This window comes from Parasteatoda tepidariorum, chromosome 2 (assembly GCF_982258835.1).
Source record: "Parasteatoda tepidariorum strain Cologne lab strain chromosome 2, Ptep-v5.0, whole genome shotgun sequence".
Taxonomy (NCBI): domain Eukaryota; kingdom Metazoa; phylum Arthropoda; class Arachnida; order Araneae; family Theridiidae; genus Parasteatoda; species Parasteatoda tepidariorum.
In genome coordinates, this window is record NC_141756.1 from 61714466 (window position 1) to 61852676 (window position 138211).

General features: G+C 28.5%; 1 protein-coding gene across 2 annotated transcripts; it reads right to left on the reverse strand.

Moving 5' to 3' along the window:
- Nucleotides 1-40442: 40442 nt before the first annotated feature.
- Nucleotides 40443-109921, reverse strand: LOC107441428 (ras association domain-containing protein 10). Of its 2 annotated transcripts, XR_015431396.1 has the most exons (4): nucleotides 108932-109921; nucleotides 62407-62457; nucleotides 42203-43771; nucleotides 40443-41392 (listed from the first exon to the last, which is right to left on the reverse strand). XR_015431396.1 is itself a non-coding variant. In XM_016054684.4 (3 exons), the coding sequence occupies exon 3, from the start codon at nucleotides 43741-43743 to the stop codon at nucleotides 42499-42501; it is 1245 nt and encodes a 414-aa protein (XP_015910170.1). In that variant the 5' UTR covers nucleotides 43744-43771; nucleotides 62407-62457; nucleotides 108932-109921; the 3' UTR covers nucleotides 40443-42498. The 2 variants fall into 2 exon arrangements, 1 of the variants encoding a protein (XP_015910170.1); XM_016054684.4 differs by having other exon boundaries at nucleotides 40443-43771.
- Between the last annotated feature and the right edge of the window lie 28290 nt (nucleotides 109922-138211).

Here is a 138211-nt window from a genome sequence, read left to right on the forward strand (position 1 = left end):
TGCGAAAGTAGTCAGATATTAAGGAACAATTTTATGCTAAAATATTATTTCTATTGACACAATTACTAATACATTATAAAATCAATGTTACATTAATTCTAGATGGCAATATTTTCTTGATTCGTGGGAAATCTTATTGTTATGATTTTTTTTTTATTTAGGCTTCAACTGTTCCCTCATTGGGAGGTGAAGACTTTTAAGTGAGCTTTAGGGACTTTAGGTTGTTAGGGATTGCTAGAAGGTCGAACAAACTATAGATGGAATTAGTTTTGACTACACATCAAAATTCCCAAATTGTTTGGTATTACGTACCTATTTACACAATATAATTCAGTATATAATATTTGCTATTAAAGCAGTAATTTGTCGTATTATTTGTTGTTAAAATTCTTTGTCTGAAATACATAGGCAATTTTATAATAACAAAAAAATACTATAACACACTCTTAAATGATTTTAACATGGATCGGTGATTTTCGTATGAATAGGAAAATTTTACCTTGCAATTTATCTAATTTTCGCCTAAAACGATAAATTCTTTATGAGGTAAAGAACCTCTGGTGAGGTTATGAACCTCTAAAATCTTAAAATAGAATTTAAAAAATAACCTTGTTTACTTTTAATGTTTTATCAAATTTTTAATTCTAGAAAATTAATTACAGGCTGGCTACTAATTACTGCGACACTTAAAAAAGTAGGAAATTATTTTAATCACTGAGTAAAACAATTTGTTTCTCACTATTCCTGTGAGTGGCTCTTTCTATAAAGGTAGATGATTTTTGCTTAAAGCGAAACATTTAGAATAAATTCAAGGATGAAATTGAAAAGTCTGATGGTTAAACAGCTTTTCGATCACCTATTTAACCCCGTAGAATCTTTAAACAATTAAAATCTCTTGGGTTTAATCGAACATTTATATATAGAACTATAAATCGATTATTGGATACTAACAAGTATAAAAATTGACCCAGATCTGTTCGTCTACGCTCAATTCGTACAAAAGAGATCTTTAAAAGAATTAGTGAAAAGATTCACAACACTCTGTTAATAAAATGGCTGCTAAAGAGAACGTGAGATGAAGAACTATGCAAATTATATTAAATGAAGACCTGGGTTTTGCCCTCATTGCTAAAGAAAAGTTTTAGGTTTGACAACTGCACAAAAATTAAAAAGATACAAAAATATAAGAAATTGCTAAGCGGACGCAGCGCCAAAAGTGTTGACAGAATATGATGTTTCTGATGGGAAAATATTTTGCACAGAGTTCTAATGCTAAGTTCTAAGTTCTGCTAAGTTCTAAGTTTGCTAAGTTCTAATGCTAAAAATAATGCTGTATATGCAGCAGCTTTTGATGATGTGCCTGAAAGTGTACGAACAGCGCAATGTTTTTAGAACATGTATTCTGTAATGGTCCTCGAAATTCATCGATAAAGGGGTAAAAATCTGTGCTGAATATTATTAAAAAGGAAGTATTGACTGCACTTTTATTGTCACATTCTGACAGATGGTATCCCAAAATCGATTGGATATTTTAGCAAGATTCTGCACCGTAAAACCGGGTCAAAACAAAACAAGCTTGGTTGCATGTCAATTGATCGAAATTTATTAAGCCAGAAGAGTGGCTCCCTGCTTCACCAGATTTGAATCCTTTAGACTATTGTGATTGGGGTATTCTAGAATCTATAAATAATGCTAAGCAGAACAGAAGTTTGGACACTCTCAGAGCTTCTTGATTGCGTGAATTCGATGGTGGTCAATTCGAATAAAGCAATTTTAAGGTAAACTTCCATACATAGTGTTAATCATAGTTTTATATTTATTATTTTCTACCAAATATCTCTACAATAAACTGATTCAATATTTGTAACATTATTTTGTAGCCACCCTTTAAATATGTGTAAACCAAATAATTTTAAGGTACTTTATATGCGAAGTTTCGTTAAAAATGTATTGAAAAAAGCTGTTAATTAATTCAATTGCTTAATTAAAAGTCATTAAAAATGCGTTTTCCGCAACAATTTGTTTTTCAAAATCAATTTGTTATTATATTTTTGTTACAAATAAGGTTTACAAGGAATTTCATTTGAAACGAATACATCAGTTAAAATTTCATAAAATCAGTTAATACATTTTTGATGCTATTTCAAGTAACATTTGTTGTAAACCTTATTTGTAACCAAAGTCTTTAAAAAATGCTACATAATTTTTAAAGATTTGTAATGCAAGGAACTTGTTTTTAATAGGATGTAAAAGTACTATATGTTAATTAACATCTGCAGCATTCTTTTTAATATTTTCATTTGAAACTTGATACATGGGTTATGCTGTATTTGCAGAGCAAACGCCTACAAGTAGGTTTCTATCATCAAAAATAATAAAAATCATTTTAGAAGTTCACGAATCCTTTTCTTTTACCTTGCATTTTATTTTAGAAAGTTTTAATTCGAAAACTTTAACTCACGAATGCCAACTGCTCCGCTTTCTGCAAAAGTTTTAATAAATTGGCAGCGAATTAAGTTTTTTAAGTTTCAAGAATTTTTAAAGAGTCACTTCGAGAGGACAGCAAAATGTTGCCTTTCATAAGGTGCTTTGAATTTTTGAAATGTAGTGGTGGAAAAATTACTTAAAACGAAAAGTAACTTAAATTTCACTACCACTAGAAAATATTTTTTAATAAGGCAGAGCAAGTTGGTATCTGTGTTAAGTATGTACTTTTTTTTTCATTTTCCATAACCACTACCCTCTTTTTAAAAATAAATCTTGAATATGTCTTTAAGTAAATTTGTTTGTTTAATTTATCTGTCTCCTCCTTTGTTTAATAATTCAAATGAATATTACAAAATACAATTTACTCAGGATTTCTTATTGTTTACTTATTAGTTATATTCTCTGATTTGATTTTGAAATATATCTGTCTTAATAATAGTTGTAATTAAAAACTCTGGTGATAGATATTGCAAATCAACCTAATGGCATTCACGAAAGATATCACTTGTTTCTCATTTCTTTTATAATATATAAAAATATATAATACTAAATTATATATTTAATTTAAACTGAAAAGTAATATATTGAACTGATTGTTATGTAAACACGTTGAACCACATGCGAGTATTTTCATCAAAATTAGAATATAAAATTTTTCCAAAATAAATATATTTTCATTATTTTGAAGGACTGGTTATAGAAGACTATCATAATATAAAAGAACTAGTATATAAAACTTTTCCAGTATTATATTGGTCATTAGATATGTTTTCATAACCTTAAGGGAATGATTACAGAAGTGTATTATAACAAAAAAGAATTAGAATATAAAAGGTTTCCAAAATAAATACATGATAATTAAGTATATTTTCATTACATTAAAGGCATTGTCATAGTGTATAATAACAAACAAATTTAGAGTCTTAAAATGGGACGAAAAATGCTGTGAATTATTTATAACTATTTTTCGAGAGGGAACGTTGAAATTTTTTAACTTTCAAAATGGGTGGTATTCCAAAAGTGGTTGGGATCCTATGATTTAAATCTTAATCCAAGTTTTGGTTATCATCTTTGGCTATCAAAAACTGTTAAATCATTTAGTGAGGCTATAATACTTGTACTCATAAATTATTATTTTTTCAACTAGATTAATATTGTTTTATGACGTGCATGTATAATAGTGTACAATGAATATATTTTCTTTGCTTGAATATATTTAATATTTTTTAAATATGTTATGTAATATAAAAACTATTTAATTTCATAATTCACTGGGATATCAGAAACTATTAAGTCATTTAGTAAGGCTATAATACTTGTTCTCATAAATTATTATTTTTAAACTAGATTAATATTGTTTTATGATGTGCATGTATAATAGTATACAATGAATGTATTTTCTTTGCTTGAATATATTTAATATTTTTTAAATATGTTATGTAATATAAAAACTATTTAATTTCATAATTCACTGGGATATCAGAAACTATTAAGTCATTTAGTAAGGCTATACTACTTGTTCTCATAAATTATTATTTTTAAACTAGATTAATATTGTTTTATGACGTGCATGTATAATATTGTACAATGAATGTATTTTCTTTGCTTGAATATATTTAATATTTTTTAAATATGTCATGTAATATAAAAACTATTTAATTTCATAATTCACCTCTTTGAAAGAAAGCAATTTTATTTCTGTACATTAAAATAGCTAGATAATACTTTCAATGACATCGTACTAGCATTATGTCTTTATTTCCTGTAACAAATAAAAAAAGAACTGAAATTTAAACAAAAATTAAAAAAAAAATTTTCTTCTCAACAATGAATTTATACGGACATTGTTTGTTTCACTTTTTTCAGTAAAGGGGTGCTGTTGCTTTCGGAAATACTCTCTAGAAACATAGAAAAAACTCAGACATTTTTAGTATTTTTTTCGATATTAAATAACAAAAAAGATGTTCCGCTTTTAGGGATGTTTTTCTTAATGATCTTTGTTCAAGTTTGAAACATCCTTAGATAGATATTTTTATCAAGCTTTATAAGAGACGATAATTTTTATTTATTGTTGCAATGTTTTAATTCAGAATCCATTTAATTTTTCTGTTAGTTAGACAAATATCCTTTTGTGTTATTCAATTACGCTACCAATTTTATTCTACATGCTATTCATTAATTGAAAGAGAGACTTTCTCATACAATTCGATATTAAGTTTCTTTTTGTTAGACTCACATATGAATGATCTGTTTTAATTTTTTTTATGTAATTTGAGAATTGCCTCAGGAGTTTGTATTTGTAAACATGACTTAAAATTAGTTTTAAAAAAAGATACCGAACATGTTTTAAGGAATAGGAAAAAATACAAAGAACTCAGTACTTTTTTTTAAAAGGGGGGAGAGGGCAATATTCATTGTGATTTATTTTGCATACAAAAAAAATGTGTAAATACAATAAAACATTGTAAAGTGGGGTATTAGTGTTTCGTTTTTTAAGAAAGAAATTATAATAATACCATAAGGAAGAAAATTAAAATGGCATAATAAATCAAATTTAACAGCCAGTATATAATAATTTCAGTTTTTAATAAGTTCTGGTAATGTGTTTTCATTCAAATCGAGTGATTCGAAAGAAAGTGAGTCACTAAATAGGAATTATATCGAATCAGGAAAAATTTATGCCGAAGAATAAAATGTAAACTTTAAGCTACACATAAATAAAGATAAATACGTGTAAAAGGAAAAATACTACTACTTAAACAGACATGAATTAATTAAAAATCTTTAATTAGTGTCCAAAACTTAACGGAAGAATGCAGAAGAAAATCTCTAAAACAAGTTACAACAAGGAAAAAGAGGTTGGAGAATAGAAGAATAGAAACAAGCATGAACAATGTAATTTATAAAAAGGGGACAGAAAAAAGTTGTAGTGATAGATTGAGATAGGTAGATGCATAAATTAAAAGTACAAACTGTTTCTAAACATTAGGAAAAAAGTGGTAACAAAAAAGTACTTTAACAAATAAATTGTAAAGAATTATTCATTTACATTTTTAGAAATTTTCTAAATATAAAATGACTCTTAGGAACGTAGGTTCTAGTGGCTGAGGAATAGTGTTGAAAGATTTTAGAAAAAGGAAACTCAAATCTTTGATAAGAAGTCCAATTATGCAGGGAAATGGGTAAACGTTTATTATTCAAATTTCACGAAAACCTTTCGTGGTCCCTTATAGTCATGTTTTTTATAAGTAGTACCTGTAAACAACATGAAATACAAATATTATGAGAAAAAGGAACATTAGGAATGTTATCAACAATGATTTCCAGAAGTCTAGAGAATCAATTGATATTATGATTTTAAAGATGTAATTTTTTTCCTTCATTTAATTGAAATAATTGAGGACCTTATCCCCTACTCCGTCACACCTGTTTCTTTTGTCCCCTTTTTAGTTAGATTACCTTGTTTTAGTTTGTTTTAATTCCTCTATTAGTCGAACCTCTTTTCGTGACTTAACTTGTTTTTTGCAGTTTTCCTTTGGATCTTAGTGTTTCTATTTTTTATTTTATATTTCATTGAAAATATATTACCTTTATGACATAACCAAAACTGTGTTTGTTTATGTGGAGTTATCTGTTCTTTTTATGTTTCCTAGCTTTATTAATTGCAGGATACATTACAACATAAGCAACGCATACAAATATTGAATGTTTATTTACTCATTCATAATAATTTTCAAAAATTCTGTTTTTAGAAACACTTAATATTGTCTTTTCATCAAACTTATTTACATTTATTTATTTATTTATTTATGAAAAAAAATATAAACAAGTTAAAGATAAATCAAATTTACTTATGATCTAAAAATTGTTGAAATTTACCCCAATGTTACAATTGAGCTAAATAGAATTATATTATTTTACTGCAATCTTAATATTGTTCTATATAGAATCATATTTTACTTCAATCATAATTTACTTACTTCAATTTCAATATTGTGTTAATTATATTATATTTATTTACTACTAATATTGCGCAAAACAGAATAATTTTATCTCACTTTTTAAACTTATTTACGTTAAATGAAAGTTCAACTTTAACGAAGGCATCATTCAATTTAATATCTTATTAAGGTTACAGCAAGTTTGCATCAGACAATGGTTCTGACCAACTTTTCTAATAAAGTAGGGTACCAAGAATTAATTTGAGATAGATTTAATGAAGGCTGGATTTCCTTTAGTTTTCGTGTTAACACCCGAAAGACGGATGGAGTCCAATTGACCTCCCTTGTATTTTTCTGCTCTGTAGTTAAAAGAAAAATATCTTACTTGCGTTGAGTATTTCTGATTTTTTTATGAGTTTACCCAATTTTAGTGCTCATTTGATTATTCATGTGTTAGCATCATAGTAACGCATAAATAGAACCTTATGCCTAGAATTACGGGAAGGGCAAGAGTGGCATCTTCGTTATTTTGGTAGGTATCCCATACCCCCAGGCAGGTTTAGGTGTAAGGTACCCTTTGGTAAGTATAAGTTGACCAAATTTGATTAAAAAACAGGGATCTTTTAACATGTCTATAATTATTATTTATAATGAAAATGAGACTCATTTATATAAGAAATTAATGCATAAGTTTATTTGTAGGAGTCTTTCAGCATGTCTGTAATTATTATTTATAGAGAAAAGGAGATTTATTTACATAAAAACTAATGCATAAGTTTATTTGAAGGAATCTTTCAACATGTCCATAATTGTTTATTGAGAAAAGGAGATTCATTCATATAAGAAACTAATGAATCAGTTTATTTGAAGAAATCTTTCAGCTTGTCCATAATTATTATTTATAGAGAAAAGGAGACTCATTTATATAAGAAACTAATGCATAAGTTTATTTGAAGGAATCTTTCAACATGTCCATAATTATTATTTATAGAGAAAAAGAGACTCATTTATATTAAAAAACTAATGCATAAGTTTAATTAAAAAATCAGTGATCCATTTTATCAATCATTTTTGTTCCGTTTTATTTAATTAATTGTGACGATAATTATTAAATTAATTAGGACGATATCTTAATATTTTGAATGTCTAATTAATTTCCACACAAATAATCTAGGAAAGGCAGTACTGATTCCTTCAATTTTTTTAAGTAAGCAAGAAATGTTTACTCTGCCTAGTGTTTATAAATTACACTTATAAATTTATTAACAGAAATACTGAAAAAATTAAAGATAAATTATTCATTTTACGAAAACAAATGCCTTTTGTCAGTAGAAACTTCATCTTAAAGTAAGTAACATAAATATTTCCATAATGGAATTGCATTAGTGTTTTAGTTTTAGTTGGCAAAAAATACCTCTTAAGCTTTTATGCTTCCATTAAATATCTATTTTATTTATTTATCTATTAATTACACTACTCCCTATAGAATCAATAAAACTAATCAACACTTTTTGATCAGTAAAATGTATCGTAATGAAATTTACTATAAGAGTGCAAATAATTATATGATGTCAAAAGTGAAGTTAAAGTTTTGACTTCAGTTGAAGCACTCAAAACATTAGGTATTTAGCAAGAAAAAAACTCTATACTCCTAAAATAGCTCGAAAACGGTGCAACAGCGAGATTTATTTGAATGGTATTAAGATGTAATAAATTAATCATGTTAAATCAGGTGTAACACATAAGAGTGTTTTTTTTTTTCCTTAGCTTAATTTGGAATAAAGATTATATTTTAGGGATGTTTGGACCAATTTAGTAACAGGTTTATTTTTACAGTAATTCCAAAACTTTACTTCAGAATTATAAGTAAATTATATTGCACCACGTAAAATAGTAGTATTTATTTATTTGCTCAATCTAAAAGGAAAAACAAATTCCAAAAAATTCATAGGAATATGCACTGCAAAAACTTCAGAATCAAATTATGGTATAAAAATGCATCAGCGGTAAAATCCTTTTTACCGTGAAATTCATTTTTACAGTAAAATGCTATACCGTAATTTTCACAGTAATATTTATTTAAATAGTTATTCATTGATTTTGTTGTAATTATTGAAGTAAAGGTTATGGTATATCAGATATTTTGTTCCGTAACATGTCCCGGTAAAAAAGGATTTTATGGAAAAAAGTAACTGTATCTTGAACGCCATTAACTTTTTACAGTAATTTGATCCAGAATTTATACAGTGTACTTTGAAACAACTCTACAATACTCGAAACAATGCTACAAAATTAAAAAGGATGTAACAATGCTATAAAACAAGAAATAAACAAATGCTACCTCATTTTATATGTCTCAAATGTATATTTATCATGATAATTGTCATATTTAGCTGTTAAGACTTTACAATTTAAATATTTCTTGTATTCGTGCACATATAAACCTAAATTTTAATTATAAAACAAATGAAGGATATGTACTTTTTATCGTATAATAATCTAGAAATTTTTATCGTGTGCGATTATTCCCCGTTATTATTAGAATTAGAATAATTATTATTAGAATAATTTCCCCGAGACGAGATAAATAAATGAAATAAAATAAATAAGTAACTAAAAATAAGTAAATGAATAAATAAATAAAAATAAATAAATAAATAAATAAAAATAAACAAGCACTTTTTTATAAGTTTTATGTTCGTTTCCTAAAATTACTATTGCTATTTTTGTGTTTTAAATACTTTTAATCATTTATTTTGTATCTTTGTTTAAACAGACTTAACGCATAGAATAAACTCAACCTTGCTTTATTTAAAAATGTCATATGGTTTGTCTGCAGCTCTTGAAATTAAAAGTAACTTTAAACTACTTCGAGAAAACTACTGTCACGTTACATGTTGATAATTCTCAAAGAAAATTATGTCTTCGTATTTTGCATTTTTAACATTAATGAAGAATAAAATTAATCTGTCAGAAGAGATGAGATCTGCAGTAGTATTTCTTTTCTGGAACTTTCATCATCTTAGAAAGAAAATTCTTTTGAAAAAAAGGTAGTTGATAATTCTAGTTTAAAGTTTATGTTCTATAGTTTGTTCTCGTTTTTTAATGGAAAAATTTAAATTATTTTTTAATAGAATCATTATTAAAAATGTTTTCATAGAAGCCATTTCAATATAGGTTCTTTGAATTCCTTTCAGACACATGAAATCTTTAAGAGATATGAATCTAAAAATTAAATGATACTAAATAGCTAAAAAAAATTTATTACCACTAATCGCATGACAATAATCCAATAATTTGTGAGTAAATAAACAAAGCTACATAATGCTGCAAAAATGTGCCATAAACAAGAACAAATTAATTTTGTTGATGCAGATTTTCGAACTTTTCTTCCATGCTTCATCCAAAAATATGAAGACTGATTGTGAAAATTAAAATATTATGATCATTAAAATAGGACACTTATTCTGAGAAATAGCTAACGTCCAGTGTCCCATAACAATTGTTTTATATTATTTCTTCATTATCAAATAATTTTTCACCACAAGGAACAATCAACAACATTTAGGGGATCTGTAATTAATGAATAAACATATACTCTCATAAGAAAGAAGTAAAAAAAGTCACGTTAATATATACATATATTAACGTAACTAACTCATTCTTTTTTTTACTTTTTTCTTAGAGTATATATTCATTCATTAATTTCAGTTTATTTTCTTGTTAAGAGTAAATGTTTTTGCAATCTAGAACGAAATTTCTTCTTTGGTTTTGTGATGGAGGAAATGGATTAGATATAAACCCTGATTATGGAAGATTCAACAGATCTATCTGCAAGATCATTTACAAAAAGATCATTATTTGAATTAGCAGAATTTCTTTAATAAATTTAACGAATATTTTCTAAACCTGAAAAAATTAATGACGATTTTGATATAATTAAGTTTTTAATTTTCTAAAATGACTTGAAGAAATATCACCTAAAAATATGCAAGAAATTAACCTTTATAATAAGACTCATATACAAATTTGAAATTATATATTGACTAATAACTCTACATTATTGAGCTGTTGAAAATCACCACTAATTCTTCTAAGATTATTAGAAATTCATGAATTTCAGCAATAATTTCATCCTAATAAAGTTTCTAAACACCTCTGATGCATATGGAATTACTAATTACTGAAATAGCTTCACATAAGATCACTTAAAAATGAACAAGTAATTCACCTTTATGAGATTTATTTGTTGAAGTTTAAAAGTATTTTCTAGCAATGTTGTATTAGTGAGCTGTTAAATATTCAACGTAACAAAAACATTTCATGAGTTTATACGACAATCTTTTAAAGGTAATAAAAAATTTTGTTACTCATGATATAAAAAATAAAATAAAATATGGCTTAGCTTACAAGTTTCAGAAAATTAAATAGTAAAGAAAAATGTTTATAGATTAAATGAATCGTAATTCCAAATTGAAGAAAATGCTTATACGAAATAAAAGTCATTTTTGCAGTTTCAAAGTTTACATTACTTCAGATGATTTTTTTTTTCTGTTTTTGCTTTTTTTACGAAATACCATTTTTAAAGTCGCATCTTTAGAAAGTAAAGATAGTGCATTAAAAGATCGCACAATTAAACTTAATTCACCGTAAAAAGCAATTTCTGAAATCAAACTTAATGTTTTTTTTAGGATGCAACTGAAATAACGTTAGTTTTTTGTTTCAAGCCAACACCAATTATTTCATTTTTAAATTAGAAAAATTAAAGCAATCCTTTTGAATGAGTATTATATTCTTTTGATAGAAGAAGTAGTCTTTAATTTTAAACTAATTTCAAAACTCAAAGATTTTTTTAAATAAATGCTTAAATATTTCTTTTTTATGGTTACAAGTACTGGAATATGGAAAAAATTATCGTGATCCTCACTCTAAAATTTTTACAGAAGAGATTTGGTGGTGATTTTGATAAAATTAGCAATATTGTTTTAGAATGTATGTTAAAATTTAGTAAGTAAGGTAAAATTCAGTAATTTTATCATGATACCTCAGAAACTATTTATACGCTTGAATTTAATTTTCAGTTTTGTACTTTTTACCAAATGTGCGGTAATAAGAACATCAATTTTGAAAACCAGAATTTCCGGTGAAACGTTACCATATGAATGGAAAAATTGCCAAATAAATAGTTCAAATACCGTATACATTAACTGTATTGCTAGAAGTATGGTTTTTTTTTCAACCATAAATTTCTTTAGCATACAGTACTGAATTTTAAACAGTGTGAAAAACTAGAATGTAAACTGTTTTTAAACTTCATGACTTTGAAAGTTAAAATCTTAAATGTATGTTTTACTCTCATATTATTTACTATCATATAGTCAAAATTTTGTTTAACATCCTCTGTTATTTTATTTTGTGATAATTATACTAGACATTGCCGTAATTTGAAGAGAAATTTAATGATAATCATCACCCATCCTCTTATTGATTTCAAAGTTGACTGTTTTTTCATTATTATTTCAGTATCCCTATAAACGCATTCCTAATTCCGAAATCTCGGAGACGATGCTACGAGTCCCAAAATACTTTTTCTCCCAACGAAAAAGATCCTCGTGGTAATTTATTTTTTTCGTACCACGGTTGAAGCCATAAATCGTTCAAAATGAAACTTTTAAATTTATAGCGACCCAGAAATCTCCCAAATCAACCGTCTACTGCTATGATAGTGTGTTTGATTTTCCTACTTTTATGACCCGAGATTTTGATAATGTGGGGACTATATTTACATGGATTTGTAGACGCTCGTATTTCGGGATAAACCAACCGGAACTGCGATGTTTTCTCTAATAAATTGGTTGCACAATGTAAACAGATGAAACCAAATACTTTCACACTTTTATATTTGGATAAATAAATTTTGAAATGTGCCTTTTTTAAAGTATTTCCTTAATGCATTTGCAATTTTTTTTAGTTTCAGAAATTTAATTATAATTTAGAAATTTTTAAACGGAAATATTTTAACATACTTAATACAATTCGCTTTGTACTAAAGTAAATTAAGAGCAAAAAAAAAAAAAAAATAAGTAACTAATTATTATTTTAATTTTACTCGTTTATTATTACCAGAAACGCTTGGAAAACTTTTGGTAAAATTGCTGTACTCTATGGTAGTAATTTTTCTGGCAGTAAACAAGAAACCAACAAACATAATTTTGGTTAATAAAGCTGAAATATAAGCTATTTAAACCATTAATTTGGTAATTTTTTATTCCTATGGTAACGATTTACAGGAAATTCTTCTTTTTAAAATTATAGTTCTCTTTACCCAACGTTTAGTAAAAAATATACAAAACTTAAAAATACATTTAACCGAATAAGTAGATTTCATGTTTTTGTCTATGGTATCATGATTATAAATATACGTATATTTCTTATGTTATAGTTAGTTTTATCAAAATTTCATAAGAAATGAGCTCCGATAAAAATAACCGAGCTCTTTAGTGTTCCCATAGAGGTAGATTTGGCAACGTGGTAAATTTTACCATATTCTGGTTGTTTTGACTCTACTTTTTTCTAAGTGAAGAAAATATATAAAGTCGATTTAATGCTTAGAAAACATTTTTTTAAATAATTATTTTCTGAATAGCACTTTAAATTTCAGTTTCTTAGAGTAAACGAACAAATTCATTTACTTTTTAAATTTTATAAATAGATAGTAGATTTAATGCATGCGACTTTGTTGAAGCTTGGTTTCGTTTAATAACAAGAAAAATATATATTATATTTCGTAATTGCCAGAATCTAAAAATTCGAATAATGATTTTTTTTATATCTAAAAATTCTTCTTTTTTAATCTAAAATGGTACATTATTTTTCAAAATAAAACTTTAAAAAAGTAATTCCAGAGTATTTTTTGCATTATTTTGAAAGTAAATATACCTTTAATCAAATTTAAAGGAATTATAAGGTTCGCTTTTTAACTTCGAAAATAATATTCCTTTTGAATGCCTGGATAATTTTATAACTATAATTTTATAACTCTCAACTTTGCCCCTTAAAATTTAGCAAATAAAATCAAAACATATTTTTGCAATTTAAAAAATCGCGTCATTAATTAATGACACCAAAATCAAATGTTTTACACAAGAAAAATATAAGTTATGCAAAGTTGCAGTCTGCATAAGCATTTTGCATAAAGTTCTGAGAAGCGATCTCATACTATAAGTTGATTAATTTTTTAAATTGAAAAAAAAATAATTTTGTAAATATCATATTTTTAAAGCTACCTTTTTTTAATAAATATTACCAAGAGGTTTTTTTTAAATATTTTCACTCAGTAATTTATTAACGTAAAATCCCTTTAATTTTAAAATTGAATTTCAATTGATACAAAATTTATCTTTTATTAAACATATTTTTTTAATATAAATTATATAATGAATTTATCTAAATTCTATAATGTATTTATCTAAATTATTCAATTTATGTTTTAACTCCAAACATAATCTTCCTCTAATAGTGCAAAAATTTGTTTAGTAATTATCTCAAAATTCTTTTACAGTTTGCTCTAAAAATCAGAACTTAAATTTGTTATTTAATAAGTCCTGTGTGTTCTAATTAGTGGCAACAAGATAAAAAGGATTACTTAAAAAATACGCATTCCCTAAATCTACAGCATAAAAAAACGATTGTTTTACTTTTGCATAAAGCTCTGAGATGTGACCTCATAATACCCAAAGCGAAATGCGGTTAAACACCTTTGCTAATGAAATTTTCTTTCCTTGAATTTCTTAATATGTGGTAATTTTGTACTGAACGCGATTAAAAGTATTGTTAGGGTGAAAGCGCTTGATATAGAAAGATTTTCAAGATAAAAAATATTTATACAGTATTATTTTAAAAAAAGACAGGGTACACAATACTTAAGGAATAATGTGATTTTTGTTTTATTTGAAAATTAAGACAATGAATAATCCTACGAATAGTAAAAAAAATCATCTTTTCACCTTAATTATGATACGAGATGAGATTTGGTTTCTTTATCCCTTGTATTGAATTTAAAGAGAAGCTAAGACATTGAAAGTTCTTTTCGTATGATAATTTGTTCTGCATTTTCCCCAAAATTTATCGACATATACCTCGAAACCTATTAAAAATTATTATGATTAAAATATATTTAAAAAATATTTTGAACAATAGCATAAAAATAAAACATGAACATTTAGTGTTAAATATTTTTTTTAAAAGCAATACATTAATTTTAAAGATTTCGTCTCCTGCAATATTAAGAAGCATAAATGTTACTTCGCCATTTGCAAATTCAAGGCTTTAAAGTTTTTACGAAAGTTTCCTTTTTCTTGTATTCGTTCTTATCAAGCATATCTTATTTCATGAATAACTATGGAGTAGTTGTTTGAAAAACATTCGAATTGCACCATACCATAGTAAAAAAAATAGCCCCAGAAACATTGGTAGCACAATACTATTAAATAAAGGATTTCAGGAGGAGCATTTGACTGAGAAGTATAATTTAATGTCCCGCCATTGAGTACTTTGTCTGGAAGAAGTAAGAAGGAATTTTTTTATGTCAACGTCTGAGCATTTAGTATATGCTAATTTTGAATCTGTATTTTTAGAAGGAACTCAAACCACCCGAATAGAAGAGCAATTAGAAAATATGTCATGGATGTAGAATCAACATCAGTAATAACACTGTCATTGGTAGACATGTTGATTCATCTTCCATTGCAAATTAATCAGGTCATCGTTTAAAATTGCAAAATACATTATGCTTCAAGGCGCTAAGTAAAGCCATAAAGCATTCATCACAATTTTAAAGAAATACTATCGTTGTTCTTTTTTGCATAAAAAACGATGCTTTTGTTATAAATATAGAACATTAGTTTGCCAGAGCATGGCTCTTTGGTTAGCAGTTTTCCGTTCTTTGCTAGCTCCATTTTTTTACTAATTCATGTTTAGTCAGGGTCGTGAAAGTGAAAAGGGTACAAAGTGTCAAAGGAAAAAAGAAAGAAAAAAATACAGTTTTGTGAAATGAAAGAGCTGAAAAAGTGATCATGATCGTATTTTCGAATATTTTAAAATAAGTTATTCGAGGCTATTAAAATAAGTTATTCGAAAATAAGTTATTAAATGTTTTGAACGGTGGACATAAAATGAGAAATAGGCATAAAAAGAGAAATTTTCAGTGATTTTAAAATTTTTAATTTAATTTCGCCAGATTGCCAATTTTCTACAAAGGGTGAATTTTGTTTATAATATTTAAGTTAATTGTCAGTGTTTAAGTCATTATAATTTTTTTACAGCAAGATAATACGTAGATTAAAATTAAAGCTTAGAGATTCAGGCCTCATGCTGCAGCTTTTTCACGATCAGTACCAAAGAAGTAGCAAAAAATATCCTTAAAACATAACATTTATATAGTAACCTTAGCAATAAATTTATCTCTATTTATTCCATCATAAAAGAAGAAAAAGTTGAGCATATAAGACATAGACACATGTTTTACCATCACTATGGAAGTAAATTAAAGAAAAATTAAAATAATGAAAAATTAATCAAATCATTATTTTAATTAATAAGGGTCTTATGAACTTGAAACAAAACAAATAACTAAACTACTAAACTCAGTGGCGCAACAGCCCATGGAGGGCCAAGGCCTACTGTGCCCATCTCAGTTTTCTTGACCTTGGGCTCTGAGGGGCAGGAGCAGATGTTCCGGTCAGGTGGTCAGCCGAACGCAGAACCCCCCAGTGTTTAGTTCCCAAGCATTTATCGACCCACTGAAGGGATGAAAGACTGAGTCAACCTTGCCCGGCCCAAGGATCGAACCCAGGACCTGTGGCATGGGAGCGCGAAGCGCTACCACTCAGCCACTGGGCGTCAATCATATAACTAAACCTCTAACAAAAATTCTCCAATTAAAAAAGACAACTAAAAGTAATAAAAAAATCATGAAATCATTATCTGAACTAATGATTTAGAAAGTTTATGGTTTTAATTAAATGTTACAAAGTTGATTAAATGCACTTCAAAAATTAGAATACTAAAATCTATTGAATACTTATTCAATCAAATACACAAAACTCACAAAATAATTTTGGTTTTTTTCTTTTACTGAATAGTTTCCACTGAATAGCTGAGAACGAATTTTCGTCAAATTGAAAAAAATCACTAACCTCACTTGTTTGAGAAATCGAATTTGGTTAAAAATATCACGCTTGTCTCACATATTGATTACAATAATTAATAAAAAAATACAACATAGAGAATAAAAGAAATTTGAGTGAATGCTTACTCAATCATTGCTAAGTACTGAAAGTGGAAAACCTGTTTGCCAACCAACCACACTTAATCCTGTACCATTTTGTTTTACGATGCAAGTAATTTCGGTTCATATAAGCATGAGGAATATTTAACAGGCTGCATTGAGATGATACTCGGGTGAAAAAATGTTCAATTAATATGAAAAAATTTCAATTAATATGATGAAGTATGAAAAAATTTGGTAATTATTTCATATTTCATCAAAAAATTGCTTGATTTCCTGACTAAATGATTTTAAAAAAATAGAGAAAACACAGCTCAATGATTGCTGAACTGTCAAAATTTTTTGTTTCTTTGAGTTTTTAGTAATAACTTAGAAACTTCATTTTTTTTCTTTAAACTCATTAAAAACAAAGCAAACTATTTTCTTAAATTCTCCTTATTTCTCTCAGTTTAGTTTGAAACATAACATTAAAAAGATACATAATTAAAAACTATGTTTTCAAGACAATTCTTTCTAAGTATTTTACGTAGGCGAACGGATATGATGCAGAATTTTTAAAAATTCATTAATCTTACAGTTTGATTATGAATCAAAAAAGTTTAATTTGAAATGGCATTCCGAAACCTTTAGCTCAATTCGTATGTGTCACACTGGTGAAAAAATTCTAAAACTCGTAATTTTAAAGTTTTCGTGTTTCTGAAGACAAACCAATTACGGAAAAATCATCGTAATTATGTTCCTTTCATCCGTTGTTTAAAATAAATGATGTTATAATCTTTTCGATTCAACATTTCTAAGAAATTTTTAAATTTTATTTTCTTAAAACATATTTAATGAGATTTTGTAGTTCACACGCGAATAAATATGAGGTACGCTATTTGATTTAAAGTTTTTTAGAAGTGGTAATAAAAATGAATAGAAAATCAATTAAATTTCTTAAACTAATTATCTTTGTTTCGCTTTTTTATAACAATGAAACAGATGAAATACATTAATTTTATAACAAGTTAATATACATGTAACTTCTTGATTAATAACTATTGACATTTTGACAAATTTATAACGTTGCATTTACAATTTCTATTAACTTTCTAAAGAACTGTAAACTATTAAATTATAACAGCTTGAAAAGAACTTTATTTTTTAAAGAAATTCTTACTCTTAGTTTTTATCGTATTAAAATATTCCGATTGGTAGTTCATTCAACAAATAACAGATTTAATAAAGAGTATTACAGTTTATTTTACAGAGTTAGTGGCTATCGCTGAAATATCAGACTGTTAAAACCAGTTCAATTTTCGCAGTTTTCTTTTTAGTTATTATTTAAACTTCTGCAACTAAAAAAACTCGTTAAATTTTTTCTACGAAATGAGCCTACTGAATCATATCAATGCATACAAGTTTTTTTTTAAAATTCTTCTTTAACTTTCTGTTAAGATTTTCTGTAAATAGAATGTTTTAATTTTTTAAAAAAAATTCTGATTCTTGATGTTCATTGCATTAAAATATTCATACTGGTAATTCAATCAACAAATAACAGATGTAATAAAGAGTACCACAATTCATTTTAATCAGTTATTGGCTATCGCTAAAATATGCGACTGTTAGAATGGGTTCCATGAAAGCATTTTATTTTTAAATTCTAATTTAAACTTCTGTAACTAAAAAAACTCCTTAAATACTTTCTGCGGTGTGTGCCTGCCAGAACCCATGTGTACATGTTCTTATAATTCTTCTATAACCCTTTGTTACTATAAAAGCTTTTTCAATGTTTCTTAAAATATGTATTTGTCAAAATCAGTTCGATATATACTAGTTTTATTTAAATTTTATTTAACCTTATGCTACTATAGAATTCGCAATTTTTTTTTACGTATATGTCTGCCAAAATCAGTTTAATACACTCTAAAACAAAAAAAATCGACACACCAGGAAGCAATCATCCGATTGCTTTGAAATTTCGTATGCATGAATGTTTTGACTCGATCAGGCTGGGATGATGCCGACTGGGGACGTATAGTCTTTAGCGTGTTTGGAGACGCACAGGACAGAGGGGGGATCCTGCCTTCACTATTGCACGCCACACCGGCCCTCAACTAGGCATTATGGTCTGGGGTGCCATTTCCTTTACAGCTGGACCCCTTTGGTCGTCATTAGAGGTACATTTACTGCACAGCGGTACGTCGACGACATCGTAATACCCGTTTTGCTACCGTTGCTTTTGCAGCGCCCTGGGCTGGTTTTTCAGCAGGACAATGCCAGACCACATACGGCACGTGTTGCTATGAACTGTCTACAAGCTTGTCAAACTCTTCCTTGGCCTACCAGATCACCAGATCTCTCTCCCATCGAGCATGTCTGGGATATGATGGGAAGGCGATTGCATCTGGCACGGAATGTTGATGACCTCGTTCGACAATTTGATCGAATTTGGCAGGAAATACCGCAAGAGACCATCCGGGAGCTTTATTGGTCTATGCCACGCCGTGTGGCAGCTTGTATCCAGGCTTGAGGCGGGTCAACACCTTATTGGACTTGTTACTGTAACTCTGCAATAAATTATTTAATTGTTCTGAAATTTTAATAATTTACTTTTCTGTACATTGTCCTCCTATCCACCAATTTTTGTTTTAATCGGACAACTCCTTCTTGGTGCGTCGATTTTTCTGTTATAGAGTGCATATAGAATTTTTTTTCAATTTTTTTTTTTTTTTTTATTTTACCTTGTTTTACTATTAAAAATCATGAAATGTTTTTTTAAAGTATGTGCCTGTCAAAATCAGTTCCATATATACAGTTTTTTTTAAAATTCTTATTTTTCCCATTATAAACCAAGCAACCTACTATACGAAAAAACTGCACAAAACTACCTGCTGTTTACTATACCAAATGCCTACTATGCCTACTATTTCTTTTCAATTTTAAAGAAAATAGTTTATTCTTGGGAGTCCTTCTTTTAGTTGGTGATTTGAAAATATGCAATTATAATTATATATGAAAATAAGCAAAGAACCAGTCACAAAAAAGCAAATAAAACTTGCGGTAACCTGAAAGTGACGTCATTAAATAAAAAAAGGCATAGAATATCTTGGTGGACAGAAACGGGGTTTAAACAAAACTGAACGAAAATTATTGACAAACCAAGGATTCCCTCCGATTCTTAACATGGTTTATCGAAGATTTTTCACCAAGAAAAATAAAAAGGCTGCAGTTCAAGTGCCTTACACTTGGATCTAAGCGATTACATAATAATAAATTCAATATGCCATCTTGTCGTTAAGAATTATCTGGGCAAATAACTTAAATTTTTTAAGAGTTATTAAACTTTTTTTTTAAAAAATCCCCAATTTGATGAAATTTTTTCACTTAGAATAAAATTATCAAAATAAAAGATTTTTTTTACATTTTTTGCAAATTTTTGTGAGCTTAGATAATATCCCATTCGCTTTTCATTTTCCCAAAATAGTATCTTTTCTTCATATTGACGATTTGCGCCATTTTCAGAATAAGCATAGAGAGTGTGGCGAAGTATAGATTTAACTTGACCTAACATCTATAAGTTACTTTTGTATACTCACAGAAGTATAAAAATAGCGTATTATTCGCCATTTAACTTAAAACCTTTAATTTTGAATAAGATTTCAACTCGAAATAAGATTGTTGAAGAATATTATTTTACATTTTAATAAAATATGACAAGAATAGCACAACTATAAAAGTAAGTTAAAAAAAATAGTAGAATAGCTAAAAATACTTGGTAATAACTTCGACAAATATATATGAAATATTTCTGCATTCAAGACAGAACCGAATAAATAGAACAGAATTTATTTCATACGGAACAAATCGTTAATTTACTGTTAAGTACCATAATTACTTTATTTATTTTAGGGCGATGACAACTAAAAATTTCCAGTCCTTCTTTGTTAATTAAATATCTCATTATATCATTTTTCTATCCAGAAGCATTGCACCGATAACTATGTGAACGGTTTACTACAACTATATTTGTAGATTTGTAGATATGGCATATCATAAGTGCAGAAGATGCAGGGTTCAATGCATTTTTGACTCAAACTTTTAAAGATATTAATAGTAATGCATAATTATTCTTTTTTATTATTTTAATTTTCTTTTTGTTCTCAGCATAAATTTTTATAAAAAAGTTTTCTAATATTACATTAAAAATAAAAAAATTCAAATTTATTGATTGTTTTACCTTAACTTTTTATGTACTAAACTTTCTTTCGAAATTGATATCTGAAACATAGAGTGTTCGCTTCAGTTTTAATATTGAAAGGTTATTTAATGCCTTCTTATCTTTTCACGCTTGCAATGCCTTTAAATGTTTAATGGCGCATTGATAAACGCGTCACCTTAAAGTGCCTGTGATATGACTTTTTTTTTAACGTGATCCCTAATATCAAGTTTATTTTATCCAAATTAATATATATTTTTTAAATTTCGATTTTGTTCTTATTTTTTATTTATTTATTTTTATTTATAATTTTTTTTTACTCTTGAAAGTCTTAGCAGCTGTTATGCTTGTAATTGTTGTCTTAAAACATTTGTATTTTAAACTTTCGTATATTTCAATGCATTAATAAAATAAAAATAGTGTTTTGTATCCCATGTTCTAAAGATTTTATCAATTTCATTCTTTCTTTTTCTCAAGATTTTTTGATCTTTTTCTCACTAGCAAGATTTTCAATAAAATTTTGATCTTTTTCAGACTAGCAAGATTTTCAATAAAATTTTGATCTTTTTCAGACTAGCAAAATTTTCCGTAAAATTTTGATCTTCTTCAGACTAGCAAGATTTTCAATAAAATTTCGATCTTTTTCAGACTAGCAAGATTTTTAATAAAATTTTGATCTTTTTCAGACTAGCAAAATTTTCAATAAAATTTTGATCTTTTTCAGACTAGCAAGATTTTCAAAAAAATTTTGTACCACATTTAGGATCTACCCATGAAAGATTATAAAAAAAGATTTATTAAGCATTAAATTAAATAAATCTAATATTTAGTTTTAATAATAAGAAAATCATAAAAATAATTGGCTTTGTTGATTTTAATTATCTTACTGTTTACATCCTTTTACTTAAATTATTTTAAGAACAAAACTTCAAAAGTTAAATTTAACTACACTTCCAAAATAAATGTTCACATAAAATTTTTCTATAATGAAAGTTTTGCTAAATGAAAATTTTTCTATAATATTTAGTTTTAATAATAAGAAAATCATAAAAATAATTGGCTTTGTTGATTTTAATTATCTTACTGTTTACATCCATTTACTTAAATTATTTTAAGAACAAAACTTCAAAAGTTAAATTTAACTACACTTCCAAAATAAATGTTCACAAAAAATTTTTCTATAATGAAAGTTAACGCTGCGAAAACTTTTAAAAAATTAAAGTAAACGTATTTTAACAATAAATGCATGGCATAGAGTCCTCTATTATATTAATCAAGAAGTAGAAATATACTGGTACAATATCTATTTCCAATAATGATATAAGTTCAATTTCCAATGATTTTGTAGACTTGACTCCTTAATAGCAAAGTGACATTTTTTTTCTTTTTCTCTGAAAAAAAAATATGATATAATTATCATATCAACGACACTTTTCCTATAGAATATGAATAATAAAATATTTGATAAATTAAATAAAAAAGTATATAATTTTAATAGTATGCAATCATTTTCTAGACTTTAGTCTCCACTCATAAAATAAAATTTTCATTCCTTTTCTTTCGAAAATGTGATATCATAGATCAATATCAACGATGTCGTTGATAATGATATAATTGATATTGATATAATTGATATTGATAACAATATTGAAGTTGATCTATTTATTAATATCAATATCGTTGATATGAATATGATATATATATATCATATCAATGATACTCTTCCCAACAAAATATGACTAATAAAAATCTTTGATAACTCAAACAAGCCCAAATATATAATTTTAATATCGATAGGGGAGAGGGGGGTCAATTGTAACAGGGTACGATTGTAACGGAGCAAAATTTTCGAGTGTCGGGTTCTAGATTTGGTTCCTAGGTGGCGCATAAGGTGCATTTAATAAATCTACTTGTACACCCCTGCTGGCAACCATTTTTATGTACTTTTGAAAGAGTTACATCACAAAAGATATTTTCACGCTACGCAAGTCCTTTTTCGGTATTAGAATATTATATTGTAACAAAGTAATTTTGCTTAAACAAATAAAAATTATTAACCGAATATGTAAGTGGACACCTAAATTAACATTTAAAAAAATATTAGTTTTGTTAATTAACTAGCATTGTTTTTAACAAATGAAGCTGAAATGGCGTCTTGGGGACAATTGTAACAATAAGTAAAGGGACGATTGTAACAGCTGAAAATAAAATTCATAATTTCAATTGCAATTGTTTAACCCCTTAGGTCCCATTTCTTATGTTTACAAACCATTACTTAACTCTTTAAGAAACACCAATAGTTTCCTATATCATTTATATTATGTTGCATGTGCATTATTTTATTTGTCACCTTTCACAGCATAAATTAAAATTTTTAAACCCTTAAAGTTAAAAGTTTAACCCTTTAGGTCTCTGCTCATTATTATTTTTACTCCTAAAATATCACTACCATTTTGATCAACAAGAAAATATATCACAACTATGATAATATGTACAATTAACTATGTTTTAGCTGAATTTATGAACTGTTACAATTGACCCCGTAAGTGGGGACAATCGTAACAAGTGCACGACTGTTAAAAATTGTTAATAACTAATAAAATAACATTTGAAATAAGGTATTTATTTTTTTTCTAGTAGAAGATAGTTTACTTTACTCGTCTGTCAATTAATACTAATAATATATTGGATTTTTTGTTAGCTAAAAATAGTTAAGTAGAATATGTTACAATTGACACAACTCTCCCCTATACTTTTGGGTTTTTCTTTCTTTTTTGCATTTGCATTTGCTCGATTAATCCTATTATTTTGTTCACATTCAAATTGTATATTATTTGAAAAAATCAACATCAAAATCTCTTTGAGACTATAACTCTGCATCAAGATTTTAAAACGTCCTTAAAAATTCATAAGATTTGCCTTTTCAAAATAAACACTAAAAAATTGTTTGATTATTTTGGATTTCGCAACAAACAGGCCATAGCAATAGAGTTATTCAATAGATTATTCTTTAAAAATTAAAAATAACGCATAATCCATTTTAATAAAGTTTTATTTTTAAAATTTAATTCGCAATGATATTGTCGGATTTAATCTTCAACCCTATTTATAAACTTAAATATTAATTTTAAATAGATAAGATTTGAAATCAAAAGTCACTAATAAAACAATCGGCAACTTAAATGCCCTCTAGCGAATTATTCTTTTTTTTTCTTCTATTAAAGATTGAAAATGTCAAGTTTAGCTTAAGATCTCTTATTTGTTTTTGCTAATTCGAAGGTATGGCTAGAAAACAAATCGCCTGTGCAAGAAGCATTTCTGATATATTTCAGCATTGCGAACGATTTTCTTAAATGCATATACTATGTCAGATTCCTCGATCGTGGATTTTAAGAAATAATCCTGTTATTGTGTTTTCTCAATAACTTTTTCTAAACTAAGAAATTTCTCTATTTGACGTAGAACTTTAAAGGGATTAAACGTCAGTAGCGAAACTGTAAGCGAGGGCGAATACTAGAGAAGACGACGAGAAATACAAAAATAAGTGTATGATTCAATTTTTGAATTTCTTGATAAATATTTTGAGTGTTTTCAACTTTTATTTTACAGCCTTTCTTATTTTTAGAAGTAGATGATAATTCAATAAGTTTTTTTTTGTATTTTATTTTTGTTTTTCTTCTGAAATTTGGAGAAAGTAACTGAAAATTCTGAGTTTCAAATGTATTTGAACACGAAAATATTAGTTTGCTTACTTGTTTTGTTTATTTGTTTTTCATATTACATGGTTAAAATTAACAATAAAGGCAAAAGTGTACACAGAATATTCTCTCTTTCTAAAGAAAAATAACCGAAAAGGCAAAAGAATAGAAATTCAAACCTTAAATATAGAGAAAGTTCAATGTTCTCAGAAATAAAGCACTCGTGTTAACAATCGACAAATCTTTCATCTGCGTTAAAATATTTTGGGCAATCAGTTCATAGCTTAATCATTTGATTTTTAACGACATTCGAACTCTCAAATAATTTACAAAACTGTGTTCTTTTCACTCGTGTGCCACCGCTATGCATTCTGGGAATTGATGTTGTTTGGAGTCTGTCTCGTACCACCTATAATGTAAGTTCTGCTAAATGTAGTATCTACTGTTTGACGATTACAATTCCGACCTCGATAAAAGTAACTTGACTAAGAGTCATCTTGCAACTGCCAAAGAGTCATCTTGTAACTACCAAAGAGTCATCTCGTAATAGCCAAACAGTCATCTCGTGATTGCCAAACAGTCATCTCGTGATAGCCAAACAGTCATATCGTTATCGCTTAACAGTCATCTCGCGATTGTCAGACTATACAGTAACTTTTAACTTCAGTGAAGCATGAAGGAACAAGTTTATATTAAAGTGAATAGAAAGTCATGGTAGATTTATTTACATCTACTGTTACGCCACAATCGGTACTCCATTTTTATTTATCTAATTTTATTTTTATTTTCAGACGGATTAGTGAGCACCACTCACCTATCAAAAAGGCATCCGGGCTTTATTCCTGATGGTGGCGGTGGAGCACTCATACACTCATACTGCTTTTGCTTTTATTTGTAATGAAAATTCCTAATCAACAGTGATATATATATATATATATATATATATATATATATATATATATATATATATATATATATATATATATATATATATATATATATATATATATATATATATATATATATATATATATATATATATATATATATATATATATATATATATATATAACTCTAGCACAGCTTAAAATTAAAATAAGTTCACTCAGGCTATTGAAAATATTTAAAATAGGAAATAATATATAACATAGGAAATAATATAGTCATTTCTGTAACATTTAACATAACAAAGCGCAGTAAAATACAGAGTTATACAGAAAATGTTTAATATAGGAAATTAAACTCCATTCGTCATTTCTATAACATTTAGCATAACAAAGGGCAATAAAATACAGAGTTATACAGAAAATGTTTAATATAGGAAATAATATATAGTAACTCTATTCGTCATTTCTACAACATTTAACATAACAAAGTGCAGTAAAATACAGAGTTATACAAATGCAATGATGCAGTGCCTAATTTCTAATGCTGATAAATTTTAAATTTTCAATAAAAAAAACTTTTAAAACTGAAATATAAATCAAATTATAAATATTTAGCTGGCATGAAATCAATTTTACAAAGATATTTGGAATATTACCTGGCTTGAATTATAAACATATTTATCTATAACACAATGAGAGAAGCCTTAGAAGCTTACATCTTAGAAGATATTGAAATTATTCATGTTTGCAATATCACCTAATTTGATTGGAAGGGATTATTCCCTATGAGTATTGCCTTGCAGAACAGGACCTACTTTAACCGTACGTAATTATCACACATATATACCAAGTGGAGCTAGTTTAAATTACTTATTAAATATATTACTCTGATCAAAATGGCATCGACGCATGTTGTAAGTTTTAATCGATTCATATACCGATATATTTAATTGTATTGAATTTTAGATTATTCTAAATGAGATTATCTTAATTTTTATGGAAAAAATTATCATAACTATAACAATTATCAAAATAGTCTTAAGAAAATATTTTAAGTTATGATGGATTTATGTGCTACTACATATTATTGCATTTCTCGCGAAATGAATATAAGTTATTAAGTCTGAAAAAGTATTTTATTAATAGGCAGATTTCACAAATTTATGTTAGATTCCGTGCTCTTCTGTACTTAAGCTTTGAAGCATTTACGTGTGCTTGCATTTTTTAGATCCTACGTATCTTTACGTTTTGTTGGCTTTGGTTTTACAAAGCTACAAGCACGCTGTTAATTGCTGTTAAATGCTGTTTTCTATTTAAGCGTACCTTCGCTGGGAACATGGAAGTGTTACAGATAAATCAAAGAGAACGTAAACACAAAATGAACAAGAAGGATTCGTTTTTGCAAAATGTTAAAATGAATTAATACAATTGTTTGATTTAATAAAAATATAATTTTATACATTTTAGCTTAAAATTATAGTTGTCTAATGGTAACAACCCCATACGAAACTAAACATTTCTTTTATTTAAAATTATAGAATATATTTATATTTTAATTATAGAATTCTGTTGGAAGAAGTTTAACTTCCATAATACCTCCGTACGTTGTAAATGTTTGTTTTGATTTTGTGATCGAAGTTAAGATGATATTCCTCTACGTTAGCGGTTTTAACTTAAGCGTTTTTTAAAGTCTCTTATTTTCGTTCACGTAAGCTTCATACTTTTTTTACAAGCGCATACGAATTTTACTGGACTTGATGCATGTGCACTCCGAGTGAAGCGATTGTGCCCTATCATGTGATTAAAATTAAATTTAAATACCAGTAAGCGACGTCACGCGTGTGTGTCGAACCTGATTGGCTTCTCAAACGACAAATGCCACAATTTACCTACGATGAAGTCACTTCCAGGTATCCAATCATCAAAATGCCTCAAGCAGATATTATATAATGTTTACTCGGCTAATACGCTATTATGTTTAAGGTTTTTCTCTCCAGGTCATTATATGATGCAAAAACTGTGAAACTATTAAAAATATTCTGTTATTTATTAATTTATTTATTTTATGAAAAATCGATCCTACTACTATGCTATGAATATAAGTTATAATCAATTTATATTTCAATTTTATATTCAAGATCATTCTAAGTTACAAAGATTGTCTTTGTTTTAAAAAATGTCTGCGTTTTCTGAAAAATGTTTTATATGAGTGTGATAATAGTCATAGAAGAATAAATTGCAGCTAAAGTATTTTCAAGCTAATGAAGCTTTACAAGGATTGCTATGATTTAATCGATGTTTTAACTTCTTACAATCATTTCTAATCTGAAATGATTACAAGAAAATATGACATTAGGTTATAGAAATTATAACAAAGAAATTATAACAAACGAGACATGGACAATGCCTGAGTTGGTATCCCTTGTTGGTATCACCAAATTCATCACTTCAACCAACGAGAAGATTTCAAGTCACAACATATTTAACGTGTATAATTCTGCGCGTACGCGCCAATTGTGTAGTTTGCTACCAACATCAGACGAAAAAGAATAAACAAAAAAAGCAAATGCTTGAATTGTTTCTGTTTCTTCGTTTATATTAAATTCCTTTAACCCAATAATGGCCATGCACCTCTCCCCATTTTTTTTTAAAGTTTTTATATTTTAACGGTAAGGGACAGAATGCAAAGTAGTTTTAACTCGGGTCAAATGACGTCGACAACACTTCAGCTGGTATCCCTTTTTCCAAACTTCTTCACTACAACCAACCGGAAGATTTTTAGTAACGACAGATTTTAGGTGTATCTTCCTACATGCTGGTTGTTTAGTCTTCTAACAGTATCAAACTCCAAAAAATTAAGAATTAACAAAAAAAGTGCTAGAATTGTTTCCAGTTCATTGATTTATTGATTCAATTGAAAATTTTAGTTCATATTTATCATTTTTCATAAGTAAATAAGTATTATATAATTTTTTGATATAATTATCAGACCAGGCATTTAACAATACGCTATGGAGAATTTATTCCTATGCTTTATTCCTATTTTTTGCAAATTTTCAAAAGCCCATATAATCCCACATTGGAGTAAGTTTTTAAATATTAAAAATTCAGACAAAAAACACCGTTCATTTTTTTAAAACTGTGGCTTTTCTCCATAGCGACGTTTTGTGACATTTTCGGAATTAGGATAGGGCAGCTTCAGATAGACTGAACTTGACCTAACAGTCAATAGTAACTCTTGAAAACTGACAGCAGTTCCAAAAACAGCATATTAATCGCAAAAGGTATCTTTCATGCGGCAACAAAACCTTCAAAAAAACATACCTCTTTTGATTCTAGTAATGCAAACCTCCCCCATAGTGTCTCTAATCATAGTTAAGGTTTGATAAGGTAGTTTATAATAAAAATAAGGAAATTATGTAGCAAACCGACGATATATACATTCATAATAATCTCAACATTAAAAATTTGTTACGCTAAAAGAGAAATAAGAATAATATTTTATGAACAGTGTTTTCTGTCAAAAACCCCATGTTTCCCCTATGTATACTGTCACATGCTGTACAAAACTATCATAAAGATAAGCTGATCCATTTCTTAAGGAGTTTGAACAGAAAACAGATGAACAGAACTTTGTTTTATACATGCTCGAGTCAAACTAGTGCAATCGATAAACTAAAGTAAATCGTCGGCTAAAGATTAAAAATATATATTTTTAAAAGTCACAGTCGTTCACGCCTTTTGTCTGTTTTGCGCTTAATAAATTTCTATTTTAAATGAGAATCAGTTAGTTCCTTTTGGAATACCTAAGCTGCTCAACAGGCGGAAACGAGCGCGGTTTAGTGATTTTATTTCCCTAACTCATTTAGTAAGAATCAACAAGAACTGATTTATTGAATATATAGTTCTATAGTTAGTTCTGGGTAAATTTATTTGCAAACTTGTAAGAATAGTCCAGTCGGTTAAATAGTTTTCGGTTCGCATTTTTCAACTACAGCTATTGTAACCTGCTAGCCATTAATCAAATTTTTTTTTGTACAATTATTTCAAAGATTTGTTTGGAAATCATAATAAACCGGAATGTGTATTAACAATTTCCTTTGCTAAAAATATCATTATGTGTTTTACCTTGTAATTAAGCTATTATGAAAATTAAGAAAATTAATTTAGTGGTAACTTAAAAAATATTACTAGCCTATAAACATTTTCATTTGTCCGATTATTGGTCTCCTTTAGATTTGAAATAAAAGTTAATAAAGTGAATTTAATTCAAAAAAGTGCAATACACAGTATGCGTAATGCTACAATTCTGATGAAATATGCTATTTTATGATTAAAACCCTGACTTAAACATGAAGCCCTCCGAAAAAAAAGAAAAGCAAAATACAGGTCGATTGCAGGTGCGGAGAACTAACTGTTAATTATTTATGGTGGTCTGAGAGAAATAACTGTCAACTATTTATGGTAGTCCGAGAGAAATAACTGTCAATTATTTATGGTAGTCCGAGAGAAATAGCTGTCAATTATTTATGGTAGTCCGAGAGAAATTTTAGTGGTCTCGTACTAACAGACCATCGTTAATGTCGAGCCCTGCAAGACGGTGTTATAAATTGAGATGCTTTAAAGTGAAAAAGTTGTTTAAGAGAAATACATCATTTTCAATTCTGTCTTTATAGTACCTAATCATTTCTATTTGAAATGTAATTTATATCTATGTTAGGGTGAAACAAAATTTTGCAACTTTAATCTGAAAAATTAAAATTGCAGTTGTTGTTGGATTGAAAACCTTATAGAAAGAATTCTTCAAGTGCAAATAATGAAGCAAAGAAAACGATACAAAATCTTGTATACGTAACATTATTGCAATGGAAGATTCATTTATCAAAATTTGTATACAGAACGCAAAATAAAAATGTCAACACCCGGATAAACTTTTTTTAACAATCAATTTTCATGTATTATGACTAAATCTTAATCGTTCGAAGATCTTACGTTATGTATGCTAGTCAATTAGTACAGGCGATATTTTAATTAACAAAATCCGATACAAAAACGAACTTTCTCCGAAAAAACATACCTTTTTTTTAACGAATTTGGATTCCTGGGCCACAAATTATGGGGAGACTGGGAGTTGCCACAATACGCAAAATACTCTACGCTTAGGTAGGAAAGAAAATTTAAGCCCATCTTAACGAAGAGGTGTATTCAAAACTTGATTGCGTATGGACTATACTATTAATTTCGTTCAATTTTTGTATTTTGTCATTAAAAGCACAAAATTTAAAATTATTACAATACAAAACTTTTTAATCACAATTACATTACAATTTTCGATTATTATTAAGTAAAAAATAATAAGTAATTAGGAAAAAAAATTTTTTTACATGAAATATTCTTTGGATAAATGAGTTTTAAAATTGTGGGCAAAAATATTTTGATTCACTTGAAAAAAGTTCGAAATAAACAAAAAGTGACATTTACATTAAGGGGTCTAAACTTCCAATCGCTTTCCAGCTTTTATTATGGGAACCATATCTTGCTGATTCCTGCTAACTTTGATTCCCTTTACTTTAAGGGATAAAAATTCGCCCATTGTTGCATTCTGAAATGGACTTATATTTTGGGATTTTTGATACCTGAAAAAGAAAACAAAATCTTCATGCAAACAGGAGTTTTACTTTCATTATTAATTAATTTTTAGTTTAGGCTGCAATAATTTCTAAACAATTTTCTCGAACAACAAACCGAGTTAAATAAAAACTTTACCCTTTGCCGTGCAGAAATATTTTAACCGAAATTTTAATGTGGAGGGACCACAAGAATATTGCCCATCGTGCGAAAAGGAAAATAAAACATGGTGTATCTTTATATATTTTAAATTGTAAAGTAATTGTTTATAAACATCGTAGTTTAGAAGATAAAAACTATTATAGTTTCATTGTTTTATGTCAGTGTTTTCCAAAGTGTGGTACGCGTACCCCCAAGGGGTACTGGAACAATTTAGTGGGGGTACGCGTTCTTATGCGAAATATTTTGCAACAAACGAAAATTTCAAAAAATTTTATTTAAAAACAAAGCTAGCCATGAAAATTTACAGTTACGTATTTTTCTATTGGCTATTTTTTGCAGAGTTAATAGTTAATAATTAGTCAACAGCCTGTTGTGAGTTTTAACTTTTGTGCAATTTTTTATAGTAAAAAATACATTCATTTTTTTTATTAGTGGCGCACAGCATTACGAAAAATTTAGAAAGGGTACACAAAAGTCATAAGTTTGGGAAACACTGTTTTATGTGATAAGTGGGTCAATTTTTTATCCTATCACCCCTAAAATTAATAAAGATAATATTTAAACTTGCATTTGTAATATTTACTTTTGTCAAATAATTTTGTTTAATTTCACAACATATTTTATTAGCAACGTTTATTTTTTGTTCAATAGAAAAGAGGCGCGAGTTAGAAAAAATTTTATTTATTAATATTTTTTTTAGCGTAAAACATATCTAAATCTTCTAAGCTTTTAGGTTTTAAAAATTTCACGAATTAACGATCACATATTTTTATCAAGGGCTATTTACAGTATATTAATATTAATAAAAATAATAATAAAATAGAAATAAGTAACTAAATAAAAAAAAGGAAATTATAAAAAAATAATAACGGTGACACGGTATATAAATTCATGCTTCCATTAAATTAAAGAATTACAATAATAATTAAATTAAAGAGCAATAATATTCATGATACACAAAAAAATTACATGAAAATTTTCTGAGCAGATGATGAAAGGTTATTTTCTCTATCAATGATAATGATGCTATACTACCAAGTGTACAAATTTTTATCCTTATTGATAGTATCGCCATCTTTCGAGTTTTATTAAAAATATACTTCAAGCAGTATAAGCAAATTATTTTAATCAAATTTTCTGTTACAGAATAAATATTTCACAAATTTTCTTTAAATAAATAATTTAAAAAAAAATTATTGAAACTTTCTATAAAAATATATATTATAATTTCATCTTTTTATCTATAGTTTTTTACCATAGCAAAATTATTTTATAAAATATTAAACCACAATTCGAAGCTCAAAATAAATAAATAATTAAGCAAATAAATTAAAAAAATTCTGCCTAATCTGTACTAGATATTCCATCAGATATAATGATTAATACCCCTTAAATATAGTGCAAGTTTTATTATAATATGCAAAAATCTTTTTAGAAACCGCATTGACTTTTTTTTTTTCATTAACTTTTTTCAGGAATTTAATAACTTAAATTAAGCGGATATTTCCTTTTTTTTTTAACATCTGAAGATAATAAATAACAAGAAATTTTTTTTGTCTTCTCATGAAGATTTACAAAACTCAAAATGTGCTAGATAGTGAGATAGAACTGTATAAATTCTGGTATTTTTATAATTTTTCAATATAGTCGAAATAGGAATTTTTATATATCCTTCGAATAAATTATTCAACCTATTTAAAAGAAGTTCAATTTGTTTGCAAGATGAAGTTTTAACGTATCAACTGGAAATCATCTAGAGCATTTTTGTAACTGCGAAAACAAAATCTAATTTTCCATTTTAAGTATTTTTAAACTAGTACCTTAATAAAACAATCAGTTTTAAAATATTTATTAGACACTAGATGGCAGCAGAAGACTTAAAAATTTATGTAGTTAGTAGCTTGGCCACCAGAATTAAAGTGTATATTATTGTTTGCCAAGGTTAGTAGTCTAGTTTTTAAAATTGCTTTCCTGATGCAAGCAAATAAAAGTGTATCAAGAAAAGTAGTTTTTATGTATTTGTAATATTTATATAAAAAAAAAGAATATATATTTATAATTTCTTTTTCTTTTTAAATTTATCAAAATTTATTTAAAAAAGCAATTAATAATTTTTAAATGTTGTGATGGAAGCAAGAGTTATTATGTTCATCAAAATTAAACTTTACATTTGAGCGTATATAAATAATGCATTTTGGTAAATGCTACTGACATTAACTACAATTGTCCGTTCAATTGTGTTTTACTTCTTATTATTACCTCTGTAATCATTTATAAACAACAAAAGTATTTTACAAATTTTGAAATAGTTTTTGTTTTTCAAAAACGTTTTTTTAAAATTTGATGTTAATAAAATATTTTTTGTATACGTGTTGTACTCCTGAGGAGAATTTTTTTTTTAAATTTGTCTTTTTGAAATATTTTCGTAACTCATTCAAGCAATTTTAATTAGTTTTAACATGAGGCATACATAGTTATAAGACTTAAAACCAGAATCGTTTTATTCGTTTTAATTATTTGTCTCTTGTAAAGGATACATACGAAAAAAATGCAACAGATCATCTAATTGTTTATGATAAATCTAATTATTATAAACCTAATATTGCGTATTTCTGTTAATCAAAAATCTATTAATATTTTTTTTTTATTTTTTTATTTAATATACTATGATTTAATATATTTTAATATTCTTAATTTAATTTTATGTAATTAATTAATTATTTTTATTTCATTTAATTTAATATTAATATTATTCAGCTAATATAAATGATAAATATAAATTTTATTCACCTGTCGTTGTAACAACAATGCATTAAAATATTGCTAATTGCAATGCATTTTCCTTTTTTCGTTTTCTTTTAAGAAGAAAAGAGAAACTGCATAAAGAATAAAAAAATAAAATATATTAAACTTAAAAATTAAAATTTCTTGAAGGGAAATTTAAACAGAAAAACATCACAATTTCAAAATTAATAATAATTTGCCACGTCACTCCATACAGTTAAATTTGTATAACTCTTTCTCTTTCTTTCGTTCAAAATTCATATGAACATTTCTGAGTGTCTGACTTTTTAAAATTCAATTTATCATTAACTTTTCAACAGATTTCCCTCAAACTTCGTATTTTGCCATGTAACATTGCATTCTTTAAAATGATCCAAAAAAAATTTTTTAGACCATTTTTAAATAAAATAATAACAAATAATAAATATTTGCAAAAAGTTCTTTTTTGCATGGAATTATCTTTGGTTAAAAATTTTTTATTATTGCATGTATAAATTTTTTAATTCGAATAAAAATTTAAGATATAGCGAAACACGCAAAAAGTAAAATTAACTTTGGAGCTCTCTCTTGAACTAACTATTGAGACCATATTTCCCAGATTGCGGCCACCCCCTATTTATTGGGAGTTAGAGGCCGGGAGAGCCTGATTGGTAGGGCACTGGGCCCATGTCCAGGAGTTCGTGGGCTCGATCCCTGTCAGCCGAAGACTCCCCGTTTAGTAAATGGTGACTGATGCACTTTAAATCTGTCGAATCGCAAAGTTTCCATGTCCCTACAACAAATCAATACCTCTGGAGGTACTGATACAGGAGTTCTCTTGTCTTCTGGATTGGTTCAAAATTACAAGGCTACGGAGTTGAACATCTGCAGTCATAAACCAAAAAATTGGGTCGGCTGTTTAACGACGGATATAATATATATATAGGGGGTCAAAAGTCCGAATCTATGGAAAAAAGATAGGTTTATTCAGAGAAGGTATATTTTTGTGTCTGATTTTGTTTCTTAAAATATCGTCTGCACTTTATTTGAGATCCCCCCCCCTCAAGCGATTAAAATTGAGTCCTAGAAAGTGAAAATCCGAGCATTAAATTAAAAGTTATTCAGGGTGGTCAATTTTTTTTCTCGCGAACTCTGAAAGCCAAATGATGAGATAAAACTTGATGACTTAGTTAGTATCAGGTTGTTTGTATTTTTTAGAGATTTAATTTAAAAATACAAACCTTTGGATGCGACTTTCTCGTATAAATCATGTTAAAGTGAGCAACAATCCTAATATTATTACCAGTAAATTGCGGACGTGATATTAAAGGATGTGCAAGACATGCTCGTGGAGCTTTGTTGGTTCCGTTAGCTCAGAGGTCGCCAAAGTGGTCTATATAGACCCCCAGGGGTCTATTTAAAAAAAGCGGGGGTCGAATGGGGGTCGATCCGAATTGGAAGGGTCGAAGAAAAAACAGTTCTTAATATGCAAATCACACATACCTGATTGAGTATGAAAAATTTGCGAATTTTTTTATAATTGACTTAATATCAGTTTCTTCATAAAACATAAATTAATAAACTTATTCGGGTGAAACAAGTATTTACATACCAGCGTGCAATGGCACGAACTAAGCACAGTTTATAAGTCAAACGCATATGTGCGCTTGTCCAAATGTCACGTGTGACGAGCATTGACGTTACAGACGCAAATATCATACTCAGGTTCAGCTATCTTTGCAAATTGTGAACAGCGTTGAATATTTGCAGTGTCATTATTAAAACTTTCATAGTTTTGGATAATCAGTTATTGTTTTGATAAAACCATTCGTTTAGTATAGATATCAATTTTAATTATCAATGCATGCAAAAAAATGAAGGTAAGCATTAATAATATGGATTAGTACAGCCCGCAGCAAAACTATAACACACTTTGTATTTTTTTTACAAAATTGACCTATTTTGACGAAAATTAAAATTGACCAATTTTGAACCCAATATAGCGAACCTTGCAAAAAAACACCAGGCACACCCATCTCATTGATTAAGAAGCAAGAAATCTGTAGTTACTTTACTTATTATTTCTACTTATTCATAATTGCATATTATTTAATAAATATTAAGGTATTTAAATTTGAACATTAATATATTTTTCATAAAACTATTGTTACACAATGTACTATTACTTTAATAAATGGTTAAAATCGCAAAATAAATGTGCAAACACGGTATCTAATAGAGTTTTATTTTAATTAACAGAAAATTACTTTTATGGGGGTCGATGAAGATTTCGAAAAATTATATAGGGGCCGATGATCAAAAAAGTTTGGCGACCCCTGCGTTAGCATATGCAGTTCTGCTTTGCAAGTTTGCAAATAAAAAAAATATTTAAAAAAGTATTTTACTTAAGTTAATATAAGTACATCAAATAAAAGTTATACTAATTTTGGAACTTTTATTTCCTTTTATATCTAAAAATTTCTCAGATCAAAATATTGGTGAAGCCACTAGCAAGTAGCCACTAACAATATTTTTGTTGCATTTATAGAAACACTTGGTTTTGCCTAATTCAGGGAGTGGAGGGGGGGAACTAAAACCTGACATTACTTTTTCTCCTAAAGCTACAGATTTTTTTAAAATGACATTTTTAGTCCATTTTTTGTCAAAATGTACAAGTTTGAAAACATTATATATAGCAGGTCGTTGCGTAAATGTTGACTCCAGTTTGACATATTTCTAGGGCTTGTCAGGGCACATAATCTGGATTAATAATGCAAAGGAACTTCATGTCTTGAAGAGCCATCGTACATGGCTAAGAGAGCTTCTTTGTTATCAACTGTTGAGAAAAGCATGAAGAAACAGCTCATAATGAGAAAGCGTCTCTAGCGGCGTATGATGACATTTCCGGATTTAGTTTCCTACGCAGTTTTAATTCAGATGATACGCTCTAACTTCCCTAGAAATCTGTCGTCAAGAAATTTAACGTTTCTAAATTTGTACATTTCGTCAAAAAATTCATTTTAAGAACAATCAGTAGCTTGGAGAGGTGAATCGATTGCAGATTTGAAATCAATGATTTGAAAGTATCCGAGATTTGTTAAAAAAATCTCATGCTACAGAGAAAAAAAATTGCTCCCCTGTGTAATTAAAACTAAAAACTTAGTGGTAGTGATACGTAAAAAACACACTATAACTATTTCGAATTATTAAAGCATGTGAAGCTTAGTGGTATTAATATTCTAGGTAACTCATCGTAGATTCCATTTTTTTAGATGCAAACATAGATTACTTTAAGAAAAAAATCATTTATAGACACAGGAATGATGCTATTTCTAAAAAATATATTTGCAAATTTTAATATGATAAGGACGGAGACGACTATAAACATTTTTTAAGAATTTCCCCCCCCCCCCCAAAAAAAAAATCAATGATTAATTTAAAAATATCTTGTATTTTTTTTAGCCCTTTGTCAGTCGGTGTCGCATCTCATAGAAAAATATCATCTTTGAAATTGAATTCGTCCCAACTACATGTCTCTTGAAATCCCATGATCACTTTTGTATTTCTGAATATTGCTAAGAGATGGCGTAACAAGTCCCACTTTCTTCACTATTTTTGCAGTGAGATTTTCCTCCTCACATTGAAATCAAAATCATTTTTTATTTTCTGTAATTTCGCTTTCATTAGTGTTACCGTTTGCATGTCGAAATAGTTATGATGCATTCAGAGAGTGAGTCCGAGGACAGTGAATTTATTATCCCTCAGTCGGAAGCCGTGGTTTATCAAGTGAAAATTATTTTTAAAAATATTTTTCTACCTAATTTTAATAATTACTATATGCAGAGATTAGCCTTAAACACCTTAAAGCAATAGAGCTAGTAAGTATGTTATCACAGTGTATTTGCTTGAGATAAAACTTGGGTGCATAGCAGAGAAAACTTGAGATCAGTGGACTGGATATCACATATTTCACTCCCAATAGGTCAAGCAAAAAACTGCCTAAGGACAAAAATATTTTGAATTTTCGAATTTAGGATAGAACTTATTAGTTTTTGGCATTAATTTTTTTGGGTGGGGATCAAAAATTTGAAAAATCTAAGGACATGTAAATATTAATTATATTTAAAAATTAGACAACCAACAGATTTGATTCCAGCAGATTTGATTTGACTAGATTGAGACTTACTGCTAAACAAGTCATATTAACGATGAGAAGTAACCGTAATTTAGGAAGGACACATATTTTAATTGGTAATGAAAAACAATAAAATTTTAAGGGGTACGAATTTATTGAATTATAAAACGTTAGTAATGTGATAATTTCCACTATTTTTTAACAGTAAATCTAATTTAATTAAAATGAGTTTGAAGTATCCAAAAAGCTAATAAAAAATTAATTAATTAACAAAGTCGGCCAAATTTTATAAATAAATAGCACAATAATTAGTCTGAAATAATCTCACAATATCACAAAGAGCTTAATGTGGATATGTCCACAGTAACAAGAACCATTTGTTCATCCTAGCCTTATGGAGCCATCATTGGTCAACTTAAAAGAATGTTATTCGAAAGTAACTATTGAAAAGTGAGTTTAAGAATATTCAAGAGTTTATTTTTATCTCTAGAAGTATTTCTATTATGTGCCACCATAAACTCGTTATATTTCTCAATATATTGGCAAAACTACAGTTATATTATTTATTTTGTTAGAATATATTAAGTAATAATAATTAAATCCGTTCTAAAATGGCTACAGATATTTTAAACATAAGCGATGCTATGGTGCTGCATATTGTCTTACCAATTATTGGCAAACGAAGCTTGCCTTTCCTGAACAATAGATGCTATGGTACTGCATATTGTCATACCGATTATAGGCAAACGAAGCTTGCCTTTCCTGAACAATAGAAGCTATGTTGCTGCATATTGTCATACCAATTATTGGCAAAGGAAGCTAGTCTTTCTTGAACAATAGCTTGTGTATATTATTATTACGATACTCAAGTTATATGGCTCCAGATGTGAGGAAGTAGTACAACACGTAGTGGAGCTTTGGGATGAGTTGTCTATCTTATCTCACGACAGAGATAGAAATAATTTCAATACTTCTGCTGCCAAAACTATACTGAAATGTCCTGAACTCATGCTTACGGTGGTTTCTGTGATTTAATGCCTGTCAGGGACAGCGTAACTGGGTGCATTAAACCCCTCACATTTTCTAAACGAAACCCAGTCCCTTTTAAGATTACAATTCATAATTGTGTCATTAAATTCACAATTTTAAAAAAATAGATAATTTTTTTTGTGTCCGAATTCAAAAAAAAAAAATTGTCTCTATTTCAAGCGAGCTTTAACATTTTCCTGTTGGAAACAACTACCAAATAATCCCTTACTCATTTCTCCGCAGAGGAAATATAACAAATTTACTATATCACTGTCGGACAAATTTTGAATTATCACTGAAATTCAACACATAAAGTACATTGACAATAAATACAACGGACATCTCTTGGAAAACAGGTAAAATTGAAATTAAAGAAATTCTGGGAGGACAAAGTGATACGATGAAAAGAGTATTGGTTAATATATTGTTTAAACTAATTAAGTTCTTGCAAGAGGAGAAGGGGGTGAATAATATTTAAATACAGAGCAGTGGTTGCTCAGAGAATAGAGCTTTTGCCCCCAATGATAAGGTGAACTTTGAGCCCATTGAGGTGAACAGGGTTCGAAACCCAGCCATGGCTGATTGATACGAATTCCGCACTCGGTTCGCACTGTCCACATTGCTGATGTCAGTGGTAGACGGATCATGGTTCAGAGTCTCTTTGCTGTAGGCTAACCATGGGAGATTTTCCACTCCATGTAATGCAAATGCGGGTTAGTTCTATCAAAAAGTCCTCCACGAAGACCAATTTCTCCCAATACTTGATCCAGGAAATCTCTGGATTGGGTTTAAAATTAGAAGGCTACGGAGTTGAACATTAGTGGTCATAATCCCGAAATTGGGTCTGCTGTTCAACGAAGCTTATAAAATAAAATAATTAGATACAGTTGTGATGTGCATTCGGCTTGTATGCCATTAAAGTTTATACTTTGTACAAGATAATTTTGAAAGTTGAACAAGCTGGTTGACAAAGGCGGTTAAATATTGAATATGATTTAAAAAGCAAATAAAGAACTAAGATTTCAGCATGAATACTATTTATAAATTCATACATCTAAAAGTGTAAAATAGTTATTCGAATCTATAAAATTAACAAATGAAATTTTGACTGGTTTTTCTGCTTTTTCGACGTCAGCTCCATGACCACACGTAATTCTTTTCTATGAAACAATGTATGTCTATAAAACAGTTTTTCATGTATATTAGTTGTAACAAAAGTCAACCACTAAGAAAGACATAAAGTTTATTTATAAACTGACATTGATTTATACAATAGTGTGAAGTATACAATTTTACTGAGACAATCGAACATACATGCTTGTATTTTTACCTGGAGACATAGGAAATAAATCTAAGTCATAGAGTCATGTCTGAATAAAGTATTTTGTGACTTAAAGTAGTATATATAGAACAAGGATAAGAATTATTATCTATTGGTTATAATATATGAAAATATAGACTAGACTGAGAAACACAAACGATACATGAAAATTCAAACTAGGTGAGATAAAGATTCAATATTTATTTTGTCTATTATATACTTATATGATTACTTTTAATTATAATGTATCAGAATATATCAGTTGAATATTTTAGTATAATCAATTTAAATAAAGTAATATTCAAAATTGCACCTTCTACAGTTGTTTTATATATGAAATTCAGGTTTAAATGTGTATGAGAGCTAAAAGTATTTTAATTGTTAAGTTCTAGCAGTTAAATAAGAAAATTATTACTATGAACATACATTAGGTATTTTTAGAATGCGGAAATATTTGTTAATTGTTTTGTGTTTGTAGCACTTTTTAAAACGTATTTACGTTGTTTTTTACTTTGAAGCATTGCTTTGAGCTTACTACCGTTGTTTCAAAGTTACACTGTAAACAATTCCGGTACAAACTATGGTAGAAAATACCGGCATTCTGGGCGCCGGTACTTTTTACCGGAGAACACACGTTTACCGGAACATGTTACGAAACAACAATATGATATACCGTAATTTTTACAGTAATATCACAACATTTATAGTAATTATCGCAAAGTTACTGAATCACTAATTAAATAAATATTACTGTATAAATTACGGTATAATATTTTAAGATAAAAATGAATTTCCCGTATGATGCCAGTACTTTATACTGTAATTTAAGCCGGAATTTTTTTCAGTGCAGTTGAGCTTGTCCAACATTTCAAACTGTACATTTTTGAAGATAATTTGTATTCGTGACGAATAAAATTGGAAAAGTCATTATCACCATTTAATTAAATATGGATACAAAAAAAGATTTAGAAATGATCGAATATATTTTTAAATTCTGTAATAATTTACAGGCTAGATAAATTTAAACAAGTTAGAAAATTATAAGAAAGTACTATTAAAAGGAGAACGCTTTACATTAGAACACCAATTAATCATATTATTTGGAATCATACAAAATTCGAAAAATCAAATGAGTGAAATAAATAGTTTTAACCGTAGGGAATGAAATCGACTTAACTTATTGTGTCAACTTAATGGATAAAAATAAAATTTGTTTTAGGTCTGCTGAAGGCGCATCAAAACCTAAACTTCAACTGACTGATGCCCATACTATGCTGGAAACCGTAGTATTGTTTGTCAATATAAAGAACTCCCTTAGCCATTCACCTGGAGTGGTAGTTGTGATGGTTACGATATTTAACTATTTCAAGTAGGGTCATTATTTAAGACAGGTTTTGACTCTGGTTGGCGAGATAAAGGGAATCAGGGAAGAAAGAAGCTCCCCTTTTTAAAATGAGATATTTCTTGTTTCCATAGCAGCAGACGGCCTTAGACTGCATGGTAAAGGGAGTTATTTCTATAGACAAACTACAACTATAGCTACTTAAAATGATTCAGATAGTTGGTGATTCTTATAACTGGAAGTCATTTAATTTAAACTCCACAGTAAATGTTGAAAAAGTTAATGCTAAAATATTTAAATTTTTTGAGTTTAATATATTCGACATTTTTTTAGAGAAACTGATTTTTATGGCTAGCACCAAAAACATGTTTGCAATGTAAAAATATTTTGTGACCCATAAGTCGATCTTACATAACTATTTTGCTTTTTGCATTTTATATTGAATTCTTAAATTAACGTTGTATATTTTAGTATTACATTAAACACAGAAATTAAATTAAATTAGGCAAAGTGTAAACGAAAGAGATACATATGTTTGACAACAGTATTCATTCAAATTTTATATGATAACTTTGAAAAAAAAACGACACAAAGAATGATTGCATATAAACAATGAGTGTTATACTAATGTATCTAAAATATTTCCTCCGTCGTCACTGCTGCTATGCATAGAGCTCAAACCTGTATCTGAATTGCTATCACCATTTTCTGGTGCTTCACAGGAAGCAGTTCGATCCATTGATATCACTTGTATAGCAGAAAACTCTTCTTGCAGTCGTGCATTCTCTTGGTCTAATCTATCAAGATCAGATTTTAAATGTTGCAAGTAGTAATGCTTATCTTGTATTATCTTTGTACAATCTAACAAGGTTTTTTCATTTTGTTGGATTGTTAATTGTTGTGTTTGGTTTATCCTCAACAACCTCTCTATATCGTTTTTAGTTCGGTGTAAGATCTCCTCTAACCTTTCCGGACCAGCAAACGCTAGTTCAGGGTCCTCATCAAGAAGTTTGCAATTCGTATCACTGTCTTTTTTTTCAAGACTCTGCTGAATTTTCAGAGTTAGATCTTTAATGGTCAGTTCCTCTTGATGCACCCTGTCCCATATTAGAAGAACCTTTTGGTAAAGTTCGATGCAATCATCTAAAGTATCACAGACATCAGTGGTAGATTGTTTTTTAGAATCACTAGGAGTTTCGTTGCTAGTGGCAGTGTTAACATTAGCCGCCTCACCTTCACTGGAGTCAGCTAAGTACGTATCGAGGACGTAATTGGCGCCAATTTGGCGCATCCGCTGCGTATGGATTCCGTTCTCAATGACTTCAATCTCCTCATCTTTGTCTCGCAATTTCCTAACTTGAGATGAAATAGCATCACTTTGGGAAGCAATGAGATTTCTGAGTTGGTCTTCCGTTGCTGGAAAGTGTTCATCGTTGTCCAGACAACAAGCGACACTTCCGTCATCCTCAGATTCTGATCGAAGTTTACGAGGATGCCAAGTTTTTGTAGATTTGGAATTAACCTTCCGCCGGTGCGATTTAACGTCACGTGGGGTGGAACCCGAAGTTTGAGCGTGGTGCGCTCTCTTCAGGAGGAATCGAACGTTGCATTGCTCCAGACCCCAAGTGTTCCACACTTTAAGGAGCCGGGAGCGCGGATCCAGAGGTTTTTCCACTTTGTGCCAACGTTCCACTATGACGTAATGTTTGTAATCACGATGTGATTTGCTACCGCTTTTGTGATGGTGGAAACTTTCGTTCGCTAATAAAACAGCTTTGATAATGTCTTCACAAGTCGTTTGTTTAGAGACTCCTGTCACCCACTTTTGAAGTCCACCTATCCAGAGTGGAATATCTGTGCCCATTCCTTTCTTTCAACATCCAGTATGAAACCTACAATAACAGAAAAAAAAACAATGTTATTTGTATGAAGAAATACAAAAATGTTATTTTATTTTTTAATTTTTATTTTTTATTATTTTTATTTTTTAACACTATAATTTTTTGGACAATACCACTCAACTGATTTAACGTTATTTAAAAATAAAGGGAAATTTCATAATTAACATCGAATAGTTGAATGATTGCTTTCATTACTTTTCGAATCTCAATAAATCATAAATCATATCTCAATAAATCATAAACATGAATATTATTATTTCAGACATAACAGCGTATTTAATTAATTTAATTTTTTACAATTCCATTTACATAGTTACCTGTAGTTATTTTCAACATACATATTAGTAATGTTAAATAATGAAGCAAAAACACGAGACAGTCCGTTTTGAAGAATCGTTAGGAATTAAACACATTTCAACATTTGCAGATGTACGCAAAATTCCCTCATGGACAAAAAAATTAGCTCACCAAGAAGGAGTCGTCAAAATGAAACGAAATTTTACATACGCAATGACTACTTTGATATAAATAAATGGTTTAGAAAATCAAAGAAAAACGATAACCTTTGATTTTCTAATCATTTACTTATATCAAAGTAGTCATTACGTATGTAAAATTTCGTTTCATTTTGACGACTCCTTCTTGGTTCTCTAATTTTTTTGCCCATGAGTGTATTTAACATTAATCACTTTATAATCCTGAAATGATATGCTGCACAGTCTTATGCATAAGAGAGTTTCATTTTATTGCAATACGTTTTATGCAAATATTTAATGAATTTGGACTTATTTCAACGAACAATGCCTCATTTATCACAGATAAATTTTATCTAATAATAAAAATTGTGTAACATAATTTATTTAACAATATAAAGCACTTTGCATTTAGGACGTTTCTAATTTTATATTAAAAAGAAGAAAATGAGTATAGTTTAAAAACAAGTAGACCCTAAAGGAAAGGAAAATAACGTACCAATTTATACACATGTTAATTTTCACATTACTTTTAAATTGAAACTTAAGATAAAAATTATCCTATTAATCAAAATCATATAAGATGAAAAATAATTAATAGGATAACTCTTCTTAAAACTCCATATTTTGAGAGCTGCTACAATCTCTTATTGTTCTAGAAGGCAGAACATATTTAAATACTTGTAGGAGGTGCACGCAATACACATTTCTGATCAAACCGTTACAATTAACCTTCCAGAAAGATATGTGTAAGATATACTGATATGAATTTAGTTTTGTATTTTTAACTCTGAAAGCTAGTCTTTGGTTATTCCTTTGCCTCACAAAGTCAATATTGTTTGATGTTGCTCAAACTTACACAAATTTGCTTTAAACGCTACTCTGCAACGAAAATTTAATTTAATAAGAGATAAAATTTCTCCTTGTTTTCTTTTCTTTTAAGGTTTAAAAAAACTCTTTAAAATAATTTTTATTATTAATCTTAGGCTAATTTTTAGATTATTTTTAAAATTTATACTCTTTAAAAAATTTTTGACAACAGCATATTAAATAAAAATGTTGGTATGATATGCATGGCAGTTGGCAGGTAAGGTAAATTAATAAATTGTTTATACTTTTTTAGCAATAAGGTTAATGTATGGAAATAAAAATAGGATAATACCGCAGTAAAAACATTCATTCTGTTTACATATTCATAAATAAGAACTAAATATACACGGAGAAAGAATTTTTGTTAAAATTACCGTGCTGTAGGGTAAGGACATTTCAGGTAAAAAAGATTTCGTTCATTAAGTCTGGTTAATGAAATCAAAATATACGGTATTTAAACCATTCATTTGTTCATTTGGTAAATTTTCAGTTCATATGGTAACTGTTTATCGGAAGTGCTGGATTTTAAAATTATAGTTATTACCACACATTTATTAAAAAATACAAAATAGAAAGGTAAATTTAACCGAATAAATGGGTTTTACGCCAAGATCTAAGGAATTATACAAAAATTACCGAATTTCACCACATTTACCAAATTTTATCACATACAGGGTGCGTAGCCAAATTATTCAATAAAAAATAAGCACCTTTTAAGCTCTTTTCAAGCACTCAAAAAATATTTTTAAGCAATTTAAAAAAATATAATTAAGCAGAGTTGGAAAGTTTTTGACAATTGGCGGTTTTATCTTGTTTTAACCGTCATGTCAAACAAAAAAACTGTTGGCATTGTTTTTGACAATTGTCAAAAACCATAAAATTTTGAATCATGTAAAACGAATGGCGTTTTCAATCGCTACGAATGCCGAAATAGATTGTGATTGAAGTAACTGTGAAAATGTTGAATCGAACAATGTGAAATGGGTCTTATTCCATAATTCGAAGCTAAAATCAACATAGTAAAGGAAAAATCTCATTCTGAAAAAGGGAAAATTAAGCATTTTTTAAAAATACCCATTGAAAAAAAGCACATTTGAGGAATTTTAAAAATGAAAATCGAAAATAAGCACCTTTTAAAAAATGAAAATCGAAAATAAGCACCTTTTAAAAATGAAAATCGAAAATAAGCACCTTTAAGCACTTTTTAAAAATGCACCCTTTACATATTATAGTACCATATTTTATTGTTAACTTTACCAAAAGCCATTACCAAAACGCTTCGTAAAAATTACCGAGATTTTTGGTGTTCCTTTAAAGCCAAAAATACTTTCGGTAAATTTTACTTTATTCTGGTAGCTTTGGTCCTGCTTTTTTTCTCAGTACACAGATACTATTTGGATTTGTTTTTTTAATTCCTAATAGCCAGTTATTAGCAAGAAAAGAAGGAAAGAAGGGGAAAAAAATAAAGTAAATAACAAATGAAAAACCCTGGCTTTAAAATTCCGCAAGGAGAAAGAATTCCAGTAGTCAATCGTTGTTCACCAAACAATTCATCTTGATCACTGATAAGTTCGTTGCCCTCGATCACACCCGTGAAAACAATAGTTTAAAGCTCAAATATGATGTATTTGGAAACAATAGCATGATCAAGAACTGTTCGTGAAGCATTTTCTCCCCTGATATTCTTTTATGGTGGTCAAAAAGATTAATTACTCACTCAATATAAAGGCAGTTGATTTATGGATTTTGGCAATATATTTGAAATGAAAGAGAAAAATAAAATTCTGAAAGACACGGAATAAAGATCTTTCGAAAATAAACTCTATCATTATTTTTTAATAATCACGACGATTTGTGAAATTTGTTGCAATTGTGATTATTTTCATTATTTTTTCATAACCTCGTCGATTTGTGAACTTATGGGGAATACATTTTTTGTAATTGTGACTATTTTCATTATTTTTTAATAATCTTATCGATTTGTGAACTTATGGAGAATAAATTTGTTGTAATTGTGATTATTTTCCTTATTTTTTAAAAATCGCGTCGATTTGTGAACTTATTGGGAATAAATTTGTTGTAATTGTGATTATTTTCATTATTTTTTCATAATCTCGTCGATTTGCAAACTTATGCGGAATAAATTTGTTGTAATTGTTATTATTTTCATTATTTTTTAATAATCTCGTCGATTTGCGAACTTATGGGGAACAAATTTGTTGCAATTGTGATTATTTTCATTATTTTTTTAATAATCTCGTCGATTTGTGAACCTATGGGGAATTAATTTGTTATAATTGTGATTATTTGTTTAACTGAAGGAATTTTTTTTAATAAAGTTGAATGCGTGTAAATAAATTGAATACTTTAAACATAATGTATAATTATTTGTTTCCCTTTGTATAAATAATTTGCAATTATTATTATTTAAAAATTTTAACCATTAAAATTTGCTGTTTAAAGTTAATACTTTGCATATAGTAAAACTTATATGCGTTAGTAATTAAAATAACTAATTTTTAAAGTTCATACTTTGCGTATAAGATGAGTAAGAAATTATTTTATTCACAATGCAAGGTTTTTCAATATTACATGACTAAAATGAAATTGTAAAGCAGGCATACAAAAAGAATTTGAAATCCATCTCGAACATAATGTCTCAGACATTTTCAGGAGCAGCTACACTGTAAAAGTTTCGGGATTACAGTAAAAAGTACTAGCACTGAAGGAGCCTGTACTTTTTACAAAATCTATTTTTACAGGAACATGTTACAAAACCAAAAAAAAAAAAAATTATATAGAGTAATTTTTACGGTAATAATTACCGAGAAATTAATGAATCACTTCAAGTACAAAAATTACGGTATATTATTATACGGTAAGAGAGGATTTTACGATGAAAGGGATTTTACGGGTGATGCACACAATGTGCTGGTACTTTTACCGTGATTTGATCCGGAATTGTTTTCAGTATAAAGTGCTGTAAACTATACGTAAAATATTATGATTCCGAACAAAAAGAATTCTACACCGTTTTATTTATACTGCTTTTGAACACTTATTACACATTTACGTTTAATACTACTTGCAACTTTACATACATTTTTACCAGACATCTAAGACGCATTGTGTCTCACCTTCTCTAACACATGAACGTACTATTTGCAACCTTTAGTTATTCTGGATTGTGTTTTTATCTCCAAGAGCATTTGTCCTAAGTGGAGATAATGTTTGAGTTTGAACTTTTTACAGAACATATTTCTGCAGTTTTAAAAAATAACGCATTGTGAAAAAAACTATGTGTTTGCAATGTTTCAATATGATAAATAACAAGATATAGTTAGACATTTATAAAATTATACTTAATTGTAGTAAAACAAAAGAAACATGAATGCAAGAGAATACTCTGTATGGAACACTTCTTCAGGAAACACTATGTATGCATTAATGAGTAAGCTTTTCTGTGAATTTTCTGAATTGTGCGCGAAATTGTGAATTCTGTGACTGTGAGTGAGTGAACTGAGAGTGAAATTGTGAATTCTGTGAATTTTTAACTTTTCTGTTTAACAAAACAAAACCTTTATCTGCGTCTTGAAGACTTATTTTTAAAAAAATACGATAAAATATAGAAGGGATAGGTTCATGATTAATACGTGAAAATCAAAACCATTTATAAAGTTAAAAATTCAAAATTTCTGAAAGGAATCACAACAAAAATTCTGTGTTGTAATGGTGACCTTCATATCCGTTTTTGAACTTGAAATTTCTGCTATCTGAAAGTGAAATTATTCCGAATGGTTAACTCAAAACTCATTCAATCGAATCGTACTATCAAATCAAAAAAAAAGGTTGATATGTTCCATAATTACCATTTCAAATAAAACAATACTCACGTGCAGCCAATCATGATATTTTGGCGATTTCAGTATTCTGTGTAAATCCATTGACAATGACTTTGGAAAACTTAAACGATGCCGAAGATAGGAATTTTAAAATCAGATCGATATTTTTGCGACTCAGAAAGTGATTTGTCTGCAACTTATGAGGCATATGGTTTGATCATCCGATCACTATCTAAAGCAGTTTTGTGGGCAGAATGTAAAATATCGTTATAATGTTTTTATCTACGATGTTTTGAAGAAAATAACTTTGGGCATCCAATATGATTTCGATACGGTTGGTTTCCTGCATGGACACTTCACTATTTTAAAGATCCTGAAATCGGTGTAATTTTCTTCATGCTTTGCGGAGATGATGCTTGATTTTAATGCGTTTCTATACCAATTGGATTTGAAATTCTGATAAAATGAAGCAAGAATTTAAACTGACTCAGCAACGATATAATCATGATTCGTATTAGTTTCCTTGATAAGAATGTTTAAAAAAAATTTGTAAACATGATTGCATCACGCAGCTTTCTAATGAAGGTTTGCACGCGATTGAAAAAAAAAAGGTACAGTTTTTACATTATTACATTTTGACCCAATTAAAAAGTATGTCTAAATTATCAAAAAATAATTTTATAGCATTATCAAACGAATAAAATTGCGACTTCAATTCTTAGAGAAATTGTTTCACTTTTTCATGAATATGGCAAAAATATAAAGCAATCGCCCTTTTAGATTTTCAACTAACTATGAAGATTCTGTAATTACTTATCTATTAACCCTTTATCTGAGAGCTAGCAAGGTTTACGACGCAAAGTATAAACAGAGGCAAAGATTCTCAACTTGTGGGTCGATGCTAAAGTAAAGATTCTCAACCTGAGGATCAATGATGAAGCAGAGATTCTAAGCCTAAGAAGTTTTTATGTGGTCTGAAAGTGATATCAAAGAATAAACATTGCAACTATTTATTGAATTCGTTTGCTTCACCCAGATTGGTTTTGATTTCTTTATTGTCTATTCCTGAAATACTGAATAACTTTCTAATGGAATGCAAGAGCCATTAGAGGAGCTATTTAGGGGAAAATAAGAGTTCAATAATATTAATTCCTTTTTCAATGTGCATAGAAAAATACATAAAACATACTTCGTTAAAAATCAAATGTGATTCATTTTAAATAACTTTCTTGGAATGAAACATCACGGGAATTAATGCATCTTAATAAGTTTTCCTTTTTTAGAAACTACAATAAGACTTATTTTTCAAATAATATATAGTCGTTCTTCAGTTTTACTTACTATTAGGATAACGTTATTTTTATAAATATATAAAAAGTTCACCTATTTAATTAGTCTATAGTAGAGCTAAGTCTATAGAGAATTTTATTCATTTTCGTGATCCCCCATTGATATTGTAAGGTATCCTGTTGTCTTTAGGTATCAAAAGGTTGATGATCATTGCTCTAAAGAAATCATTTGAAGTACTCGTACTTTGAATTAATAAGATTAGATTTAAATTCTGAGAGTAACGTATGAACCTTCTCAATCAACTCAACTACAATCAATTACTCGTGATCGAATGATCATGTTCGGTTCTGAGAAAATAGTTTAAAATACTATGTAAATACTTTTGAATACATTTCAATAATTAATGAATGCTAATTAGTATTCGAAAAACAAAGGCAAAATTAGTGAACCTAAAAATAATGTTATCATTGTTTATATATCATAATTTTTGTTAAAATTATGAAAAATGGATTTAAATGTGAACGAACAAAATTACTACTTTAAATTACAAAAAGATATTCCAAATATAACTTGTTTCGTTCTGTCTTATCAATTATGTTCATGTAAACATGACTGCATCTGAAATTATAGTAAAAATAGGATGAAAAAAAAAGTTTTAACTGAATTAGCTGAGATCTTTGATACACGGTCTAATAAATATTCATGTTTACACGTGTGATAAAAATGCTTTGGATAGCTTGCAAAAAAACTCACGAAATGCACGCAATTCACTTATAAATATTTTGCAAACGAAAGAATATCACTGATAAATTTGTAATGCATGACTTCTTGCTCCTTGATTTAAAATGAATTTAAAAAGTATTTTAAAAAATAAATACGCAATAAAGATGCAATATTACAATTCAAAATTAATGGGCGATACTTATTAATTTCGCTCTTTTGAATTTGATCAATTTCTAATTATTATAGTAAAATTAAAAACGCTGTATTGGTCATGCGACGGAATATTTATTTGAATCAGTCTATATCAAAGCTTGTTAAATTTTTGGTTACTCTAGATTTTTTTTAAGAATTTTTTTACTCGACCCTAACTATACAGAAGAAATATTTTCAGCGATATCTAATTTCTTGTGAATAAATATTCTAGCATAGAATTACTTAATATTATAAAGTTATCCTACAATTAAAATGTAATGGATTTTTGAAAAATCACAGCATTCTTATTTATTAGAGTATTTAAGTAAAAAAAATAATTTTAAAGATTTTTTTAAAAAAATGTAGTAAATGCATCTAAATGCTTACTTAAATGCCTTTCGTTTAGTATCTAAAATTCTTAACTGTGTTTAATTAGTCGTAGCAATAAATGTCATTTAATAGTCTACAAGTTTTTAATTCAAGAAAAAGGGAAATTAATAGGTTTGACATTAATTAAATCCTTCATAGGATTTACTCTTATAATGTATAAATTATTATTCTTGATTCTAATACGGAGAGATACTAAGAAATTCTAATTTTTCAAATTTGTTTGTTTGATGAACATGAACAAAATTATTTTTATCCTCTTACGATTTGCGATAAGTTCAGGTATATTTACATATGGAGAAAAAATTTTGGAAAAATTACCGCACTTTATGGCATTGGCATTTATGATAAAATAACCACTATTCTGTTTAATAAACTCGATATAAATTTTATTAAATTGTGGTTGTTTTGACCGCACTTTTTTTCAGTGCATATTTAAGAGATACGTTTTTAACAAATGTATTGAACTTTCACGTGGTCCAATCAAGGAAAAAAAACAATGAAACCATCCTACTACTACAAAAAAAAAAAATTATTGGAATGTATTTTTAACGATTACAAAGCTTGAATATCAGACAGTGTTAGGAGCTGACACACGTAGTTTAGATTTCGCTGGCCCATATCGCTGGTTCAAAACTAAAACGACACATTGCAAACGTATAATGCCTGCAGATGTGTCGTTTCAGTTTTGAAGCAGCGATATGTTAAAATGAGTGATTATCTTTTTCCCAAATAGGCTATTGTAAATTTAAAAGAAAAGATTTAGACAGCATAGCGATCTTTCCTGGCTTTAAAATACTTTCAAAAAGTACTAAACATTCAAAGTAGTTGGTATCGTGCAGAAGAAAAAAAAATATCTAAAAATAAAAAATAAAGTTTTAAAAAATTTCAATTTCAGAAAATTAAAAGTTTAGTAAGTAATGAAAAAAATTCTAAACAATTTTAACAAAATAAATAACTAAATATAAAATAAACAAATACGTAAATAAATCAGGTACTCATTCCGTAAAAATTATGCGGAAGGCATTTTACATAATTTAATTTTTTTTTTAAAAAAAAGCGAAAGTTGCGAAATTGTTTGAAATGCAATCCTTGGGATTCCAGGCCATAACGATCAAAACCCACCTTCAGTCTATCTTTAATCTATCGTTTCTCAGGTAGAAGATTACGTATAAGAGAATTTAAAATTCCTTCACGATGAGCCAATAACAGAATTTAGCTGTCAAAGCGGAAGTGCAAGATGGAAAATTGAGGCCTAACTGATAAAGTGGCACGCGCCAATGAGTATTCGCTACAGTTTGGTTATTATTGTTTTCGTGACTTTTTTTTTCTACGTTTCCGTGTTAAAATCTGTTTTTGGCTGAAAGTTTGTCCATAAACGCCATACCATTCATGATAATGATAGTGTTTTCAAACGATCTCGACTTTTTAAATAGTACAAGTAAAAATCAATGAGCGTAATATTTTTTGCAAAATTGTAGGGTGGAAACGGAAGTTTAAAGTTATGAGGGCACGACGAGTTATGTTTTCCACAAATATGCTACAATTTTCAAGGTTGAAATACTTCTTGGATGATATACTTTGTTTATGAGTGCAACTCCAATTATCCAGATTATCGGGACTAAAAAATAAGTTGAGATAAAAAAAGAAATAAAACCTGATCAGAGTAAAGACAATTTGAGTTTTACTGGATCTAACTTTATAATCCAGTTTTTTGTAAAATTCGAAACAATGCATAGACAGGAACAATTTTCTGGCAATTTCTTTCAGAAAACGGGAATAATCGGAATTCAATATCAATGGATATCAATCCTGGCTTAGATGATATCTGAATGTTTCTTGTTTCATTCAAGTGTGATTTGATTAACACTGAACAAATCTTGATTAAGCAACTTTTGGAGGAATCTTGACTTAATGTATTTTAGTATGAATGAATGTATCGTGATTTTTGAAATTAACTATCAATGAATAGGGTTTGAATTTGTGATTGTTAAATTGAATCTAACTATTGACCTGCTGACGACTGATCTTCTTCACTCAATAAATCATTGTCCCGCAGTGGTCTAACACGGTTCCCAGTAGAACACTGAAGTCAAGCATAACTGGCTGCGGTCAGTAAGTGGGTGGATGACCACTTCGATCAGCCTACACAGGGACCGAGAGTGGGCGGTATCGGTCCTCGTTAAACTGTTCAACCGAGATTATGTGTATTGATTTTGCTGAGCTTCACACTTTTAGAGTAAGTGAAATAGAAAACGTATGTAAAAATAAAAAACAAAAAATGCGAAAAATTCCGGTAAAAATTACTGTCACACTGAGTGCAGCTTCTGCAAAATTCATTTTCACCGTAAAACTTTATTCCTTAATTTTTACAGTAATAATCATTTAATTGCAGTGTGGCAGAGGGATTTCACAGTAAATATTACTGTAAAATTACAGTTTATCATATTTTTTGTTCTGTAAAGTTACAAACAATATAAGTTTTTGCAGTGCATGTATAGCAGTGGATTTATTTATCTTATGAATTCATCATGAAAAAAAATTAATTTTAATGTTGAAATAAAAATGAAAGATCTCAGCAATTTGCTAGTAATTTCCTTATGACAGCAGAATCATTTGTTTATTGCAAACAATTACTCGATTTCGCGATCGAAGATTTTCTGCATAATTCATTTACATAAAATAAGATAAGAGTAAGTCACGAAAAGGTACGTAACGCCAATTTAAAAGTTAGGTACATAGAAAAAGAAGATATAACTGGAAATTCTTATAGTCGTCGTACGCGCAGCACGTTGTTATGATTGAGGCGTTCGTATTCGTGATATTCTTGAGGGTAAATTCCGAGGATGTATATTTTATGAGTAATTTTTATTTTTTAAATTATATCATTTATCTTAAGTAGTAATGTCTATTCAATCATATGTAAGGTTCAAGTTCCTGAATTTATAATGCAGCATATAGAGCTCCAGATCCTTGTACTATTATAAGGTTAAAATGTTATCTCAAATGTAAATTAACTAATAATAACGCAACAAACCCCTCAAAGTAATTGTTGAAATAATGTTTGATTTTTTTTCTCACTATTTTTGAATTTTTAAGGTTTGAAATGTTTGCTTACAGCAACTTTATTATTTTAATACCTACTTTTAATTGCATACTTAACACGTACAAATTTTAAACTAACTGATGCATGATTTTATTATCATTTTATTGTGATAAAAATTGAGTAGAAATAATTTATTTTAAGAATAAATCACTTGTATACGTGTTTTCAAGGTACACGTTTCATAAATTGGTATACTAACTGCTAGTCAAAAGATATAAAGATTTAGTAGTTAAAGTCTAAAAATGGAGATTGCATGTAGTGTCAATCAAAATAACTTTTTTCTAACATTTTACAAAAAAATATACCTGAAATTTTGATAATTACTAAATTATAAAATAAAGATTTTTTAAAATTATTTTCAAGATAAAAATTTTTTTAATTGATCTGCACATTCAACTCTAGATTTGGGCAGTGCAAACAATTCCATAGCTAGATTACGGTCGGTGACCGTCAAAATGTTTTCCATTCACTAACCAAAAAAACAAATGAAGTTGCCTTAACCGTAAAAATACAGGTCTTCGTGTAAATTTTTTTCGTACAAAATGTATGCCTACTGGCTAAAATTTTACAATTTAAGTACCGAATTAAGAAAAGATAATTCAAAACATATAGAAATTTTATAATTTCACTTCTAACGAGTATATCAAGACTATAAAATAAAAATTTAAAAAGAAAAATGACTACATTTTTAATGGTAATACAATTTTAGAATATATTAATTCCAATTTTAGTTTTGCAGAGACGGCGGTAACATTTGCTTCAGTTGTGTTCAGTTCAGAGGCTTATATAAACCATTTAAAATCTTATAAGTATTGTAATAGCATCATAAAAATTGAATTTTTGGTAAATTATATAATAAGCGAGAGAAAAATTCACAAAAAAAGTCAAAATTTAAATTTAATTTAAACCAAACTAAATACAAAAATAATGCAAATTTTAAATGTACAAAAAATATTATTATTCTGCATTAATTGCTCACTTATTTCAAACTCTAAGTTCATGTTCCATTTTTTGGATCATTGGCTGATAAACGGTTAACATTCTGCTTGCAAAGTTAATTTTCAGTTCGAGCCTTGACGTTGTTTGAGACTCAGCCGATTTGTTAATTAAATAAGGGCAAAACCTTGTTATGCTGCCATCTGTTGACTAGTAAGGCATTAGCGTGTTCATTTTCAGAGGTCACTATTGTGAAGGGAAAGCGAGATTTTTTTTTTTATTTTTTATTTATTTATTTTTTTTTTTTTTGGTCGCTGGTTGGGATTGAACCCGAAGAAGAGAGTTGGGCGTATAATTTAATGGTCAACTCAACAAATTCTTATCTTTCTAAATAAGGAAATGAGTCGGCTATATAAATGAAAATATTCGAATTTTAAATTTCCAAAAGTGTGATATGATTTACATACAAAATAAAAGTAAAATATTGGGAATCAAGCACATCGAGACAGAGAAAATGAACAAAAATCTAATTTTCAACTGGAATGTTTACAAATATTTAAAATATTAACTGGGACTAAAAACTTTTCCTCTCGTAAATTTAATAAAAAAAATTTAACGTGAAAGTTTTACCAAACATTATTTTTTGAAATACATGTTTTAAAATACACGTAAAACCAATTCCAACTTGAATAAGTTTTTTTCCCTCTAATTTGGCTCACAAGTAAGCACAATTAAAAATGGACTTTTCGGATATTCTTTACTACTTTCATAACCATTGAAGAAACTAAAAAAAATAATAATTAGCACTAATTAATTAGCACATTTGAGATTATCCGCTCTAATCATTATGATTAAATCCTAGTACGTAAATATTTGATCCTTAGATCAAAAGTGATTCAGGATGGTTTGTTTTTTTTCTTCCTCGCATTATTATTAGTGATAATCTAATCATTAAAATAGAAGTTATCTTAAAGTATTTAATCTTTTCTTACTTTCGCCTGCTTTGCCTTGTAGAAATATCTCTTGCAGAGACTCTATCAAACTTTTTATTTTCATAAAATTTGCGTTATATTCTTCTCTTATCAAACCAAACTTGTAATGATTCTGTTGATAAGTTTTCCTTAAAAGAAAAAAAAATTATTTGAGTGATTGCTTTTTGTTATATTGTTTAATTTATCAGTGCCATGTAACTAGAATTGACTGTGAGAGTGTTCAATTAAAACAGGGTTGTTGCTTACTGGGCTGATCCTTACTTTTACCATTGCCTTCATTCCATTCTTCTACAGTGAAATGCAGAATCCGTGATGGACAACTCGAAATCTGAATCAGGCATTAATCTCGGGTATTTTTAAACTGTTCAGAGGGGACACGTACGGACCACCCACTAGAATCTTAGGTGTGACGTACCTCGTTCAACACATGCACCACTGTCAGTAAAGGAGAATGGCCTTTTAATCGAAGGCCAAGGCTGAAATGGAGAGATTGCGGAAGTCTGAGAGCTTTTTTGGTCACCTCAACCACACCCTTGGCTCAATTCTTATTATAACTTAGTTTCCAAACTAGACTTGATAAATGCCTTGTTGACTGATTTTTAATTGCTATGTTCACACGGAGACTGTTATTAAGCAACAAGTATCAAAATTTCAATTTCATTCAATCATATTTCTTGTTGCGCTAATCATGTTATTAGTGCCACAAACCTCTAAAGGTACCGTTGTCAATATCGATGAAAATCGTTAAGCAATTTCGCTCTAGTTCAAAAAAAAAAAGACAAGATTGGAGTGAGTATATGACTCGCCGAAAAACAAATATTAATTAATGTTAATAAGAAGCTTTATTTGGTAATCAGTTTGAAAGTGACTTGACCTCGATTTTAATCAATGTTGTCAATATATATATATCAAGAGGAAAAATAAAGTTTAAAAAAAATCAATCATTATTTAAATCATAATCAGAAAATTAATAAAAATTTTCATTATGAGATTTTTTTCCCTGTCTTTTAAGTGTTTCAATGATTCATGAATAATATTTTTAATGATTTTTCTCTTAAGAAATCGCTTTTCATTAAAAAAATAACAGTTATTATAATAAATTATTGATTTCATTTCGCTAAACATCGATGTATAGCTATATTAAATATAGCTATATTGTATGTATAACTAGATAAAAATCAATCATTATTTAAATCTCATTCAGAAAATTAATACAAAATTTCATTATGAGGTTTTTTTCCTGTCTTTTAAGCGTTTCAATGTTTCATGAATAATATTTTTTATGATTTTTTTCTTAAGAAATCACGTTTCATTAAAAAAATAACAGTTATTATAATAAATTATTGTTTTTTTCTTTTCGCCAAACATCGATGTATAGCTATATTCTCTAACCAAAATAGGTATAAAGATTATTAAATACTTAAAAATGAAGTTTTAAGGTAGTTGTTTTCATATTGTATCAATAAAATGCATGAACAATGTGAACTAATATATTTATAAATATATTAGTAACTTTTCTATATAGTAACTTCTGAAATATATGACACTTTGACATTGACATTGACATTGACTTTGACATGACACTTTGACATAAATGACACTTTTAATAGATATAAAGAAAGTTTGTTAAGTATTTTGTCGTTATTTCAATGAAAATAAGTGAACATTATTTAGATAATATATTTCTTCTAAAAAAAACATTAAATGAAAGCGGAAAAGCAACTAGCAGCATCCATTTTGAAATATTTGCTATTCCTCGAAGGAAATTTAAATCGACAGGGCAGGGTGTAAGTTTTTATAAGTGTAGGCTTTTTAGTAAATAAAATTTTCTTTCTTTTTGGTCAAAAAGTCTGCGTCCTTTTGTACCTTCAAGGGAACGATTAGCTTTTACAACAGTAAATATGAATAAATCTCTCGTCATGATTTATAATCGAGTGGCTCGGTCTTATTTTTGTTTACTTCTGTACGATTATATTAATGACATGAACAAATTATTCTTCTCTGTGATTTATAGTTTTAAAGTTGTGCTTTTTGTACCTCCTTTCAATAAAATTTATTAAATCCAGACTGGAAAACGTGAATTTAATGCAGTGGTGTGATTTTTTTTTCATATTGTGCATAGGTGTAGAAACATGAAACTTTCAAAACAATTCCTAATCTTTTAAATTACATTTTGTTCTATTATTCATAAAAAGTGTTTCTGTGCCATAATTTTATTTACTCCTGTTTATTTCAGTTTCATTCGGTTGTGTGAAAAGTTATACTATAAACAGAGAAAAGAAAAAATCTACACTTAAAAATTTATCGAAAAATTTATCGATGTAGAAATTATAAGTAATCAATGATTTTCATATTTATTCTTTTATAAATTTGAAAAGACAAGAGGTGTGTCATTCATAGAAATATACATTTTATTCGCCAAAGAGGCAAATTTAAGAACTTGAAAAATATTAAGAAATAAAATATTTAAATCAAATCATAATTTACTTTACAAAATATACTTTTGTCTTCATTAACACATGACATCCTTAAAAAAGTAACTTCCAAGTATTTTTTGGAAATAAAGTAAAACAAATAACCAAACAATCATGATGATTTTTTTAAATTCAATTAAAAATACTTAAAAGAAAATGATAAACTCGTTGCCTAAAACTACTAGTTAAGTCTTATAAAGTAGAGGGGCGCTGAACAAATTTGATCAGTGAATGTTGCCAGTTTGCCATGCCTGAAAAAACACACGGGGAGTTCTTTTACACGCATTTACAGCCGCTTCCCATTTCTCCTTGTCGTTTTTAGCACAGTCGTTTTTAACAAAATCTTCACAGACGTTTTAAATTATTATTGGAAGAGTCTATTATCTCATTCGATAATAGTTAAATCGTATATTAGGGAGAGATACAATTGCATGTTATGCACAGTTTTTCAAAAGTGAAATTAAAAAAAAAATATTGCGCAAATGTTTCCTGCGTGAAAAAGTACAAAAAAAAACATAATTTTTAAAAAGTATACTTACGGGCTAAAATTGTACCAAACTCCATTACTCATTTTTTAAATGTTTTTTATTATTATAAATTATATATTTTCGACATTTCTCAAATTCCAAACTTTGTTTTCAAATGTAAAATGAAATTTACATTATACATGTTAATATAATTAAATTATACATGCATTACATGTAATTCTATTTATTTAGGACTATGGTTTATATGCATAAATAAAACATTTTTGGGCAGAGCTCAACATTCGTATTGATTATAGTTAGCAAAAGGGTTAGGTGCCTTTCTCTTGTTAGAGAAATATAATTACAAAATATTTAACAAATCTCTGCTATTTTATAACGCGAATGGTGTTTACTGAGGTGTACAGTTCATAGATAACTCACTTTTTTTCCATAAAAATAATATAAATGAGGAAGAAATTTTGTTTACATTTCATATACAATAGTGATAAATCATGGATTTATTTTGTCCATAGATTGGATTTTAAGTAAATGTTAAATCTAAGAAAGCTTTTTTTTCTCAATGATGATTCTTTGTTTAATTTTTGTTACCTACTTTAAAACGATATATTCCAAACCTAATTACATATTGCATTGAATTTCGGATAGAAAAATATTTTTTAACCTTTTTACTTTATTAGGTGTTTAGGAAATTCGCGTAAAACTGTTACAAAACATACAATGTTTTATATTTAAGAGAAAGAAAGATATGTAATTTTAATTTAAGAATATTTTAAAGCATTTTAAGCATAATTAACAAAAAATAAAGGAAAAATAACATCAAAATATTCTCTATTCTGAATTTAAAAAAAATAATGTAAGAGCTTAAAATTTTTTTTATTACTTTCTTTAGTTATATCAAAAATTAGAAACATGATATTTTTTGCAATTTTAAAATTTAAAACGTTTTGTAAATAAGTTTTTTGTATGAAGTAAATAAGTCCTGTAAATAAAGTCTCGTGACATAATTTTCAGTCCTTTTTATACACTTTTTGCATGATAAAACAGTGCGCAAAGATGTCATAAAATGATGATTTCTCCATAATATAAAAATTTTTTGTTTAGAATAAAATAAGCATTATTATAACGATTATTTTTTATTTTCTTGTGTCAAGGAAGTAAGTTATATTTCTTTCTTTCTCTGAAATATTTAATTGAAATCTTAGAAAATTCTAATTTTCAATACAATTAGATTTTAAAAATTAAAATTGTATATAGTCTTAGTTAAAATACACCCTTTTAGTAATTTATGGATAAATTGAAGAGTCAGAGTTGAACCTTGAGCAAAAATAAAACTAAAATCAGAAGTAGTAATTAATAATAATCAATTATAGTTTAATTTTCGATGACATATGCCTCCTAAAGGTAAACTCTGTATTTACAAAAGAAAAAAGCCAGTTTCTATGCAAAACTTCACATGCAAATTACAACACAACCTTGAAGTTATTTTTTTAACAGAAATTGAACATAAGTAAATAAGTAATCAAAACAGTTTTCTTCTAAAGGAAGTGAATTTTAATTATTAATTTCGCTAAACGACATCTTATATAAGTATCATTTTCAAAGATAACAAAAATAATTACATAAGATTTGTTAAATGAAGCATTTTAAACTTATTCTACTTCTCAAACAATATAATTTTATTAATATTTATTTTACTATTTGTTAGTTTTCTTTCGATTAAAAATCGCTCTTGAAATAACAAATAGAATGATCTGTATGGGGCACTAAAATTTAGGACCACCAAAAAAAAAAAAAAAAAAAAAAAAAAACGGCTGAATTTATTATATAATAAAAATTACTAAATTTTAAAATTAATTCTTGCTTAATTAAATAAGTAGAATTTCAAGTATTTCGAGATTTATTGCTTCAGAATTATTTGAAACCGGTAATTAGCGATTGTTTACAAACTACTGCATGAATATTCGTAAACTATAGAAAAAAACACGTTCACGGGTTATTGAAGTAACATACATACAGACTTTCACTTTTATATATAGAGAAATTTATACAAATATAAGCTCAAATAGTAACTATAGTTTAAATAATATTTTTAATAATATTTTTAATCTTTCATATTCATAAGTTTGAAATATTTTACGAGTCATTAGAAATTGCAACTAGCTATCTGTAAAAAATTTTGCGCGTTTTTTTGCTAAAAGGAAAATGAAGTTTAAGAGACACCAAAAGTGTGCTGAATCATATCTATAATTAAAGCTGATTAAATTTTAAAATTAGTGTTATTTTATCAAATTTATCTTTATTACATAATAGTAGTTGAACGTTAAAAATATAATAGTAATGGTAAACGTTTGGAACATTTTATTTCGTTGTTAGATGAAAATTTGACTTCAATCAAAAAAGGAAAAATCTTTCAAAAATTAAAACAAAAAAAGAATCAGTTACTTACCCTATCTAAACTTTGAATAAATTATGACATTTTAAATGCAAACTCTGTTTAAATAGGAACAAAGACCAATTTGAATCGGTAAACCAACTATAGTTTAAAATACAACTCTATAACTCTTGTAAACAAAAACGAAACAAACAAAAAAACCCAGCAAGTTTACAATGAAGTTTCATTTCTAGGAAGTAGTTTATATTTATTTATTTCTCTGAACGACTGCATAGAAATCTTAGAAATATTGCAGCATGTTCAACATTACATATTTGAGGTTCTTATTGAAAGTTCAATTGGCGACTTTAAAACCTATTTGCTAATACATCATCATTAACTGCATTAAAATGTGATATAAAAATTGAAATAAAAAAGAGAATTATTGAGATAGAAAGATAACTTTAAAAAATAATTATTACCTTCTTCCACTGGACGGAATGGTCTTCATGATTTCATTTACATAATTATGCCTGGAAAAAAAATAGTACAATTAGAACTCCCAAGAATTACTTTTTTTTAAAAGACTAGTTAGAACATCAGTTGAACAATAAACATAAAATACGCCTCGCACATTTTATGACATCTGATTGATAGCTTTGGGTTTGGTTGTATAGATCAACGGTAAAATATTTTAGAGAATTCACCCTAGCAGTTAGAATGGGTCAAATTAATTTGAACAATTTAAGGCTATTGACTTCGGAAATATTGTTTCGTTAATTCATTTTGTTCGGTTAAAACCTCGAATTAAAGTACACTGGTGTAAGAAATTAAAAGGATTTTTAGATTTGGTCGATTATCTCTAGAACTACTGGACCGATTTTAATGAAATTTGATACGTACATACATTGATACAATACAAAACAAATAACCATTCAACAATTGTAATACGCACGCATGATCGTGCGCAACACTCGTTGGAGTAGGAAGGTATGAAATTGCCACAGGGAATGATGATAAATCGCCTTATTTCAAGTATGAAATCACGCTGCAAGGCCTGTATATCTGTAAGAGGGGACCAAACCCCCTATTGACTCTTTTTTTTTTTGTTCATTCTGCAACCGCGGTTTCCTACTTTCCGACTCCAACGAGTGTTACGCACGATCATGCGTGTGTATTACAATTGTTGAATGGTTATTTGTTTTGTATTGTATCAATGTATGTACGTATCAAATTTCATTAAAATCGGTCCAGTAGTTCTAGAGATAATCGACAAACTCTGAAAAAATCTCTTAATTTCTTACACCAGTTTATTTTAATAAACAGGGTTAGAAATTTATCAGCAAAAAGGGTTAAATAATAACTTATTTCATTGTTATTTTACCACATTCAAACCAAACAGGCAAAAAACCATGTATAATAGGATTTTCGTATGTATGGTAGAACCATATATAATAACTGTCAACTAAGAAAAAAATCATTTATTAACTGCTTTCAACCAATACGGTTAAACAACCTGAATTTTATAGCACTAAATAGGCCCAACTAATGAAGCCACTTGCAGCTGGGTACACATTACAGCCGAAGGGGTTACTCAGTCAATCTTATGACCAACAGAACGGGGGTTCTGTCTTATCGTTTATGCCACAATATTTTACCATTCATTTCACCACATAAAGAGTTTTCAAGTATCCTGCACTCCTTGATTCGTGGCCCTGGGCTACTAGAGTGCTTAGAATAGTCTTATTCACGCATATATGGCAGCACCATTATGTTGCTTAACACAAAAAAGTATAGTACTAAGGATAAGTGAATTAACTAGATAAACTAATTAAACCACATTCTAAGGTTCATTCGATAAAACGCAACTCCACCGCAACTTAACTCTGATGTCCAGTTAAATTTCTTTTTTACGGCTTTGAAACCATACTAGTTGTAAATGATTTAAAAAACTATATACTTTTGTATTCATGGATTTTCAACAGTACTTGTTGTAAACGGTTTCAATACCGTTAAGCTGAAAAATTTTCTTTACCGTAAACCTTACGGTTAATTGGATGAATAGACTGCTGCTGGTTATTTTACCGTGATTTAGAATGAAAATTCTGACACTGAATGAGGAATGACACAAACGATATAGAACAAATACAACAATACGACAAAATTAAAATACAAATTTTACCACTGGTCAGATGTTAGATAACAGGTACACTGTAAGAAATTGCAGATCAAATTACGGTATGCAGCTCTTTGGTCCCTAAAATCCATTTTTACCTCAAAATATTATACGATAATTTTTACATTATTTAGTTAATTTGAGTGATGCAGTTAGTTTACGCTTAATTATTTCTGTAAAAATTACGGTATATCAGATTTTTTGTTCGATCAACTTGTTCCCGTAAAAATAGATTTACGATAAAAAGTTCCGGCTCTCTAACTCTGATTTAACTGATTTAAAATTTTAGTAAAAAATGCCGAATATGGAGACGTTAAGTAGCATAACATCTATGCTACAAAATTGAGGAGTAACTTTTCTTGTTGGTCAAAGATTTAATTGATTACATGCAAGGGCTAGAAAATAACGGCTATAGAATCACAGAAAAAGTATAACCGCAAAAAATGTCAAAGATGTGTGTACGACACTGCGAAGAAATAGTAATTTGCACTAATTTTAGCTTTTAATTGGGAACCAAATCACTTGATTGATTAAAAACTAGAAAAAGTTACAGCATGCAGCAGAAAACGAAAAGCATCGTGCTTTACATATGGAAAGAATATTAAAAGCATGTTCAAAAAAGTTCCGCAAATGCTTTTATTTAATTTTCAAAGCAAAAGAAAAAAAGAAAAAAAAAATCTTTTTTTTTATAGTAAAATATTGAAAAAAGTAATTGTAGACTTTATTCTCTATTCAAGAGGGAAACTTACTGTACGGAATTATTAATAAAAATGTCAAATATTCAGTAACATAACGAATACGGAGACGTTAAGTAGTATAACATCTATGCTACAAAATTGAGGAGTAACTTTTCTTGTTGGTCAAAGATTTAATTGATTACATGCAAGGGCTAGAAAATAACGGCTATAGAATCACAGAAAAAGTATAACCGCAAAAAATGTCAAAGATGTGTGTACGACACTGCGAAGAAATAGTAATTTGCACTAATTTTAGCTTTTAATTGGGAACCAAATCACTTGATTGATTAAAAACCAGAAAAAGTTACAGCATGCAGCAGAAAACGAAAAGCATCGTGCTTTACATATGGAAAGAATATTAAAAGCATGTTCAAAAAAGTTCCGCAAATGCTTTTATTTAATTTTCAAAGCAAAAGAAAAAAAGAAAAAAAAATCTTTTTTTTTTATAGTAAAATATTGAAAAAAGTAATTGTAGACTTTATTCTCTATTCAAGAGGGAAACTTACTGTACGGAATTATTAATAAAAATGTCAAATATTCAGTAACATAATCCACACACTCTTAATATTGGATTGATAGTTCTAAATATATTATTTCGCGCAAAGAGCGCCGGAAAAACCCTTTAAAACGATCGACACCAAGATAATAATGGGTCAAATTCATTTAAAAAACTAATAGTTTTATCCATTGTGGCGATTATCAGAATAAAACCAAAGTCACTTAATTCCATACATCAACCTAGATAGATCTACTATAGTTTGTTTAGTAACAACATTATAATACCGGAATAAAGGTTGATGACATCGATTTTTTCATTCATTATTCTCGTCTGTTTTTTCTTAATTTTTAAGGAATTTTAAGTGGCAATTGTAATTCATTTCTGACCCACATAAAAAGATTTCTCTTTCAACATTACCTAAACCATTATTCATTTTTCATCATTCGAGAACGAATTCAAAGCATACACATCAGCCACAGTGGTTCTGTCTTCCGGAAATGCGGTAATAATAGAGGCGTAAAAAGGATAATTTCCATAAATACGTTATTTATCACTGTCATGATACGTTTCTATCAGACTATGGTAAATAACATGAAATTTGGGCTCCAATGTGAGGAAACACCCTTTTTGTTTTGCAGTCACAACAGTTTAAACTTTTTAAATAATTTGTTTTATTTTAATTTATGATCAATTTATTTATATGACTTTTTAATTTATAACTTGTATTTTGTGTTTTGAGTAAAGATTGCTTTGGTTAATACGTGGGAATATTTCGTAAGAATTTTAAAAATTTGAAATGTTTACCAATCAACTACAAAAGTTTAAAATTTGAAAAACATAAATGACCTCATTTCCGGTAGCTAATTGATTTTTTTCCAATTTTTTGATTAAAATAATATAATAATTTAATTCATAAAATAATGTACATGGCAAAATCAATAATTCATAAAGTGATATATTTCGATTCAATTCATATATCCATTAAGAAAATAATGTATCTCAACAACTAATTATTAAATATAAACAGAAAACATACATTCATTAAATTAAAAATAGCCATTAAAACTTCACCTTGAAATAAAATATTCCATAAAAATGAAATAGTTTAGGAAAAAAAGCATTTTTAAAAGAAGGTAACAAATTAACTTTAAAAATATTAAAAATTTAGTCTTTTGTCGACATATATACAGAGGTCTATCCAGACATTTTGTGAAAGGTCCGTTTTTGTAAAATTGTGAAAAAATTACTCGTAATTTGTGAATATAAAATAAACGTTAAGTCACATTCTTTCAACCGGGGTCCTGCTTCTGTGAATTTGTGCAAATAGGGTCCTATTAAAGCAGAAAACTTTTTCAAGGAGTTTTTAAATTGTAAACACATACAAGATTATGCTCAACACCGTAAAATTATAATTAAGTAAATTTAAATTAAAAAAAAAAAAAACAGCAATTGTCGCTACTAAATTAGTATTGCAACATACAGATATTTGGTATTTAGCCTATACTGCTGAACGCAGAATATTCATTTCGGAAGAATAAAGGAAAAAGCGTCTTACGAAGACAAAACCTAGTTTGTTTACATATGTCTTCCCCCCCCCCCTTCCTGGGAAGGGTTTATTCGATTAACAAAACAATAATGGAGATAAACAAATTTGTCAAGGGTCCGATTAAAAGATAAATTATTTTGTAAAAGGCCCGTTAACGGACCCAAATTTAGCAATAATGTTCAGCTAAAAAAACAAGAAAATATGCACTCTAAATTGCTTTTGATTTAACAGTCAGATTTTCTCTTACTAGAAATCAACCTTAAGGATAAGGGGTGAAATCAGTGCAAATGATATTTCTATTTATGAAATCAGACACAAAAACACACTTTCTCTGAATAAACCTTTTTTTTTCCCTTTTTTTTTTACAGGTTATTATTTCTAACCACCAAAATACAGAGCGTAGCATAATATTTGGTTCTAATGATTTGGCCAGGAAAGTGATTGAAAGTTTAATGGACCCCTTAATGTTAATTTTACTATTCGAAAACTTCACCGCATCTCAAGAACTGTTTAAGAGCAAGGAAATCTGTATACAGTTATAGAATTCGTTTTTCCAAAGATAATTCCAGGTAAAAAATAACTTTTTTAAAAAATTATTTATTATTTCGTATTATTTATTTACTATCAGTCGAAAAATCTTTCAATACAAATTTTTAGATCATTTTATATAATTAGACAAAATACAAATTTTAACAAAATTGTTCCAGAGAAATCTGACTGTTTCATCCATAAATAAAGATAAAGGAAAAAAAAACTTTGTTATTAAAAAATAAAAAATCCCCATCTTCAATATTCATACGTGAGGATTAGAATTAAGCAGATAACAAAGATTTTTTCTATGGAGCTTTAATAACTGCCTCTGTTGATAGTTTAAAGCTCAAATTTAACAAGTATTAGTTGATATCTCAATGGCCAAGATATCTTGTTGCAGATTTTCATTTTTAAAACCCTACCCTACTTAAATAAAAATATTCTGCTTAAAAGCAATTTTAAAATCTTTTCTACCTTTAGAAATTATAAGAATAAAAATAAAATGTTTTTCAATTAATTTTTTGTTTTAATAATACAAAAGAATACTTGAACAAAAAATTGCAATAATTAATATTGAACAATAGCAATTAAATAGTAAAAAAGTGAATGTAACAGAGAAGTTATAAGAATATAAGAAAATATATTTTCATAAAAAAATTAGATTTTTCTTTCAAAATTTGATATCAAATTTAAGTAGAAAAATAATTTTCACAAATCCAAACCCGAAAATTCCTCTTAAAAATACGAATAATACTTTCTGGAACTTTTGATTTCCTACTTTATTCTATGTAGAAAACTTTTTCTTTTGTTGAGGCATTTCATAGAAAATGAATAGACCTATGAACCCAAAGCTGCAATTTAAAGATGAATCAATAGATGAAAACAGGAATTTTATTTCTTTTCTTTTATAACTACACTGTTTGATGAAGAAAACAGGATTAAGCGCTTTAGGTCGCGCGAGACCACCAATCATTAATATTCTCTCGTCCCATATTCCCCTGTATTACTGGACAGTACAAGGTAAGTGTGAAATACCATCAGAGACCTATTTATGAGCGTTCAAGGTTATGGGGTCTTCCCTGACCTGAACTGAAATTCTAGAAAAACTGCTTAGTTTTTCGAGAAAGTAGAATGAAAATGGGGTTGGATATCTCATCAATGAATTTTCTGACCAACACTTTACAAAAAAAGAAAATATTAATTCATTTTTAGTAATTTTATGTAAATATCCGTGAAGGACAAAAAAATATCAAGTATTAATAATCAATATTAATCAATATTACACATAAGGAAAAAAATCTGGTGGAATTACCGTACTGTATGGTAGTGACTTTTCTAAATTTAAAAAGAAAAAAAAACATGATTCTGGTATATAAAAATAAATTACTATGTATTTTATTTCATATTATGACCGTCGTTGAACAGCCGACCCAATTATATGGGTTTACGACTACTAATGTTCAACTCCGTAGAGTTATAATTTTGACCCCAATCCAGAAGGCAAGGGAACTCCTGGATCGAGTATTGGGTGAAATTGAACTTCGTGGAGGACTTTTTGATGGAGCTAACCCGCATTTGCGTTACATGGAGATTAAGACCACGAGAACTTCCCAAGGTTAGCCTGGTGGCAAGAGGACTGTAACCCACGATCCGTCTACCACTGAGGATATTTCACGTCAGCATTGTGGTCGGTGCAAGCCGGATGCGAAATTCGTATCGACTGGGATTCGAACCCGATGCGCCTCATTGGAAGGCGAATGTTCTATTCCCTGAGCAAGTATTATGTATTTATACCATCCATCTGGTAATTTTTCCGCTTATATGTTAATGACTTACAGGAAATTCTTATTTTTAAAATTATAGCACTTATTACAGCACATGTAGTAAAAAATGCAAAACTGAAAAGTAAATTGAGCAGAATAAAAGGTTTTCATATCCTGTTCTAATGTATCATGATAAAATTACTAAATTTTGACACATTAACTAAATTTTATCAGACAATACAAAATCATCCTACATATCCAATCATCAATACTACAAATCATCCTTTTTCCTTTCTCAAACTTCTAGTATTTTTTTCAATTATTTGAAAAGTGTATCTGTAGATAACATTTTTGGAATTCTATTTTCAGATTTTTTGGTTTTTTACCAAACTCATCCCTGAGATATATATAGAGTTCTAGAAAATTAAAAAAAAAATTAAAAATAAATCCATTATTTTCAAATAAATTTCTCCAAAATGGGAAAAGGAGAAAATGGTAAAACTAGTTACAAGAGTTAATCAATGCACAAAGGAAGTTTTTTAATTGAGATTTTATGCTAACAAATTTTTTTTTTAAATTTTATCTATTTTCTTCCAATAGTATTCGACATTGAAAATATTATTTGATAGTAGCCAATTGATAATGATTAATAGTGACCGATTGATACTGATTAAAAGTCACTAATTGATACTGATTAATAGCAACCTTCGCATGATATTCTCGATTTACCACAGTCAAGGAGTTCTCCTGATGATTTTGCAATTCAGTAAATAACTTAATATTTATTTTTCAAATACCATTCAAATACTGTTTAATTCAAATACCGTTCAATTCAAATACCGTCGTTATTTCGGCTCATGGAAGCATGTTTTAAAAGCGTAACTACAAAAAAACACTAACACGTTATTTCAGGTATTTTTCTAACTAGAGCCTCTGAAGACAGGCCGATTTATCATCTATTTTTGGAGCAAAGAGCTAACATAAGCACAATACTAACATAACATTAACTGGCGAACTTGTTTGCTCCAATATTGCTTGATAGGTCAGCTCTGATAGTATAAAAGCCTTATTTCTAACTAATTCGGTGACGTCATCTACGTTTATTTTGCTGAAGCTTACCATAGCATAAGGAATTAAAAATAAATACCTAATCATTAAAGAAAGTACAACAAGCTTCGTTACTGATTGAACAGAGCTGTAAGCTAGCATATATTGATATAATGTTTTAAGTAAGTGGAAAGAAAATGCATCTGCAGTTTAATTTATACATATGCCTAATGATAGATCAATGAGGGAAATAAATTTTTCCCACATATCCCCCGAACGCACTAATTAAACTTTTTTTTACGATTTTTTGGATAATAATACATCCAAACTACAAAAGAAAAAAAAAGCCAAATTATCAGTGTCACCATTTTCTAGTTATAAGTAAAAGAGAAGATACAGACTGACAAAATTTGAATTTTTTTATTTAAAGAGATTATGTACACCGAAGAGCCATTACATTATGACCACCCTCCATCTATAATAATGGGCTCACCCAGGTTTTCATGGTTTCTCGCCCGGGAACAATGTTTTCACGGGGCACGTTAGGACCCATAATCCTCATAGAACGATTCCTGACGTCTGTAAGCTACTTGAACATAGTTGCAGATCAGGTTCACCCATTCATGGCAATAGTTTTTCCTGGGGGGATGATGTTTAAAAACAGGATAATGCACCATGTCATAAGGGTCGAATCGTCATGGATTGGTTCGAGGAACATTCCAGTAACTTTCAAGTCATGTCTTGGCCCCCAAATTCACCTAACCTTAATCCAATAGAGCATCCGTGGTCCTACTTGGAAAACCAAATTCGTGCTGCCACGCTATCCCCTCGCAATGTGAGGGAATTGCAGGACCAGTTGGCGAGAGCTTGGTACCAGATACCTCAGACTACCTATCAGCACCTTGTGGAATCAATGCCACGGCGGGTGCTAGCAGTTTTGAGGGCTAAATGTGGTCCTACATGTTATTAGCAGGGTGGTCACAATGTAATGGCTCTTCGGTGTATGGAAACTTGTGAATACCTCATAAAAATGTTTCCAGATCACACCAAAATGTATACAATGTATTTTAAATTCATTGCGTTTAATGAAAGAAAAAATTAACAATGAGTAAGAAATTTCACTCAACTGTGCGCTGAGAACAAGTGAGTTTAGCTACAGACAATTACATCTTTATAAGGCTGTTTTTCGTAGGCTCCGTCGTAATGTGAAATGATGCTTTTCGGGGAATAATATGCTACTTTTAATACTGCTGTGAGTTTGCAACTGTAACTCATGAGTCATGACTGTTAGGTCAGATTTAGCCTATCTGATGTCAGCGCTGTCTACGTTTATTTTGAAAATGGTGCAAAACTTCAATATGGAGAAAAGCCGCAGTTTTGTGAAAATAAAAAGCGTATGAGGTTTAAATTTTTTAATATTTGAAAACTTACTCCAATGCTGCATTATATGCACTCAGAAATTTTTTTAAAAATTGACAATACCGCAATGATTTTGATAATTTTCATCTAGTTGGAAAAATATCGCCAAATGGACTATTTTCAAAAAAGTTTAATAATTTTTTTAAATATTTAAGTTATTTGTCTGTTCTCAAGTCAGGGGTCTGTCCAGACATTTTGTGAAAGGTCCTGTTTTTGTAAAATTGTGAAAAAACTACTCATAATTTGTGAATATAAAATAAGCGTTAAGTCACATTCTTTCAACCAGGGTCCTGCTTTTGTGAATTTGTGCAAATAGGGTCCTGTTATTGCAAAAATTGCTAAAAACCTTTTCAAGGAGTTTTTAAATTGTAAATAGATACAAGATTCTACTGAACAATTGCTGCTACTAAATTAGCGAAGCAACATACAAATATATATACTATACTGCTCAACACAGAATATTCATTTTGGACGAATTATGGATACAAAATCACTCACATTTTTAATAATTTCAATTGACAGATTTTAAATATTACAACTTAGTTACGTATCACTTTTAATGTGTTACGCAATAAGTAAATTTAAACAATTCTTCAATTTATAATATTTTATTTAAAAAATTGCCAGAAACTAATTTTTATTTACATAATATTCGATTAATTAATTTTATGAATAAATATAAATTGATCAATTATTTATTTACAAAAAAAATTCATTTAATATCTATAAGAATGTGCACACGATGTTTGTAAACATAGAAATATTTTCTTATAATACTACGTATGGAATTTAAACTAAGGAAAATTGGAAAACTTAGTTCGTTTCGATTTTGTGAAGGGTCTGTTTTTATGAAAAGGTATTTTGTGAAAGGTCCGTTAACGGACCCAAATTTCTTCTACAGACCCCTGCAAGCCCAGATAATTCTTCACGACAAGATAATATCTACAGTTTAAAATCATCACATTGCTTCAAGTGTAAGACACTTACACTATGGCTTTTTATTTTTATTTTCCTTGACAACTGTTGAGCTTCGAAAGACTGCGTTAAAAAGGACTCTAACAGTACGTTCTTTCAGACAAATTTGATTTCCCTTTGTTGAAAAGTGAAAAAGTGACATCAACTACCTAATTCAGATTAAAAACAAATATGCTCAAGGGAAGGGGGAAAAATAAAAAAAACGAAAATATCTTGACTGCCGCGATCGATTTAAAACTCTATTATCCTTTTTCTACTTGTCGAACTTGTCCTGAAAAATCACCTTCATTCATAAAATCTCATACCTCACTAACAGCACGGTGAAAGACTAATTGGAAGTAGATAAAAATTAAAAAGCAAAACGAAACACTACAAAAGAAAAAATGGGGGAGAGAAAAAGCAAAACATTGAAAACCGCCTAAGGGAAGAGGTCATTCAACACGTTTAGAAGAAAGAAGGATGATATTTAAGATTAACAGAAGGGGGGATACATGAAGGTTGGTTAGGGTTTTTTTTCCTTTTAGTTGGCGACCACGATTTACGCTTTGCTTTGTAATTAGGATTTTGACCGTCGCTTAAGGCGGTCGCCAAATAGCGTATCGTGACCACACACTCATTTTCTAAGTCTCTAAGAGATAGACTATTTTTGTTTATTTTTCGCATCTTCAGTTTCTTCTACCTTATCGCGTTTCAGATGCGCAACTATTAGAATGAGCGGGATTGCCCGAAGAATTTGAAGTTCAAATATCGATTCCTCGAGTGATTTTTTTTTTTAATCATCATCCAATGATCACGACTAGTAATCTGGACCTTGTTACGTGTATCAATATCAATTACTCATGAGGAATCTCTATATTGAATGTTATGATACGTTAAAACAAAACTAATTACTTTTTATATGACATTGAACGCTATTATTTAAAAGTCCCGCCTTATTTTATCTATGCGCAATATCTCCGGATGTCACGAGCACTCCTGGACACAATCCGATCAGCACACAATTGTCACAGATTTAATTGATGGCATATACAATTGTCTTTGACTCAATTTGGTGTAATCAGGGGTCTGTCCAGACATTTTGTAAAAGGTCCGTTTTTGTAAAACTCTGAAAAAATTACTGGTGATTTGTGAATATAAAATAAACGTGAAGTCACATTCTTTCAACCAGGGTCCGCTTTTGTGAATTTGTGCAAATAGGGTCCGTTATTGCAAAAAAAAAAAAAAAACTTTTCCAAGGAGTTTTTAAATTGTAAAGACATACAACATTACGCTCAACAATGTAAAATTATAATTAAAAAAATTAAATTTTAAAAATTTAACAGCAATTGCAGCTACTAAATTAGAGATTAAACATACAAATATTTGGTATTTAGCCTATACTGCTGAACACAGAATATTAATTTCGGACGAATAAAGGAAGAAGCGTCTGCCGAAGACAAAATTTAGTTCGTTTACATGCGTCTTTCTTCCCCCTTTCTGGAAAGGGTTTATTCAATTAACTAAACAATAATGAAGATAAACAAATTTGTGAGGGGTCCGATTAAAAGATAAATTATTTTGTGAAGGGTCCGTTAACGGACCCAAATTTCTTCTAAACTGGTAATGAGGTTTGATATTATAAATATTGAAAAAATATTTGAAGTACAATAGCAAAACTTGCTTTAAAAGCACATTTAAGCTGCATTAAAAAGGAAAATTATTTCGTTTCATGACACACTGACATTATATTTTACAATGATTCATCCACAAAACAAGTGCATCGAGCCACAATTCTTAGTTGGAAAATTAGCTGGGAAACAAGTCATCAGCTTGTCGTCATTAGCTTATTAGTCCGACTTCATTGGATAAATTATAACGACAAAATTTGCATCAAGTACATTTTGAAAGCTTTTATAATCAGTATAAAGAAAAAAATAATTTCGAAAAAATAAAAAGGTTGAAAAGGAAAGTAATTGCATTCCATATAGCATTAAAATTATCATTTACCGTTCCTTGCATCAAGTACATTTCGAAAGCTTTTATAATCAGTATAAAGAAAAAAATAATTTCGAAAAAATAAAAAGGTTGAAAAGGAAAGTAATTGCATTCCATATAGCATTAAAGTTATCATTTACCGTCATCAGGTCAGTAAGAAGTATAAGGTTAACAATTTAGAAATTGGTTGGGCGAAAATTTCTTGTTAAATTAATTCATTGCTGCACAGAATTTGTGTACAGTTTATTGTTATAATTTAATACAATGTATCACTTTCCAAGACTTAGCATTTTGCTACAGAATATTTATTCTTTATTTTTAGTTAAAGTTATTCTTCGAAGCATGTGATTTCGCTGTATGTATAAAATGAATAGTTTTCTTGGCAAATTTTACTAGGATTTTATTTATTAAGAATTGTTCTCAGAACAAATAGCGCGTTTGGTTAACTGTACAATTTACTCATAACAGGTTCACGCTGTACATTATTTAGCATTTTTTTTTTAAAAAAAACAATAAAATTTTTTTTATTGTGCTTAAGATTATGCTTACGACGTTAATATCTTGTTCTGTAATAAAGATACGCTTCTCCTCAAATTACATTTGATTTAAGTGTCATTTGTCGTATCAACTTAGGAAAATTTTTTTCTATCATTTAAACTATGAAAAAGGAATCAAAATACAAGTATTTACGTTAGTATGACTAAAGCAGTATAGAAAATTCAGATGTCTAAATTGACAATGATATTAGTTCAAGGAAACAATTTTCAGTAAGTGTTAAAAAGGTAAACAAAAATCTAAGATCACAGGTGAGAAAATTGTTATTCCAAGACAATTAGTCAAAAACAAGGAATCCGTAAACAATGAAGGGCAATGCATGCAAAACGAGTTCTTTTGGCAATTCTCTTGAAGTGTCATGATAAAATGAAATAAAATAGGCATCTAAGAGAAACGTTTTCTTGCTCAAAAGGTCATATTTCAAAGATTCTTTTCTAACAAGGACGCGTTTTCCAAAGCATCAAGAAAACAATGAGAGAATCTGAAAGATTTATCCTAGCAGAATATTTTATGAACCACGCATAGAACTGTTAGCAAACTAAATTAAAAAGCGATTATCTTAAAATAAACAAGATATAAATGCCCACTACTGTTGAAAAGAAGATTTCTAAATGAACATTTAGAATCCTATACCTTCAAACATATTAATTTCAAAATATTTCACCAAAACTCTTTATGCATTTGGATGCATTCATGTAGTCAGACATTTTTAAAGCATTTAAAAAAATATTTCTCAGGTACTATACAACTAATTTCTTTCAAACACTGTTTGAGCGTTTATAAGAAATTTTTGTACTTTAAATTAAATTTTTTTTGGATTATTATTAAAATAAGCTATAAAACAATAAATACGGTAAAGAACTATTTTTCTTATGGAATCCAAAGAGGGTAAAAGAGTTTGATAAATCGGTCAAAAAAATTTTTTATTAATTGGAGCAGTTACTTTCAGAGACATGTGAAATATGTTATAAAAAATGAATGAATAAAAAGAAATAATATTAAAAGGCTTGAAATTATATCACAAATCAAATTATTCTGTTTATATCCTACTATATTCTATTGGTACCGTATTTAATTAGATTGCTGCTACCATACTCCCACATTTTGAAAATCAAGAATCAATCTATAAAATCTGTTTACTTGTGGCGACCGCCACCTATCGTTAAATACTTTCACTGCGCTGAAACCGTTTACCAGTTGTCGCGTGCAATCATTATCTAGCCACGCGCTTGCTTTTTATAAAGAAAAACAATTATCGTTCTTTTTCTTGCCATATTTTTACAGATCTGTTATATTTAATAATAAAACTTGTTAAGTTTGTTTGTTATGTGAATTCGTGTTTATTGATAAGTTAATTCACCTTCTGATCCATACTTACTACTTACTACACGAATTTACACTGGTGACCCGGACAGAGAATTTATATTGGTGACAACGAACTGTTAATTATGCCGAACACGAATGAAAGTGAAACTGGCACTACTGAATTGGCTCGAGTTGCAGTAAAATGTCCACAATTTTGGAAAGATAATCCTATCATCTGGTTTTCGCAAGTCGAATCGCAATTCATTACGAGTGGAATAACACAAGACAGTACAAAGTACCATATTGTCGTTGCATCAATCGAAACTGAAATCTTGGCGCAAGTAAGTGATATAATTACTTCACCTCCAGTTAATGATATGTATAAAACATTAAAAAATAGACTAATTGAAGTATTTAGTGATTCGGAAGAGAGACGACTTAAAAAACTCCTTCAAGATATCGATTTAGGCGATAAACGCCCATCTGCATTGCTTCGCCAAATGCATGATTTAGCTGGCGATAGTGTGGATGACAAATTTTTGAAATCGTTATGGCTGCAAAGACTGCCAACACAGATGCAAGCTATACTTAGTACTTCGTCTGACGAATTAAATAAACTAGCAATGATGGCTGATAAAATTTCCGATGTGTCAAATTCAAATGAAATTCACTCTGCTACGGTAAAATCGACACTGCAGTCTGAAAACAAAATTGTTGGTTTATCTGACACTATAATTACCATGCAAACTCAAATTAATGAACTGAGTAAAAAACTAGATAAAGCATTGAGATTTCGTAGTCGTAGCCAAAACAGGGATGAATACAAACGTCGGGATCGCTCTAACAGCAAAACACGGATGTGTTGGTATCATTTTCGGTTTAGAGACAGGGCAAACAAATGCATTCCTCCTTGTAGTTTTAAGCCGGAAAACTAGGATGCCAGACGTCGCTGGTGGCAGGCGTTTATGGCAAAGAAAATAAATGCCGCTTAATCATCTGTGAGAAGACATTAGGTCTTAAATTTCTTGTAGATACAGGTGCAGATATATCCGTCCTACCACCATCTGTTGCAGAACGCAAAAAACAAGAGTCAATTTTAAATTTAGTAGCTGCTAATGGATCCAAAATTCCTGTTTATGGAAAACGCTCTTTAACTGTTGACTTAGGTTTACGTCGTCTTTTTAAATGGACTTTCACGGTAGCTGATGTTTCCAGACCTATTTTGGGTGCAGATTTTTTGTCAAATTACGATATACTTGTCGATTTAAAGCGAAAATGTTTGATTGACAGATTAACATCAGTTTCCACTAGAGGTAAAATAAGTACAGACAGTTTACCTAGTATAACTACTTTAAAATCTTCTTTTGAACTTGATAGCGTCATCAAAAAATACAATACCGTATTTGATGATATTGAATATACGCCAAACCAAACTCAAACTCACGATACCACTCATGTTATTGAGACTAAAGGACCTCCTGTGGCAGCTAAGGCTAGACGATTACAAGTGACATTCTCAATTTACAAGTGACATTCGACATATTGACGGATCTCAAAATCCTGTTGCAGATGCCTTTTCAAGAATCAACAGCATTAAGTTCCCTCAATCATTGAACTTCGATGAAATCGCTCATTCTCAAAAAAATGATCCCGAATTGCAACAAATTTTATCTGATACAAATTCTTGCCTTAAACTTCAACAACTTCCAATACCCAACAGTGAAAATTTCATATTCTGTGATACGTCAACTAAATTCATTCGCCCATTTATTCCTGAAAATTTTCGTACCCAAGTATTTGACGCCATGCATAACCTTGCTCATCCTGGTGTTAAAACTACTGTGAAGTTAATTACTGATCGTTTTATTTGGCCAAACATGAAAAGAGAAATCGCAAAACTAGCCAAATCATGCATAGCATGTCAAAAAGCAAAGATTTCTCGCCATGTTCACTCGCCGCTGCAAGAATTTATTGTCCCAAGCAAAAGATTTAGCCATATAAACATTGATTTAGTTGGACCTATGCCTTCTTCACAAGGGTTTTCATATTGTCTCACATGTATCGATAGGTACACGAGATGGACTGAGGCAATACCGTTGACAAATATACAAGCCGAGACAGTCGCTCAGGCTCTTTACACTCATTGGTTTGCTAGATATGGGATTCCTGAAGGTATAACAACTGATCGAGGATCTCAGTTCAGAAGTGAACTATTTCGTACTTTAGCAAAAAACTTTGGTATACGTCTTTCATATACAACGTCATATCATCCTCAAGCGAACGGAATGATAGAAAGGTGGCATAGGGTTCTTAAGCAGTCCATTATGTGTCATACCTCAATCCACTGGACTTTTGCTTTACCTGCTGTGTTACTTGGATTGCGCTCAGTGTATAGAGAGGATTTGGGATGTTCTCCAGCTGAGTTGGTTTATGGAGAGAATCTGCGTCTTCCGGGACAATTTTTTACCTCTTCGGAAATAGAGAAGGTCGATAATATGTTTTTGCAAAAATTGAATCGTCACCTGCAAGATCTTAAGCCAGTTCCGACCTCTTCTCACGACAAAAGACACGTTTTTGTTTTCAAAGACTTGGTTGCTTGCACACATGTTTTCTTACGAGTTGATGCAGTAAAACCAACTCTTCATACACCCTACACTGGACCCTATGAAGTTTACAGTCGTAACGACAAAACTTTCACTATCAGAATCAAAGGTAAAAACTGTGTAGTGTCAATTGATAGAGTAAAACCAGCTCATTTACTCTCAGATAGTTCTGATTTAGCTGAACCGCCAGATATTCCTTCCAAATTGGTACAAAATGCTCCTGTTTTACAACCAACTGAAAATGATCGAATTCCTGCTGCCATAAAAAAGACTCGTTTTGGACGAGTAGTACACTTCCCAAAAAAGCTAACTGAGGAATTTGAACTTTAATTATTTTTTTCCAGAAGGGGAGATGGTGTGGCGACCGCCACCTATCGTTAAATACTTTCACTGCGCTGAAACCGTTTACCAGTTGTCGCGTGCAATCATTATCTAGCCACGCGCTTGCTTTTTATAAAGAAAAACAATTATCGTTCTTTTTCTTGCCATATTTTTACAGATCTGTTATATTTAATAATAAAACTTGTTAAGTTTGTTTGTTATGTGAATTCGTGTTTATTGATAAGTTAATTCACCTTCTGATCCATACTTACTACTTCCTACACGAATTTACACACTTATAGAATGTTCTTTTTTCTGTGCAGTTAAAATTATTTTCTGAAGCATTTCATTAATATATTTAATGTCCTCATCTCAACTCGTTAAGAATGCATTGCATTATTAATCGGATAATTGAATAAGATGTTTTTAATTTGATTCGTATTTTTCTTTTCCAATCTGTACATTTAACTACTAAATCCTGAACTTTCAAATGTACGAGTTACCGGTCAATGTATAAAGTCTGGCATTCTGCAGAGTGGCTAAATTCGATTCAAAATGTGAAATGAATTAATATTTCACGCATTGTCAAGTCACTCAATAGAACTTTTATTAGTTACTTTAAATTTATATTTTATTTACATTCATTTACCGAACACAGTTTTACGTAATTTTTTTTTATAAAAGTTTATAACTTACTTACCGGTAGGTAATTTTAAAACGGTCAGTGTGACTAGTATTATTATCAAAAATATTAAATATTAAGGTCATGTCACCTGATTACTTAATGATAAAGGAACTGTACTTTTAGTTTTATGCATTCAATTCAAAAAATTAATCAAAATCAGAAGAGTAATAATAAGAGAAAAAAAACTACAGACAAATACCATTAAATAAGGGAAACATATAATTAGCATACAAATACCGTCACACTGTTGACGACCGAAGGTATTATCATCTCTGTTTATTAAATATCATATAAATAACAGTCAGAGGACAATTTTCTTTTTATGATTCGTAAATATAGTCACACTCGGTGTAACGATCTCAGTGGTGCAAACGAAAATGGACTATAAAACGCGAGGTCACTAAATCATCAGTACACAAAACGATTGCCAATATTTTCTTTAATAAATTCCGTACTTATTTTATGTCAATGAAGTACTTACTATTAAATACCATACGTTAAAAATACGTTAAAAATACATTTCAATATATTACAGTTTATGCCAATACTATGTTACTATGATATGTTACTATTGAATACAATATCGAAATGCGTGGCGTACACGCATTTCGAATAAATTATACAACACAAACGATTTCGGAGTATTTTTTTTTAAATTCGAAATAATGAACCAAAATTTTGGTCGAAGCCAACCAAAAGATAAATCGAACCAATAATAAATCGAAAGATAAATCGAAAAGATAAATCGAACCAAAAGATAAATCGAACGTTTTCACGGGCTTAAAAATAATATTGCCTTTATGCCTCTATGTAATAAAAATCAGGACTGTTCGTTATAATGAAAAATTTGCAGTAATGGAGATTGCATTAAAGTACTAGAACGTGCATGAAATATGCTATTTCATAAAAAGAATTCTCACTCACAGCTTGGGTATCATTGTTTCAAAGCATTTTGAAACCAGAAAAAAGGAATCATCCAGCTTATCATCCTGTTCTTCATAAGTAGCTCTCCCTTATACGTATCAAGCACTATAAACTTTTTCATTTCATAAAGAAGCCCCCTAGAATATAATATCCAGCAGGGAAAATGATTTAAAAAGAAAGGTAGGGGATTGTGAAAGTTTCACACGCTGAGCGTTCAATGGAAGACTGGAGATAATTCACCGTGGGACAGAAAGGCTGAGTGAAATTGTTTACTCAATAATTTCAGTTGCAGTTCAACTGCTCAGTGGGGAATCAGTTAAGGTACCAGATTAACTATAGCATATTGACCCACCCAAATCTGCCATGCATTGAAAATTAAAGCTTGCATTAAAGGGTATGGAAAGCTTAATATTCTCGAAAGCTAATTTTAATAACTTTATTCAGCTACTCTATCATGATTTAAAAGTTTTTTTATGAACCCTCCTCGCTGCTCTCACAACTGCATATGATCGTTTTACAGCCACAGATCGGTGAGCTTGCTCATTGGATACTGAAGTATTTTTGTATTGCTTTGCACCTTTTTTTTAAAAAAAAAAAAGTTTTGAAAATATAATACACGTGCATCCTTTGAAAAATTTCATTCATGTACAGAGCAAAAAAAAAAAAAAAAAAAAAAAAAAAAACGGATCACTGTGAATAACTTTTGGTCTAATCATCTGATCTTTACACTCAATCTAAATGGTTCGAGAGGGTAACCTTACATATGCTAATTAACTAGAGCAGACGATATTTTAAATTGAAAAATCAGACACAAAAACGTACTTTCTCTGAATAAAAATACCTTTTTATCAACGGATTCGGATTTCTAACCCGCAAAATATAAGGGGTGGCAGCAATCCGGGAAATATGATCTTCATAGTAAAATAAGGAGAGTGATCCAAAGTTTGGACCCCTTTTATGTTAATTTTACTTTTTGCGTATTTTGCCATATCTCGAGAATTTTTTAAGAGAAATGAAAACATTTTGCACACAATAATAAAATTCGTTTGTCCAGAGATAATTCCATGCAAAAAATACATTTCAGTAAACATTTATTATTTTTTATAATTTTATTTAATAACAGTCGAAAAAATTTAGAATTGTAAGGTATGGAACTTTTTGTATTATTTTAAAGTATGTTTAGACAAACGAATTTTAGTCTAGAGTTCAAAAAATTTTCAAATCGCTTAAAAAATTTTTCGAGATAGAGCGAAATACGCATAAAGTAAACTTAAGGGGTTCAAACTTTGGATCGCTTTCCTGGCCAAACTATAGGGACTATATTTTTCAGATTGCTGCTATTCCCTTTATTTTGGAGATAGAAATCCAAACCTGATGAATAAGATAGATGTATACGTAGAGAAAGCATATTTTTGTGTCTGATTTCGTAACTTAAAATGTCGTCCTTATTATCAATTAGCCTATTTGAGATTACTCCTACGAACCAGGGTTGGAGTTTTTGCCGGCAAAAAGGGTTTTTTGCCAGGGAAACCTGGCAAAAACCGGCAAAAACCTGGCAAAAACCTGGTAAAAACCGGCAAAAACTGGTAAAAACCGGCAAAAACCAAATTATCTAAATTGCTGATTAAATATTATTACAAAATACTTGAAACAAATTTAAATAAATCATAAGGAATAATAATTTTGATACATTACATGAAAAAATTATTTTTAACATATTAACAATTAATATAAGGGTAATAATTTTTAAAAAATTTAAAGTTTTTGATCTCTTTTCATTTTAGAATCCTAAAATAAGTTTTTTTACAAATAAATAAATATTATTATTTGTATAATATTATTATTTATTATAAAAAATTATTATTTGTACAATAATTAACTACATATGTTGATAGATATTTTATGCTTTAAATTATAGTTATCTTAATTTAAAATAAGTTCATTTCACTGGAAAAAAGAGAATAATCACAAATTTTCCAATCAATAACGTTTTAAACTACTAAAATGATATATTATTACATTATCATTTTATTATGGAATAATAATTTTAATTTTTTTGTAATTATTTATATTCATAGTATATATTTCAATTTTAGGAATAATTTTGTATCAAAAATGTGTTTTTGTCCTCTCATCTTGGAAAATATAGGTTTTTGCCACTTTTTGCCAATTTGCTTGGCAAAAACCTGTTTTTGCCAGGACGGTTTTTACCGGTATTTACCATGGTTTTTTCCACCTGCCTCAAAATCTTGCCAACCCTGCTACGAACCATTAAAGATTGAGTCTTTGAGCGTAAAGATCTGATCATTAGATCAAAAGTTATTCTGAGTAGTCCGTTTTTTTTTTCGACACACTATAAATACATTCATAAACAGTTGAGCTTTGCATGAATAAGCAAGCATGAATAAATACTACTTTTAAAATACGTTTGAAGCAAATATTGTAAAGAATTTCCTTTTATACACATCTGACTAGAAACAAACCGTTTTTACGTTTTTTATTACATCAAGAAAATGAAAGAAGACGGAATGCGACAGGTAAGAATATCTCAAAAACTCACAGCTAACAAGATAAAAATGGGCTCCAAAAAGAATCTTTTGAATTTCTCTTTAGAAAAATGTTAACTAAATTTTTTTTTCTCCAGATGTACTTTTAGCGTTTTAAAGTGCAAACTATTAATAATTATCTCAATTCAAATCGCTTAATAACGGCTTAACTATCAAACTTTTTTCGAGAAAAATTCCATTATTTAATATAAAAGGGAAGTTTATTTGAAAAAAAAATTGAAAATAATGAAAAGTAAGTAAAGGCATATTAATATAAACTTTTTACTTTATTTCCTCTCAAAAGCCTTTGCAACATAATAATGATTCCACACATTAGTTTATTTGCAATAAATATTTTTGTTTTCATATTACCACGTTTTAAAAAAAAGTTAAACAAATTTTGTAAACTAATTTAATTTATTTATAATTCCGTAATGCCCGCTATTCATTATTTCGTATTTCTAATTCAGTGATATGTCTTAATGTCTGCTCGATAATAACTTAAAAACTAACCATGGCTAACATCGGATTTTTCAGTTAAATAAAATCCCATTAATGGTTTGAAATAAGAAATAAATAAATCTCAAAACATTATGAAAGGGAACGAAAAAAAGATACAAAATTTACAAATTGAAATTAAAAAATTTGGAAACTATTTTATTAGAAATTGAAAAATTCTCAGTAATCTTAATAAAAAATATTTTGAAAAATAAATCATTGAATGATAGCTCAAAGTTTAAAGTAATTAAAAGAAAATTGTATAAATAAAAATTTTTTAAAAAAAATTATAATTTTTAAACTAAATAATAGATGTTTATGGAAAAAAGTACGTTTAAAGTGGAATTCTCTGTTCAGTATAATACTCTATCACTTATTTTTAGAAGAATTTTCCCACCACAGTAATGAATAATAATAGAGAAGGAATAACAGATAAATGAATAATAACAGATGAGTGAATAAATAGAAAAATAACTAACAGATGAAGTAAAGAGAGTGATATCATACAAATATTTCCATAACATTTCCGATCTTAGTGGGGGACTTCTCTAAGTTCCCAACTTATCACATCAGTTATTTTTAGGGGACTTTTCCCACCACAGAAATTATTAATAACAGATGAGGAATAACAGATAATAGCAGATAAATGAATAATAACAGACGAATGAATAAATAGAAGAATAACTAACAGATGTGGTAAAGAGTGATATCATACAAAAACTTCCGTAACTGTTCCGACCTTAGTGGGAGACTTCTCCAAGTTCCCAACTTATCACAGTTTCTTATAACGCTCTCATTTCTTTTACGATGCAACATGATATTTTTACACATTACAAATTTAACTTCATAGATTTCTGTTATATAGATTCTTTCACAAATAGAATTTGACCACTAAGACTTTTAATTCCTCTTTTAAAAACCAGTACTTACAATTTAAATGATATTTTCGGTGCAAAATATCGGACGATACTCGTATAGCTGCCAACTGTTCAGAATTTTTCGGATGTTGTTCCTGATTTTTAAATCAAATCTGAAAACCTGATATTTTTATAAAAAATCTGAATTTTCCTAAAATTGCAGTATATTTGCTTTGAAGTCAAACCCTAGTTCTGATCACCACAAGCTTCCTGTGATTATTGTGCAGAAGTAATGTTTAGTAGCTTTTTACTGGAAAATACTATTCCAATAGCTCTTGCTGATCATTTCACTAAATTGAATCTTAAACAACTATTATTATTTTTGAAAAAATGTTGCAGCATTTAAACACTTGCATCAGAAATATTTGCTTATAATGTAGATTACTATTTACCTGTCTTTTATAATTTGGAGAAGAATAATTATATATTAAAAGGTAATGGTTGTTTTTAAACAATTATACTGGCAAGATTTGAATAATTTTTCAACTTCATCCCAAGCACCTACTATAATGAATAAGAAGTTCCTATTGAAATGACCACCTACTGTATCCTTATCTTAAGTGAAAAAGGGAAATTCCATTTCAGCTGGTGAAATATTTCTCTATAATTAACAAATTTTTTTCATTTCAGTATCACTTCTTTATGCGATTAAGCGGGGACAAAAAACAACAGATAACCGTTTAAACGGGGAAGTTTAACATTAGTTTATTATAAAATGATTTAGTTCTATTAAATTTTATTCCTATAAGCGGGTTATTCGATTATCCGAGGGGCGAATAAGTGGGGACGACTGTATAATGCGCTGTTATTTTCAATTTTATTTACTTCATATATTTATAGATACACATATATTATTACACATATAATTATTATGGTAACCTAAAAAGCTATTTAAATTCATTTAACAAAATGTAAAACAAAAAAAAAATATTAATATTTATAGATTATAATAATTTAAACCTACAATAAAAGTTTAAAATAATATCTGTTGCAAACCACATTAAATCATACTATTCTTATTTAACTATTAACCCGCAAACATCGTTTGATATCCTCAGCATTTGGGTCAGAAAAGTATGCCCTGGGATTTCTCACAGAAACTCTCAGAAACGAAATCAAGGAGTGTCATTTGAAATTAAATGTTCCATCGTAAGTTGATTTTGGCGATTTCTTTTATTCGCATCAGGGATTTAAACATCATTACGTTTGATACAAAGAACTGACACTCCATGCACCATGATTGCGTCTTTTATTGTTGTGGGCAAAAAAAATCACTGTCTATTACTTAGTATCTAATATAACAGATGGCAGACGGTTCTACAACTGCAGAAAATGCAATGTCTCCTTAATTGCTGTAACTCTTCAAGCGTAACTCCGTTGCGCCCATAATACCGCAGATGACAGTAAGTTACTAAAAAAAAAAAGACCCTTCTAAAATGGTACATACCAAAACACATAAACAAAGAATGATCGTGTTTCCTTTAAAATGGTAATAGAACGGAACGACTTTTTTTGAGAAAGAACGGAGTATCAGCTCCAGCTTACACGAAAGGAAGAAGAAAAAAAAACGGTTAAGCCTAAAGAGCATGATTTAATGATAGATTTTGGGAGAAGATTATCGCACTTACAGACATCCCACCGTTATGAACTTTCTGACAGCTAAAGGAATTACCCGTGGATTTCTTTATTACCACACTCTTTACTTTACTTTCTAAGTTCCCATGATTATTGTAGCTTCTGTAATGAGACTTTGATTGTCATGGCTAGATTTGAAATTTGTCTCACGGGGTTACAGTGACTTTATAACAAATGATTTCAACAAAATATATTGTAATTTAACGCGTTTTCTCTAGAAATGAGCTCCGAAAGATGCATCTAAATATTTATTTTTGGTACTATGATTTTGATTGACATAAATATAATAATGCTGAAATAATAAACTTACTATTGTGTTTAAAGACTTCGCTTTGAGACTTTGGGAAACAAAATCGTATATTCTCATGATTACTTTTGCTTTATAATGTAATCTTAATGGCCGTCGAGTCTGTTGGATATATGACTGAATTTATAATTAATAAATTTACAACTGTGCTTAAATACTTCGTTTTGAAACTTTTGGCAACAAGTAAAACATACGTATATTCTCATGATACTGTTGTTTCGTTAAGTAAGTTTTATTTTCATTAAGTCTGTTGGATTTAGTTAACGGGGCTACATTATATAACATTTTTATCAATTTAGTACTTTTCTGTGAGGTGCACATGTATACCAGAGTTGGCCAAAAATGTAATCGATTACATTTTTTGATTACAGTAATCAATTACTTGTAATCATGATTACAATTTTCAAAAATTTTGATTACAGCTGTAATCATGATTACAATATTGATTACAGTAATCAATTACTTGTAATCGTGATTACAAAGTTTGATTACAGCTGTAATCATGATTACAATATTGATTACAGTAATCAATTACTTATAATCGTGATTACAAAGTTTGATTACAGCTGTAATCATGATTACATAGTCGATTACAGTAATCAATTACTTGTAATCATGACTACAGTTTTCGAAAAATTTTGATTACAGCTGTAATCATGATTACAATTTTGATTACTGTAATCAATTACTTGTAATCATGATTCCAAGTAATTGCGATTACAAGCAATCACAACAAAAACGATTACAAGTAATTATGATTACAAGTAATCAAAATATATGATTACATGTAATTTGATTACATGTAATTATGATTACATGTAATCTAATTACACGATTACAAGACTATTGTATTCTTATAAATGATTATATTTTACAGTAGATAGTAGAATGTATTTTATAATGATACATTTTGCACGCATTAACATGTTCTGCATTTTGTACGTATTTGTATACGTACAAATGAATGTAACTGAAATGTATGTACATATGATTTTATCTAGTGCATATGTTCAGACATTTTAGTATCACACACATGTACATACACTTATATTGTAGGTATAAAATATATGTACGTATGGATATAGATAATAATTACGTATGTATGTGCAAACAATGTAGGCATGTACATTTATACACAATGAATATATGCATTTTATGCAAATATTTGTGTACGTAAAATGTATATCTATGTTCATGTACGCATGTATATACAAGTACTTGTGTTTGTACGAACATACATACATTGTCTGTACAATGTATGTCCCATTCATGTATGTGCAATTTATTTATGAACAGTACAATATATGTATGCATGTACAATATAGGTATATCTGTAGGATGTACAATATATGTATGTATACATGTACATGATATGCATGTCCAGTGTATTTATGTACATGTACATAATATGTTCATGCTCAATGTAAGTATCCAAATATGCATAACACATTTGTGAACTATTGCACGTACATTGGGCGTATTTATATTTCACATGTATTCATACATGCATTCGACATGCATAACGTACGTACATACACACATTTGAGATGCATATATTGTACAGATGTATATACATATAGCGTACAGATGTATATACATATAGCGTACAGATGTATATACATGTAGCGTACAGATGTATATTCATATAATGTTCATATGATGAAATGAACATGTAATGTTCATATAATGTACATATGTGTGTACATATACAGTACGTATGTGCATAAATATATTGGGCATAATTCTTTCGTACAAATTTTACATGTGTACATGCATGCTATCCCTATCTATGCATATGGTGCAATGTATATATGTACAATGAATGTATCCACACATGTACAATACACGTATGTTCCATGTATGCATATCCATATGTACTATATATGCACGTACAATACATGAATGTATGTACATACATTGTACATGCGTACATACATTACACGTATACATATGTACATTACATTTATGCCTAAATATGTGTACAATGCAATAAATAAAATGCATGTAAGTTAACTTTTAATGACTCAAGCAAGTTAAATGACAAAATCAAACGATATTTAAATTTAGTTTTCAGCTTTAATTGTTCTATATCATTTTGAAATTCTCTGAATAAAAAATTATTTTCAGGTATTTTCATGATATGTTTGACAATACAGATTTATTTTTTTTATAACATAATGCATGATTCATAGAAATTTTTTAAATGGTAAGAAAATCGGTAAATTTTATGTGTGGAATTAATATTTAGAAATTCCAAATAAAATTATCGTTTGCTTTCTAAAAAATATGAGGTCGAGTTTCATATACCTTAGAATAATTTTAAAACAAATTTTAATAACTTTACTCATATAAATTTTTTTAATGTATGCACAATGTATGTGTATATTGTAATTACATATATTTAAATGTACGCACGTATTTGTACATTACTTGTAATTATGTACATGTATACGTTGTACGCACATGCATACATTGTGCATATAACTATTTTTTTGTACATCCATGCATTACATGCGCATAAGTATTAACAAAGTATGTAGTTATACAAGTACATACGTAAGTTGTACATAAGTACATACTTTGCGTGCACATATATCGATGTACATATAAATATGCATATACACATGTACGCATTTTATTTACGCAACTATGTGTATATATTGTACCTTTAAATAACATTTTTACATATTGTACGCAAATACGTACAATTTTATATACAAACGTACATTGTATATACGTGCTATTATCGTAAATTTATACAATATATGCACTTAAGTACATAAAAGCATGCAAACGCATAAACATTATTTTCATATACGTTCATACATACATTGTCTATGTATACAAAGATACAAAACGTTGCCTTTTTGTACAAACTAACATACATGCGTACATGTATCATAAATGCATAATTATATATACTAAGCATATGCGCATTGCATTAAGTATATTACAATATAATTATGAATATTGTACGTACAAACAACGTTTGTGCATACATTGTATGTATAGGAATCGCAAATTGTACGTTCATGCGTGCGTACATTCTATGTACATAAAAATATGTAAACATATGAATACTTACATAAAAAATTTGACTATAGTATACAATCGTAATAACTTGTAATCGTATAGTTTGATTACAAGTAATCACAATTACATGTAATCAAATTACATGTAATCATGATCACATGTAATCATATATTTTGATTACTTGTAATCATAATTACTTGCAATCGTTTTTGTTGTGATTACTTGTAATCGCAATTACTTGTAATCATGATTACAAGTAATTGATTACTGTAATCAAAATTGTAATCATGATTACAGCTGTAATCAAAATTTTTTGAAAGTTGTAATCACGATTACAAGTAATTGATTACTTGTAATCGTGATTACAAGTAATTGATTACTGTAATCAAAATTGTAATCATGATTACAGCTGTAATCAAAATGTTTTGAAAGTTGTAATCACGATTACAAGTAATTGATTACTTGTAATCGTGATTACAAGTAATTGATTACATAGCTGTAATTATCTGTAATCAATTACAGTTGTAATCGATTACTGTAATCAACGGCCAACTCTGATGTATACCTACCAGCTGATCATTTTTATTTTTATTTGTGCTAATAGTTGATAAAATATTTTACCATTATATTGTTGATAATGCGATAAAATATTTTACTATCAATTATCCAATATAGTACTATATTTCTGACATCAATTAAAAAACGTTCACGTTAAAGTTTTTTTTCCTTCCTTTTTTTTTTCTTCTGTAACGTAAATTTGATAAATTCTGCTGTAGTATTTAAAACTATACTATTTGACTCTCGTGCTTTTTGTAACAGCAATTTTCTTTTGTTCTCACTTATTTTCACTTGTTTTGTAACGTGAATCTGGCTATTTGTGCTACATTTGATGCAAGCATTTTCCAGTAAAGAAAAATGTCAAAATATTCATTTTACAAAATTTTGTGAAGATACATGTGTAAAGGTTTGTTCTGAATAAAGTATTTCTAATTACCAACAAAAGAATGGAGGTATATTCAAAATTATTTTTTACTTGATTTACTCAGAGAAATTTATTTTAAGTCCTTGTATAATAAGTGCAATATTCAGTGCTCTATTCAGTGAATAATAAAACGATAGACGAAAATAAAGCGAAAAGAAATGTAGAAAACTAACGGAGAACGCAAAAGCAAAAATAATGTGGGAAATAAGAAGATAAGGTTAAAAGAGATAATAGAAGAAAAACACCATAAGTGAAAAAAGAGCAAGAGAAAAAGAATGTTTAAGAACAAAGGAAGAAAGGAATGAGATTATTAAAAGAGAATCGAAATTATTCAAATAAGGAAGGGGCGAAAAATTGGTAGATACGAAGGAAGGATTATAAATATAAAAGGGATACCAGATTCAGGAAAAAGAACCGAAAAAGATAGGAATTATGGAATGGAGAAGATAGAAGAGAATTAAAGAATAAATGAGGAAAGGAAGAAAGGAATGAAGCAGGGAGTGAAAGAACGACGAAAGTAAGGTAAGAAGGAAAATTATACATGGTAAAGAGACTCGCACACATACTATGATTCGAACCTGGAGCTACTATAGGGGAGAGTGGGGTCAATTGTAACATTTTTTACTTAACTATTTTTAACTAACAAAAAATCCAATATATTATTAGTATTAATTGACAGACGAGTAAAGTAGACCATCCTCTACTAGAAAAAAAAAATAAATACCTTATTTTAAATGTTATTATATTAGTTATTAACAATTTTTGAAAGTCGTGCACTTGTTACAATTGTCCCCACTTACGGGTTCAATTGTAACAGTTCATAAATTCAACTAAAACATAGATAATTATACATATTATCATAGTTGTGATATATTTTTTTATTGATCAAAATAATAGTGATATTTTAGGACTAAAAATAATAATGAGCAGAGACCTAAGGGGTTAAAAATTTTAATTTATGCTGTGAAAGGTGACAAATAAAATAATGCACATGCAACATAATATAAATGATATAGGAAACTATTGGTGGTTCTTAAAGAGTTAAGTAATAGTTTGTAAACATAAGATTATTTATTTTCAGCTGTTACAATCGTTCCTTTACTTATTGTTACAATCGTCCCCAAGACGCCATTTCAGCTTCATTTGTTAAAAATAATGCTAGTTAATTAACAAAACTAATTTTTTTTTAAATGTTAATTAAGGTGTCCACTTACATATTCGGTTAATAATTTTTATTTGTTTAAACAAAATTACTTTGTTACGATATAATATTCTAATACCCAAAAAAGTACTTACGTAGCGTGAAAATATCTTTTGTGATGTAACTCTTTCAAAAGTACATAAAAATGGTTGACAGCAGTAGTGTACATGTAGATTTATTAAATACACCTTGTGCGCCACCTAGGTACCAAATCTAGACCCCGACATTATAAATTTTTGCTCTGTTACAATCGTACCCTGTTACAATTGACCCCACTCCCCCCTATACTTAAGAAAGGAAGGGAAATTTTTTTTTTCGTTTTCGTTAGAGTGTATGAGTTTTATAACGTTCACTTTTATAAACTCAACTTTCAGAAGAAATGAGAAGGGTTTTCGCTTTCCTTCCACCAAAAACTAACTAGTTCTGACGTATTATTTCTGCTGCTTAGTTTTTTTAGTACAATAAAAATTACTTTTCTAATGCTCATTTCAATAAAGTTTTTCTTCTTACATTTATACAAATCATCATTAATAATTTTAATTCGATTTTAATTCATTCATCTTTTTCGTGAATTTCATGGAAAGTCCCTTCAAAAATCCATCACTCGTGAAACTACAAGACGAGACGAGACCAAGCAGATCCTCACGAGCAAGATTTATTAATCTGCTTAACTGCACTTACAAGTATGATTTCCGTCCTTTTTACCCTTCTGCTCGAAGATGGCAAGATATGGCAATAGATTTTAGCTGCTGTATTTCCTGCCGTGTCATATGCCGTCACAAAAGGTAATCTTGATGACAGTTCTCCGTACCTCGAATTTTGCTCACTCGACTTTGACACATCTTGATGGACTACCCATTGTTCAAACAGTACTTGTGACATCATGAGTGATGATTAACTCTTGAGCACAACTTTTCTTTTAAGTGATGGGGCAATCATTTGGATTATTTCGTTTGGTCAGTTACGATTTTGAACATGTGAACAAAATGTTTTATTTTCCCAATTTTCATACCAGACGCATATGCGGTATTTGCGGTCAATAATTATATTGAAAGATTGTATAAAATTTGTGCAATTAAATAAAGAGAGTCTATGTTTAAAAAATAATTTTTTAAGATCTCGAACAAAAAATATAACAATTACTCCAACCGTAACAATTATTTTTCTTTAGATTCTAATTATAATAATTATTTTTCCTGTGTTGTTTATTAATTTTCCTGTGGCTATAATTATTTTGTTTACCATGCTGTTTTAATTTTGAAAGCTGCTCGACGAATTGCCAGCACATTTTTCACTAATTATCACTCTTTTTGGATTTGCAATCATGGAGTATGTTGTTTTAATATAGTTCAATAATCTTGAGTGAAGTTTTAATAGAATAAAAGAAAAGTCAAACGTATAAGAATTAGTGAATTTGAAATATGCTTATTAATCGAGGAATACATAATCTCTGATTGATATCATTTATTATCTTATAGACTATGTTACTATGTTTGTACTATTGTGTGCGCAGTTAAGTGGGCTTATCCAATTCTAGGCAGCTCTATTTTTACGAACAAATGAAATTTTGTCCCTCTAAAGTGCACACTCCGAACTTAAGATACTAAGTTGTGTAATCAGATTTAAGTCGAATAACTTGCACGATAATATGGTTAAAACTGACAAAGTAAGCTTGCCGGTCAAAAACTAGTCACCAATAGCAAAAATCATGAAATTCGATTCAAATTGGAATTGGGTCAGGGATTTATGGACTAGACCAGCTTGCCGAGGTGACCACTCACACGAAACAGCATATTTAATATAATCATTCAGGATGATCAAGTCTTGCCGTTCAATCAATATATTCATGAATAGTACACTTTATTTGATGATAACTCTAATTTTCAAGATAGCAACAACACAGTTTATTTAATTCTGGTGAGTATGCTTTTATGTGCACACTAATGTACCACACTTGATTGGATAGCCAAATCACTTGACTAGAAAACCATGGAGAATCAGTGAGATATACTGACGTGGTAAAATGCCTTATTAGAATAATTGCTATATGGTGGATTAGCGCAATTAAACTTTCACTGAGGGGTTTAAATTAAACGTGGCGCACGTGTGGACATTCCTTCTGACCAAATCCAAGGGGATTTTATGCGCAAATATAAACTAAATTTTGATTCTCATGGTTTTGGCATGCTCTAAAATTTTTAATAGTCGATTGGTTATTTTGCCTCTAAGTCTTAAAACACATTGTTTAAGAAGATTCATATCTGTTATTCTATGAAGTAACTGATTAATATTATAGAATACAAATAAAATTTACTTTTTAATTATTTATAGTAAAACAAAATTATTCTATGCAACGCAGAACTTCATATTTTAACTGAACATGTATGACATGATTTCTGAAAACAGCATTCAATACGGCTGCAAATTTATTTTAGATATATCAACAAAAAAACACAGTAAAATAATACATTTCCGCTAATTAAACAAAAACAATAATAAGCGAAGACAGAAAACTAGGCCTTAGGTTTTTTTCTTCTTAACAAATGCATAAAAAAAATATTCACCAAGGTGTTAAGAACACAGTAAACAAAAGGATTCAATAAAAATATTTTTCAGATGAATTATTTCCACGTTAAAAATGAACTTTCTTTCAAAGCTGAGGTTGTGTATTGCTTAGCTAATGCTGTCTTTGTCTTTAAAACAAGTCCTCGTTCTACGGTTGGCGGCATCGCTTTTGTATTGATTGTAAACTTCGTATATCTTTCTCATTATCTTATAAGCAATTTATTTCTATCTCAAGTTAATTAAATGTAAGCCTTTTCGGTAGATGGTTAATGGGAAAACTGTATATCGTTTATGGAGTGGAAATACATATCGAAGGTCAAGCCGGTTGAGACTACAAAAAGAAAATTGTTGAAAGATTTGTTATACAGGGATATCATGTCCATCAAATACTGGCTACTTAAATCCGGATTATAAAATAAAATAAGCTTTTAGTAATTACACTGTAATTGGCGTGACGTGAATTAAGACATATTGGAAAAGCACAGCGATAAGTGGAATTTAATCATCAGGATGAATTAATGTTTACAGTTAAATGCACTTTCAAAATTATAAATCTCTTTTAAGGCTGAATTTGGCATTAAAAATTTATTTATTTGCTCCAAAAGGATTAAATGTAACAAAACTCAAAAGCCAATATTCTTTGTTTTGTTTTTGATGCTTAAACTTTAAAATTACAATACTTTAATCGAATAATAAAGCAAAAATATACTACTTTATGTATCAATATACACACAAAATAACATAAAAATTTACAATATTGTAATCAGCATAAAATGGCCTGATTATTCTACTTGTAAAAATAAAGAACAAGTGAAAATTTATTAAATTAGCAATTATTGTAAAGCAACTAAGCAGCTTTACAAAAATTAAGTTTCTGAAGATCAGGTTGGTCCAGTTCTACAAAATTTTTGAATGAACTTAAGTTATAAATCATTTATCAATTTTGAATTAAAAAATATTGATGTGCAGAAATATAGCAGGGATCTGTCCATACATTTTGTAAAAGGTCCGGTTTTTGTGAAATTGTGAAAAAATTACTCACATTCTTTCAACCAGGGTTATGCTTTTATGAATTTGTGCAAATAGGGTCCGGTTATTGCAAAAAACTTTTTCAAGGAGTTTTTAAATTGTAAATAGATACAAGATTATGCTCAGCACTGTAAAATTATAATGAAAAAAATTAAATTTTCAAAAACAGCAATTGCTGCTTCTAAATTAGAGATGCAACATACAAATATTTAATACTATACTGCTGAACACAGAATATTCATTTCGGACGAATAATGGAAGAATTGTCTGCCGAAGACAAAACTTAATTCATTTACATCCATCGTTAATGTTTTCTGCCCTGTGAAGGGTTTATTCAATTAACAAAACAATAATTAAGATAAACAAATTTGTGAAGGGTCCAATTAAAGGAATATCATTTTGTGAAGGGTCCGTTTTTAAGTTAAAATATTTTGTGAAGGGTTCGTTTTTATGAAAATTTATTTTGTGAAGGATCCGTTAACGGACCCAAATTTCTTCTAAACAGACCCTTGTATAGTGAATATAAAAAAGTTCTTTTAGGAAGAATTACCCCTTCCCGTTGCAGAAGGATAGATTCAGGAACTACCTGGGGGAAAATAATGTTCAGAAGTAAGTGCAAATTATAAATTACAACCCACTTTTAGAGCTAAATTTTACATTATAAGTTTCTCCATTTGTTCAAAAAGAATAAATACGGGACAGCTCTGGAAGGACTTTTTAAATTAAATTTATATTATTACACAGTATACGCACCCAAGGATAATTTGTTAAAATGATATCCCAAACTTCCTAATTAGGACGAAGTTACAAATTTGTTTTTCATACAGTATTGAAATAGGAAAAAACAAATAAATAAAAAAATGTAATAAGTCAAATTAGGGCTGTGGGAATTGTGAAGCACAAATTCAATTGTAAGAGGGTTACAGACAACAAATTGGCTTTCAGGGAGCTACTATTCAGTCATTTTACTGTATATTTATCTTTCCTTAATCTTATTAGAACATTATCAGCTTGGCTTAATTAAAAGGAAAAAAGAGAGCTAACTATAAGAAAACAGTTATTCATTAGTGCTTAAAATAACTTAAAATAATAAATCGTTTTCATAAAACAATTTTATTTGAATTTTTTTTTATTAAAATACTTACCAATAGCTAGTTAAAAAATTTTAAACTTTTTTTTATTAATTTACAAACTTAAACAAAATATAGAAGTACAAAATTTTTGTTTGCTTAGTTACAAGTTTTGCAAGAAATTGAAAGAGTAATTTTTTATTGTTTTAACTATCTTCTGGCTATCACAAAAAGCTCATTTTTATCAAAAAGAACTTGAATAGTAACACTTCGTTTTAGATTATATGGAATGTGAGAAAAAAACTTTTTTATCGCCAGAAAATACAAGAACCGCAATGACCTAAATAGAAAATAATGAAATTGAAAATCTTAGGAAACGTTTCGATATAAGTTAAATGAATTAATTTCGATTAAACGTATTATTATTTAGTTAAAATAAACATTAAAAATACTCAAAGCTTGAATTTAATGTCATATTGTAATTTATAATTTTTTTGAAAAAAAATAGGTTTATGTCCAAATAATGTTAAGAATTTTTTTTTTTATTTGTTCGATTCGCCTCAGGGCAATGTTTACCAGTTATTGTATTATGATTTATTTAACTGAATGACAAGCGTATAGATAAAATCTTTACAGCGTTGTGAAATGTATTTATAGTTATTAAAGTGAAAAACACACCAAAATTTGTCATTGATGTTTTTATTGCATTTAAATTTCAATTCGTCCTTATCCTTCCTCGTTACCGCAATTCGAACTTCATTTAATTCGCATTTCCTTGTTACCGCAAGTTAAATGACTTCATATGAGCATTTTTATTTAACTTACAAACCCATGACTTCATATGAGCATTATTATTTAACTTACAAAACCGAGATTTGTTTAATTTATTATCAACAATATTTAGGTAGCCTATCATGTTCAAACTTAGGAATCTTTATAAAATTTAACGTCGTATTGTTGAATCGATTGTAACGGACATGCAGATGAATATGATGCGTTATGAATAAAGAATCATTGTCGTACATATGCAGTTCTCTAATGTTTTTACAGTTACAAATAGTAGTACTAATCACATTTCCTTACGCATTGAATTTTTCAATTTCTATGACAGTTTTCAAAACATATAAAGAAAGATGGGACTTTTTTTCTCTTATCTAACATTTTATATATTATGTACATAAGAAAATCGATAACAGTTCAGTATTGAATTGCTAAGTAAAAACTTTTGAAAATATATTGATAATATGCCCTTTATTATAAAGCCCTTTTAACATTATAAAGCCCTTTAACATTATAAAGCCCTTTTTTCCGTACAGCTGGGTTCATACTGTAGCAGAGAAGCCTAAATGGTTAAACTCATGATCGACTGGACAGGGGTTCAAATCTCAGCGTTGATACTTCAATATTTCCTTTATTTCTTCAATACATGAAGAGTTTCCAGTGTTCTGCACTCTTCAATCGGTAAATCTGGACTAATAGAAACCGAAATTACTATTCACGCATGAATGGCGCAGCATCCACAGATAATTTCCTTTTTATGGTTTAAAAACATTGATATTTGTAAATGGTCATGAAACCTTACAGTTTCGTATTCATGGTTTTATAACCGTACTAGTTGTAAGCGGTTTCAAATTCATAAAGGTAATAAAAAATGTTCCTAACCATAAACTATATGGTTAATCGGATGGAGAGACTGCAGCCGGTCATTTTACTGTGATTTCAGAAAGAAAATCCTAACAGTGTGTTTTTAAATTGCTGCTGTTATAAAATGACATTTAAAGCAATGTTTATCCTCTAGGTCTTTTGAAAGATTCAAATACGAGGGTAAATGGCACTATCTTATACGTAAATTAACAACAACAATCCACTTTTGTTTGATTTCTCAACATCGAAATTGTAACATGAATTTGCATAAGAAAATTGATTATTTTATTAAAATATGAAACGTGTCTTCATTGCTATTTAAACTAAAAGAAACTTTTTTTGTGGAAAAGACTAACACAATTCTTAAATTTGCACATCAAATGCTATTTTAAAAATATGCATGCTTAAACTTATACACGTGTTTAAAAAAAGTAGACACATATAAAAAGTGAAACTAAAAATGACTATGACATAATTAAAAAAAAAACTGGAAACTTAGCTGTGAATTAGAATCAATGGCTTCGAAACTTCAGACCAATTTTTAGGAAATCAATTGTTGGTAAAATTTAATTGGGTTTTAACAACAAACAACCCCCAAGAAAAATTAAGTTCATTTGTAGGTTAAACACTTACAGTGAAACGAAATTTTTGATGCCATACCTCAAAAAATATTCAAAAATTATTTTTATATTTAATAATATTGAAAAAATAGTGTTAAAACATCTCTAGCATAAAAACAAGCGTTTTAAAACATCCAACAATTTAGATACATGTAGTCACCATGCATTTATTTTAAATGAGATTTTCATAAATCCTACTAAGCAAAAAATATCATTCGTACAGTAGCTCAATCAAACTGCAAATTGCCTGATGTGCAGAAATACCTTTCAAAGAAATTCGAGTATTCATAGCAGGAATTCCAGCAATGTTTGTAAATAATGATCTTTTGTAGAAAATATAAAGACTATTTTGCGTGACATGCATATATATATCGAGAACTTGCTTTATAAATGATAAGAATGAGATATTAATCGCATCAGCTGCGATATTGCAAGATAAAGAGAACAGATATAACACTGGTATCAGTTTAGGCGCAACAAGAATTGAAAAGCGTATTTTAAAATGCGCGTTGAATTTAACTAATTTTATATTAAAAAAAATGGAGATATTTATAAAAAAAAATTAAGGAAAAGTAAAAGATTTAAAATTTTTAATTTCAAAATTACTAAGCAATGTATAGAATTTTCTTTCTCAGGTCTAATTTTTTTTTAAATTAACATATCACATTTTACGTTTTTTTTTTTTTTTTTTAACTTTCTTGTTTTTTTAATTATCGCGTTACGACGCTTTCAATAATTTTCTGATTTCAAACATTTAAGGAAAATCTCTTAGAATAATGTTATATTAACAAAATACTTAATCAATTTAAAATTATCTTTTTAAAAAATTTTGTAAAAACGTTACATTAATGTGTATAATCAAATAAATTTTAAAGAATAAGTCATGTATTAAAGTCTTTTTACTTCTCTTAATCTTCTAAATAAATTTACTGTTTTATTATTCTTCGTAAAAAGTCTTGAAAATTTTACTCAATTCATTTAAGTTAAATATCCTTCATGTTGGTTTTTTATTGTAATGCCGGAATTAAGTAATAGTTTTACTTGCATTATTCTTCGGTAATTGTTGTGAAAGAAAATGGAACATGAACTGTGTTTTCTGCACTAAATTAAGCAAATGTGTATGGAAAAAGGTGTTTCCCAAGAACTTCATTATATATATTTTCCTATTTGGTAATTAAGATCGCTTACACGATGCTGTGAGTAAAATGATACGTGACCCCTTTTTCAGCCCATTATTTGCAAACAACTAAATATATGTTTTTTTTTCAGACTTTGTCATTAGTATTAAGATAGTTTTTTGAACAATTGCTTACATTAACGGGTATTAAATTTATCTCGTTACAAAATCAGGAATTTATTTTTTACATTATTAAAAATATACAGAACTTAGTTTTCTTAAGAATTCTTTTTTTAACGAGCTCCATTGAGAAATAAAGTAATATAGTAATAAGTAATAATAAGTATATAAGTAATAAGTAGTAATAAGTCTAATTTTATTCAATGGAAATCACAAAAATTCTCCCAGTTCTTCAAAAGTAGCTCGATTTTATATTTCTATTTAAAATTAAAATTTCATCAGATTTTTTTTTGTTAAATATCCTGTTTAATAATATTCTAGACATAAGATTTTCTCAATAATACAAATAATGAAATATTTTAAAAATAAAACAAAGACACTTTTAATATAAATAACTTATTTCCAAACATACAAATATTAATTAGCCACGGTTTATTATTCTAAACTAAATTCAATAAAATAATAACACTTTTTATAAAACAAAATCTTATTCATTAGCAAATTACTTAAACATTAGATCACTCAACTAGATAAATTCAAAAAGGATACTTAAATACGAGTTCAAAGAATTTCTGAATTTAAAATGTGCATAAATTAAATAATTCATTTTGCCTGGAAGTTGATATTAAGGTTTTAATTTAAATAAAAATAATTTTGTACAAAAATTTAAGGGTACAAGTTTGTATGTGGTATCGTGAATGAACTGAGATACTTACTCTTGATGACAAAGTGCAAGTGTCAGATATAAAGTTTAAACGTAGTTGTTTGCACGTCACGTCGAAACCATAGGAACTGTTGAATTCATATACTTGTCACTTGATGATAGAGATAACGCTAAAAGGTTAGATGTCTTTGCTCTTACACAGCTTTCATTAGAAAATTGTATGCATGACATCATGTTTCCAGAGTTTTGCATCATAAATTTATACAAACATACGTGCAGAAAGCAAAGCATTTTTAAGCTAAGTATTTCAAGGAATTTATGAAAACACATCTAAAAGCGGCGGCTATTGTATTGTTGTTTTGTTTGTTAAAAAATGGGGAAAAAGTTTGGTTACCTTAGAAAATACTGAGAAATAAATTTTGAATGAAATATACTGGTAGTTAAATCAGAGTAAGCAAGTTTTTCCATGCAAGAAATGAAAAAACACGCGAAAAGAAATTAAATAAGAAAATAACAGAAACGTGTTTTTTCTAATCCTAGTCGAAGATATGAAAGAAACTCCTCTGTATAAAAATTATTTTTGATTAAAAATATTTATGCAGTTTATTATTGTAATCAAATTTAATTTAGCACTTAGTACTTTCACTCATATTATAATTTTAGGGTTCAAAATTAGTTTTTCTTTTATTTTTCAATAATATGATTTTTTTTTTTAAAAGACATGACATGATTTAATTGACATGCATTTCAAAAATATATCTAAATTGACAAAAAAATACGTTTTAAAAATATATAAAAATAAAGCATATAATAAAAGACAAGCATAATTAATTTTCAGAAAATTTCCACCATTTTAAAAATCTTAACATATCAGTATTTTAATAAAAGAGAATATCTATAATTATAATCCTAATTAAACCTGAAAAAAAATTCTATGTGAGGGGAATTATTAAGCATAATATATTTGCAAATATGGTCCTGTTATTGAGAAAAAAAATTTTCAAGGAGTTTTTAAATTGTAAATAGATACAAGATTCTGCTCAACACTGTAAAATTATAAATTAAAAAAATAAAAAAATAAACGGCAATTTCTGCTACTAAATTAGAGATGCAACGTACAAATACTTGGTATTTAGCCTACTGCTGAACGCAGAATATTCATTTCGGACGAATAAAGGAAGCGTCTGCCGAAGACAAAACTTGGTTCGTTTACATCTGTCTTTCTTCCCCACCCCTGGGAAGGGTTTATTCGATTAACAAAACAATAAATGAAGATAACCAAATTTGTGAAGGGTCAGATTAAAAGATAAATTATTTTGTGAAGGGTCCGTTTTTAAGTTAAAATATTTTGTGAAGGGTCCGTTTCTTATGAAAAGATATTTTGTGAAGGGTCCGTTAACGGACCCAAATCTCTTCTAAACAGACCCCTGAGTTCAATCAATTTCCTTCTAAGAAAATTTGTACCTCAGAATGTTTTCCACTGTTCATAGTTATAAATGAATCAATATGAAAACTTGTAATATTTTGTAATTTAATTAATAATTATATACATTATATATACAATTTACATATGATTGCAAGTTTTAATTGAAATAAAAACACATTTCTAAACACTCTAAAGTTTTGAAATCAGTTATATCAATCCTTATCAATCAATCATTAGTTATTGTCTTTAAAATTCTCGTTATGCATATTTGATTTTTTAGGTTCAAACCTAACAGTTTTGACAAATATAGATGTAGGGTGGTAAAATACAACTGACATCCATAAAGTTTTTGACCTTCCTTAGATGTATAGGAAATAAGTAATAAAATAGATTATCTTATTTTCATTAAAGGAAAATCATCACTCATGTGTAACAGATTGGAGGAATTTATAGAGTTGTAGCAGATACCATAGTATGATTGATTGGTAATTTGTAAGTTCACATGAATAAGGTAACATCTCTTTTAGTTTTAAGTGGAATTTTACTATAATTAAGAGATACCTCCTCTAAAATCGGAAAACATATCTGTTATCACAGAAGTTCAGATTGCGATAACATCGACACACCTTTAAGTTTGTCAAATTGAATAATAACTAAATTACAAATTTATGGTTCTGAAACTGAGCTACTTGAAAAGTTCTACACCAATCGGAGTTTGAATTGATATGCTTAGATATTTTTATTATAATAACTAGAGAAAACTTTTTAATACTACACAACTAAGCAAAAAATTAGTAATTTTAGTTTCAGTACTTTTGTTTACTTATATGGCGTTCTAAATACAAAATACAAGAATTATTCTTAAGACATAAGTAGAATTGAATATTTAGTAGTAAGTAATAAGTAGGGTACAAAATAAAATATGCTTCGAAAGTAATTTTTATAATTAATTTTCATAATATTTAATATCCTTTTTTTGAATTATAGGAATCCGTAAAGGAGGGAACATTGTAGATTCTAATATTTTTGAGCGTTACATTTATTTTTAGTTGAAACTTAAAATTGATTCAACATGAAACAATTCTTAAAAAGCCTTCGCCCAATTAAAATCACTCATGAACTTTTTTTTATTAAAATGCAAACTATGATAACCTTTAAGTACTAAATTGAGTAATCATTTCGACAATCGGAAAAGATTCACAGATTTTAAGCAGTTGGAGATTTTTCTCTCATTCAGTTATTCTATCATCCACCTGTCTCCAAACTAGTATCGATTCTGGACAACGTAAAAAGGATCTGAAAACTATTCAACACCATTGCTGTTTTGATAAATTTTTAAGCCTGATTATATTAACGTTGAAAACTTATGAATAAATTTAGTATAATCTAAGTACATGTAAATATTGGAGTCGTTAGGGGTTACATTTTAATAAAAAGAGTAGGTAAAAAATCACAGTATCTGCCTTATTCCTTGTTTTTTGTCTCATATTTGTTAAGTAACTTCACTCAGATTTTCGATTGTAAAAAGAATTATTCGAATAGTTGCAATATTGATTAAAAAAGACGTTTAATACAGTTAAATAAGTCTTTTAGAAAGATTTTTTTTAAAAAGCACGTATGAATTTTCAAAAAGTTGCTTTTAAGGATTTTATGTTCTATTCTTTTATGGTCATTTTTTCATTGTAGTTAAATCTTTATCAAATGCATAAATAGTAAGTAAATGTTATTGACATTTCATCACAAAATACTCATTATAAAAGAAATAATAAGCAGTTTGTTTGTTGTGTATATTATAAATATGTTCCCATAAGCTACTAATTTTGAGTAACTTCAGCGTCTTCAGAGTAAAGGTAAATAGTAAATAACTCAGACTGCTATCTAATGCTTGAAATAATTCAATAGAGTGACATAATTTTGATTCAATTATCGAAGCCTAATTTTGTCATCTAGGTTTGCCCCTGTTTGACAATTATAATCTCTTATTTTCATTGCTGATTTTATTCGTATAAATACTAGAGTCTAAGAAAATTTGTTTCTAATCAGAAAAGTTTTCATTGGATATTAAAATCCATGCAGGTGATATAATACGCGTGAGGATCTTGACCAGGTCTTGTGGAATTGCGTAGACCAAAGCCAAGAAAATAGCTAATAGTTTTAATTTTTAACAAAAGAAATCATTATAATTGCTTTACTCACATAAGATTTAAACAAGGTTATACAATTTTAAGAATGATTTACCAAACAAAATGTTAATTAAGGTTAAAAAAATTTTTGTGAAACATTTCTTTATCAAAATATAAAAATAGTTGCATAAAAATCTGCTTAACGAATCTTTTTTTTTATTTGAATTTATTTCTAATTGAGATAATAATGTCTATTATAGATACTATAACAGTATATATACATATATGGAAAATGCTAAAATCAGGATCAAAAAATCATCTGCAAAAAATCAGGATCAAATTGGTTACCCAAAGTGCTGGTACTTTTTATAATAAAATCTATTTTTAGCTAAAAATTTTAGGGAACAAAGAATCTGATAAACAGTAATTTTTATACCGTAGTATTTACTATAAAATCACTGAAATTAAATAAGTGCTACTGTAACAATTACTGTATAAAGAAATGTATTTCACGGATGATGCGTCCAGAGTGCCAGTACTTTTTATCGCAAACTTATCCGGAATATATTACAGTGTATGAGAATTCTATTTAAAGAATTGAGAAGGGGTATCTTTTTAAGGCAAACTGCAATAATTTTAGTACTGTAGCAAAGGTTTAAGTGTTATGAAATTCGCACAAAAATGAGAAGTCCAAAAATGAGATGACCTTAGTTTGATGTAAAATAATTCATAGATTGTATCAGATAGACAAATTTTTAAAACATGTAAAGCGATGTAGGTCTCTTTCCTAAAAGCACTAATGACGTAGTCTACTTCCATCAATTTTATTGTTAGGCTTTCCAAAACGTATTAACCGAACACGATATTTCCGTGAACATATTTTGAGAAATGGCTTTTAACATAGTAGCAATGATCAGCCTTCCTAATCAATTAAATCCTCACTGCGACCACCTGTTGCTTAGTTCGATGAGGCAGCCATGATCTTCAAGAGTGGGTCATCTCGGTGGCTCATTTTATTTATTTTTTCTTCAAAAAGAAATATTAAATGGGATGGCTGATAATTAGAATAAGATAGCTTGTTTCAGGTGCTTAAGACAATGTTTTATTACTTTAACCGGATATAGTTGCTCTTATAATGAGAAATTCTTTTTTTGAATATATGATGACCTAAAGTCTTTTGAACTCCCAATCTTTAAGCTAAGATTCAATTAACAATAGGGAAGAGATGCTTGGTTTTTGCTCGTGAAATCTCATGAACATTTAAATAACTTTGTTCAATTTATTTGAAACTAAATTTTATGAATATTACAGTGAATAGTTTATATACATTTGCTCAAATCTAATACTGAATCATTAAGCTAAGATTCAGTTAACAATAAGGAAGAGATGCTGGGGTTTCATCCGTGAAATCTAATGAGCATTTAAATATATTTGCTTATTTTAGAACTAAATTTCATGAATATTACATTGAATAGCTCTTTCACATTTGCTCAAAACTAATACTGAATTTGCTTTACTTGCTTACATTTATAACTGAATTTAATATGAATGAATGCACATTTTAAGTGTAAAAATTAATAAAAAATATTTACATATTATGTAAAATAATTTTCTACAATAATAATTTATTTTCTACAATAATAATCTATTTTCTACAATAATAATCTATTTTCAAACTGAAATAAAACATTTTTGCAATAAGTAAACGAAATCTATGCTATGCAAGGCTAATAACGAAAAATACTGATTAAAAATAGTATAACATATAGCAGTTTCTCAAACTATGAGTCATGACCCCAGTTGGGATTGCTTGACCAGCAGCAGTGGTCACCGAAAATTTTTACAATTTCGATATATTTTTTAAAATATTATGAATTTTTCCCTGAAGAAATGAATTTTTCATTAAAAAATTGATTTTGATAAGTTAATGATTTTTTCATTGAAAAAAGCTTTCAATAGAAAAATTGTGTTAGCATTTGTAAGGACGGTGCTAAAACAATGGCTGGTGACAAAATTGGATTTCAAGTCAAAGTTAAGGAAAGTGGAAAGGAACATTTAACAATTGGTACTGGTGGCCGAAATAATATCAGCAGAGTTAGCTGCTGCGCTCTGAGATAGTGTTAAAGTGGCAAAAAAAATCGCACTCAATTTCGTACGTAGTTCTCAAATTCTAGCAAAGACATGAGTTTTGAATACAAATGCTCAAGAAGTCAAAGTTTAAGTAGGTTGTTAAAAATCAAAGATAAAATTCTTTTTCTAACCGAACGAAATCTGATTTTGTGAATTAATTCTATAATAAGATGTGTCTACAATAACCTATGTTATTTGAGTGACATGTTTAAAAAAGCTAGATAAACTAACTTCAATGAAAAAGTTGAAATATATTCTTTTTGAAATCAAAAATGGATGCTTTTAATAAAAAAAATTACCATATCGAGATCACAATTAGGAAATTACCATATCGAGATATGGTGCAAAAGGGTTCGTTAGAAATGCTTATCGCAACAAATGAATGAATTTTAAGTGAAAATGATAAAACAGATCATCAAAAAAGATGAATTGTTAATATTGATAAGTGAATATCTTAGGTGTCCTTCGGAAGACTTAGAAAAATATTTCCCTTCAAATTTTAGTGCTCAGGAACTAATATGGATTGTTAAACCATTTGGAATTACTGTGGAAAATATTACGCTTTTACCATTAAAATCACAAGAACTTGCCGACTTATCAAGTGATTTAGGGATGAAAATTGACTTTAATATAAAGTCTTAAGAAGATTTTTGCAGTGGCAAAAGAACTTCCAATGACTTCTGAGATTGATAAAAACTTTCTTTTACCTTTTTTCTACGAATTATTCGTATCAGACGACATTTTCGTTTTTAACCCTCATGAAATCAAAGTGCCACTCAAATCTAGAGAATATTGAAGCGTTTCGCCCTGCGGTATCGAATATTTTTTCAAGATTTGGTGCTTGAATTTACACTAGTAATTGAGTTTCTCATCATTATTGTATTGTATTGTATTGTTAAGTTTGTCCTTTATTTTAAATTTTCACGTTGTTTTATGCATATAAATAAGCGACAATATTATAATACAGTATAGTGAAAATGACAGTTTAACACAAGAATTGTGTCTCTTTAGCGCAATCCTCTTAGGGTGCTCCAAAAATTATATAAGGTCACCACACCAAAAGGTTAAAGAAACCTTGACTCAGAGGATCAAACCGCTCTATTTAAAAACGGTAATGATACTGTCATTTTAATGCAATTACTAGTCGAAGTAATAAAAAAAAGTATATATTTAGTTACATTTACTACTTCCGTATGTTATATAGATTTATCAAATGTTTTATAATTTATTTCATCATAATGTACAGTGCGTAACGAAAAATGAACTATACTGAATAACTTTCGATCTAATTATTGGATTTTCACGTAATATGAATCAATATCTATGTTTCGAGGAGGTTGCTTCAAATATTACGATTAATTAGGGCAGACAATATTTTAAGTTACAAAATCAGACACAAAAACGTACTTCTTTTTCAACGGATTAGAACTCCTGACTCCTAAAATACGGGCGGTAGCTGCAATCCCGGAAATACGGTCCCAATATTTTGGTCAGAAAAGCGGTCCAAAAATCGTTAAACTTTATATAAATGTTAATTTTTGCGTCTTTCACCATATCTCGGAAATTTTTTACATGAATCAAAGACGTTTTGCATACAAATATAAAATTCGTTTATACAACGATACTTCTATCTACTATACTATACTATAAAAGGTACTATAGTATTATGAAAATAGTCCCATTTAACACTTTTTTAAGGTAGAAACAACACCTTTACGCGATACAATGGTTTAATTCACCAATATTATAATTCAACGGGGAACAAAATAGTTTTTAGACTGAATGTTTCTTTTTAAATCTGATGTTTATTTAAACCGGATGTTTTTCAATAAATAATAAATAATCTTTTTCATCAGAAACAACAGGTTAAAATTAATCGTTTTTGATCTTTTTTGCCATTTTATGTTTCGCATTAAAAAACTAAAGATTTTAATTTTTTACACAGTTTCGATGCAATATAAATTTTGATAATTGAAATAAAGACGTCTTCAAAAAATCTAGGTTTTTCCTGGGATATTATGATTTATAGTAGGTCTAATATCTGTCAGCTCAAAATAAATTTAACAAATACTTTAGAACAGAATTATAATTTATTTCATTTCCCCCCATTTATTCCATAAAAGAAACATACGAATCCATGAGAAACATCCAAAATAAGTGCTATTACTAATGGATGCAAGGTGACTTTAAATTGCGACTCACGTAATAATAGTATCCCTTTGCAACTTACGTCATGGATATAATGAAAACACCTACTTACCCTGTTTGTTGAGACAACGGAAGACCAGGAAAAAAAGTGTAAGAAAACAGCTGCTTAACTCCTTGGGTTTTATGGTGGTAATCCTCCGAGCGTAGATATTACGTGTAATATCCGTTGGAAGACCACTTTTACGGAAGAATCAAGGTAAACGGGATTTATGGAGTATGAACATAAACACAAGTTGCCTTTCACTGCTTTCACTTTCTTGCATTATTGAAGCAATATTTTTCCATTTTTCCACTTATATACCTCTACATCACATAAAAAAAACAACTAAATCTTGGCTTAATTTGATAAAGTATTGCAAACGTGTTATCGAAATTTAAATCAAATTAATACAACGTTTTCATCCTTGATGCTGAAAATTCTATACTTTAAGAATGTTGCCAACAATTTTAAAAGTCATCTATAGTAAAAATTATTCTTAATTTCTATTAACGTAAATATCGTTTGCAATCAGATTTTCTAATTTTAAATATTCCAAAAATCGTTTGCAGTAAAAAATGATCATTTTAATAGATAAAAAACATCGTTTTCAGTAACAGATAATTAATAAGTAAATTGCGAAGATCAACTACATCAACGTAGTCATTCTTTTGATATCGTCTGAGCTTTTGAAAGTAACACTGATGCCAATTCAGAAAAAAACGAAGTGTAATTGAATCACTTGCAATGAGGTATTTTAAAGGAAATCCAATAAGTTGCTTTCTAAGAAACTAATGTTTTCGGTAAGTTTATTCCTTTGAGAAATATTTCAGAAGATAAATTCTTTCACGTAAGCATCCCTGCTCCTCCAGAGAAATTCCGCAAAATCATTGACAAAGAAGTACACGTGATTTGAAGCGTATCAATGTAGTGTGTTACTTCAAAAAATCGCACGCCCTCAACATCTTTGATAACGCGTCTTTGCACGCTGCTGCTTCAATCATAACTAAATTCAACCACGTGCTTCAATAAGTCAACGCGCGCCGTAAAACGAAAAGAAACAAGTATCCGTTCTATCAAGCAAGGAAAAAAAAGGCAGCCGACCACCCGGTCGAAACCACAATGATTGGATAAAAGACATCACATGACCTGCCGTAAAATGTTTTCATTTTTACTACACCTATTATGATAGATTTAAAAGTTTTTTTTAACACTTTGTTTTAATGAACGGTTTTCCTCATTATCTTCTCCTTAGTGAATTCAGTTTGAAAGGTATAGTTTTTTTATGATGCACATCATTAAAACAACGGGTTTTTTTTTCCTTTCATTATAAGATGAATGATTAAAATTTACATCTATGAAATCAAACGCTTGGCAACTTGCTTTTAATTGAAATAATTTCCCAGACCGTTTATATAATTTTTTATAATTTAATACAGAAAAGTGCTACTACTTGCAATTAATTTTTTATAGATTTAAAAATATATGTTTTATTCATTTTTTGTTTTTAATTATCCCGAATTAATAGAATTTATTGACTATTTTTTTAAAATTATTTTGGATTAAGGTTATCTAAATTTTGCGATTACTGCATACAGCATTTTACTTTAAAATTTGTTATATTTAATATATAATTAATTTTAATGATACTTATTTTAAATAATTCATACATCATAAATTGGTAATTACAAAAAACTTTTCATGATTTTTCAGAGTATTTATTTTATAACCTGTATGAAAATGTAAGGCTAATTCGCCAGTAAAATTAAAAAAAATTATAATTAAAAATAATAAGTGAATAAATTCAAAATCTGCAGAAATGTTGCCAATATTTTCATTTTATGTTATTTTACGTTTTCAAATATACAGAATTCTTTTCAATTAACTTCTGATGAATCTGAAGTAATTTTTATCATTTATTTACTCATTGTGGTTTCAAAAAAAGTTATGATTTTGTTTTCGAAAGCAATGGTATTTTTGGTTAATTAAGAAAATATCCCACTGAATATATTTTTTTATGAAACAGTTACAGGGTTTGAGCATGAACGAAATTATGCTTCAAACAAATCCAAATGTAGCAAATCTATAATAATTTGCATTTCTTAGATGACAAAGTTTAATTTATTTATCCTTTACATTTTTCTAAACTATATTCTTTTCGAGCATTTACGAGACGATCACCATCTGCGAAACTTTGATAATACGAAAATTTCAAACGTTAGAACTTAATGAAAGCACTATATTTGCCTGTAAAAATTCTTTGAGCCCTTTTATGAATATAATTTAATTAAAAAAAATCATTTTCATATTATCAAGATATAGTCGAAAAAAAGGTATTCTCTGATTCCTCACTTGCTATTAAAGAAAAGTTTACTTGGACTGTTAAATTGTTGTAATTATGTAATTTATTTGCTTAGTTTGAAATAATTTTTATTTATTATTTTAGTAAGAAGATCTTTACAATGAAGAAAAGTTGGACATTTTTTTTCATTCAACAGGAAATTAAGAAACAAAATCAAAATATTTTCCCATTTCATAATCAAAAATTTCTTTTTTAAATCTGAATGCCTTTCTGCTATTAAATTTTAATTAGCTATTCCAAACTTGTAAATGTTTTTGTTTTCAATATATCTATGTACTTTTCAGAACACCCTGCACACCTTTTGAGTTTTATTTATTTTGACGAAGCTCAATTTTGTGTCGAAATATCATCGAAGTCATAAGATTTGAAAAATGGCATTTCTTCAAATATTATTTAGTGAATACATTTGAATAATTACATTTGAAAGATTCCAAAAAACATAGAAATGTTAAAATATCATTTGCTTTAAAATTTGAGCAATTTTTCTTCAAAAAAAATTTAAACCGGCAAACTTGTAACCTTCGATTTTTTAAAGAAGTAAAATGAATGAGAATATGGTAAAATAATGTATCATTAATTACGGCATACTACAAATATTTATATTATAAATGTGTTTTTGCCTAAGTAAATAGTTTTTTATATACTAAATAGTCAATACATGTGATTATGACTTAAAATTCATCCTTACTGGTTTATTTATTTTTAATTTTTTATCAATTTATTTAATATATTAATTAAAACAAAGAGTAAGCAAATAAATGAAAATCTCGAGCTTTAAATCAAAGAGTTCATTTCTTGTTCATCTGGATATGATTTGCTTTTGTTGGTGAAACCGATTATCATATTTATTTATTTACTTATAATAAAATTTGCTTTTTTCTGCTTGTAAATAACACAGTACTATGAAAAAATCAATTTCAAAAGCGACCTACTGCAATAGAATATTTTAAAAAAAACATACTTGGAGCTGTAAAATTATTAAAATAAAATGTTTACATGCACGGGGAATAAAATTCTGGAAAAACTACTTTACTGTATAGCAATGACATTTCTGGTTCAAAAAGGAAAAAAAAAAGAAACATAATTTTTGCTTATAAAATCAAAATCTACGGTATTTAAACCATTCATTTGGTAAATTTTTCATTCATTTGGTAACAGTTTAACGGAAATTCCGGTTTTCAAATTTATAGTTTTCAGTATCACTTTAGTTAAAAATAATACAAATCTGAAAAGTGAATTTAACCGAATAAATAGTTTTTAGTCCAAGTTCTAAGGTATGATAAAACTACAGAGTTTTACCACATTTACCAAATTTTATCACACAATCTAAAACTATATTTTATTATTAATTTTATCATTCCTTCGGTAAAAATTATCGAGCTTTTTGGTGTCCCATTGAACCAGAAACATGGTAAATTTTACCACATTCTGGTAGTTCCGATCATGCATTTTTCGTCAGTGTTAGTTAGTGTTACAATTGAAGAACTAATATTCTGATGAAATTAGTCACAAAAAGAATTAGTAACATTTGAAAACATGATACTATCAAGCTTTATTTATCATATATTTACTGTTTTTCCAATCAGTAAGAATGTTATGCATGTATCAATAAAAAATAATCAATTTATGATATAATTAATAATCATATTCTTCATATATCATTGCAATTGCTCTTAATAAAACACGTCATCTGATATTTAGATTAAATATTCTATTTTCGGTTATGTTAAGAAGTCATTTGTAATTTCTGACCATGACATAGGATAACCACTGCATAATCTAAAGTTTATCTAGACGACAAAGAGCTTAAAATATTTTCAAGGGAATGATAGAATGCTTATGATTGTAACATCACCATTTCAACTGTTCTCAGCCATTGTGGACAGATAGAGATATTTGAGACTATAAGATACTTTGAATTTATCAGTCAAGAACTGGTCCCTATCTACTTAAAGCTTTGTTCAGTTGGTATTACGTCTTTTAGGACACTGACTCCGAAGTATCAATGTATCGTAAGCAAATAAGTATAAAAATATTGCAATGTATTAGATTAAATTTACAGACAATGTGATTAATTCTTCAGATGGATGATGTTGTGGTATCAGTAAAACAATAGAGCGCTTTGCAAGATATGTTTAAGAATAGTGTTGCGTGGCGAATGATTTTATAGACACAGAACTGCTATTTTTAGTTTAATTTTAACTCGTTACCTTTTTAGTTTAATTTTACCTAGTTCATAATTTAGGTTAGTTTTAACTCGTTACTTATTTAGTTTAATCTTAACTCGTAACCAATTTAGTTTATTTTAACTACCACGCATTTTATTTTAATTTTAACTCGTTATCTCTTTAGCTTAATTTTAACTATTTCACATTTTTGTTTAATTTTAGCTCATTTAGTTTAATTTTATCTAGATCACATTTTAGTTTAGTTTTAACTCGCTACTTATTTAGTTTAATCTTAACTCGTTAGCTATTTAGTTTATTTTAAAAACCTCACATTTTATTTAAATTTTAACTCGTTACCTCTTTAGCTTAATTTTGACTATTTCATGTTTTTTGTTTAATTTTAATTTGTTTACTCATTAGTTTAATTTTAAATTGTTCATTTAGTTTAAATTTTAACTCGCAATCTCTTTAGTTTAATTTAAATTGTTAATTATTTAGTTTATTTTAAAATCGTTACATCTTTAGTTTAATTGTTTTTAGTTTATTTTTAACTACAGTACTACATTAATGAAAATTATTCAATCCATAGATGTAAATATCATTGTGGCGGACCAAGTACCTGTTAGAAACATAAATTTTCAAATTTGTTTTTGAAAACATACCCAATGTTAAATTATTGGTGAAACATTTTTTTATACATGCTTAAATTCAATTTTCTATTTTGTCATTTGCTAATTTTTATATAGGTTCCTTGTAATTTGTCAGGTCTTTATAAATGCTTGACAATTTTTCAATACTTGTCTGTTCATATTTATATTGACTCATTATATCATAATATTGTAAAAACAATAATTGAACAAATAATTACAAATTCAGTTTCTAATTTTTCCACAAGTTTAACAATAATCAAATTTACTCATAACCTAAAGATGTATTTATTATTTTAAATACACTATAAAAAATTTCGGATCACATTACGGAATAAAAAAATCAGCACTGAGGGAGCTGATACTTTACACCTTCAAATCCATTTTTACCAGAACATGCTACGAAACAAAAATTGGATATAAAGTTATTATTCAATGACAATTATCATAAAATCACCGAAGGTACCTAATTTAATAAATATTACTCTAAAAATTACGGTATAATATTTTACTGTAAAAATGAGTTTGACGCTAAAAACGAGTTTTACGCTAAAAACGAGTTTTTCGGTGAAATGGATTTTACGAATGATGCATCAAAAGCACCGGTACATTATTATATTTTGATCTAGAATTTTTTACTGACTTGTTTTAATTTCATTTGTCATGTAAATCTAATTTTAATATTTTTTTTAGTTTTCGTAAAAGTGGATTTCTATAATTAAATTTGGTACGTTGATTGGATAAGGAGATGTACATATATGTATATTCACTAAACAAAAAAACGAATTAGGACATCATTTTTGAAAAGTCTATAGATTATTTTAAATTTACTTTCATTTGCAACATTTTTTTTCTGTTTAGTTCTTAAATACACTAATAGTTAACAGAATTATGTTCGTATCAGAATGAATTCCGTAACAGCTAGCAAAGAAAACTTGCCTAAAACGTGTAAAATATTATAAAATAACAACTACACCGAAGAGCCATTACATTATGTCCACCCTGCTAATAACATGTAGGACCACCTTTAGCCCTCAAAACTGCTAGCACCCGCCGTGGCATTGACTCCACAAGGTGCTGATAGGTAGTCTGAGGTATCTGGTACCAAGCGCTCAGCAACTGGTCATGTAATTCCTTCACATTGCGAGGGGGTAGCGTGGCAGCATGAATTTGGTTTTCCAAGTAGGACCCCAAATGCTCTATTGGATTAAGGTCAGGTGAATTTTGGGGCCAAGACATTACTTGAAAGTCACTGGAATGTTCCTCGATGATTCCACCCTTATGACATGGTGCATTATCCTGCTGTAAACACCATCCCCCGTAGGAAAAACTGTTGCCATGAATGGGTGAACCTGGTCTGCAACTATGTTCAAGTAGCTTACAGACATCAGGGATTGTTCTATGAGGATTATGGGTCCTAATGTGCCCCATGAAAACATTCTTCCTGGGCGAGAAACCATGAAAACCTGGGCGAGCCCATTGTTATAGATGGAGGGTGGTCATAATGTAATTGCTCTTCGGTGTATATCATTGAACTAAAACTCTAGGCTTGAAAGAATGCAAGAAAACGTTATATGCCAACGGAAGAAAGTTATAAGTTTCATATTAATGAAGAAATATGGAATTTTAAGCCCTGTGATTTCTTTTAAACAAAGACTGAAAATATAAACAATAATTTTATTTATCCAAATAATTGTTTTAATAATTAAACTACCTTCAGCAATTCAGAATTTAAAAATCCTTTCGAATGAGGGATAAAAATAATTATGAAATATAATAAGCAAGAATGAGTAAAAGGAGTGGTTTCAAATAAAGATATTTATCTTTAATTATTGGATTAATTAAATGTTTTAATGAATGTTAGCTCAAAATTGCTTTTTTTGAGTAAAGATAACACAAAACCTGTACATATACACTAGGCTTCAATCAATATGTTCCTAATATTCCGGCTCAAGTTACGGTGCGAAGTAGTGGCAATGAGGATACCAGTAAGTTTACTGTAAATTCTATTTTTACCATAAAATATTCAGAACAAAAAATATTTGATATACCTCATTTTTGACAACAATATTTACCGTAAATCACTGAATCACAGTAATTAAGAAAATATTATTGAGAAGATTACCGGGGAAAATAGAATTTAAGATAAAAATTAAGGATAAAATGGTTTTTACAGATTGCTAATACGTTTTACCATACGTTTTATACAGTGTGCACAAGTCTTTGTTTGATCAATGTGTACGAAATCTAACAGTAAAAAAATAATGTTGACTATTATGTCTATATTATTTCGGTTTTAATATTGCAATTTCTGCCGTTTTGTAAAACGGTTTAGCATCTTTAAATCACAACAACTACAGACGGGCGTTCCTTAAATTGTATAAGCAAATCGTAGGCGTTCCTTGGTTAGCTTTGTGGTTTTTATGTCGAATTCCATTTCACCTGTAACATCCACCTTATATTTTTTTTGTCTTGTAGATTTTTTTTTTTTTTTTGCCTATTTAGATGGAATTACCCATCTCTGTCAGATGAAATAGCTAATGTTCGTAACAAAATAAACCTTGACATTTCCACCTCAAAATCTTAACACAAATCGGAATGATATTACTACTTTTGGGTGTTTATGAAGTTATTAATTACTCTCACTAAATTCATGCAAAACTATCTAAATGTTCACGGAATGAAATAAACCAAATTTACTAATAATGAGTTTCTATTAATTGTCTTAATTTTATATTAACTTAGTTTTTGGTATTATTCCTTATTTTTCTTTCATGTTTTTACACATAATAACTTTGAATGATAATGTTAGAGGCGGTGGGCCAAATGCTCAAAGTCATTATAAAAAGAGTGTTGCTTATGTGTAATTTAAAGGTTTGTAAATGTAATCATTTCCAGTGATTTTCTCATGAATTTAAAAATTTTAAATCAAGTATGTTGACATTAAATTTGCAACTTCTTTTCAGTGTTCTTCGTTGTACAGCTACCATCACTCCCGGAATTCCTTTAGCAGAAGTCTTATCCAATCTGATGAGCTAAAATTTTGTTTAAATTTGCCCTTGTTTGGAGCATTAAAATGATTTCACGGTTGAGTTTAGAACTTTTAATTTAGATATGCTTATAAGTCTCGCATCCAATTTTCAAAATGAGGGGACCCGGATCGAATCCAGTGATGACAGGTTAGTTCTATCAAAAAGTCCTCCACGAAGGCAAATTTCTCCCAATGCTTGATCCAGCAGTTTCCTTGTCTTCTGTATTGGGCTCAAAATTACAAGGTTACGGAGTTGAACATTACTAGTCGTAAACCCAAAAATTGGGTCTGCGTTTCAACGACGGTTATAAAATAAAATAAAATTGATTAATGAATTATTCGATTATGAATTAATAAATGATTTTATTAATTATGAATTGAGTAGTTATTTAATTAGTTATTAATTAGTTAGTTTTGAATTTAATTTTAAATAAAAATCAAAGCGAAAATTACTACTTGATATGATTGTTTAGAAACACAAAATAATGCAGAATTCAAGAAAGATGCTATTTGATTTGCTATCTCAAGAGGAAGTGGTTCGTACAAGTAAAACGGTTGGTTGATTAGTCGCTAAAAAATACGATTGATAAAAAAAGTTTTTAATTACTCTTAAAATAACATGAAAGTATTGAACTTTAAATCGAATTTATTAAGATGCATGTAGCTTAAAGTTCACGTGTAAAACACGCATCTTTTTCTTTCATTTCTTTTACAATTCAGAAAACAATTCTAGTTGTCCTTTTTTATACAGGAAGGAATTTGATAAATGGCTTCGACCCACGTTCCACTAGCGGAAACAATTAAAAAAAAACTCACACTAAATAAACAATTACAAAAATTATCGTTTATAATAAACATCATAAATATTTTTTAAATTCAATTACAACAATTACAAAAATTGCAATCAGGTGCTGAGACATTTAAATGTAAAATCCGTTTTGACCGGAACATGTTTCGAAACAAAAAATGCGATATACAGTAATTTTTACTGCAATAATTACCTTAAAATCACTGAGTCACTCTAATAAAATAAAAGCTACTGTAAAAATTAATCTTTATACATTTTACAGTAAAAATAGATTTACGGATTTGATTTCTACCAAACTTTATTTATATTACCCACAAGAGAAATTATTATTATACAAATTATTATATTATACATTGCAATAATTACAAATTTTCATTAATAGTACAAACTAAAGCATTATTTATCATATAAACATTAGTGAAAATATCTAGTGCAAAAATAATTGTGAGAATATGAAAATAATGAGACTGAAAAGTACCTTAAAAATGAAATTAAATTTTCAGAAGTAGAATGTATTCCCTAACGATATTATTTTTTTTTCTTTTGTTAGTCATTTCAAGAGTTTACAATGAGGAAAAATTTATTTAAGTTTATGAATTAAGTAAAAAAAATAAAGTTCGGTAAACTTGTTACGATGAATAGGTTATAATATGATTTGATGTATATGTAAATAAGAACGTTTTTAAAAAAACGTAGATATACATAAAAGAAATGAAATCTCTACATTTTATTCCTTATCATCTTAACTTGTACACATTTGATAAAAATATGACAAACGACGCCCGTGCCACATAAGAAAAATTGTTAACTGTCTGTTCAATTAAGTTTGAATGCAATGTTAACGCAGACGAAAAACGAATGTTCTATGACAGTCTATCAGACGATTTTCTTTCATTTTTGACTTAACTTGGTATTCACTGTCGTCTGCTAATTCAAATTCGTCTGAGGACACAGTTTGCGTTAATTTTTTTTTCATTTTTTTTATAATTATAGTGAAAAGCGGTTCGTTCTTTTAGAAAAAAAATGATGCAAAAATCCACCTAATACTACCTATTATATTAGTGACACATCTAAAATTTGCATTATCAACGACTTTCACAAACTCCGGATGTAATTAATTTAACTATAAATGCTGATAAACTTGGAAGAAATGACAACTAAAGCAATGGATGATTTCAGGTTTCTTCTTTAAATATAGTTTATTAAACAAAAAAGGTTTTTTTATTTAATAAAAAAAGGTTTTTCTTACATTCATAATTTAAATTCCATGCATTATATATCTTTCAAGAAAAAGATAAATAAATAAAATAAAATAATATATAAACTATTACACTATTAAAATAATATTTTGATTTGAGCATCTTTTGCTAACATAGAATTAGACGAAATCTAGATTTAAATATTAAATGGTAGGAAATAGGTTGTGCCTGTTTTGGTAGGACATAATGAGATAAAATGTATGAATTTATTTCATTAATTCTGAAAGAGTTTTTGTAAAAATATTATATGTTATTTGCTTGTCATCAAAGATAAATAAATAAAATAAAGAGTCATTCTGTGTATGTGTCTGCATGCTTCTCTTTTAATTGCAAACTAATTTGTGCTCGGGTATCGGCTAATGCATGGTGCAATATAATCCGATGATCCTAAGTTTCGTTTAGAATATCAGCTAGTTCGTTCGGAAGGAACTTTAAAAAAAAATAGTTTTCTCACAGGTTCAACATTATGAGTTGATTTAAACTGTAGACAATTATGTTATTTCAAACATTTAAACGATAATATAAGAGCTACTTACAAGGTAACAGCTCCATTTATTCAAAAAGTAAAAATCCACACTAAAATTGCACGTTTTTAATAATTAACTAAGAGTTTTTATTGTATTTAGACAAGCTCAATCATCAACGGGGATGGCATCTGAGGGTTACGCTACCGAATTATCTTTTATGTATCTGAAAATAGGCGTTTAATTTAATCGTAGTAACGCTGTTTCAATAAAATGCAAACGTGTAACGATCGACGCATAATAAAATGTAAATCATCGTAAAACGCGTTTAAATAAAAACAAATGGTTAGGATTGAATTAGATAAGATTTAAATTGAAAGATTAAATTTGAAAGAAAAAATATATTATTCTAAAAATCAAAATTATAGGAGTAAAGTTAAGTATTCATTAACGGTAACTGAAATTGGCATTGACGCTTATAAGGCCTCATTAATTTTAGTTAAATATAATTATTATTAGTTTGGTAATAAGAGCTATACCTAAATATTTAACATACATACTAATACATTTATTTAGAACAGATACTGTGTATTTTTGCAGCCTCTCGTGCGTGATGAATGCCGGAAAAAAAATGCTCGACAGTGGTTAAATTAGACTATCATGAGTAAACCGCAAGCAAAAGCATCATTTCAAATGATTCTGAATATTAGTTGATCTTCTTTCGATTGGATGTACTTCGAATAACAATAAAATAATTCGATTAATCGGATAACGCAAATTCACCAAAAAATCCTGCAAATAATATTAAATAAAAACAAATATGAAAATATGTCACCTTCGTTGATTCCTTTGGTATATGTTGTGCTGATTAATGCTGATTTATTGATCACTACTCGTTCTTCGTATGCAGGGAAAAAAAGAAAGTTATTAATAAATCGGAACTGAATGATATCATGGCAGTTATCATGAATATTTTTTTCAATTTTAATTTTTGTTGCCTTTGGCGTGGCTTTACGTTATTAGACCAATTAAATCTCGTTTTCTGAAGTTTATTCTACCAAAATGAAGATTAACTGTGTTTTGTGTCATTTGGCATAATGCTGCTACTTGATCAAGATATGATAGATTTTAGACTTGATCAAGATATGATAGAGTTTTGATATCCGTATATATATGTATATTTTATTCAATTGTATTTTAGTTTTAAAGCTATAACTATAAACAAAATGAACACGTTCAAATTAAACATCTAATTTATCTGATGAACATTCCATAGAAAATGTTTTTAAAAATATAGTTTATCTTTATTTTATCTATAAAAAATAATTAAATAGGGAGCACAATAAAATAATTTTTTGATCAAATAGAGCAGTGTTTCCCAAACTTAAGACTTTAGTGTACGCTTTCTAAATTTTTCGTAGCTCTGTGTACCACTAATAAAAAAATGAATGTGTTTTTTACTATAAAAAAATTGCACAAAAGTTAAAAATCGCAACTGGCTACTGACACCACTAATGTTAACTGTAAAAAAAATAGCCAATGGAAAATATGTAATCGTAAATTTTCATGGATAGATTTGTTTTTAAATAAAAAAAAAATTGAAAATTTCGTTTGTTGCAAGATATTTCACCTAAGAACGCGTACCCCCGTTAAACTGCTCCCGTACCCCTGGGGGTACGCGTACCATACTTTGGGAAACACTGAAATGGAGCTACAAAACAGCAAACATCAATGTTATTTTTTAAAATATTCATGCATTCAATATAATTAAAATATTAATGCATTCAGTTAAATATTCATGTATTCAAATTAAAATATTTATGTATTCAAATAAGTAAACCCATGGATAATTTAATTAAGAATTCCATTATTTGAATGACTTCACAGATTGAACTAATTGGATATTTGATGCTTAATTAATTTTAATAATATGTACTACTGGTATTATGATAATTGGTGTAGTTTTAATAAAAATTCTTCAAAATGTTTTCCGATTCATAATTTTTTTTCCAGTGTCAGTAAGGACAGCGTATTACTATTTTAATGAATTAGAGTTAAAAGAACTCTTTTCTGGTACTTCTGATAAATATTTAAACAGAATATATTAAATGTTATATAGAAAAATGTTTATCTGTGATGCTGCAGGCTTTAATTTATTTTTTTACTTTTGAAAACCTGAATGAAGACTTAAACCTCAGGCCAAATGACTGCGTATTTTTGTAGTAACGTATCTTTATCTAGAATATAAATTATTTCATTTTATTCTTTAATCCAATTTGCATTCCATTTGCCAGAGTACTACCTTAAAGTTCTTTGGGAAATATATTTTGCAGAGACGTTATAAGTTTTTCAATTTTTGTGTATGATTTCTTAGTGATGTTTAGTACTGATGTATTAATTAATTCCATTTTCTTATTACTTGGTACAAAAATGGTCATTCAGCTAATATCACTACAAATTTGAGCTAAACTACACCGAAGAGCCATTACATTATGACTACCCTCCATCTATAACAATGGGCTCGCCCATGTTTTCATGGTTTCTCGCCCAGGAACAATGTTTTCATGGGGTACATTAGGACCCATAATCCTCATAGAACAATCCCTGACGTCTGTAAGCTACTTGAACAACCAGGTTCACCCATTCATGGCAACAGTTTTTCCTGCGGGGGATGGTGTTTACCAACAGGATAATGCATCATGTCATAAGGGTCGAATCGTCATAGATTGGTTCGAGCAACATTCCAGTGACTTTCAAGTCATGTCTTGGCCTGCAAATTCACCTGACCTTAATCCAATAGAGCATTTGTGATCCTACTTGGAAAACCAAAATTCGTGCTGCCACGCTACCCCCTCGCAATTGCAAGACCAGTTGGTGAGCGCTTGGTACCAGATACCTCAGACTACCTATCAGCACCTTGTGGAATCAATGCCGCAGCGGATGCTAGCAGTTTTGAGGACTAAAGGTGGTCCTACATGTTATTAGCAGGATGGTCATAATGTAATGTCTCTTCGGTGAGCATTATTATATACAAATTACTATAAAATGTATTTTTATAATTAATTATTTCATAAACTCATTATTTAAAAAAATTACTTAAGAAATTCGAGCTATATATATATCCCCAAGAGCAGTTGTCTTAAATTAAGGTATTCCTCCTTTCTAAATCATAATATGAATCAAATAAAATATTTGACACAAAATGACTCCATAGTGTCAGCTTTCACTGAAACAACTCAAACCATCTCCTGGTTTTTCTTTCTCTTTAATGTAATTGATTACTAAAATTAGTTTTTTCTTCTATCTGAAGAAGAACATTACTGTTAAATAAAATGAAGCATTTGTTAGGAAATAATTATTTCCTGACTCCGATACAATCTTACAATTAAGCATCTTCGTGCAATTAAACAGCGCAAATCACTTCCTGTTTCTTTTAAGTATTTGATTACTAAAATAGCTTTTTTTCTTTTACCAGAATTAGAAATTAAAGTACATAAAACTGCTTTATGATAACAGTAGTCCCTCTTTTAGAAAATAATATAAATCATCCAATCAAATAACGTTTTCGATACAAAATAAATACTTCATGAGTTCGATGGTGTCATCGTCAACTGAAACAATGCATATCATCTATTGTTTTTTTGCTTTCCTTTTTAAGTATTTGGTAATTAAAATTAGATTCATTTTTTTAATTAGTATAAGAAACACGCAGATAGCTAATTTACAGTACAGTAGTTCCTCTTTTAGGAAATTATATGAATCATTAAATCAAATAACGTATTTTAGTCCCATCGTCCACTTAAACAACGTATATCATCTCCCGTTTTTGTTTTCTTTTTAAGTGTTTTATTACAAAAATTAAGTTTGTTTTTTAATCAGAATAAAAAATTCCCTCACATGCAACTGTTTTATCGGATAGTAGTCCCTCTTTTAGAAAATTATATAAATCATTGAATCAAATGAATTATTTAATATAAAACAAATATTTTCAAGACTTCAATAGTGTCATCGTCCGTTTAAACAAGCGAATCATCTCTTGTTTACCAAACATGGTCTCACCTATCATCATCTATATAAAAGAAGTGATATACATTTGTAAACTTTCTAATGAGAAAAATCATTCACTTCTCAAGCCTGCAATTTCTCGTTTCTTTCTTGCAAGATACATTGTACACGATATACCCAACCAACAACACTCAAATTCATTGTTTTTTCTTTCTAAACCTCAGTATTGTTCGATGACGTGAAGTGGAACGGTAGACTTTCCTTTGTTCTTTTCCACAGTGAGGTTTTGACCAAATGAGCATAAGGAACTATCCACCGTGTGTTCTTTGTTCTTTTTCCAACTTAAAAGAAATCAATCGTTTTCCGGTGCACCCACCGTTAATGCCTTTAAAAATGAAGGGAGAGAATCACTTGATGCTATCTTCTTAATTGCGCTTGGAAGATCTGACAGTAATGTTCCGCAAGGGTGCGCATCAGTGAAATTATATCTGCACCTTTCTTATGAGTCATAAATATTGAGGGAGTGGAGTTTCTCTCTGTTCTGAATGAAAAATCAGCAGCTTCAGTGATAAACTAATACCCCAAAACTATTCAAAAACTGACTAACTCTTTTTGTAAGCTTTCAAATAGGGAGAAACACTTAAGAGTTTCAAAACAAAGTTGATATTCCATTATAATCGTAGACACACAGAATACATTTAATTTTTCCACCGTCTTTCATTGGCCTGAATCTTTATAAATCTTTAGATTGTCTTCTTCTTTAGAAAAAGAAAGAGTTTTGAAGGTGTTTTTTATAATGTGTCGTACTTACTCCTGTTAACGGAATAATGATGAGAGAGCAATGCAGTAAATTAATTTCAGGAATAGTAAGACAAAATTTCATTAATAATGTTCCAACCAAAGAAGAATTTTGAAGAAGATTAGGCCATTTGTAATTATTCCGAAAAAGAATCCTTTATCGAAAAACAAATGGGATGCTTCAGAGAAGGCGGAATCTTTTTGCTTCTCAATTCCTTAGAAAATGCAATTAAAGATTAAAAATATATGGTTTGCACACGAAACATTATCTCATTTGTAATTGATTCAAACATAGTGTAAGGTAGAAGAAATTATCTAAAGCTGTAAAATTTAAAAGCTTGGTAGTGTTGTGAAATTAGTTCTGATATTGAAGAGAAAGTATATTAAACACAAAATAAGAACAAAATAATACTAATAAACTACTCTTTTAGTATATGTATTTCTTTTAATTCACTGGTCATTGCGTTGAAGCCATTTGGAGGGAGCTAGCAAGTTTATGGGTATTTTAGTGGAGGGGATAGATATTTAAAAAAATTTATAAAAATTATCGATGAAATTAGTATTGGTAATGCCTTAAAAATCAAGAAAATTTTTTTGTCTCAGTATCTTAGTTAAAACTATTTACCCTTCTAATTCAAAACAATAAAATGAATTCTACTGTTTATATTTTAAAAATAGTTCGTCTTTAAAAAATAGGCTTTTTGGCGATGACACGTTAGTTTATCTACATTATTAATATCCACATTGATTGATGATACCCACTTATCCGCTGATAATGTTCACATTGATTTATCAAAAGTTTAACATTGATCTTTTCGTGAATTAAAATTTTTTTTTAACTTGCAGCTTTTGATTTCGTCTAAAAAGCTGTTGCATTTTTTAATGTCAGAAATTTTAATATTTAAGAATTTTAAAATATGTTAATATTTGTTTACTTTTCGCTCCCTTTTAACTCGTTTTACATAAAAAGTTTAAATATATTAAGTTAATTTATTTGTATAATTTATGTATTTCTTTATTTTTAATAAATAAAGGCATATTGTCAAAATATAAATAACATTGGATTTGTTAATTTATAAATTGTTACCAATTGTTAACTTATAAAATATATAGCTATCTGATTGGGTTTTGAAAAATATGTTTAATTCAATATTATCTGTATTAAAAAACACAGGTGAAGGATTGCTGGTTGAAGTGATTCTAATTACATTCACAACTTTGTAATAAAATATAAGAAAATGATTTATTTAATCAATTATTTAATTTAAACTTCTAGCGATATATTGAATTTATTTTTATTTAAACACGTATAAATTTTACCGAGTCATTTTACATCAAATTTCATATAAAAAATGTTTTAAGTATAAAACAGTGATCATTCAGCCTATTTTCAAGAACTTAGATGCATGATTATTAAAAGTGTATCATATTAAGAATATTAGACTTTAAATGGGACAAATTTTTAATTAAACATATATGTATTAACTTATTTTGTAAAGAGGAGTTGGAAATTTTTGAAAGCTTGCAGAAACATTTCAACGACATCCCTTTTGAAACTTTTTCTTAAACTGTTGTTCACAAAAACATTTTTGCTACTGCTATTTTGGTAAGCTTCCTCAATATCATGTGTTTTTGCGTGCATGCACTACCTTTAGCTGTAAACTGTAAAAACACAAAATTTATTATGGTTTCTATAGTTTAATTACGATTTAACTATTGAAAAACATGTGTTTATCTATCAATACATATTATTCTAGCTTTTAAATTACTTTTAAGGAATAATAATGGCTAATTCTTATTCTTCATAGTTTCTTTAGCAACAAAATTATCATAGTAAATTCCTAATATCTTAAGGACCGAAACTATTCAAGATGTCTCTATTACAGAACAAAACTTATCTCTAAAAAAGATTTTTGAACTACAGTGTTCTGCAATTTTTCTGCATTATGATTTTTAAGATTTCGGTTATTAAGTTAGAATATTTATGTTTTATTTTACAAGTGTAGGAAAATTAAACTTTTACTTTTGTTGGCAATCTGATATATGCAAACTAAAAATGACTGAATGCTTGGAAAAAGTGGAGAATTCATAAATAATTTAAAAATAGAATCATAACTTAAACTTAATTCAAAGCTGTAACATGAGATTTCTTATTTCCAAACACAAATGCGTAGGTCTGCAATTATTGCATTCTTTTCTGTAAAGGCGTCAGTAAGTCATTATTATTCGTTGGTATTTTCTTTTCCCGCCTTTGTGTTACTGAAAACAGCTTTTATTCATATTTCCATTTGTTTGCTTTATCTTATAAATCTCTTTCAGATTATCAGATAAAGAAACATTATTGTTTTTGACTCGATTTAATTCAGCGTATAATAAATAATTCGTAGACATAAGGGGAAGCCAAAAAAGTTTTTATTTTCAAAATTATTATAGTACAGGAGAGATTCCTTATATTAAAAATAGAAAATGGATATAAAAAATTAAGATCGGTAAAAATCTTCCGGTCACCCATCACATTCAAAATTTATAAAAAATGATAATTTTTTAAAATTTTTCAATGCTACTTAAAATAGTACAATTGATGCGTGGTAATTTCTAAAACTTAGTTAATGATTTAAAAAAGGAAGAAAAAAAATTACATACGGATTACTCAATGTGTTTAAAAACAGGAATTAAATCAGTCATCAGCCACCAAATTAGACAACCTCAGGATGAGACAATGAGCGATGCGTTTACTTTTAACTTCTTTGTGGAGTGTTTCTATGGTCTAATCAAACTGATTGCTCAATGTGCCTAAAAAACTAGAATTATGTCAGTTTCTTCACGCTTTTCGCCATTTTCTTGGCTTATCAGCCACCATATTAGTTAACCTCTGGTTGTTTCTACGGTCATTAAAAAATTAAGAGTTTTGATTGAGGTTTCATGAGGAGTTTGGAAATTTTACATTTTATGACTGTACATGGATTTTAAGATTTCAGCTCGACAGTTGTAACATTTAAATATATATTTTTTTTTATAACTTCGGTTTTTTTTGTTTTTGTTAAGTCGGAACAAGTTAAAACATTTAAATTTTTTTCCTAACATTTCGTAAAAGTTTCCTGATTTTATTTTATTTTATAACCATCGTGGAACAGCCGACCCATTTTTTGGATTTATAACTTCTACCGTAGCCTAGTAATTTTGAACCCGATCCAGAGGACAAGGGAACTTCTGGATCAAGTATTGGGGTGAAATTTGCCTTCGCGGATGACTTTTTGGAATGGAATTATCCCGCATTTGGTTACATGGAACGGGTAACGTCCCACGGTTAGCCTGACGCTAAGGGGACTATCCATGATCCGTCTACCTCACAGGATACTTTACGTCAGCACTGTGGTTGGTGCTAGACAGGTGCGGAATTCGAATCGAGCAGGGATTCGGGCCTGAGTCACCTCATTGAGTGGCGACCGCTCTATTCTCTAAGCCACCACAGCTCACATTTTCCAGATTGTACCAAACATAGTTTATTCATGTTGAATCTGTTAGTAGTGTTGTATAATTTATAAATTTTAATTTTTTGCCCTTATCCATGGCAGATCAGTATTGTATAATAACAATGAAAGTCAATAAACAATAACAGTTTAATGAACTGAAGAATGTAATTACACGACAAGTTTTCAAATGCTCTACATTTGGGCTGCGAATTTATTTTTTTTTCGAAGCAAACTAGCGATAAAAGAGTATTTCATATGACTCCATTTAAAAGGATTTCAAATTGTCTGAAACAAATAGCAAGTATATAAATTATACCTACGAAATTCGGAAATTAAATGCGTGTATTGCAAAGCATTTAACTTTACTCTGTCGAAATATAGAACAGTTCAATTAGTTCAACAGTTACTAAAAAATTCGAATCGAAAATAAAAACTTTTTACAATCGTGATAACGACAGGTAGACATTTTGTCAAAAGCTAGTTGTGCTTAAATTAAAAGCTACTTAACTTTATATCGCTGCTTATTAATCACCGTGAACTGTACTAGTAGAATTAAAATAATTACCTCATTTGTATGAGTAGGCAATTTCAATCAATTGCATTAAGTAATCCGTCGCTTTCTAGATGGCTAACTGCTACGAATAGAGAAAGTTATAACGCTGCAAATAATGTTAGTTCAATTAAAGAATCAGAAAAAATAAAAATAGTACATTAATCTTGAAATGATTTATGTATGCGTATTTCAACATGAAAAGGAACAAACATTTTCAAGTATGAAAATATCGCTGTATTGGAGGTTATACCTCAAACTGTACATTCATTCATTGAACAAAGTTTTCTGATCGTGCTGAAAACTTAATATTAGTTATGATTGCAGACGATAGGAAATGCGAATGATACGGAACCCACCCTCGGTGGGCAATTTTAAAAGCAAAATTGCCCACCTACGATGGTAAATTTCTAAGATATTTGTGGTACCAAACATAAATTTTAATGCAGTTGATTAAGCTGAAATAAATTTTCAGAATAATTTTCTGTTGTATCCTCCCTCAATGATACTGAAGCCATACGATGATGATATTGATATTAAAGATGATTATATTTATTTATAAAATTAATTATTGATATAAATAACAATTATTAAGTCAAAGAATTCTTCTTCAGTGGTAATGCAGCCCTGGGTGGGCCCTGGATTTCTCCAGAAGTCTTTTTTCAACAGTCTTTCTAGCTGCCCTTAAATTGTTTATTTATTTTTTTTTTGGTCCAGGGAACTAACTATACATCAAAATTTTTCGTACGAGAAATGAGTGAAACTCGTTATGAAAAAATTAAAAATTTAAATAACTCTGTTTTTAAATGTGTTTAGCTTCTCCTTGAATAATTCTTTATCTTGTTAACAAATGGGCATTTTTTTCGAAATCGTGATACTATGATATTAGTTGAACAATGCTATAGTTAGCCACTGTTGAGATAGATGCTTCTTTGTAGAAGGGAATTATTTTTTTCTCTGTTATCCTACGTTTATTTCCTTAGAAGCGTTCTTTAAAAGAATCTTGACGCGTTTTTTTTTTTTAAATTGAGGTTCCGATTTTCTCTTAAAAATAACATAAAAAACATTCGTGTTTCGATAATTTGCTCTAAAGGAAATTTTTTTATGGTCGAAGTTGTGGGAAATTGAAACACCAGGCCAATAAGTATCTCCTTGGTGTATTAAAAATCGGCAGCTGATATGCCATGAATGTGGCAGCTGATAAGCTATAAAAAATCAAAAACCTTATAAAAAATTTATTATTTTGCTTTTATAAAACATGTCATATCAACAATGTGTATTGAAATAATAATATTTTAACTTATATCACTTTTTGAAACCATAAATTGAAATTGAATATTCTTCAAACCATAAACAAAAGATATTAAAGTAAATACAATTTTAAGCAGTGGTCAAAAGCAGCTCTATTTTTCAGTTTTTTTTTATTTTCCTTTATTTTCTTTTTTTAATTTTTTTTTAATTTTAAGTGGCAGCTAGAAAATATGAACGAATTTAAATTTTTTTATATCAATTTTCTTTCACATAAAGCATCATTTCCGCACTAGAGCGTTTTGATAATAAAAACTTCGTGTTCTATGCACTACAGAATCTCAACATTCCAGATCCTTTTTAGTACTCATTAATGGGGGAACAAATTTATAGTAAACACAACATTTTAATTTTGTCAAATGATTAAGGCATGTTCAGATTTTTTATTCCTGGGATCTTTAATAAAAGCTAGGGTTCATTTGTTAGGAGTTTATTATTATAATTTTTAACTCAAGTGGAATCAAATTTTAATGTGCCAAACACTCATTTGTACTGATAGTTGGTAAGAATTTATTTTCAGTATGCATATACGATAAAAAATTTTTGTAAAACAACTAATTATGCGATTACTACCATAATATTTGAAAGACTATCCATATAACTAAAAAGAACAAAACTTTTTTTAATTTCGTTACTAATTAATTTTTTACAAATTATAAAAGCTAAATCTTATTTCATTTCACGTTTTCAAAGATCATTGAACTTAAATAAAATGGATGATACTCTTCAATGTTTGTAACTACAAGAATTCATTAAGTTTTATTGACCATGATTGCTACACAACGCTTGCAAATGTCAGATACTATATCATTTTGTCACGATTCAAGAATAACCCTAATGGCATTACATTAAACTCCAGAGTATGGTGTTAAAATACTCTGTCATTAAACCAGAAGTAAATTATTTTGCGGTTTTGTGGTTTTTGGAAAACAAAAATAATTTCGTATTTATCAATAAATAATTACATACATAAATCGTATAGATGTAAAAGGAATTTATTTACTTGTCGCAGACAGGAGTCGTAGTATTATGAGTCCTGATTCATCTTGTGAATAATACATAACGTATTTCAAAATATTACTAATTCTGTATAATTAGTAATATAATTGCAGAATTTTGCAAATGAAACCCTTCTGGCTGATGTAAAAATGAATAAATCCATTGATTATTTAAACTACTTGCTTAATACTGCGAAAGTTTAAAACACGTATTTATTGCACTGAAAGTGATAAAAGGTTGATAAATTTTACCTAAGAAGTAAAAAATGACTACAATATATGACAATATTATTGTTAAGTTCAGCTCTTGGTTCAGATCATAGGTTCACAAAGGGTTGGAAAGTGTTCAATACTCTAGCAACGGAGTCATGAAGACTTAAGACACTAACAATATTCCAGGCATTTAAGGAGTTTATAGAATTTTTAGGTTACAAACTAAAAAATTTGTTAAATTGAACCATGTTTACATTCGCGTTAAACCATACTATCGTGTAATTAAGTTTAAGAAGTACGGAAATACAATTCAACTTATAGAACTTATTTTAACAACTTATTTAACTTACATTAACAACTTTGATTGAAATTACCCGGCCATTTTCCGAAAGATTTCCGTAGGTTCTTCCAAATGTGTCACTTTTTTCTGAGGACAAAAGTGGATGTTTTGGGGGACTCCGAGAAAATCCTATTTTGACATTCCTCCGGACAATGCTAAGTTGACCAGATTTATAAACCATGATATGAGAACAAATCAGCAGAGCGTTCTTGAAAAGTTTTAGGATTTAAGGGCATTCACATATTTTTTAAAAATATTTGTTAATACGTGCTGCAAAGATTTTTTAAAAAAAAATTATAACTAATATCAGGTGCAGAACTTTCCTCTTCACACTTGATTTCATTAGTAAACAATTTTGAAATATAATTTATAATATTCCGCATTTGAAATCTTAAAATGAATGGGTACATGAATAGCAAAATTACATTTTTACACAAAATTTTTTTACAAAATACAAATACAAATACAATAAAATTACAAATACTTTACAAATGCAAAATTGCTTTACTTTTGCTGAAATTATTTTAAGACGAGTAGGGCGTTGTTAGTTTCAGCAGTAGGATGTATTTTTTTCGGTAAGGCAAAACTATCTTGTTATTTTTTTAAATTTTTTATTTTTAACTAAAAGTTTGTGCATTTTTTGACATTTTACCGCATCTAAAATATGATATGTGTTTTCGGAAAATTTGAGGACACATGTTGAAATTTGAGAGCATTTTCTGGCCGTAATGAGTTTGAAAGCTTTTGACGACAAATCAATGGAATTCAGGGACTGTCTTCAAGATTTTAGAGCCTCTGGTAATTTTAGATAATGCTTTTCTGAAATCCCTTCGAAAATATCTCCTACGAATATTCTTCTTCCAAAATTAATATTCCTCTTTGGTAATTTCTTCCTTCGAAATTACATAGGAGCATCCTTGACGGAAGGCAACATTGGAGCATTTTCTTGCTCATGCTCTCTTTTCCACGTAATGAGCTTGACACATACTTGAGCTTGACGTATAGTTAATTAACTTGAAAATATAGTTGAGACAGCAAATTTAAACACTATTATTATCCTAAGAACTCCAAAATTTCATACATTGTGCTTAACAGTTACGACTGTTTACGATTTTCATGTGACTGATTGCTTCTTTTAAAGCATTATCGCAAATCATTGTTTTTTTATCCAAAAATTAGTTAAACTTAAAATTTGCAGTTTTTTTCACAATAGCGTGACGAATTACTAAAGATTAGTCCTTATTTTTACAGCATGCAAGCACTTTTACCTTGATTAAGCTGGCATGCTACATAAAAAAATTTCAAACACAATTACACGCATGGCTGTTCATATTTCTTTCCATCAAATAAGTTGCAACAATTTTCCCGTTTTAAAGATTTTATCTATTTTTCCTTCATTATGTCATGTAATTCGCAACACAAAAGAGAATATATGCCTCGATCAATCTTTGTTTAGATGTTTGAATTGGTACAAAACTGATTTACCAATTTGTTATTACAACTTATATCTAATAAGAAACTTTTTAGTGAAACAGTAATTATTTTTAAACACAATGCAGTGTATAGATATTTTATTGAACAACGTTAAATAGGTTATTTACGATTGTGATCAATGAAAAGATTCAAAAACGAAAGTTAAATTTTAGCAATTAAAAAAGAAATGTAATGTATTGTTTTTGGAAAAACTCTAAACTACTTCTCGTATTTAAAAACATATTTACCTAATATTTTTTATTTTTATTGCTTTTTTTTTCTTCTAAATTTCTACTATACAATAGCTTGAAAACTATATTAAAAAATATCGAAAAGTTGGTTCATGTATAATACGTAATTTTAATATAAAATATTATGTATAATTAAAAAGCAGAAAAAAGTTAGAATCGGCAAAACATGCGATATCGAATAAATTCGTAATGAAACAAAATTAAAATTAAGCTTTTTACAATAATGTATGAAACATAAGAATACACCGAGAAAAAGAAGTATGGTCAAAACTGTCATAATATAGTAATCTTCAACGTGTTTTTGGCTCCAAGAGATGAAATTACTGAAATCACCAGTAATTCTTACCGAAACGCTTTGGAAATGGTAAAATCAATAATAAAATATGGTTTTATAATATGAGATAAATATTGGTAAAATTCAATAATTCTATTATAAAAACTTAGAGAATGACATAAAAAGCATTTATTCAGTTAAATTAATTTTTTTACTAAATGTGTGTTGATAGGAAATACAATTTTAAAAACCAAAAATATCAGCAAACTGCCACATAAATGAAAATATTACCAACTAAATGCAATGAAGAAATTTCTCGTAAAAAATGGTTAAATAACAATTTATTTTATTGTTATTTCTCCATATTCATACAAAGCAGTCAAATAATCATAAATAAGTTGGTATTTAAACTGTTAACTGTGAGAAAAATCGTTTATTTGCTTTCATTTAATACGGTTAAGCAACCAGAATTTTGTCGCACCAACTAGGCCCACCTAACGAAGCCACTTTGCTTCTTGCTATTGGGTGCATATTATATTCGAGAGTGCTAATCTGTCATTCTCATGACCAACAGAATCGGGGTTCGAGTCTTAGCTTAGACACCATAATATTTCGTCCATTCCCTTTCACACATAAAGAATTTCCAGTGTATGTACTCTCCGATTTGTGACCGTGGACTATTAGAAAGCAATACTCTCATTTAACAAATGACACCACCATAAAGCTGCTTAGCCCAAAAAGTCTAGTATTTCCCATCTCTTACGATAAGTGAAACATGCAAATAAAATAATTAGACCACATTCTATGGTTCATTTCATAAAACAAGACTCAATCTCAACCTAGCTCCAATGCCCAGTTAAACTTTTTTATGGTTTTGAAATAAATCATGCTAGTTGTGAATGGTTAAAAATCATATAGTTCTGAAATCATGTTTTTTTAAAACTCCAATAGTTGTAATCGGTTTCAAAACCGCAAAGGTCAATATGCTCTTTGCCATAAACTTTTACGGTTAATTAGATAAACAAACTGCTACCGGTAAATTCACTGTAATTTTAGAACAAAAATTCTAACAGTGTAGTACGATATATTTTTATTTTTATTACCTGAGTTATGTTTTTCTACCAGAAATGTCATTAATAAAGAGTACGGCAATTTAATCAGAATTTGCTTTGTGTAATACTGTAAAAAATAATAACTTTAACCTTACTTTTACATATTATATAAATCAATATTAATGTATCGGCCAATGTGCGGCTGTAAGAAACGAAGAAAAGTATTGCTAATGATACGAATATGAATTGTTTTTAACTTCAAACTTTATTTAAATAATTCTTTTAAAAATGTGTCAATTATTTTGAAATATGCGAAGAATTAGAAATGGGAAGACTTTAAAAAATGAATATTTTTAAATGCGAAATGCGATGGTTTTGGAGTTATTCCTTAAAAAATAATTATTTTCGCAGAATTTTAAAAATTCTTTAAATTTATCGCATTGATAAATAAATGCATATCACAAAGGAATCGATTATGGGTTTTCATACATAGAGAAAAAAATTCTTTTAAAATTACATTACAGTATGGTAAGGACATTTCTGGTAAAAATATGTCCTTTCAGTTAATAAAAAACAAGATACTCAATATTTAAATAATTCATTATTTTTTTACCGAAAATTCTGGTTTTCAATTTTTTTTTCTCATTACTACACTTTCAGTAAAAATACAAAACTTAAAACTAAATTTAACGAATAACTGGCTTTTATACCATGTTCCAAGGTATGATATAAATTACCAAATCTTACCACTTTTTCCAAATTTTAAGACATATCACAGAGTTCATCGTTTTATAGTTCAGCTCTTTTCTGTAAAAATTATCAGGATTTTTGGGTTCCCATTAAACCAGAACCAAGTTAAATTTTTACTATAATCTGGCAGTTTTGATCATGTTTTTTTTCTCTCAATGAGAAAGCGAAGCTCCACAATTTGATGCATATAGTTTCACTATTTGTAGAATCTGAATTCATCTGTACCTGCCTATAATGATTGCTAGGAAACTAAAGCATTTTGTTCATGAGCGATGTTTAAACATTCGTAAAATATAATCCTTCTAAATAAATTTAGAAGTTGGATGCTTTAGTGATAAAAAGAACTACCAAATTCCACCCAGTCTGCTAACATAATAAGGCAACTATACTTTTTTCCTCAACGCACTAAAATTGTTGTCAGAAGTAAAGAAAACTTTTCTTGTGTCAAAATTTATATAAAATGTTTTATTTTATTTTGTATTTATTTATTTTTTTAAAAATTTTAAGCACGAAATTTTCAATCTAGAAATTTTATTTACACTATAAATTGCTATCTCATGAAAAAATTGATAAAAGGTGATTGGTTGTCTTATAAATAAATTTTATTTCTTATTTTATGAACAAAAATCAAGCTGTTGTTTTTCGTTTATGTATACAATTAATTGTGCAGAATTCATTAGTGTTTTATTTTTTATTATTTTTTACCTGTCTATAAAATAAACTTCGAACGTTTGCTACAGTAGTTCGTAACAGAAGTTTTTAGAAATTGGTAGAAGTTTGTAACATTTATTGTTACAGGTAAAATCCTCCTGTAAATACACTGTAAAAAATTCTGCATTAAATAACGGTAAAAAGTACTGGAGCTTTGAGTGCATCAGCCGTAAATCCATTTTATTGTAAAATCTATTTTTACCAGAAAAGTTTATACCGTAAATATTAAAATTTTATACAGTAACATTTATTTCATAACTGTGATTCGGTGATTTTACAGTAAATATGACTGTAATCATTATGATACATTAGGTTTTTTGTTATGTAAAATTTTACGGCAAAAAAGCATTTTATAGTAATTTGATCCTGAATTTTTTCCATGTCATTAGTTTATAGAAGTACTGTAGATAACAAGAAAATAATCATGAAATGATAATCAGATACATAATTTATCTTTTGGATAACCTGGCAAGCAAAACAAGCAAAACAAATAGGTAACAAGCAAGTAACAGACAGGTAACAGATAACAAGCAAAATCGTCATGTGATACACCGTAAAAAATTCCGGATCAAATAACGGTAAAAAATACTAAAACGCTGGATCCATTTTTCGTGAAAGCCATTTTATTGTAAAATCCTTTTAAACAGTAAAATTTGATGCCGTAATTTTCACAGTAGCATTTATTTCATTACAGTGATTTTACAATATATACCACTGTAAAAATTAAGATAAACTATATTTTTTGTTCATTAAAATTTTATGGTAGAAATGGATTTGCCCATAATTTGATCTGGATTCTTTTACAGTTTAGGTGGTTTATGGAAGTAAGGTAGATAACAAGTAAAATCGTTATGAAATGTGGTGTCAGATCGGTAATTTATCGTTTGGATAAGCAGTGAGATTTTTTCAGCTCTAGTATTTTCAATCCTAATAAAATATTTAAAAAAAAAGGTTTCTCTTTGGAATAATATTTTAAATAGTTTTGAATAAACTGAATACTTTAAAATAATAAATATTTTGAACTAGAGTTTTAATTTATTTCCTAACGAGCTTTTTTTTCCTTCTTCTTATTATTATATACAAAGAATGCAATTCATAGACTTTTCTGATTCATTTTAAAAGAATTAAGAGTGTAATCTTAAAAAAGCCCCGTTTACAACCGGAAACTGCACAATCTACTTAAAAACATTCCATTTCTTGTCGCAAGATTAGCTTCCTAAGACCAGAAGCCTCTGAACTTAAAACCCATATGGTAAAAAGAGAAAAGAACAATGAAATTAGACAGGAAAGTAAGAACAAAGAACAAAACTGGAGATAGGGAGAAAAAAGTTCTTTTCTCTGATTACTGACAAGACCTCTTCCACGGGTCAAAAATCACAATGGTGATTTGCATGTAAGGAGACGTTCAACAAGAGTTCTACTGACCCTCAAGTCGTGGGAGAAGATACGATACAATCTTGGCGACATCCTAATAAAAATCCTTCGAAATCTTAAATTACTAGACAAAAATTCGAACGGAGACAATGCTGACAGTCTCTGTCCATTATCTATTGTTATCACCTTTCGTTTTCTTCGTTTATTGGTTTTATGACAATCTGCAATTCCATAAAGATACATTCAATTATATATCTGTGAAAATACACTTATATGCTTTTTTTCTTTTAATGTGTGATTTCTTTCCTTTGTAAAGCTGTGCAGTAATTATAAGAACTTTTAGAGGAATATTTTTTCTTAAATTTAAAACGAAAACCCTTATATGTACAGTGCAAAATACATATAGACTATCCGTGTGGAATATATATAATGAAACATCAATCTGGATTTCTTTTATTGATATTTGGATTCCAATAATAAAAACAAACTAATATCTAAATTGCAATTTTTTTTATTTACAGCCGCATTTTTCATTTATTGGCTTATAAATAATATTCTAATTGATTAAGATAGAAAATATAGTCTGCTACTTGTCTCACAGCAACCAAACGATTATTCCGGACAATAATCCTTAGTATTTTTTAAAAGTATAAATGGATTTTTAATTAATAACTCACATTAAAATCAGGGTTTGGGAAATATAATAAAAGCTACGCCTCCAAATTGTTCAGAAAAGTGTTTTTAAAGTGCCATTTAGATGAAAAACGCCGTATCTTTGTAGGCAATAAATTGTTTCTGTGTATTGCGTGTTGTTAACTAGTGGAAATGTTAGAAATTTGTGAAGTAACTGTCCTGGAAAAAATATTAAGGAACAGTATTCTATAATGGTGTAACTTTATAAAAAAAAATTTTCTTACTTTCATATTGCACTAAATCCTTCAAGAAATATATTGAACTGGAGGCTCTATGTTAAGAAGTCTCTGTTGTCGTGTAATTTTGAACTTGACTTAGGATTTGACTTGATAAGATAGGACTTCTGATACAGA

Excerpts from the sequence above, each read along its gene's own strand:
- LOC107441428 (XM_016054684.4), bottom strand. The coding sequence starts at position 43,743 with ATGGGCACAGATATTCCACTCTGGATAGGTGGACTTCAAAAGTGGGTG.